Source organism: Poeciliopsis prolifica, unplaced genomic scaffold, assembly GCF_027474105.1.
Source record: "Poeciliopsis prolifica strain line A6 unplaced genomic scaffold, Auburn_PproV2 SCAFFOLD074, whole genome shotgun sequence".
Taxonomy (NCBI): Eukaryota; Metazoa; Chordata; class Actinopteri; order Cyprinodontiformes; family Poeciliidae; genus Poeciliopsis; species Poeciliopsis prolifica.
The window spans coordinates 38,965-179,973 of record NW_026562449.1 but is presented as its reverse complement, the minus strand read 5'-3'; the positions used below and the strand labels follow the sequence as shown (position 1 = coordinate 179,973).

The following is a 141,009-nucleotide window of genomic DNA, read 5'->3' as shown; positions in this document are numbered from 1 at the left end:
TTTTCACCCAAGACAAGATACAAACAACCCAGAAAGTCGCTACCCATCAGTTCTCTTTAAAGATCCAAGTTTCTTTCTTTTTTAAATAAAACGGGGGAAGTTGGGTGAGGGACAGCGGGGAGGGGCTGGAGGCTAGGAAGGGCTGGATGCTAGGAGGTAGCGAGACGTTATATGCCTGCGCTACATGCTTTAAGATTAACAACGGACCAAACCCGTGTTTTAAATCGAGCTTTAAGATAATGTATCAAACCTCAGGCGCAAAATGAAATGTACTACAGAAATATGAAAGCATTAAACTCACCTTTGGGTTAGCGTTCGCCTCCATAGTCGCCAGCCTCCGTGATGCTGGTATTTCTTCTCTATGACGTGGCGTCTTGTGATTGGCTGGGTGTTGGACTCTGACGTCCATTGCGCATGTCTGTGACCTGAAGTAACCTTGTCATTTTTAACAGCGAATTTTTAGACATTGAATTTGAGACAGCGAATTTTTAGACGTTGAATTTTTTACAGCGAATTTTTAGACGCTGAATTTTTTACAGCGAATTTTTAGACGTTGAATTTTTTACAGCGAATTTTTAGACGCTGAATTTTTTACAGCGAATTTTTAGACGTTGAATTTTTTACAGCGAATTTTTAGACGTTGAATTTTTTACAGCGAATTTTTAGACGTTGAATTTTTAACAGCGAATTTTTAGACGTTGAATTTTTTTACAGCGAATTTTTAGACGTTGAATTTTTAACAGCGAATTTTGTATCACTGAATTTTTTTACGTTGAAAATTCAGAGGCATTTTTTATTCAAATCCTGATGGCACATATTTACTTCCATAGGCTCAATACATCCGTGCTTAATGATAAAGTATTCATCGCATTTATTAGAGAGGAGCTGAAGACATATCTGGAAACTAATATATCTACAGAAACAACACCTCTGATAATATGGGATTGTGCCAAAACATTCCTTCGGGGCCGCATAATTTCCTTCACATCTGCGAGGAAAAAACAGAAGGATGCTAAACAAAAAGATTTGGAAGAGAAAATCAAAAAATTAGAGTTCAAACATAAAAGAAACGCTTCAGCTAAAATCATGAAGGAATTAAATGCAACCCGCAGACAACTAAACAGTGTATTGTCAGATAAAGTAGAGGGTAACTTGAGGTTCACTAACCAAAAATATTATGAATACGGCCAGAAGGCTAGTATTCCTCAGTCTTATAGGCATTTAGACTGAGGAAGCAACAGTCCTCCAACATGGTTCATAAAATAAAAACCCAAGAGTCTGTTGAGACAAGACCTGACAAAATAGCGGAGGCCTTTGCAAAATTTTACAAATTATTATATACGAACACTGATACCTGTAATAATGACCAAGAGCTCACAGATTTTTTAAATAGGATAAAATTGAAGCACTTAACGGATGAGGGGGCTTTGGAATTGGATCAACCGATTGAGGAATGGGAGATTAAGCAGATAATTAAATCACTCAAGGACAACAAAAGTCCAGGTCCAGATGGATTTGTCAATGACTTTTATAAAACTTTTATAGATCTCCTGGCTCCCTTGCTATTAAAAGCATATCATCATGCTTTAAAATCCAAAACTATGGCACCGTCTTGGACAGAAGCCACTATAGTAGTAATTCACAAAGAGGGCAAGGATCCCACAGACTGCCAATCATATAGACCTATATCATTGCTGAACACAGATTTACGCATACTCACAGCAATCCTAGCAAGGCGACTTAACAAATTCATCACCCAAATCATACATCCTGATCAGACAAAATTTATTGTAGGCAGGTACTATGCTCATAACATAAGACGCTTACTAAACCTAACAAGCGTTCAAAAAGAAAGAAAGATCGAATCAGCAATCATATCCTTAGATGCCCAAAAGGCGTTTGAGAGAGTGTCATGGAAATATCTAATTCATACTCTGAAACGTTTTGGATTTGGTCCACATTTTGTTGACTGGGTGCAAACACTTTACTCCTCCCCTCAGGCAGCAGTTAAAGTTAATGGCTTTAGGTCTGATAGATTTGCACTAGGTCGGGGGTGTAGACAAGGGTGCTCGCTCTCACCCCTTCTGTTTGCTATTAGTATTGAACTGTTAGCCCAAATCATTAGAGATTATGCTAATATTAAAGGAATAGAAATTAGCAAGTAAATACACAAAATCTCATTATATGCAGATGATGTATTATTGTACTTGACGGAACCTAAATCAACAATCCCCCACTTAAAAGAGCTCATCAACCAATTTGGATTTTACTCAGGCTATAAAATCAATATCGAAAAAACGGAAGCTATGGACGTAAATGGCACAATTTCAGACTCCGTAAAAGTACAGAGTGGCTTCAAGTGGCCCAAGAATGGTATCAAATATCTGGGTATTCAAATACCTCCATCTCTATGTGACCTTTATGAGGCAAACTATAGCAAGCTCCTACGTGTGATTAAAAATTATCTGGACCGTGTTGAAAGTATTCATATGAATGTCTTACCAAGACTACTCTATTTATTCCAGATGTTACCTGTGGAAATTCTCAAATCTACCTTTGACACCTTAGATAAAATGATAACTGGATTCATTTGGCAAAGAAAGCGTCCTAGAATCAGACTGAAAACTCCCAAACTTAAAATATTATTACTGGGCTGCACAACTCAAACCCTTATTGGTTTGGTTACAGAATAGTGCAGATACTCGATGGCTGGGAATAGAGGAAAGCATGTGCTCAGTACCACTGCAAGCATTACCTTTCTTAGATGCTCCTGTAAAGAAAATGACAATCTGGACAAAAAAACACCCTCAAAATTTGGAACAAAATACAATCGGATTTTAAGTTATTCAAACAGATTTCACTTTTATCATGTATAGGATCTATGAAGACATTTGCACCAAACAACTTAGATTCTGGTTTCAAAAACTGGTCTAATCATGGGCTGTCTCATATTCATCAATTAATTAATGATGGACATTTCAAAACCTTTGAACAGATGAAGAAAGAATTTGGTCTCCCTAAAACGGACTTTTATAGATATTTACAACTTAGAACCTTTGTGACGACACACAATTGGACTAAACTTCACAAATCTACTCCTATAGAAAATTTCCTAATGGACATACAAAGAGGAAAGGAAAATAATAAAGTAATTAGTAAAATATATGACCTGTTTATGTCTCCATGAATGTGCATGATTCCACAAACATAAAGCATAATTGGGAGACTGAACTACAGGAGTCAATAGTTGGGCTCACATGGGAAGAAATATGTACTGAAGCACATTTAACAACAAATTCTAATACATGGAGAGAATTCAAATGGAAAGTAGTAGTCCGGTTTTTCAGAACGCCAGCAATAACCAGTAAAATGGGCCCAACGCATACCAGTTCATGCTGGAGAAACTGTGGGATGCAGAATGCAAATCATATGCATATCTTTTGGTCTTGTCCTAAACTAAGTGGTTTCTGGAAGGACATTTTTGAAGCGCTCAGTGTTATTTTCAGGAGAAATGTTCCAAAAACTCCCTTGGTGGCAGTTCTGGGAGTAATACCCGATGGAATAGACAGGAAGGGTGATAGATATCTTCTAAGTATCTTGCTCACAGCAGCCTTGAAATGTATAACTATCAGGTGACTGAAACCAGGGCCTCCTACATATAACACATGGATACAAAAAATCTGGGACATTTATCTGATGGAAGGAATCACATATTCCTTAAGGCTTCAAAAAACAGTTTTTGATATAAGGTGGAGCCCTGTCTTACTCAATGACACCCATACAGGACTGCCCTTTGGCACTTGTATGTACCCATGGGTCAGTTAAAATACCATGGTGTTTAAGAATGTGAGGACCATCTTATGTCAGAGGGGATTTAATTGTGTGTCTTGTATTTTTTATTTTTTGTATTTTTTTATTTTTATTTATTTATTTATTTGCTGTTACTTGTCTGATGTTTGGACTCTGTTATGTATTCCTTATTGCCTATGTTGGATCATTTGATGTCTCATCTTCTTTTGTTAAGTTATAATGCAGAATATATATGTCAGTAAGAGACAGTCGAATGCAACTGTGGACATGTGTTGTTAAAAATAAAATAAATAAATAAATAAAAATAAAGTTTAAAAAAAGCAGACAAATGAGCAAAAAGGGGGCAACGATTACAATTCCTATTGGAAAAAGGGAAGTAAAATCAGTTAAGAGTAAAACAAATAGAAATGTGGCAAAAAAGGTGGAATGAAAATAATAAAAGGAGTGTATATAAAATACAAAAGTCAATATTCATTTTTAAAAAAGTACTGAATAACAGAAGGAAAGAAATAAGATTCAGAGTAGGTCATAGCTGTCTATCATAAATATGAAGGGTGTGGCTGGATAGAAAATCTAGAACATTGCATTGAAGAATTGTAAAACATTGAGAAGAAAGGTTGGAAGGACAGGAATGAAGAATACTGGGAAATAGTGGACATTTACAGATTAAATACACATTTATTTATCTTCAGAATACAAAATGAGAAAATAGAATTGAATAGATGTAAAGCAGCGTTGCTACACACTCATGTACAGTAGGTGGAGGTACGCAACTCAACGTTGCTTACGATCCGACAAAATAGAAAAGAACAAGAAAGATGAAGAGGGAAAACTGAGGGCGGATTCAAATGTATGGCTGCGGTTCCCTCGCTGACTTCCTGGTTCGATTCGGTTGATTCGTCTAAAGAACGGGTCCTTAAAGGCATCCAAAAGGTCCTGTTGCATATCTGGGAACATAAACACGGCAAACAAAAGTATCAGCTGATATGTTCCGTGTCGGAACTCACGGACTCCTGTGGCTGGCGGCTCTCCGCCTGATTCCGACCTGTGTGTTCTGCTCTACCGCGGAAAAACCGGATGTTCCCAGTATTGCCACTTACTTCGGAACTAAGACCCGCTATGAGGAGGTGAAACCGAACCTACTCCGAGACCCTTTAACTGTGAACACCTCAGTCCTCAGACCCCCGCCAGGTGAGTTTTGCACTCCATTCCACGTTACCGCCGTCATTAGACACGGCAGCCGGTTTCCAACCGTCAAGAACATCCGTAGAATTCACCGACTGAGCGAGCTGCTCCAGAACGAAGCTTCCAGAACCTCACAGAGCTCCACGCTCTGGCTGGAGGAGCTCCGGAACCGCTGGGAACCCTGGTACACCGAGGACATGGACGGTAAGTATCCATCCATTATCCATCCATTATCCATCCATTATCCATCCATTATCCATCCATGATCCATCCATGATCCATCCATTATCCATACATTATCCATACATTATCCATCCATGATCCATACATGATCCATCCATTATCCATACATTATCCATACATGATCCATACATGATCCATACATTATCCATCCATGATCCATACATGATCCATACATTATCCATCCATTATCCATACATTATCCATACATTATCCATCCATGATCCATACATGATCCATACATGATCCATACATTATCCATCCATTATCCATACATTATCCATACATTATCCATCCATTATCCATACATGATCCATACATTATCCATACATTATCCATACATTATCCATACATTATCCATCCATTATCCATACATTATCCATACATTATCCATCCATGATCCATACATGATCCATACATTATCCATACATTATCCATCCATTATCCATACATGATCCATACATGATCCATACATTATCCATACATTATCCATCCATTATCCATACATTATCCATCCATGATCCATACATGATCCATACATTATCCATCCATTATCCATACATTATCCATACATTATCCATACATTATCCATCCATGATCCATACATTATCCATACATTATCCATCCATGATCCATACATGATCCATACATTATCCATACATTATCCATCCATTATCCATACATTATCCATACATTATCCATCCATGATCCATACATTATCCATACATTATCCATACATTATCCATACATTATCCATACATTATCCATACATGATCCATCCATTATCCATACATGTCTGGATGAAAATACTGGACGGTCAGTCCACACCTACCGTCCAGTATTGACAGATTTTTTCCTGGCAACTTTTTCAGGAAATTTTTTTCCAAGTAAAATTCTGAAACTGAATTTAAGGTAATAAAAGAAGTGGACAACAATATTTACATTACACAGGATTTAAAAATCAGGTCTATTTCAAAAAAAGAATAATTTGCATCTGGTATTTTAAAATATTCCAGAAAAATGTATCCTCTTATGCCTCTTAATCAGGTCGGCTGGTGAGGAAGGGCAGGGAAGATCTCCAGTTCCTGGCCCAGCGGCTGGCCACTTTGTTACCATCTCTGCTGTCTGAAGAAAACGTGAGGAAGAGGAGAATCCACTTTGTGACCAGCTCTAAGCATCGCTGTGTGAGCAGCGTGAAGGCATTCCAGGAGGGTCTGCAGCAACACTGGGGTTGCCATGGTGACGGTCATCACTGCAAAAGACATTCTGCTGTTCTGACCATCTGTGCTACCTCATCAGATCAGCACTACAACAGAAAACCATCAGCACCGTAACCGGCAGAGAGACAGACCTTTCAAAAACCGCTATCGTCATGTTTACATACCAAAGACCTTATCAGTCAGTGTCAATGTTAAATATAATAATCCAAAATCATTATTTAAGTGACAGTATTTAAGTGGTGCTTAGCAGTGATAAGTAGCATAAAAATATGTGAATGACGAAAACTTTTCTCAAACCACCTGAATCTCTTTAAAATACCTGCTTGCGTAAATGCACTAATAGCGTGCCTGTTTTAATATGTAACATTTAAATGCACTAAAACCTCATTTTAGAATCCTACCTTCATAAAATACACATTGCATCTACCAAAACTCCATCCAGATATCCTACCTGGTAAATACGTGGGTAGCACAGATTCCTTCATTTTAATATTGTTATAAAATACAGAAGAAGCACATGTTGATGCACTAAAACTTTCATCAAAAATTCTACCTCTTCTACAAAGAGGTAGAGAGGTAGAAAAACAGCAGAACATATTGGTGCATTAAGACCCTGCATCAGAATATCCTACCATTTTAAAAATATATTAAAAAATACAGAGATAGTCAATGTCATACCACTGTAATATATTTCTAATTGTAAGTGTTTGTAATAATGAAACAGTATCAGACAGGGGAAACTTAAGTTTTTTTTCAAACAGACATATACAAATGCAGATTCCTGCAAAATGTTTTTTGCGCATTGCCAGTTTTTATCAAATGAAGTGCAGCCAAAATATGTCCACTGAACTGTGCAGTTTACTGTGTACCTGAAACGAGAGCCTATGCTTAATATATACTAATATTACATCATAGACATAAATGGCTTCAATATCAAATAATATTGCCACCAACATGCTCTACTCAGCACATTTCAATAAAATAGGGACAAAATGTCTCACAAAGCTGATGTAACCCCAATGTGTTTTGTCCTAATTCACATGGTTGACGGCAAGCAATGACTTTCCTGCTTACAATATACAGTATAGTAACAACATTGTGGATGAAAAATAAAGCCATTTACAAATGTGGTTACAAGCTGCCTGTCATGTAAACTTAAAACATGAAGTAATACAGCAGCTAAAAGAAAACTAGGTTTAAAATTAATTAATTAAAGCTTACCTTAATCTTCAACTAAAAGATTAAACGAAACTTCCACAAGGTAGGATGGATTGATAGGTAGCACAAATAGTCAGAACACCTGACAACCCTTTTACCTAAAATGTTGATCTCTGACCTCTGCTCCTATAGACAGTGCTCAAGGATACAACCATGAGGTGGATGATGAACTTATGCGCTTCTTTGAGCGTTGCCGTGGTTATGTGGAAGGCGTGGAGAACAACCACACTGCACTGCTGGAAGTTGAGAAGTTCAAACATGGCGAGGAAATGCAGGCAGTGAGGAGGAGGTTGGCTGAGAAACTCGGCCTTTCTCTTCACCTACTCACCCCAGGTAGGAGTTTAGAGGCTTTCTCTCAGGTTTCAGATGTAATATAGTACTTGGAAGTTGTAAGAATATTACAGCATTTCTTTTTTTCTTTCTTTTTTACCAACTTTGCAGACCTTTTTCTCATTCTGAATGTTTAGTCACTATCAGATTGTAATGTTAGAAAGGAAATGCTCCCTTTGACCTTTTCTTCCCCTTTGGGGCTATTCTAGACTTAGTGGAAGCAGCATTTTTCATCTGTTCCTACGAACTGTCCATCAAATCCATCCACTCGCCGTGGTGCTTACTGTTTGATGAGAGTGATGCAAAGGTATGGGAGAAATATTTTCTGAAAGATATTTACAAAATTGATGTAAAGCCAAAAAAAATGCAAGGAAATGTATTATTTTTCAATAAACTCACAGTGAACCTCAATTTATTTTGGTTTAAATGCTTGATTATCAAAAATAAAGTTTGAATCATTTCAGGTGTGAGTGAAGAAGGTGGAAGGTCTGCCTTCAGTAACGTCTGTCTAGGTAGCAGAAACCAACCTCAGCAAAATATTATGGAGATTTTCTTCTTTAAAAGAAACATTGACAGAGGATGCGCATCTTGTCTTATAAGATGTCACACCTTAAACTTTCAAGGTCAAATTTAAAGTTAAAGCTGTTCTGGTCTTGAACAAAGACCAGAATAGATTAAATTGATCAATGATTTTTTTATAGTTCTTTTTTGCAGGTGGAGTTTTGATGCTGTTTCTGCCTTATCATTTTTCTACAGGTGTTGGAGTACGGTTTTGATCTGAAGCAATTCTGGAAGCGCTCTCATGGTCACTTAATAAGCAGTCTGTCCAGCTGTCCACTCTTCCATCACATCTTCAGGACCCTAGATAAAGCTGGTCGTCCTCGCAGGTGGGGTGTTCCCTAACTAAGCTCTAGGAACCCCCTTATTGATTCCCTGTTGTTTATTGACTGAACCCTGGCTGATTCCAGATCCACCGAGGCAGGTCCAGAACCAGCCTCTGTCTTAGTGGGACATGCTGAGACGCTCCTCCCCCTCATTTCCCTACTTGGACTGTATAAAGACCAGACTCTGCCCACTGCTAGCAACTACCACTCACAGCATGGTATGCAGTCTGAAATTTATCACATTTAAAATATGTATTTCTTTCTACATGCCAGGAAAGGTTCCCATTTTTGGAAAAACAAAAGTCTCACTTTGAACAAATGAACATCTCCTGTTGTTCAGAACAATAACTGCACATTTCTCTGTAGGAAGAAGTTTCCGGACCAGTCGCATCGTTCCATACGCTGCCAACCTGCTCTTCGTTCTCTATGACTGTCAACGTGGCCCCCGACTACAGCTGCTCATTAATGAGACTCCACTACACTTTCCAAACTTTCAGACTGAGGATGCACCACTCTATAGGGATGTTCGTGCAGCATACCGCAATCTGCTAGATGGCTGTGACTTCAACAAAGAGTGTGAGAGGAAGCCCGACAGCCGGAGACCCAACACTGAGCTTTGACAGCTTGGACCCTTTCATAATCTTTTTGTATCTTAATCCACCTGGTGACAAAGCCTCAAACTCACTTAGGCATCAGCCAATCAGATACTGTAGCTGCAAAACTGCTCTTCCAGGTCTGAACTTTCTTGATTAAGTGTTGCAAAAACTGACTGGAGTGATTATTCCCTCTTAGTAGAGGTGAGACACTCCATTGAAACATTTTCTGTTCATAAACTGTGTTGTATTGTTAAAGGGCATCCAGATATCTACCAGCTCTTTTCAATAGCAAACAGTTTCTGTATAATTTCCAGCCTCTGCATACAAAAATATGAATGAAATCAAGTGGAAAAATTTCTGTGTTCCACTCAACTAATGAAATTTACTGAAATTGTTTTTAGATTAAGACAAAGAATATTGCAGCAACGCCTTACTCTAATTTTTGAACTGACTCTTTAATCTGGGATTCCATCTGAAGCTTTAAGTAAATTTCTTGCTGACTCAGGTTTTATTTAAGGAAGCAATATGTATCTTTTATTTAAAATGTTTATATATATATATATATATATTAAAACTGCTGCTATTGACAACATAATATGAGCATAATATGTAAAGACGGATCTCTGTATGAACAGCATTTACATGAGTGTGATGGCTAGCACTAAGACCTTCCTCCTGGCTCTGATTGGCTGCTTCTAGTTAGCACTGGGAGAAGGCAGAGGAGCACTTTTTTTCCCACAGTTTATCTGCCTCATACCATACCAATGCAACATAGTGACAGTTTTAACTAATATTTAAAAAATATTTTTTATAAAATGTACATACTGAAGCTTTAACAGCTTTGAAATGGTGACTACTCGGGGTTTAGAAAATACCTTGTGGATGAAAAAAATTGGTTTATGTGCCAAATAAGTTTTCAGGGTGCTTTTAGTTCTGAATTAAAGCTTTAATAAAGCAAGATTTTCAGATTTAATATTTATGCTCATTTACTGAAGCAGTCATGTGGCTATTTCCCCTTTTCCCAGGTTCTACTTTGGCAGCTCCGCTTTACTCCAAAGTAATCACGTCCCCACAGACCTGGCTTGTCTGGAGCAGGGAGACACTCCATGGAGGGGACGGGGTATTGAGCCCCATCTGAAAGAGTTATTAATAAAGATTTTAAAATATAGTTACAGTCCTGTTGGGCTCTGTCATACTCCAAACTGCCACACAATTTAACAATCCTTATTGGTCCCCCCAAAACCTCATGAAACAATGAAAAATTCTACATCATTCTGCTAGTTCTTACCAACAACTCATAGGCTGAAGTGGCAGCGCAGCACGAAGCTGAAGGTCCGGGAAAAGGCTCAGGGTGATTCCACCTAATTTTTCCACTCTCTTTCGCATCTTTAATGGACTCTAGTTTAAAAACTACAACACTGAGGCTCTTCAAACCTGGACTGGACCAATCAAAATGTTCAATAACCAAACAGTGAAGTGACAAAATTAGCTCCATCCATAGAAATGCGTTAAAATAAATATTATTTTGGTTTTTATTTTTCTACTGCTTAAAAAACACTTCAGATTGCTTACAATCAGAGCTGAACAGAACACAATACCCCACCATGGTTAGATATAAATAATAAATACACAACCATCCCTCAGAAAATGATAAAAGTCACAAAAATCTATAGAATAAAAGATCAATAAAGGTATTAATCAATTATGACTTTATGTTGATAACTGCTTGCTGTGTGTCATTACAGAGTGCTGCTCCTGACCAATTTATCAGCAATTTCATTGTTTTATTAAATTTATGGGTTTTGTCTAATGATTAAAATTTGTTAGCTTTGAGACTATTTTCAAATTCAGAACATCTCAGCGATTTCAGGCCAGGGTGACAACAGCGGGAAGATTATAAGAACTTTGGTGAGGTGGCACATCCTTAGGTAGCTTCACAGAGAACTGTGGTGGAACTATAAACTCCTCCCATCAGGAACACCAGGTTCCTGTTGGGCACCCAAACATGGAGGACACAGGAAACTGATGTCAGAAAGCACATGCTCAATGCATTTCCACACCAGCTGAGGCATTGGAGGTTCATATGACCCAAGCAGTTAGTCCAGAGTGGCGTGCACCAGAACACCATGAATGCTTGCTGCCTTTGAGCGCTTCATCTTGTTGACTGAGGTCTGCAGGTCAGTCAAACCAATGGGACGTATAGTGCCACCTTCCTCCAAGCTGAGAAACGGCAAAAAAAACAAAAAAAAAACATCTGAGACAACACCAGGCGTATCTGGGACACTCGAAATGTGATTGAATAGGCGATTCTGCAGCTTACCTGGCGCTCTGGTGGTGGACAAAGTCTCGGACGCAGAGCAGTGCCGCATCACGACACGTTTCTCTGAGGTCACTTCCTGAAAAACCTTCTGTCTCCTTGGCAACAAGTTTAAGGTCAACAGAGTCATCCACCTGCAGGTGATAATAAACTATCAGATGATCTGTCAGATCAGTCTGTTCTGAATTAATCTTTATTCTTATTTGGAAGAAATATTGCAGCAATGTAGAAAGTTGTCTCTGCCACTTCATAGCTCAGGTGTGAGCCATACCTCATGCCTGATGTGTGAGCCACCAACAGGTGGCAGAAACAACTTTCTTTTTTAGTAACGAAAAAAAACAACAACAAAATAACTTGCTCATAATTTAATAGCTAGAGGCTTCAGTTCCGCCCCTTTCCTCTTCATCATGGGCTCACAACAACAGAATGCTCAGCTATTATTAGACCAAGGGAAGCCAAACCAATTTATTTAGCTAAATTGTTATATTTACTGTTATATGTACTATTGTTGAGGAGCACAAGCAGACCTCCTGATGCACAAATAGAAAAAAAAAAAAAACTCAAAAAAGTGCACTTAAAGCTTAGAGGATGAAGGGCCTACAGCCCTCCCTCATCCCCCCCCCCCCCCCCGCACATGCCTGAGGTGCGAGTCAAGTTTAAAATATTTAGCTCTTTAGATGACCCCGCCTTTCGTCCAGAGCAGACTGGATGTTTAGAGGTGGTATTTTCAAAATTGATCATTTTAATGAAAACAAATGGCAAGTTTGTTTTCCCGAGCTGAACTTACTTCTTCATTCTTCAGAATCAGACGAAGGATCTCCTCTCGCTGCCTATCGCTCTGCAGAAACAAACAGTGTTAGCATCGTCTACAACAGGATCTCTGGCAGAACTTGTAAATACTATGACTGTACATACAGGCAGGTTGATGTGAAACCTGGTTGGCATCCGCCGCAAAATGGCAGAGTCCAGGTCCTGAGGGCGGTTGGTCGCGCCCATTATGATCACCTGACATGGAGAAAACTATAAGACCATATCCACCTGCTTGTGTGTGTATCTGTGGTTGCACACGCACCTGGCAATGATGGTCTGTGTCGAGTCCATCCCACAGACTCATAAACTGTGCTTTCATCATGGCTGTAGCCTCGTGGTCTGAGCTTGAGCGACTCCTCAGGAACGAGTCTAAATTCAAAAGCAGTGATATGTACTGGAGCCAGGCAGATACTAAAACATGCAGGTGCTTAATTCGCAAACAGACTACAACTATCTGTCGTCGGAAATGTGCACATTTCTCACCAATCTCGTCAATGAAGATTATAGAAGGCTGCAGTTTAACAGCCAATGAGAATACAGCAGCAGCTAGTTTCTGCGATTCCCCGTACCACTTGTCCGTTAGTGTGCTTGGCTGCAGGTTGACAAAGCGAAACCCCGTCTCCTTTGCTGTTGCCTTGGCAATCAGTGTTTTTCCACAGCCGGGGGGGCCATAAAGCAGCATCCCTGTTAAGATGATGACAGGATAAGGCCAACACTGACTTTTACTTTTCTAGTTTCATAATAAATCTTATTTAGATCATAAATAACTTCCAAACTCATGATGAGTTCTTCCAAGGGATCAGCAGTTTTTGACCAGCGGTCTGTTTGATTTGAACTCATTCAGCTGATGTCGTTAAGTACTATCTAAGCATCCTGCCAAGAGTCTTTAAAATGTCCCAGCTGTCCACAGACAAACAATGGGAACTATTGAGTTAGAAAAATGTTTAGTTAAATTAAATTAAACTCTTGTTTGGATGATTTGAATCTCAAAGAGGTTTTATGTTTTCATTTTTAAAGAGCACTGACTGTATGCAATATTTGATCTTCTTCTTAAAGCAAACATAAAAAGTCAGCCATCAAGCAATAACATTCAAAAAGGTTGATATTAAAGATTTGGCTACTTTAAACTGACTTCTATACAGCTGCCCAAAGGAATTAACATTTCCTTTGCAATATGCTAATAAAAAAAATTATAATAAAGTTTTTTGGGTTTTTTTCATATTTGTTAAAACTGTCACAATTTCCTGACCGTAAATTATGAGCAGGCCTGTCACAGCAACAAATTTTGCTGGACAATAAATTGTCCCAGTAATTATTGTGATGAATAATAATATTGTTGTTTTGAGATCATTTTCAAATAATATGATGCCAATGGCATAACAATGCAGTAAAACATTCTCAAAGATCAACAAACTTTAAATTCCACTCAACATTTAACATTGGAACTGGAAGATATGTTCAATATTCAAATAATAAAAAAAATGAATTATGAAGTTCAGTAAACAAAATTGTCCTTCAAAAAGGGGGCTGGTTGAGACTAATGCTGGCTCCTCCTGCCTGGGATTGGTTATTTCTGTCCAGGAGCAGTGCATTTCATCAGACTGTAACAGCAGCGCAGGGAGGAGGTGGAGGAGATTGATCTTTTCAAAGATTATCTGTCTGATATTATACTGTCATGACATGGGGACAGTTTTCACAAATATGGAAAAGCATTTTTTGTAAAAGTTATCTAAGACTGACATCTTAGATAAAAATAACCAACAACGAATATATGGGAAAAACCAACAAATATTAACAGAAATAACTGAACAGCCACAAGGAACTGACAGATCAGATGCCAAGAACCAAAGGAGAACATACAGCAAGAACCAGCAAAACTTTTTTACAGCAAATATGACAACAAGAACAGACAGAGCCAAAGATCACAATCACCACCTCAGATCCAGAGTGCTCTAGCCCATGATTCCATATCCAGAAAATGTCACAATACAAACTGAAGACGCGTTTAGAGGGAACCTCCATTATCACTAAATTCTAGGGGTTGTAACATCTTTTGATCATTTTACTGCAGACCTATTCAGTCAGAAATGCTGAAACCAAACATGCTGTTTGGACCAGAATGTCTTTAGAAATTCTGGTCTCTGAACTCACTACTCTTTCTCAGGTTCAACGTGATCTTAAACCTACCTCACAGCTGCAGTCACATGACACAGAAAGCAGGTGAATGAGCTCTGACCTTTGGGAGGCTGCAGCAGTTTGGAGTTTAGGAACAGGTGTCTCTTCTGAACAGGGAGGATAACAGTCTCCTTCAGCTCAGTGATGACCTCGTCCAGACCAGCGATATCTCTCCAGGTGATCTGTCAGAGGTCAGAGATCAGACACAGTCTCGACACTCCATCATCAACTCTCAAGAGGAGAAATTACCTGCATGCTCAATGGGTCTACCAGATGAGCAGCAATACTCATCTCATACTCCGACAGCTTGACATTCTTCACTCCGATCTGACGCATCAATTTCTCAGCCTGTTGGCGACAATTCAGAAAATTCATGAACAGGCACAAAGCCGTGAATAACAAGGCTACTACACCCTCACCTGCTTCTGAGCCTCCACCTTCTGCTTTCGAGTTGGGTCAATAGTGTCCACCATCCACTTGATGGTGAAGTAGGTTACAGCTCCAAATATGGTGAGTCGGAAAAGCAGACCAATTACCTCGTTCCTCCCCAAAGGACGGGCAATGTTATCAGCTGAAACATCTTTCAGAACCATGGTCACTCTCTGAAACACACACACACCTGACTAAGCAATGTTACTTAGTTGTACATGGACCTACTCCATTCAATATGTTAAACCTATGACCTAAAATTAGCCAAAATGCCAATGTTAGCATAAATGCATGATGTCTTTCTTTGACTTGCTCCATTCAGTGTGCTAAACATAGCTAACAAATAAAGAAGTAGATCAAATGCTCATTTTAGACAGAAGGCTACGCCTAAAATCAAGAATAAATATAGTGATTCAAGCGCAGGGTGCTGGAGAAAATGTGGAATGATGAATGCGGATCACTCGCACATATTTTGGAACTGTCCAAAAATTGTTACATTCTGGAAAAATGTTTATGTATCTGTGAAGAGTATACTGGGATATGATATCCCTATGAGTAGCATGGTATTATATAACACCAAGATTAGGGTACCTGATTAAGATTCTGTTAATAGCGGGTGAGAAAGCGATCACGAGGAAGTGGGGGAAAGAGGATCCCCGGTGCCAAGAACAATGGACTGGAATAGTGGAAGAAATTTATATCATAGAAAAACTGACACACAGATTGAGACTGCAACAAACACAAATGGAAGAAAAATGGACAAAATGGACTATATTCAGGACAACAGAGAGCGGCAAAAGTGGATAAAGGCCTATGAAAACGAAAGACAATAAGGTAATAATGAGTACAAGCTCCCGAGCAACAGTTTTGGTTTATTTTTATTTTTGGTAGAGGTGGATGTGATGTGTTCAAGTTCATTGTATATGTAAATAAATGTAAAAATTTTCAATAAAAAGTTAAATGTTAGAGAGAAGGCTGATGCACTATGCTAGTGGCAGTGAAGCTGGATGGGTGATTCTCTGAATTTGGTACATTTGAGGGTCTCAGGTTACACAAACCTTATAAAACCTTACACAATGATAAAAAAAATTAGATGCAGTTTTTTAAAACTGCATCTATTGAAGGACTTTTTGAACCTCCAGGTAAATATATCTCCCCACTTTAAGCATAAAATCCCAAACGTTATTATAAATTTCTTTGTTACTTAGGTTGCTTTAAATTCAACCTCATAACAGGACAATTTGATTCCTCTATGAGTATAACACTATAACATAATTAAAATAAATCTTCCAGTTCCTTTGAGAGCTCCTGTCCCTTGATTAAAATAACTAATTGGAAATATATTTTATTTGATTGTGAATCATAAGTAGAAGACGGCAAATTGATTTAAAAGCGTTTTTCATAAATCATGAAAATGCACTTTAAGATAAATATTAAGTCAGGTTTTTTTATGTTTTTGACTTTAAATTTGTCTTTAAACTTTGCATATAGCCCAACAAATATGTTATTTAATATTTGATGTTATTTTAAAAAAATTATAACAATGTATCAAGTATCGGGGTTTAACCCAGTGTAAAAGTTGACCAGACTGTAACAGGGTTCAACATTCTGGCTGGCTTAACAACAGTCCAACATTCAACCTTGTTAAAAAAAAAACAAAAAAACAGTTTTTGTAACAAGGTTGAATGTGACGGGGTGGAAAATTTACACTAAACATTGCCATAAGTTCACATCAGCTCTGGCATGGAGCAACATAGGAGATGATGAAAACAAGAAATTAATATAAGTTTCAAAGGCAATTTCTTATTTCTTCCTAAATATCATTTACATGTGTAACATTGTTGAAAGGTTAAGCTTGACGATGACAATTTATGGATAAAAATAATCAAATATAAATAAGAAACTATGCTAACATTTAAAGACTTAAGTGATTTCACTTCCAGGGTGCTTAGAAAATTGGACTGAACCATTATTTAGAAAACAAAGGGATTGATATGCTGTTACAGGGTTGAACAAAACTGGAGGGAGATTATTATAAAGTGCTATTGTGTAAATAATTCATGGATTTTCTCATTTCTTTCATTTAGGTTAAAGTATACCTAAAAATGTTTATATTAGTAGAAATAACTTGCGGTTACAGAATATTTTTATTTGTTTTATATTCACTGAAAAATGAACATTGGTCAGTGGGGACAGGCTCAATTGGCTGACCTTTATGACCTTTACGCATTAACAATCCATAAAATTTACCTCTGAACAGAACACAGTATATACAAAGTGAGAGTTTAATGGCATTTCTACTTGAATCATTGACCAGACAGAAATTCCTCAAAAACTGTTTGTTTTTAACCTCACTCCAGTGATTTCTATGGGATCAGGGGCATCGTTGTCGCGAATTATGTCGCCATGGTGACTCCGATTTCCCTTAAAAGTAACAGCTCCCTTCTGGAGATCTTGTCGAACTTTTTGTTAGCAATTGTGTGGGGGTAAACGAGACGCATGAATGGTGACGGAATACAAATGAAGAAAAAAAGAGACGTTCGAAATTGACGGTAGAACAATAGGTCCTTCCAGGCATTGCATGAGGCAGTGGCTGCTCTCTCTATGAATTGTTATGACAGATTCGTGGCCCCTGCTACAGGAGAACCTGTGGAAATGTTTTGTGGAATAAAGCAGATGCCCCTGATTAACAGTTGAAACTTTTAATTTGAGATTTTTAAACTAATCTCTGAGGTCCGGTCTGAGATGAAAGCTCTCAATCTCAAAATTAACAAGTGTTAAGTCTGAAAGTTTATGTTCAAGATCTGGAGCGGTTTCTGAATTAAAAACAGATCGTTAACGGACATTCTGATCTGGTGGTGGTCTCGGCTTGAAGATCAGGTTTCTGTGGTAATACACATTACAACATTAAATTGACACAAGCTTAAAAGGAATCTGGCATGATGACAAGTGCGTGATCACAAAGGAAGTTTTACCAGCTTAAATGCAGTCAGCTCTACGCCGTAATGGCCTCCAGGTATAACGAAACTGGAAGTGACCTGAAGCTAACTCGTATTAGCAAGGGTTGACCTTCGCTTAATGGCTCTCACCGGCAACAATGAGTAGGGAACTATGGACCAATCCCCATAATGGACCAACAGTAGTTCCGCTTGACCCAGGGGAACACAAAACCTGACAAAGCTGATATCATCAGTAAAGAACTCACCTTATCCCAATAGGACCGGCTTCCGTATGTCTGAAAACACGGTGCAGGATCTTCTTCTTCTTCTTAATTTTTTATGGCGGTTGGCAAGCAAAGTATTGAGGTTCATTACCGCCATCTACTGGAGTGGAGTGTGGACCGGGACGCTAAACGTACATCACTCCACACAATGGACCAAACTTTATAAAGCAATGTTTATAAAGCAATGTTCAATATTTTAAGTTAATGAATGTCAGAAATCCTTTCTGAGTATCGGCTCATGGACACTGAATGAAATACATTTGCTGAACGGGAGCTGACTGCATGTTGAAGAGCTATGAACAGGACGTTTTGGGGCCTGCCAGTTCAGAAGTGCATTCAAAACTTCATTTGAAATGGCACCTTTAATTTCAGTCTTCAGTACATAAAGAACAGAGAAAGCTAAAGAGAATGCAATGTTGCACCAATGTGCACACACATGCTGTTTCCACAAAATGAGTTGGCAGACGTTACTCTCTCAGGGTCTTAGTGTGACCCTCAGGAGGAGTGCGGCAGATGTCATGGTTGGACATCTGCCAGTTTTGGAGAAGTGAAATCTCACACACACAAAATCATCTTAAAAGCGCACGCCCAGACCTCACACAAAGTAAAGGCTAGCAAAGGTCAATTGATCTCATCTCTTAAAACCACACGAGGATGAGGAAAAAGCTAAAACCGGGAGAAGTTGCCCTGTTTACTCAAACAGTGGACAACAGCAGAAAAATCATCATTAAAATAATCGTTGTTAAATGAAGTAGAGGTCCCAGGCTGGGTTTAATTTCCTTTATGTATTTATTTATTTGCTTGTTTATTTATTAACTGACAAATCACAGTTCGTCAGGATGAATAACATAATGTCTGAAACTATAGTCAGCAACGCTGGATCCCTGTGAGGGACGGTGCTGACACCCGTCCTCTTTACTCTATACCACTCAGACTTTTGGTGCAACTTCCTGAAGTAGGTTGATGACACTGCCATCATGGGGGGCATCAAAGACAACAAAAAGGAGTACAGGAGCCTGGTGAGGGACTTTGTTGTCTGGTGCAATAGAAACAGCCTCCAGCTTCCAAGACAAAGGAAGTGATTATTGACTTCAAGAGGGAAAGAGGCAGTCCATGATCAGTTCTGATAGGAGGAGAAGAGGTGGAGATCGTGCAGACCTAGAAATGTTTTGGCCAGTGGCTGGACAATAAACTGAACTGGACAAACAACACAAAACAGCTCTTCAAGAAGGCTCAGACCAGGATGTACTAAAAGGCTGAGATCCTTTGACACAGTAGTGCCCAAAGTCGGTCCTCGAGGGCTGGCATCCTGCATGTTTTAGTTCTCTCCCTCGTGTTAGTAACCTTTTCAGCTTATCAATGTTCTTCTTAGGCCTTCAAAAGAGCCATAATTGAATCCAGGTGCGTTAAACCAGGGAGAGAACTGAAACCTGCAGAATGCCAGCCCTTGAAGGCCGACTTTGGGTACCACTGCTTCAACATTTGTGAAAAGCAACAATGATAGAGAGGATATTACATGGTACACAATAACTGAGAACCACTGATTTTCTATTATTAAGGCGGCAACAGGATGTTGGTCTAATATGTTAAAATAAAATAAAAGCATGTGGCATGACGTAACCGAAGTTTATATAGAAAATAGGAAATAGTCTAAACCTCTTGGTTTTAATTCCTCAAATATCCTTAAGAAAATACAAGGAGTCAAAAAGGCCATTTTATTAATGATTTACGTTGGTGGACATTTTACGCAGTTTAGAAATTACATTGGAAGAGTCAAATTCTTGTGATCGATCCCTTATTTTGAAAGCCACTGAATGTCCTCCATACTGCCGCGGACTTGACGCTCGGTGGTCGCTGCTCGGAGATTGTTTTACTCTCGGTGTTGCTGCATTTAAACACTGCGTCTTTACAGTTCTCCGAGGCCGGGAATAGTTCCCTTTGATTTGTCCGGAGGTTATGGTCTGCGCTGGCGAGCGACGTGGTAGTTCTGTGTCGGTACGGGGGTACCTGAACATCCGGGCCCACAGCGGGAGCAGCCCCTGAGCAGCCCCAGAGCTGGCCCAGAAAGCAGCGCAGACGGCCGGGAGCTGGGTGTCCACACGCATGACGGTTAGCATCCGGTTGCTGCTGCGGAACCGGAGAGATACTCAGGCCTTTGAATGCTGTGAGAATATTTTTCGGAGGATTTCTGGTCTTACTTTATCATTTCTGTGGAGCTTGGAGGGCTAGCGAGGAGCTAGCTCCCAGCTAGCTGTCGCCGTTAGCTCTTCTGTCCTAAGCCGTCAGAGCGGGGATCGGGGGTTCCCAGCCGTGACCTGGTGCTTGGTTGACGGACCTCTGGAACTATGGCTGCTAATCTAATCAAGGAGATTGTTAGCAGGAACAAGCGGCGTTATCAGGAGGATGGGTTTGACCTGGACCTCACTTGTATCTTTCACCTGCATAATTGCATTAAAACCGCACATTTTACATTACAACTGCAGACTCACAGTTGTAGTGTTACAACTGCAAATATATCCTGTATTTATAGACTATTTATAGCTGCAGGGTTATTGTGAGAAATCACAGATTGGTAGCAGGAAAACGTTCTTTTTTCTAATTCAGCAAAGCCTCTTTGGGTTCCAGCTGGGAGGGATGTCCTTCCCGGTTGTGCCCAAATATAATGAAAACAGCTTGAAGTTCCAGAGATGAGTGTGGGACTTAAGCTGGTTGTCCTCTGATTCCATTGGGTTAAGGTGACAGGTTCATTAGGCTGGAGGAGCACAGCTTTTGGTGGACTTAAATTGATTATTTTCTCCCTGGATGTTCTGCAGGTAAAGGTTTATGCAAAGCTTCATGCTTTAGTCACAGCAGAAAACAGCAAATGCAATTTCCCTTTAATGCAGATTCAAGAGGAGTCTTAATGACATTCCACCTTCAAGCATTATTTTTTTGACTATTTCATTAAAGGTTTGAACTCACCTGTTGAATAACACAGTTTATATGGTTTATTGGAAAAAATGCATGTGAAGAACTAAGCAGACAGATTTCTGAGTTCTGTTTCAGAGTCTAACCTTCATTTCAGCATTGCTCGTCAGGTCAGGTGATCACTCAGACAGATCTTATGATGCAGCAGCATCCTCTTCCTTAATTTACATCATGAGGCAGTAAATCCACGATAGAATCAGTGGAGATGTCAGCTCCTGGTGGAGTTTGAGGTGAGATCTTCAGACAGAAATAACAAGGCTCCATAGTCTGGTCTTGATTATATGAGTTGGTGAAATACTGTGAGAACTCAGGATAGGAATGTGTAATGAGTCAGATGGACTCTTGTGCTTTAGGATATAATCTGCAGACAGGATTACATTCTCACAGTTCTGTTTTACATTGGTCACACTGATGGTGTGTTAGAGAAGGGAAATATCCTGTAATACCGGGATATTGCGGGATGTTATGTGTGGATTGTTTGTGGATCTGAACCAGCAAGGCTTATAGGGATTTCTGCCATAACTTGAGAGCACACATTTTCAGTATGAAAGCAGGATTTTATGTCTCTTGTTCTGCACAGTGACACAGTTGGTAGCACTGTTGCCTTGTTGCACAAAGGCCCTGAGTTCAATTCTTGGCCCCGGGTCTTTCTGCATGGAGTTAGCATGTTCTGCCTGTGCATATGTGAGTTCTCTCTCGGTACTCCAGTTTCCTTCCACTGTCCAGAAACATAACTCTCAGGTTAATTGGTCTCTAAAGTTTGAGAAGAAAGACATAAAATCCTGCTTTGAAACTGAAAATGTAAGCACAAGTATTAAAAGTTTTGAGAACAAAAGAGACAAGATCCTGCTTTCAGAAAGGAAATGTTTGCTCTCATTATGGCAGAAAAATTCCTACTTACAGATTCTGATGAAGTTTGGTCTGCAGATGCAGAAATTCCATTTGATGATTCAGCCTGAATCACATTCAGGAAATTAAAAAAAAAATAAGAAAGCAGTTTATAACTCAGTTTGCACTTGTGTATTTCTCTTGTTTGTCTGATCTGTTGAATAAGTGGACGTGCAATTCCAGTCGTTGAAGCAGTTTGGCCTGCACAGATGCTGACAAGCCGTAGCTTTCTGGTCACTTGGGACATGTTGCAGCTCAGGAAACTCTGGCTCAGGTAAATTGGGTTCTGGTCTAGTTTACAATATTTTTGTTTCAAGTATTTTTATTGCAAGGCTTCCTTTGAGCAGAGATCAAGATAGAATTGCTTCATTTGACATTGCACAAGGAGACTGTGCGTAAAGCCATGGAGGCTGTTGCTGCTCAAGGAAAAGCCAAGAAGTAACAAGAGAGAAATTAATAAATAAATAACAAACATAATCGTCTATTTGTGGGAGTCACCACAAATAGACTATAAACAACAACAACGACATTGAGGGTAAACTACAAGCTCTATTGTGTTGCCTTCTTAAACACAATATAAGAAGGCAAAGAAAAACAACCAAACAAAACACATAGAAAAGGGCATTGAAGGATAACATCTCCCACTTCCCTTATGTAACTCCCCTAGTGAGTGTTACCTAGGTACAGTAAGACTACAGCTTGTACTATACATTTTTTTGTCTTTCTTTTCCATAAGTGATTGCAGAACCTCTTGCAACCAGATTTTTCACTGGTTTCCAGTTTTTTTTTTAAATCTCCGAGTTTGTTATTGAGAATGTACTGTATCAGTCAATATTGCGATCCAGGCTTTAAAAGTTGGGCGTCCTTTTCCAGGACAGCAGGATGAGTTTCTTGGCAGGGGATTCAATAGAACAGAAGGTTTTCCTCATTTGGTTTTAAAATGTTTCCTCACTCTGCCTTCAGAATGGCTGAAGCAAACGGTGATCTGGTATGGAGCAGAGTATAAACCTGATCTGGACCCAAACATACAATCAGTACTCAGATGTTGGTTTGGTTTTAAAATGACCTTGTGTATCTGGGGGCCACCATCTAGTCTGACTGAGCAGTGTCAGAAAGGCAGTTGATAAAAATTGACTGAAGGTGGTGCTATGTGCTGCAGAATTAAGAAGATCTGAATGGATTCAGAAGTTGGATAAATAATCCCAAATTTTTCCTGTGTTAGGATTTAAGCAAATTTAAATGTGATTCCACAGATGATGTGTTTGTTGGTGGTAAACTCCAGCAAAACTGTAATTATTCCAGACAGAACAAGAAGAAATGTACTGATGGTTTGCTTCTTCAGAGGTTGCATCAGGTACTATGTCTGGTTTGGTCTAATTCTGTAAAATCTTACTGAGAGCTGATTATAAATTCTGATCAGTTCTCAGAACTACCTGGGAAGGCACTATAAGGAAATTGATGGAAGCAGTATAGTTTAAGGAATTGAACCTGTTCTTTTGGTGTTGGGTTGCTCTGCTCAGAGTGCAGGGGGAAAGCTGTACATTAAGCTCATGTAACTGTCACACTACAGGCCTGGTCATAATAGATAAGAAGTTAATTGGTTTATAGTTGCTTCTTACAGAATAGTGTGAAGATTCCTTTTAAAAACAGTGTTCTCTGCAGTCCTAAATGAGGCTTCACTTTAGGTTTTTTTTTTTTCCTCAGAGTTCTGTGATTTTGAGTATTAGCTGATATCAGGACCCGATCCAATACTTCAAAACTACATTTAAAAGAATGAAGAAACAGATCCAGGTTGTCACTTATTTTTTATTTATCATTTAACAGAACATAGGCAGTGTAAATCAAATACAAGTATCTTCAGATGTTTCAGTTCAAAAGACATTGGGCAATAAAAAAAAAAAAAAAAAAAACAGTATTTACATAATATTTCATCCAGAGCAAGGTCACCGGCAGCCCTGTGTGTGCGTAATTCCATTGGAATGAGGAAACGGGACGGAGTTTCCTCCACTACTGACTGATGAGCCAGAAACGGCTTTGGAGGAGGGAGGATGTGAGCTAGATGTGTCACTAGTCGCTTTTTTGGAGGAAAAAAAAAATTAACCAGGGATTTGAAAAATTCCCCGTTATTTTGTGGTTAAGTTGGCAACAGTGCTCCCAAGCTGATGTTGTGTTCTGCTTTGCTTTACAGCCGTCACTGCTGCAATGAGTTACACGTGTTGTTTTGAGACATTCTGATTCTGTACCACCACATAATCTAGCTACTCTTATTAATTCCCATTTGTGTTTAAGATCAATATGCATATATATCTGATCTCTGATTGGGATGTAACACCTGATCCCGATCAGTTTGAAAGCATGTGATTGGCCTGATTTCCAATCACATAATCGGATTGGGACACCTTTTTTCTGATATGGGCAACCGGCATCTTGTGGGGTGGCATGAGCACACCCACCCACCTCCGCTCTTACAACCAGAGGATCTGAATGTCAATAGTCCTTAGAGCCACACCGGCAGGGACTGGCTCTCCTACGCCTTGGATATTGATTTAAAAAAATTATTGCGCTTAAATGGGCGGAACTGAGTTTGTCATGGTTTATATAATACAAATGTGAGACCAACACTGTGAGTCATTTGAGTTGTTAAGAGAATGAGTTGTAAACTATTTATGTTGCCGATTTAGAAACTTTTCTCGGAGCAGTTCCACAGGTTCTTTTCCTGAACTTACCAATCAGATATCTATCCCAACATCATTGCCATGGGTTTTCCCGCTGAGCGACTTGAGGGCGTCTACAGGAACAATATCGATGATGTCGTTCGGTGAGTCGCAGACAGAACAAGAACACAGCTGGGCCACAAATAGAATATCTTTATGAAGAAATATAACTGATGTGTTGTGGGTTTGCTTTAGGGCCGAGATACAGACATCTGCCTCGTTAGCAACTTTCTCAAAAAACTATCATAAATAAGAACTTTAGAGCCTTGTATCTTCCATGATTTACACAGTAACTGTAAAGCTGGGAGGGTTTAAATGTTTCACATGTTAGTTGGCTCATGTGACAATGATATAATGACCATGATATAATGTGACCATGATATAATGTTTACAGTCATACCTTCACTAAAATATTCACATTATGGGATGGATTTATATGTTATAAAAGCAATGAGAACAAAAATGTACTTAATCTAAAAATAACCTAGATGTATTTAGATAAAAATACAACCAACACCAACAAGACATCACAAAAGGAGAGGATCTAAGGGGCACAATTTAACGAACAATACCACTGAAGAAGAAGTAAAGAGGAGAGATTACCAATCTTAAAATCAAATGCTTATAACAATCATAGTGGTTTCTAAAGTGCAATAACATGGAGCGTGTCAGGTATAGACACGTTCCATGTTATTGCTTTCATCTTGAAATTTTGCGTATGTGCACAACAGTGGAGAACAAAAGAATTATTTTACTTGCCATCCTGAACCACGCTGGCGTGGTATTACAATTCCTTCAACAAAATTAAACCTGGATATGTAGGTATTGTTAATTCAGTGCAGTGAGCAAGAGAAAAGGGGAAATAATGTAGAAAACCATTGAAGAACAACTCAGAACCACTCATTCATTTTTATCATTGGTAATGGGGCTGTGCTGCACACAGACCCATTGCCATAGCAACTGACTGATCACAGCTCCAGAGTGTATCGGGATTCAACATCAAAAAAATTGGAGACACTTCCCACAGAAAAAGCAGAAGATGCTGTCCGTTATGACGTAGAGTTACATAGTAAAAGAATAACAGCAATAATTTGATTTATTTAGCCGGAGTTAAAAAAGAAAAATGTGTCAATTTTTCAGTCATGTTTACTCATGCATTTCTAAGTGTCAGAATACCAAATAAATATTTCATTTGGAGCTAAATATGTAGTTTTCAAAACTAAGTAGTTGGTACCAAATTAAATATTTGTTTTACTTGCTAAATATTTAGCTTAAGACTTAAGTATTTTATTAACTAACCATTTAATTTCCAATCTATTTTTCAAGCTAAATCGTAGCACTAACAGTGATTGATGAGCTAATTTATACACCTGCTCTACCGATGATCTGTCAGTTAAAAACAAAAGTTTTTGCGAAGGGACGCAAAAGAAAAAACATTCCCCATATCCCCTCTTGGGCTCCATGGTCAGTTAATGTGAGGGTCGCTTTATCTTTCTTTTTACTGAACCAAGAATACTAAATTCTGCAGCACATCTAAATGTTAAAGTCGTCAAAGTCGAGCTAGCATAACTGACCTACTTCCCTCTTTGTTTCTCTTTTTAAGATAAAACTTTGCACTGATTGGTGAAATGTGAAAAGAAAATTTATTGCATTTAACAAAAAATACAAAGAACTGACAATTAAAGTCAACTAAAAGGGTGCACTACAAATGGCTAACTAAATTGGTCAGATTAATGAAAACAAATTTAAAGATAAAAATCAAAACTATTCAAACTTATATATAAGGTAATATTAAGAAAGAACAGAAAACAGTTACCCTTACTGTCTCTGTGTGACAGCTGTCATAGATGCATTGCTTTTCCACTAATTGTCAGCACTACCACAACTAGACAACAACTAGTTGTAGTAGGAAAAAGTTATAATTGAAAACAAATAAGGAGGTAGAGAAAAGTGGATCAGTTATGCCAGCTTGACTTTGACAACATTATCATGTAGATGTGCTGTGGAATTTGGTGTGTTTCAGTTCAGTTAAAAAAAAGAGAGAGTTTCAGACCACTGCCCTAAGTGTGTAGGACCTTCACTTCTGGTGGTGTGGAGAGATACAGATGTGGACACAGGTGTGTGATCTACAAAGGCATGAACATCACCACTGCAACAGATTACATTCACTTTGAGAGAGAAGAAACCACTCTGAGGAAACGCAAACTGATCTATGATACCTAATTGACTTATTTTTATTTTTAGGTTCTTGGATTCCAAGCACAAGAATCACTATAAGATCTATAACTTGTAAGTACCACTTTCCTCTTGTTAGCCTGGTTCAACTTTTGAACCCTTCAGATTTAGAAGCATTTCTGGTAAAGACATTTAGAGGTCAAGATTTCTTGCTCTAGATTTTTCCTCCTCAGGGAATTATGGAGGTGTTAATTAAAAAGTCTAAATAAACTCCAGCTCATACAAAACTCAGCTGCTTGCCCAACTGCGTACTAAAGTTGGACGATTGGAGAAAGTTATCGACCATCAATTTTTTTCTCTGAATTACTTTTTATTCCACTAATGATAATTCTTGATTGAAGCCAAAAGGCACAGCACACCATCATCTGCTGCTGTTCCATTTTTTTTCCCTCCAAAGTGCCTCCAAATGAAGTGGCAATTTATTTACCAAACCTGGAAAAGAAAGACACTACCTTATTTTCAGAAAATACATTTATTGAAATACAGTGAGGAGTGACTTGTCTTTACCTAGTTTAATTGTCCTTATTGATTTGTATGACCTCAGAAATGGTGAATTAAACACAAACTAAAATTAAAAGAAGAAAAACAAATCTCTGCCACAGTTTTTGAGTGATTTGATGGATTCAAAATAAATGATGTAAACATCCAAAAACTATGCAGAATTCAAACAAGGAGAAAAAGGAAAAGTCTGCAATTTCTTCTCGATAAATTTTAGAAATGCTTTTATGAAAGAAACAAGCATGTCATAAAATCCTACTTTGAATTTAGCAGTATGCAGCCTGTGTAGATGGTTAACAATTTTACCGGTGAATCTGAAGACGAGTTCAGAAGGTGCACTCAGGACTTTGTGGTCTCACGAGCCACAAATTTGTAGTTAGGCAAGCAAGCTGATGTTAGCTCCTCTCAACGAGTTGCTTCCCACAGACGTCTATATTGGGACATCAATTGGAAATGTCTTCTATGCATTTTTCTTTGAGAGATAGTTACGACTAAGGTGCCCTGTGTCCATATGGGGTGGTAATGTTCTTATTGAACTGTGTTTTGTATTTCTGCTAGTGAAAAACATTTTCAGAGCTTGCTTGCGCAATTGCAGTTATGGACTGTCCACAGCCTGTGGTTTACCTCTTCATCCTATTTAAAGCCAAAGCAATCCCAAATAGGTGACTTTGTTTTTTTTTTTTACTTTTGTGTTCTAAGCTGGTGAATCATTGTTAGGTTAGCGTTGTTAACACACAAAAAAAAAATAGTTCAAAAGTCACCTGCGTGAATATATCACCCAATGTCATTTGATAGACTGACATATATTGGCTTGGGAAATCCTGAATATTGCCCAACCTTAACTCACACCCTCTCCATTGACCACAAAATCACAGTTCTTCAAAACTCTAAGCTCATTGAATTCAAAATACTCCTCACTACCATCCATTACTGTTATGACCTTCTCACTTTGAAATCTACAAGTTAAATTTAAAGTGAGATTTCATACAGATTCTATTCTCAAGACCCATTTTTTAAAATTTCTCTTACTGTGTAACATATCCATAATTTCTTATTACTGTCATTTTTAATCTTATTATTGTACAATATCTGAGTTTCCTGAAGGACGTCCCTATTTCCTTAGGTGTGCAGAGCGACACTACGACACTTCGAAGTTCAGCTGTAGAGGTGAGACAGTCCCCCTCACTCTGACCTGCTGGAAGACCAATTTTTGTATTTGTCCTTACTAACTACTCAGTTCTGTTTCAGTGGCTCAGTATCCATTCGAAGATCACAACCCACCCCAGCTGGAGCTAATCAAGCCATTTTGTGAGGACTTGGATCAGTGGCTTAGTGAAGATGAGCATCATGTGGCTGCCATCCACTGCAAGGCAGGAAAGGGCCGCACTGGAGTCATGATCTGTGCCTACTTGCTGCACCGAGGGAAGTTCCAGGAAGCTCAGGAGGCCCTAGATTTCTATGGAGAAGTCCGGACAAGAGATAAGAAGGTCAGTAAGTCAGGAACAGCAAAAACCAGGTAAAGATGAAAACATGTGTGTTTGCCATATGTTACAAGCAGGAATATCCTTCCGGTCATAGAGTTTACACCATATCCTTGATCCTTCTCCTGATCTATCTTCCTTATCATGAATCAGGTCGGAATGCAAATAAAGTTGGAGCTGCCGATTATGTTAGGTTTGAGGTTTAACAATAAGGAGAAAGAAACAACGAGCAGCCAGATCTTTATGATCCTTATGTTGTAGTTGCAGCTGGTTGAAATGAGCTGCAATCTTTGATCTGCTTTAAATGGACTAGAGTTCGTTTCCTCTTTGGTTTGAACCTTTTATGCAGGTGTAAATATACTCAAGTGGACCATGGTGCTCCCCAAACAGAGAGACCCACTTTTTGAGTTAGTGGTCTGAGTCCACTTTCAAACTAACACTGGTACGGTTTGCTTTTGGAGTGAATACAGACCTGTCTCGTTTTGAACCAACTACAGGAAACATACGTCTTTTTGGACTTCTCGAGACACCGTTGCTGGGCATCATGGTAAAAATGAGCCCTTCAGTGTTGCTAACACGACTACTGCATGTACTAATTGTAATGAAATCCATACATGATCTGTCGTCTTCTGCTTAGCAATGCTGCTGCCAGCATGTTGTGTCATGGCTTATTAAGTTAGCAGCACGCATTTGCTGACGTGGTTCCAAAATTAGAAATATCACTTTGCGAAACCTGAGTTGAATGACCAGCTCTTGACATTCAAAATTGTATTGCAATTGTAATAACAGCACATGTTAATGCGTACAACATAAATTCAGCATGCAGGACTTGCATGTTTGTTTTCTTTCTTTCTGGGTCTGTGCTCTGTTCCGCCCCTCATCATTTCTATCAAATGTTAGCAACAATCATCAATGACATGGCTTTGTTAATAAAGTATAGTTCACTTTCAAAAAGTACAACGTGAAAGTAAACTGCACCAAACAAAAAAAAAAAAGTCCACTTTTGGTCTGAATGAAACAAGTGGACCAAATGACTTTTCTGGTGTGAATACACCCAATCTTGACATGGTGGTTCTTTGTGTGTGTTCAGGGTGTGACCATTCCCAGCCAGCGGCGCTACGTCATCTACTACAACTTTCTGCTCAGGAACCGGCTGCACTACAAACCTGTAGCCCTGCTCTTCCACAAAATGTTGTTCGAAACCATCCCCATGTTTACGGCTGGTACATGCAGTAAGTTCTAGAATCCACATCCTTGTTAATCTTTTGTAGTCCAGAGCCCAAGTTTCAGTCTCTGATTTAGTTCATACTGAAATCATGTTAGAAATGTAATAGTGGTTCTAGACACTTTTCAGTTCTCGAATCAGACCCAAACTGAGGTTAGTCCTGTATGCTGACAGTCTCAATTCTATGTCTCTACCCCGACCAAGACAATAGTCCAAACTGCTCTGGGTTCAGTTGTTCGACTTCCATTTCAGTTCATTATATGACCTAGGAGAAGGGAGTGACGCTCAGGTGTTTTTATGTCTTCAGATCCTCACTTCGTGGTCTACCAGCTAAAAGTGAAGATTCACACCTACAACCCTGCTTATACTCGCAGGGAGGACAAACTGATGTTGTTTGAGTTCCCTCAGCCACTTCCTGTCTGCGGAGACATCAAGGTGGAGTTCTTTCACAAGCAGAACAAGATGATGAAGAAGGTGAGCAGGAGTTTATGGTGAAGAAGGTTAAGAGGAGATAGTAAGGATGTTATGGTGAAGCTCTCTCGACTTTGTTGGTTTTAAAACTGAGATAATTTTATCTTTTTGAATTAGAAAAGGATAGAGGAGCGCTTGCCAGTTAGTCAAATCTCTGATTCTAGAAGACTCCTTTCAGTGTTACATGACCAGGTTTTTGTCCTGGTTGTGTAACACTGAACCAGCTCTCCACCCTTAGTGAGTTCTGGAGGACACATGGGAGTTTGCCCAACCATATGTCTTTTGTGGACTAGGAGAAGGCATTCGACTCGGTCCCTCTGGAATTCTGTACAGGTTCTCTGGAGTATGGGTATCACTCCTTTTGTTAGGTTAGGTCCCTATACCACTTAATACCACCTTGCTGGCATTAAGTTTGGCTTGTGTCCAGTGAGAGTTGGACTTGCCAAGGTTGCCCTTGGTCACCAGTTCTGTTCACAACCTTTATGTACAGAATTTCTAGGGGGAGCCAAGGTGTTAAAAGGAGGTACGTTTTGGTGGCATTAGGATTGTGTCTCTGCTTTTCACATATTATGTGGTTCTACTGGCTTCATCAGATTGTGGTCTCCAGTTTTCATTGGAACAATTTACAGCCAGGATGAGCGAGCCAGCCAGCATCTCTTGAGTGTACTTCAAGAGGTGCACCTCACCTCAAGAGATGATCTGTTGATTAACCAGTTGATCCTTCTCTCTTCTATGGTCGCAAGCTTTGGGGAGTGATTGAAAGAATGAGTGGCTGAAATGAAGTTTTTCCACAGTGTGTCTGACCTCTGCCTAAGGGAGAGGTGTCTGAGAAGCTTGGTCCTTCAGCAGGGCCTCAGAGTAGAGCCTTTGCTTCTTCACATCGAGAAGAGCCAGTTGAATTGGGTCAGGCATCTGGTGAGGACGCCTCCCAGGTGAGGTGTTCCGGGCACTTTCAACCCACGTTCTTAGCAACACGACTGAGTCTAGAATAGATCTTGCTACTCCAGAACACACTGAGGGACTGTGCTTTTGGAGTGCCTTGGGATTCCCCCGGAAGAGTTGGGGAAGTGTTTGGTTTTGCAGTTAGAACATAATCTGGATCAGAACAGATGTAAAAAGTCTGCAACTTAATAGGTGAGAGTTGGGAATGTTGTTTAAAAATAAGTTGGGTGAACAGTTGTTTGTTTTTTTGTTGGCTTCGTTTAATGTCAGAGGTTCTGTAAATCCAGAATTTTCTATTGCCAAAAGTAGAACAAAAATCTCTTTTCATTTTTTACGGCTCCAGATGTTCTTACATTCTACAAGATGTTCCACTACTCCTGTCTTTCCAGTTTAATCTGAGTTTGAGTTTCCACATGGATCTTCAGGCATTCCTAGTGATGAAGCTCAGGTTAAATCTTCACCACTGTGAACACCTGAACTTATAACACAAACCATCTCAGCTAACTGATCCCTGGTATTTCTTTTACTTTGTTCTTATAGGAAAAGATGTTCCATTTCTGGATCAACACATTCTTCATCCCAGGGCCAGAGGAGTCCTCGGACAGACTGGAGAACGGCAGCTTTGCAACAGTTCGAGATCTTTCTGACGGAATGTTTCAGAATCCAGAGTTGATGATGGGGACTGAGGCCAACGACAGGGACTTCTTGGTTTTGACACTTGACAAGAATGAGTTGGATAAAGCCAATAAGGATAAAGCCAACAAGAACTTCTCCCCAAACTTTAAGGTAGAGCCAGATTGATGCTTCAGTCATTGTTTATTCAGACTGAAACAACGTCCACTTTTCACAGATGTTCTCTGAATCACTTTTGGATAATCATTCTTTAACTTTTTCAGGATTTCTTTATGGAAAACTAAAATAAAAATTTAAAATAAATTATATTGCTCATTTGGGTGCAGGAACATTTGATTTTTCTGCTCATTGAGAACATCCTATCTATTTCTGTTCCTCAGGTAAAGCTGTTTTTCACAAAGACTGTGGAGGAAGGAGCCAATTGTGACACATGCAGTATGTCGACCTCAGTGACACCAGATGTCAGCGACAACGAACCGGATCACTATCGCTATTCGGACACTACAGACTCAGATCCTGAGAACGAACCACTCGAAGATGATCTCCATAGTCAGATCACAAAAGTCTGACACACACACAGACACGCACTTATTCAGTGTAAAGGTGTACATAAATACACAAGCCCAGAAATGCTGGATGGAGACCAGTATTCGACCAGAAGTCTGGGCCAGAATTGATCTGTGGACTTTGAGTTTAAAGAGCTTGGATCAAATAATGACACCAAACTTATTTTAACCAAACAATCATGATGGGGTGAACAGTTGAAAGTGGCTGGGGCACAGAATGGGACATTTTATCAGAAACTGAGTGAAACTTGAATCTCGAAAAGTCAGAGGTTTTCTTCATTGAGATGAACCTAACCTAACCTACCTACAATCTTTTATTTCATCTCTCTTTTTTTTCCCCAGAAGAATATTTTTGTTTTGGAAACAAAAATATTCTAACTTTGTTTCCATTTCTGTCCTGAGTCGCGGCTTTGGTTCTCCTCTCTGAGAATTAAATTATTGTCCAAAATTATGTCACCTGCTTTCCTACTGAAATGTTTCTTTAAATTGATCAAAATCCAATCGGGATCAAAAAAGATTCAGATGTGAACCTAGATGCAGATCTGCATCCAGAGGTTTTAAAATTAGAGCATCTGGTTGAGTTTGATCCCAACGCTCTGGTAGGAAACTTGAGGAGGTTCTGTTGAAGGATGTAAAGCAGTCTAGATCACAGCAGTTTGCAGATTTTCTGGCTAATTGTTAACCATTGCTTTAGAATTGTTTTACTAGTCAGAGCAGAAAATCTTTAAACTTAGCTTTGGATTCTTAACCCAAGAAGTCCTCCCGACATAGTGCTGTGGATTTCCAGCTGAGATTGATCCAAACCGTTGTGTTGGCACAGTATGTGTTTGGATTTCTTAGTTCAGAAGTGTCAGATTCCCAGGACTCTGTAATGGTAATAATTTATGGGGTTCCATGTCTGTGGCAATGTGTCACTCAGAGGGAGTTTCGAACCCTGCTGATGAAATCTATTCCACATCAACTGGCATTTTGTCAATCAGCTGTTGGAGTATGTTCAATCCCAGGTATAGGAAGTGTATTCTGTTTTCCTGTAGCTTCCATCTGTCATTAACCTAAACAGCAAACAAGCTCATCTCTAACCATCCCTGTTCTGGATGCTTCAGCCTTGTAAATATTTCTGAGCATGTTCAATCCAGCTAGAAAAGCTTTTCTGGTTGTTTGGCAGCTTTCTGTTAGTTTTATGAACTTATCATATAAGCTACAGAGCCGTCTGGAAATGCAATCCAAGTTTGGGAAAGATCATAAGGTCTTTAGAATGACTGGTCTGAAACTGTTTAAGAAGGCTGTGCCCTGACCCCCTGGAGTATCACTACATCTAAGCTGGTTTTCTTTAAAGTTTCTGGTGCTAAAACATTTCAGAAGGTTCAATGACAGAGCCTCCTAATGGGCCACATCTGTCAAATCAGAAGTGCTTCTGATGTTTAAGGTAAGGTAATTTTATTTATATAGCACATTTTCAACAAGGCATTTCAAAGTTCTTCACTTAAATTTTTTTTATGTTTAATGTTTGTTCAAACTGGGATCATATAGTCTAGACAGCAAGTTTAAATTTCTCTGGAAGTACTTGGAGACGTTCCAGTTTAGATCCTGACTCTGGTCAGTTTTTCCTCTTTCCTCTTATGTTGGATCAATGCTGTAACTGTATTTGCTATGCACAGTCTTCAAATTGGACCACATGGAAACTGACTTAGCTGGAGCGTATCTGGCAATGAAGGACTCTCAACCTTTAGTTCAGATCTGTGGAAACTGAAGTTGTCTAATTTGAGAAGTTCCACTGGTCATGAAACTTCTCAATCTGGATCTAGATCAAGTCCATGGGGTAAAAGTTAAAGCTCTGATCACACATTGGAGTGGTAGAAACTTGGAGAACATTCTCTCTCAGTTTCCTCCAAAAGGAACAGAAAGGCAAATGCATTGTTTTGTTGAACAATGAAGACATTTGGGTTTAACATCAAAACATAAGCACGACACAAGAGTTCAGAATGTCACCTTTCATTTCCTGGTTTTTACATGTTAAACAACTCAACACATACAACCCTTTGTATGAATTCACTCATTTTTCAAATGAGCCAAACTATTAGAACACGTGACTGAAAGGTGTACCGTGTTGACCAGGTGTTGCCTTTAACGTTGATTGTTCAAACATTAAATAGCTCTGCTTGACTAGTCTACTCTTTGGCTTTGCTTACACCTATTAGGCATTTCTTGTTGAAGAGGATAAACCAACATGAAGACCAGACAGCTGTTTATGGGAGAAAAAGCAAGCCATTTTGAAGCTGAGAAAAAAAAGGAAATGAATCAGGTCCAATGGCCAAACAATGTACATAACAAGCACAACTGGAATGTTCTAAATAAAGAAACTACTGAGCAACAGACGTCAAACAGGCTGGCTAAGGAAAACAGCAGTAGCTGATTACAGAAATATTGGGAGAGCTGTGAAGAAAAATCCCAAAACATCAGTAAGTGACATCACCAATGACCCCTCAGAGCAGGGCTGAACGTATCATAAGCCACTGTTCGAAGAAAACTCTGAGAGTAGACTGTACTGAAAGATGCAAACCACTTATAAATAGAAAGAACCGGAAGGCCAGATTCCAATTTGCAAAGAAGTGCAGAAATGAGCCAGAAAACTTGTGGTACACAATCTTATGGACCAAGATTAATTTCTTCCAAAGTGATGGAAAGGCCAAAGTTTGGAGAAAGAAAACTGCTTTGAATTCAAAGCACATAAGATGATCTGTGAAGGATGGTGGTGGTAATGCCATGGCTTGGCCGTGCATGGCTGCTTCTGGAACAGGCTCATTTTTTTTTTTATTGATGATGGTAACAGCAGAATTAATTCAGAACTGTACAGAAACATTTGGTCTGCCAATTTACAGGGAAATGCATCCAAACTAATTGGGAGAAATTTTATCACGTTGCAGTACAATGACCCAAAACGCACATCCAGCAAAACCAAGACAACAGAGGGAAAAAAATGGAAGGTTTTAGACTGGCCAAGTCAGTCACCTGACCTTATCCCAAAAGAGAGTGTGCATGTCACCTCTTGAAATGTTTGTTTTGGGGAGAAACCCCAGAAACTTACTTACGACATTTACTTGTAAAAAACAGCAAATAAAATTTGACTTTCTGAATTCTTGTCATGTTCATGTTTTGATGTTAAACCCAAATGTTTTCAAAGCAATTTGCCTTACTGTTCCAATACTTTTGGAAGGCACTGAATATTTTCTGTCTGGTGTTGGTAATGGTTCCATATGTCAGATGAAGGGTTATGAAAATACAGAGAACTGACAACTGGGCAAGAGTTGTTAGGTTTTTGAGATGTTGACGTTTTTCAACAGTCTTCCACATTTCTAACCCTGTATCAATGAGGAAGTGTTCCTTATTGATTCTTGGGAGTCTTTTTCCCCTCCAAAAGTAAATCTTAATGGGGTAGGGTTAACATAATCTTAATGGGGGATTTGGACTTTGTAAGGGATGTCTTTGTTCATCACCTTATTTGCCTCTATGAAGGTTTTTTTCTTTTGGGCTTACTGTATACTGCTTAATGTGTAAATTATGTAATCTGAACTTTACCTGGCACTAGGAGTTAAGGCAGAATGAACTAAATAACCACATTGACCAGCTGCTCATTTTCTGACAAGCGTCAGGTGGATGAATTTATGGCCTTTCCTGAAGGTGCTGATATGCTAAAGTGTTTCAGAACACTTTAGCATATACAGCTGATCCTCAGCTGAGATGCTCAAATGTTTAGAAGTGGAACCAGCATGGTGTTCAGTTGGAAGCAGAATCATCTGTCAGAACTCCCTGTATGAATAGTGATGAGCTTCAAATCAACGGTCATTTGACTTTATAAGACAGACCAGGAGAACTTCAAATCAACTTCAAATCAACGGTCATTTGACTTTATAAGACAGACCAGGAGACAGAATCATGTTTTATAAGACATATATCACACTGTTCATGTTTGAATCAAAACTAGGGTTTGATTTGACCATTCAGGATCCATTTCAATCTCCATTCCTATCAACAAAACGCTCACTTGGATGTTTGGGTTGAAGTGGTCGTTGGTTGTCCAGTCAGCAATTTTTGTTTAGCTGATCAGCAAAATTTTGTTTGTATGTTGATGCTTGAACTTGTACATTTCATAACATCAGTGTTCAGCTTTATTGGAACATCGGATTCACCTACTCGGTGGATATTTTAAGTTCCAAACAATAAAAACCTTCAATCACATCTGTAGATTGTTCCTGTAGGATGGCTGTCATAAACACATTGATGAGTTCTGAAATCATCAGCTTCAAAAGATGTTTTTAAATGTTTATTTTTTTCAGTCAGAAGTCAATCAGCAGAGTTACTGTGACACTGAGTTGTTACCATACACACAAATGAACACACATTATTCTGACCCCTCCCCTCTTTTATCTGCCGCTACCCATTTTATAATGAAAAAAAAACACTGTAAAGTGAATAAACTATTTATAAACAGCCATGATGCTTCTCTTTCTTTAAAAACTACACTTACTGATCTTCATGAAGTCAAAAGGTGGATGACAACCTGAATGAGATGTCAGATGTTAGAAGCAAGCTGTGAAACTAAAGCATTTCCAACATTGATTGTCCTGCTGGCTCATGCCCTGAAGATGTGCTTCTGCTCCCATAATGCACCAGATTCTGTAGGGTTTGATCCAGTTCTCTGAGAACAGAATGAAACCATGCAGAATATGGTTCTGTCTGAGAACTTCAAGATCTATAGGAGAACCCTGAGGAGAAATGAAGCAAAGGTTTTAGGAAACAGTACAGAAGTTCGTTCTGCTGTTCCACAGCAGACTTTTAGAATTTAGAGTAAACCAACAGAACCATGTACAGAACCATTTACTCTGTTTAAATCATTTACTCTGAGGCCACTTTCCAGGGAAGTGTTTGAACAGATGAATCAGCAGTAGTTTTGCCCAGTTGGAAACCATTAAATGACAAAAACTATTATTCCTTTGTAAGCATGTCATGACTTCCTGACACTTGTAACACAGACCAGTGTGACACGATTTATCCTGGAAGCCAAACCAAAGCTGAAGATACTTTTATTACATTAAGTGGACGACACCAGAATACGAGATACAGCTAAATAATGTAGATACAAACAATGCAAAGAAAATTGTTTCAAAACTTTTGCTTTCTTTCAAATATGATAATTTCTTCTTCAAATCTTTGAGTGCAAGCATTACAAGTTTTCTGAGGAAACAGATGGGCTCCTGCCTTCAATTCAAACTGAAAATGCAAGGTTTTTATTTGTGGCAGTAAAATTTCCCCATAACTAGGTCAGTGTGTGGAAGAGTGGAGAGAAGTTTTTAATCCCAATCATTTATTCTTAGAAAAACCAAGACATCTTTGGTTTTATCTTTGAATCACTTGATGCATTTAGGTAAATGACCCCAGTCAATGGATCAATAGGTTAATATACAGATAAGTGTGCAAATTAGAGAGAAATGTTCTGCTTGACATCTAGTGAGAGCTGAAGTGCTCTGCACACACTCAGTGCAGATTCCACACAGCCGTCAAAGTTGGAGTGGGTGAAAGCATCTCCTCCACAGATGAGCAGCGGCTGCTCCAAGATAGTCATGTGACCTGGACAATTGGGCACTGAGGTCAGCACCTGCACAAGGAATGGACAGTTGAGTAAGTTTTGCCACACCTGGAGGAGATGCACTCCTGACTCACCTGGGAGAACCTCCACTTCTGAAACTTGATGCTGACTGGCTGAGGTAAGTCAGGGAGGAGCCTGTGGAGCTCCTGCAAGATGATTGGCTGGATGGCATCCTTATCATTCTCCAAGTGCTCCAGACCAAACGAAACGCTGGTGTGGATGACAAGGGATGGACCGAGACCTGGAGCATCTGAGACAATATATGGATAAATGTGAAAATTTGAGACAAATATTTTATTTCTTGTGGGGATTCTTGTTTTTAGCCCTTGAATCAATCTTTATGTGCTGAAACCGTCCAAATAGATTATATATGGTTTTATCCTTATGTTACTGTATGAACTTTAACATTTTCATTTAAATTTCTTAAGCAGTTGAAATTTGCTATTGGTACAACTCTGTCACAATCCCCCCCGGTGGGAGTCAGGAGTTGGAATAGCAAGCCAAGCGTGACTGGTGAGCATTGATTGAAAGTGTTATCAGTTTTAATCAATGTATTTGCAATGTTGACGTGGAGTAGAATGGGTATCTGCTGCTGCGACAGCATGGTGTTTAAATCAGCATGTTACTGGAGTGCTTAGGAAGCAGAAGAGGCTATGGTAGTCCTAGCTGCAGCAGAGTCTGGCTGCAGCTGAGCTGCAGAGTGTTTTCACCACCAAAATCGGCAACAACAGAAAATTTGTCATTGTTTTTGTTTTTTTCTTAACAAAAGTCTACAGAGAAATCTGGAAAGTCAATAAATGTAGCAACAGTGTGGATAAGTTGATTTTTTGTTTTTGTTTTTAAATCTGCCAGGTTCAGGGTTATGCTTTCAGGTCAGTTACACTTTAGTTGTGATGTTACACAAACAATTTATATTTTCAAATGCAAAACTTTGTTTACAATAGTTGATTTTTTTCGTGTTTTTTTATGTTAAACAGATGGGTGAAGACACCTGAGCTGCGTTTCTTGTTGTCCACAGCGATGTAGCGGATGCAGTGACTGTCATTGACGTACCGCGCTGCCCAGGAAAAACTGAAGACAACATCCGGAGAGAAGAAGAGTGCGATTGCGAAGCGGGATGAGTACCTGACACCCTCCAACTGCTCTCTTTGCTGGACAGACAGTACTGAGAAATAGAATGACAGACAGTCTGTAATACCACTTGCATCATGAGAAATGTAATACCTGATTCTTGATCCTACATACTTTAACTCATCAATTGTCGCCAAGATTACTGCTTTTGGAGACGTGAGTTTTGCTAAGACAATATGTCGCTGGAGTCTCTCATCTGCTCCCTGAGGTTCCACACAGAAGATGATCCTTATGATCTTTAAACCTCTCTGAGCAAACTTAACATCTGCATAAAACTTTATGTGTGAAACATAACTGATTCTTCTTAATGGACTTTCAAAGGTGTCCCACTGATCTTTATGTTCTGGAATATCAATTACATCTGTCCTCAACATTCCACAAGCCCTCTGCTGTGTATGGGCACAGCAGAGGGCAGAGCATCCCCCGCTCTCCAGGCAGAGCGGGGGATGCATCTTCCTGCACAGGTGAGCATAGTGAGGAATATCAGAGCAGCAGAGACGAAGAGGGAGGGAAGGAAAATGTAAGCACAAAGAATCTGGCTGCTGGGACCCAGATTAAATGAATTAACCTTTAAATTACTACAATTCAGTTGTAATTTCAGTTGTACACTGTGTACAGTAAATAAATGTTTTTTTTGTTGTTGTTGAAAAATACCTTAAATTTAAAATGGTTATATTTAAAGTAGTGTTGTCAATCAATTACAAAATGTAATCAGATCAATCACACTATATAGCCTAACAGTTTAAGCTTATATAAATATGCACAGAGGGAACCATTTCTAGCTCTTGCAGGAATGGTTCCCTGGACAAGCCCCTCTTTCAGCCAATTATCTGTTTGTTTTTTGTTTCAGAATACACATCATTTAGTATTCAACAGCAACTAACAGAAACTTACTTCACTGGACATGAATAAAAGTAGAAGCCAACTTTGTGCAGGGGTCAACTGACAGCATATATTTATTTTCTACTTGTTGAGTGCCCCGCCCCTTTCTGATGCCACCTGGGCAACTGCATTTTGCCCATATTTTCAGAAAATATTGTATTGTTTTAAACCAAACATGTTCAAAGACTCTCAGTTTAACAAGATTTTATATTCAGGTAAGTTTAAATTTTCACCTTTCATTGTCGTTCGCTGCTCCCTGTGGGTTGAGTTCATAACACACTGCTGTGAACTAGGTAAACTTAAGTCAAATTAGGACATTCCACTAATCTGCATGATGTAAAATTAACATGTTAAAATTGACAGAATTTGCTTGTGTTAACTTTGACAACCCTAAATTAAAACCATTGCTATTCTGCAGTCGTGTTGCCAGAATCGTGTCAGCCAACCTGTTTAAAAACATCCTAGAGGAAACCCTGGACTCACATCGAGCTCACCATCACCCTTCTCTTTGCTTCCCCTCTCTGTCGTACAACTAAACCTGCCAGTATTTGGGTCCAATTCATTCAACTCTGTGAAATGTCCAAACACTTAAAAATTCTGCTACATCTTTTACCACCACAGGAAGCCAGGAAAATGTTTAAATGTAGCTCTTAGAGTAAAATTTATTCAATTGATTATTACATTTGATATAATGGTGTCCGATGACTTCTATTTGATTCATGTCTTTTTTATTGCAAATATATTAGACAAGTTACTTGTTAATTGTGATTAATTAATTAATCAGAGGATATTTTCTGTCCATCCCATAGAATTTATAGCCTCTATATAAAACACTGAGATTAATTTACACTTGTTAACAAATGGCAAATATGTTTGAAAAATGTGTCCAACACATGTCCCAACTCTATTATGGTTAATCCAGTTGATTTTTCCAACATGGAAGTAAACATTTTAAAGCAGCAACTAATAATGGAACACAGCATTCTGCACTGCAAATAAATGAATCTCATTAGAAGCCCACCTGTTCTGCCCTATAATTTGTTGTTGAAAGAGTTTTTTGTGTTAATTTTGTGACAGCACATTGCGTCTTTTATTTTGAAGGTCAGGAATAGGACAGGAAATCAGCCACCTCATTTAGTTTGCAGTCAGTCACACAATAAGAGGTGCATCTGTTGTAATCAGCTTTTTGTTTGTCAACGACATCACCGTCTGTAAGTTTTCCTTCTATATTCCTGATTAGATTTTATTTAATGTCTTATTTGTTAAGAAAATGTGAAGTAAATGTGGAATTTGATAGCTGCATAGTGCTTATGTATTCATGTTGATTTATTCTGGGCATGGCATTATAATTTTCGTAGTATGACTTTTTTCTTATAAATTAAACGCAGCTATTTTTCATTTTTGTGTTACAGTTTACTCCATGTTACACGTGTGCTTGGGTCACCAAAATAAAAGTGGAGATAAAGAATCTACATGCGGACTCAAGCATTCATTCAACGGGAGTTAAGCTTACTGCTAAATTGTGTTCAGAAACACACTAGGAGAGCAGAAAACCACCCATGATAATAAATGGCCTGTACTTTTATAACATTTCATTCAATCTAGAGGTCGTGACACACACTGATGGTAACCAGTTCAGTGGCATATGGCTATGCTGTCTGCTTGTCTGATAGCATAGTATATGGCTATAATGTCATATGGCATATGCGCCAAACAGATGTATGGCTGCCGTGCACCGGCACCACTGGGCCACTTTATTGAGTAAAGTGGCCACTTTACTTTATTGAGTAAAGTGGCCCAGTGCTCCAACTGCTCATTAACTTAAATGTTGAATCAGCCAATCAATACATTTAGGCATGTAGACATGGCCAAGACGATCTGCTGGAGTTCAAAGCAAGCATCAGAATGAGAAAGAAAAATTATTAAAGTGACTCCCTTTATGACCAGAGTGTACCCATGTTCTGATGCAGGGGTAGGCAACTCCAGACCCCGAGGGCCGGTGTCCTGCAACTCTTAGATGTTTCCCTAGTCCAACACAGCTGAATCAAATAGCTGAATTACTTCCTAAGTGCAGTCAAGTTCCTGCAAATACCTCATTATTTGACTCAGGTGTGTTGAAGTAGAGACACATCTAAAAGTTGCAGGAGACTGGCCTTCCAGGCCTGGAATTGCCTACCCCTGTTCTAATGGCTACTTCCAGCTGGATAATGTGCCATGTCATAAAGCACCAATAATCTCTGACTGGTTTCTTGAACACAACAATGAGTTCACTGAACTTGAATGGCCTCCACAGACACCAGATCTCAATCCAATAGAGAACCTTTGGGATGTGGCAGAACGAAAAATCTGCGTCAGGGATGTGCAGCAAAAAAATCTGCAGCAACTGCTGGGTGATGCTATCAGTCAAAATGGACCAGACTCTCTGAGGAATGTTTCCAGTACCTTGTTGAATGTATGCCACAAATGAATAAGGCAGTTCTGAAGGCAAAAGGGGACCAACCTGGTACTAGCAAGTTGTACCTAATAAAGTGGCCGGTGAGTGTACATTAAGGTTAAGGATGCAAGTTGAGTCACTACATTAAATGGAAGTCAATACTCAGTCGTCCTCATATGGTTAGAAATATAACATGCATGTGTTTAGCTGCTGCTTTGAGACCAATGTCAGTTCAGCAACAACAACAAAAAAAAATTATTATTCTATGGAACCACAGAGGTCACAACATTACTGCTGCATCCATGTGTTCATAGGCTGTACCTAAATCAGAGCAAAGTTCATATCAGGTACATCAAAACTGTTCCTCTACAGCAGCTCATGAGACCTGTACATAGGTCAGGTGACACAAAGGTTCAGACTTGTTCTGCTTCTGGTTGTGTTTGTGATTGACTTACAGTTCCCCAGGTCTCCCTGCAGCTGAAGAATCTGAGGCACAGGAATTGTCAAGACAACAGCGTCAAACTTCTCATTGCCTCCCTTCCTCTCCACTTCCCATGATGCTCCACAGCGGTGTAGGCCAGTCACATGATATTCCAGGTACAAATCAGCTCCTAAGGCAAAAGACAGTTTCAGACCTGAAGAACTCTATACCTTAAAATTATATTTAGTTCTGCTGTTGCTGTTAACTAATAATGATTTGATCTGTTTCTAATCCGAGTATCAAACTGTTGGATCACAGTTTGAGAAGATCATTCTGTTTAATTGGGAAAACAAGAGGAACACTTGCATAAAATACTGCCCTCTTGTGGGCAGTAGGTTATGCTGCCCACAAGGAGGGGAGAGAAAAACAGACCTCCATAGTCACTCCTATTTAATAAAATAAAATTTCTTGAAAATGTCTGAAAATAGTTATTTATTACTGTTTATGATATTACTGTAATGATTAATTTCTACTTACAACAAATGAAAATACATTTAAAATTAGAATATAAAACATAAGATTTTTCATCTGTTATGTTTCAAGAACATAACAAATTTGGAGGTGTATCCTCAGTAACAAATAGATAAATTAATAAAGTCTTAGTCATTAGGATGCAGCAGATGGGTGTGCGTGTGTCTGCAGGGAGACAAAAGGGATGGAAGGTGCAGAGATAAACTTCACAGCACTTTGGAAAAAGCTGTTCCTTAGCCACAGGGATGCTCTCAATCACGGTTCTGTGTGGCTTCTTGAGCAATTGAGTAGGGAGTTCAGCCCTTTTCAGTTTCCTGACAAAAAACAAAAACAGTCTTTGAAGAAGAATTGCTGAACACCTCATTAGAAAAGAAGTGGTCCAAGTCAGGCCCAAGGAGATGTGAATGCCCAGGACTTTGATGTTGTCCATGTACTCCATCACCTTCCCTTGAATTGTAATAGGTGTGTGCACTGTCTTCCTGGATCTCCTGTAATCTTCTATGAGTTCCTTGGTCTTGCTGGTTTTCACTGAACACCACTGGGACAGGTTCTAGATCTCCTTTCTGTACAGGGTCTCATCATTGTTTATCAGACACACTGCAGTGGTATCATTTCCAAACTTTAGAACCCTGTTAGAGGAATGGATGGCTGCACAGTCGTGTGAACAACCAGAGGTGTAACTGTACTGAGGACTGGGTGGATGATGTTTGGTCCCCTATTGTGACCACCTGAGGCCGGTTGTGAGGGACCAGCCTCAGTTCCCTCCAAAGGTATATTGATATTGAAAGTTCCAGGTCGTGGAGCTTCACCATGATGATGATGAACTGAAGTCAATGAATAGCATCCTAACATAAATGTCAGGATGCTGCAGATGTGTCAGGGCTATGTGTAGTGCAATGGAGAGAGCATCCTCTGAGGCCCGGTTCCTCCTGTAGGCAAACTGGTACCTATCCAGACCAGCAGGAAGGTAAATCCTTGATGTGTTATAGGATGATCCTCTCTAGTGTTTCATAATGACTGGGATTTGTGCAACCAGGTGATGGTCATTCAAGCCAGTCACAGTTGATTTTTTTTGGTACTGGGATGATGATGAAAGACTTAAGGTAGACAGAAACAGTGTAAAACTAAAGGGCAGATTAAAAATGTCTAAAAAGAAACCTGCCAACTGGTCAGCACATGACATCAGAGACCTTCCCAATACCTTGTAAGGTCCAGAGGCTTTGTTGCGGTTAATCCTCTTCAGAGAAGAAGTCACCTGGTAGAACTGAATAAATAGGGGCTAATATTGCTCCTAAGCATGTCTGTAAGTATTGCCTTTAAGATCTGAGCCCTCTTTGAAAATCTCCCAGTGAATAAACTCAAAACAGTTCTGAAGTGATGAGGAGGCCTTCTCGGTCCAGACTTGAACAGTTTCAATGACAGGTTTTGATCTGGAGATCAGTGGTAGGTAGAGATCAGTTCAGCTGTGTATGTCTTTTTGATGTTACAGTAGACTGGACCCAGGATATTTTTGTCTCTTGTTGGAAAATTTATACATTTATAAATTTTGTTTTCAAATTTCATTATTTTCACATTTATTTTTCTGAATTCTGCTGAATGCCTTCCTTCAACTTTTTCAATTCAAACAATACTTATTAAACCAAGTGTGTAATTAACAAGTAAATGCAACAATATCAATAAGTCAATAGCAGATCAATTAAGAATTGACCAGAATATTGTTTAGTTGTCAGAATATTTTTTCATCTTTAAAAATATAACAAAGAACTTTTGTTCAGCAGAACATAGTTTGAAAAATATTTACATGTATTTTTAAAGGAACACAAAACATTGTCCAAAACAAAAAATCTCATGCATTTCACATCTGAAAATAAAATAAAATAAATTTTTAAAGCAAAATTGCTTCAGTTATTGCGTTTAAGAAATAACGTAAAAGTATTTTTGTTCTTCAATAAACTCTGCCCTGCTCCTGCTTATTTAGTTAACTGTTCATGAGTTTACAGGAATGATTGCTGCAGTCTGGCTTTCTTCTATCTGTTTAAGATGTGACTATGACTGTAAATTGTTGCATGCTACATCACATGTATCCTTAAGCATCCAGTCAATTGTGCGGATGCAGCTAACAGGAAAGTTTTTCTGCCAATTCATAAATATGGGTTTGCTTTGTTCTGATCCAAAGTTTGCACAGAAATGATAGGGCCCCACATCATGATGTGGATGACTAACATTCAGTTCTCAGTTTCAGACTCTTCCTGCAATCTTAATGGCTTTCTGCTGAAACAAATTCCAAACCAAAACATTTTGTACAGTGTTGGAAAATATTTCTAAGAAACTTTCCCCATATCAATTTTGTTAATGTGACTACGGTACTAGTTTTGGAGTTATAAGCTGAAATGCATTTTTTTTTTACCACAGTGCCACCTACAGGTGAATGTGGATGAATGTTTGCATCCAAGTGGCGGTGTTGGTAGTGAACCTGGATACCAAATAAAAATTACAACAAGTTTCAGGGATGTAGGCTTCAGTATGAGTTTCAGCAGAGAAACATCACAATAACAAGAACAGAAAAACGGAGTCGTCGTCCGCTAACTCCCGCAGCCTTGTAGCCCTAATTACCAGAATATCAGGCAGCAGACTACTGCAGGTATCTCACACACTGCAATGATAACCTGACTCAGGACCGACTCAGACAAAATATCAAAAAGGTGTGATTACCTGACTGGGACAGGAAGTGTTTCACCACACTGCTTGTCCCCAGTGGTGTTACATAATTCTTGTTCCCCTCTTTGTGCTGCAGACCTTCGATGTGACAGTCCAGAGGCTTTAGTAGGCCAGCTGACAGCAACTCTGTATAAAAACTGACACATAACCAGAAACTGATATGTGGATGTTTGTTAATGTGAGAAATGATCAGGTGATGCGTACTTGCTGTGGGACTGAGCATATGCAGCAGTGGCTGTAATGTACTGGGCTCCAAGGTCAGCAGAATGAGATGTGGGGTCAGGAGAACGGCTGGTGGACATCCTACCTCCTGGCACCGAGGATAGGAAATGAATAAAGTTTCTATCTATCTAAAAGTCCTGTACAGTCCATAAAAATGTTCTGAATTTCATCATCTTTCAAAAAAATTATTTCATTTGTTTTGGATGTCACGCCAAAAAAGTAAGCGTTGCAAATGGGGGCGAGGGACAAACACAGAATAAAAACTAACATTTGACCACTAATATTACGAGTATCATGGAAATACTGACGGTCACAGAATTATGTATATTTGGCCACACTGTGACTTGTACTTGTAAACTCTTTATGTTATGTTTTTTATAAGTTGCAATGTGGTACAATGTTTTATAAGAGCAACTATATTCGGTGACATCTATATTTCCATAATAGTCATAGTATTTTTGTAAAATGTTACGTCCTATTTTTTTCTTCAGCTTTTTCTTCATTTTTATTTCCCTCCCCGCTTCAAAGTTGACGTTTTTGGTGTAGCTAGCTTTCGAGGTCAAGGTATTACAAAGTGCGGTCAAAACCGTTACAGGGTTCGACAGCAGCTGAAAAGGCTGATCCTTTTCTGGTCTCATCTATTAAACCCTAAAATGGTTTGTAGACTGACCTGCACCCCTTGCCTTGTCCCACACCACCAACTGAGCTTTACTCTGCAGCATTCTCTTCAACAGACATGCGCACAAGCTGCCGGTCAGACCTGCTCCAACGATCAGAACGCGGGACATCTTTTAAGGAGTCCGGGTCCAGCAATACAGTTAAACTAGGTTAGAAAACCAGGTTCTGCAGAACTACAGAAGGCAAAACAAAAGTTATTGCCCCGTTTTGATGACGTCACATCCGGCAAGACACTTCAAAATAAATGTTGCTTCCGTCCAATCAGAGAAAGAGTGTCACGCAGAAAATCTATGACACGGAGTCGTGTGACCAGCAGAGTTCAGAGATCAGCAGTGCAATTGGACAATATTTGAGTTATAACAGCTTCTTACCGGACAGAATTAAGTAAAGCAAGTGTTTCCAGGTGGAGAAGGAACGGAACCGGTAAGCGAGTTAAACCAATTAAATAAACTAGTAAGAAGTTTCAAATATTTAGTACTAACTATGTATATCTTTATAAGTTAAATCTGTAAAGGCCAAGGTGGAAACCTATTAAAAGCGAATTAAAACGTAATCTTGTTCAAAACGAGCTTAAATTGAAAAGGGGGGCTGAAAACAGGCTGTAAAGGTTTTGTTCTAGAATTCTAAAACTACATTTTGACTGCGGAATGATAATTAATATATCTGCATTGACATCCTGACGAGTAACAATAATAATCCAAGATATCTTCAATTACGTTTTGACGAGTCAAAATTTGTCAAAAATATTTCAAAACGTCACCGGATTTGTCAATTGATGGGACTTCATCCGTAATTACATATCTATAGACAGTATTTATTGTCATTCAGTTCTATATTTAATGTACATTGAACATTCATAAATATAGAACAGCTTCAATTCTTCTGTCAAAGCTGTTCTAAAGCTTTAGATGTGTGTTTAAGGGGATTTTTGACCATTTTTCCAGAAGCGCATTTGTGAGGTCAGATACTGATGTTGGACGAGAAGGTCTGACTCTCGGTCTCTGCTCTGATTCATCCCAAAGGTGTTCTATCAGGTTGAGGTCAAGATTCTGTGCAGTTCAGTCAAGTTCATGCACACCAGACTCCATCCATGTCTGTATGGACTTTGCTTTGTGCTCTGGTACACAGTCATGTTGGAAGAGAAAGGGGTCACCCCCAAGTTTTTCCCACAAATTTGGGATCATGGAAATGGCCAAAAATGTCCTGGTATGCTGAAACATTCAGAGTTCCTTCCACTGGAACTAAGGAGCCAAGCACAGTTGCTGAAAAAGTTAACAATAACTAGGCAAACCTGGATTAAAAGTATCTGGACAATAATCATCCATCAAATTGCCAGATGGAGAAACCGCGCTTCGTCACTTCACAGAACGCACCTCCATTGCTCTGGAGTACAGTGGATACATTTTTTTTCTTTTTAATAAAGCAAAAGCACACAATGCTTAGCGTGGTGGGGGGAGCACGTAAAGCTTGGCGGCCCGCCAGGCCTATAATACACTGGGGAAAACCTTGCAGTATATTCATTTAAAGTAGTTTAAAAGGTTTCTGTCAAAATAGACCCACCAGATTGCATCGAGTCAATGACTTTCAGCATTCACCCCGACTTTTACAAGCACGTAGTAACAATTGCTTCAGTTGTGTCTTTGACTTTACAGCAAAGAGATAAAAAAAATAGCAATATATACAGGACATAAAACAGGTGGCAGTTTAACAGATTTTTGTCTTCGTCCCTGAATGCAACACTTGATCTGAAAACTCTCTTTTTCAGATCATGCTGTGCATTTGGGTGTGCATGTTGTTTCTCTCCACTCTCATTCACCGAAGCTGCACCATTGGTGGTCACTGCCACTCAGATCAACCACACTGGAGGCTGGACCCTGAAGTGGACATGAACATTGTGAGTGTACCTTACATATTTCTTAGCCTCAGGTGGTGCTGTGCTTCCTTTTTATTGAAGGAGAACAGAAAACAGGAAGTGCATCTTGAGTTTTTCTCTCCAGACTCTTCTCACCCAAACAAGAAGCTTGGAGCAACTGAATTTAATTAATTTATATACGTGTCCTGATGGAGTTCTTTCACAATAACTTACACAATAGCTGCCCTGAAGAATGATTTTTTTTCTATAAAAATTTTAACTTCAACCCGTTAGCATGATTTTCTAATGTGCTCAGTCTGTTTATTTAGTAAGAATTGATGTGAATTGGTGTCCAACATCTCCATGATGGGCAAGTCTCAAGAGCTGTCCAAAGATATCAGGGACAAAATTGTTGACCTACACAAGGCAGTAAGAAACTGGATTAGAAGGTGAAACTGTCACGATTAATAAAAACAGCATTATTGTCAATAGGCCAAGACCTGGAGCTCCATGCAAGATATCACCTCGTGATATCAATGATCAATGAGACCTCATGGAGTCTCATTGATCATGAGAAAGGTTAAAAAATCAACTAAAAACCACATGGGAGGAGCTGGTAATCCACTGAGATGTAATAGTTCAGAATCCTGGAGTGTATGCAAGGCTCCTCTGCTCATGAAAGGGCGCCTCAAGTTTGCTAGTAAACATATTAGTGACTCTGAGAGAGACTGAGAGAAGGTGCTGTGGTCAGATGAGACAGGGTTAGGGTTCTTGAGTTGTGGCCAAGATTGAGCTCTTTGGCCACAACTCAACTTGACATGTTTGGAGGAAGAAGAATACGGAATATGACCACCATCCCCACCGTCAAGCATGGTGGTGGAAGTAGTATGTTTTTGGGGTGTTTTTCTTCTGAGAGTACAGGGCAACTTCCCTGCATCAACAGAAAGAAAAATTGTTCTTTTACTATTGAACTGTTTGCTCATGCAGTTGTGAACCTCACCATTTCCTTGCTTGTGAATAATAGAGCCTTTGGGGGATGTTCTCTTCTTCCTCAATCATGACACCTGTTTTCAAGTAACCTGTTCACCTGTCAAATATTGTAGAAAAATTTTGTTTTTTTAGCATTCCTCAACTTTCCCAGTCTTATGTTGCCCCTGTCCCAGCTGTTATTAATATGCTTCAGGTATCAAATTTAAAATGATTGAATATTTGCAGAAACACAATAAAGTGTATCTATTTGAACAATAAATATCTTGTCATTGTACTGTATTCAAATGAATATAGGCCTAAAAAAATTTGCAAATTGTTGTATTGTGCTTTTATTTATGTTTTACATAGCCTCCCAACTTTATTGGAATTGGCATATGAAATATATTAGTTTGCTGCTATTGGATCCTCAGTCAATAAATGCTTTTGTTTTACATAGTATTCTTTTCTGAATATCCTGACAATAGACTCAAATGCACAGTCCTGACTGGTTCCACTCATCAGAAGCAAATAATGTCTTTCTTTGCTGTATGAAGACTCTTAATTGGTTCATTGTGTGCTTGGAATCTTCTCTGCTCATAATTTTTCTGTCAGGTAATACTGACAGTCTCTTGGTCTGATGGGAGACAAGAGACTTACACTCTCAACATCATGGCATGCAGTGTATCCCAGGTGCCCATATAACTCACTTTTACTTTTAAGCTGATCATACTGATCAATCATTTGTCTGGACAGAGGGATAGTCAGCAGGCCGAGCAACATGTCTGTTTTTTGTTCTGATGATGTTATAGCTTCTGCTTCTTTTTTCTGACATGATACCTCCTCGTAACGCTCTGTTTGCTCAAAATCATGATCAACCAATTTTCTGGGATAACATTTCATCTTGTAATCCTGTCTATTCTTTTAAACAGTGTTTTCTGCATTGTTATTAAGTTTTGTTTCCTTTAAATTAAAAATTGTTCCGTTGTGTTTTCCAAGTTTTTACTTAAGTCTGTAGAAGGTAAGTGATTTATTGCTGATCCTATCTCAGTGTTTTCATGTCTGCAGATGGCTTGTGCAAAATGTCCCAGTCAATTAAATCAATGCACCAACCCCTCAACAGCCAGAGTGTTTACGAAGTAGACGTTCATGTGCTCTTTTGTGAATGAAATCTCTGGTCATGAGCAGTTTCTTCTTTTTTTGGGCAGTGCTGTGTTGTTAAAATTGAACAAAATAAAATGAAACTCAGCTAGTTATTGTCCCTTTTAATTTGAATGTTTTAGGTTACTTTTGTTCTGTACCTCTGTCATTCAGACGGAGATCATTCAGAGGTGGGGTTACCCTTCAGAGGAGCATGAGGTTTTGACAGAGGACGGCTACATTCTGACTGTCAATAGGATCCCCCATGGACTCAAACATACAGCAGGTTCATTGTGTGCTTGGAATCTTCTCTGCTCATAATTCCAATTCTATTTAAAGTTTCTCTTTAAATAGAGAAACTATTTAAAGAGAGCCAGGGAAGTTGAAGCCTTCCCTGGTTTCAACTGGTCCTGGTTTCAATCCTGTAGGTCCAAGGTCAGCAGTCTTCCTTCAGCATGGACTTCTGGCTGCCGGCAGCAATTGGATCACCAACCTTCCCAACTCCAGTCTGGGTTACGTACTGGCAGATGCCGGCTATGATGTGTGGATTGGGAACAGCCGAGGGAACACCTGGTCCAGGAAACATCAAACTCTGAGCCCAGATCTTGAGGACTTCTGGAGGTTCAGGTGTGAAGTTGAAGCTGATATACATTCATGTCCAAACATCTGTTTTCAGAATATACTTAGATTTCAAACAACTCGAAACCAGTTCCATAAATATCTAGTCATTTAGATTGCAGAAAAATTGTGAATTAACTTCTAGAAGAAACCATTTTCTAGACTTCTACTGCAGATGGTTCTGGATCCGACATCTCTGGATCAGTTAAGATTATTTCTTACAGCTAGATTCTCTTATAGAATCAAACCTGCAGAGTATTACAGTCAGTTTTAACATCAGGTGACTGCATCACACTGGTCTGGAACATGGTTCTCAAACAGATTATTTTGGATGAGGTTGCTCTGGAGAACAGGCCTCTGAAAAATTACTTTGGATCAAATTGGCCTGAAATTGTTCTGACCAATTCTGCCCAATTTGACTAACTTGAACTGTTTTTTTAGAAATTACGTGTTTTCTGAGTCATGATGTTTTTTTCTGGTTCTGACTTTACATCTTTGAATTAAAGTAAATCAGATAGTTCTAAAACATGTTGCCTTCTACTATTCTGTATGTCAACAGCTATGACGAAATGGCTCTGAAAGATCTTCCAGCAGTTATCAACCACATTCTGAAAGCTACTGGTCAGGAACAGATCTTCTACATTGGACACTCCCAGGGAACGACCATTGGTATCCCATTAAGTCTTGCACTTCTTTCTTGTCTGCTGTAAAACACTAACTTCCTGTACGTGCTAACTTCTGTCTTTTTTTACAGCATTCATAGCATTCTCCACTTTACCAGAGCTTGCCAGTAAGATTCGTCTGTTTTTTGGACTGGCTCCTGTTGCGACTGTGGCATTTACCGACAGCCCCATGACCAAACTGTCTGTCCTACCAGATTTTCTGATCTGGGTAAGAATTAGTTCCTGGTAACAGCATCTGTTTAGGAAGCACAGGACAGGTGATGAAAACTGACAAAGTTTTGCTGATTCAGTTGTTGGTGGAAATAAAGACAATGATTAAACACTGCAAAATGAATAGCTCATGCAAAATATTATTTGGCTGGTGAGGAGGAGCAGTGAATTTCTCTGTTCCCTAAGAAACAGAGATATTCCACAAATTGTAGCTTTTTAAAAAAAGGACCAACAACATGATGAGTTTGTTCTTACAGTAAAATATTAATTATATTATCTATTATCTATTCAAAAATTCTAATTCACTTTGAAGTTTTAGTAGATCTGCATTTTCTTATGTCCTATAGATGACATGCTCATTGATTTACCCTGTAGGACTTGTTTGGGAGGAGGGACTTCCTGCCACAGAGCCAGTACATCAAATGGTTGGCTGAACACGTGTGTGCAAAGAGATTGCTGAGCAAGCTGTGTGGAAATCTCTTCTTCATCCTCTGTGGTTTTGACGAGAAAAACCTTAACATGGTCGGTACCTTGGACCCTGAATAGCAGAACTTTGTTCTATTTTATCTACATGAGGATTGAAGCTCAGTCAGCTGTTCCTGTGAATGACAGATTTACATTAGGAAACCTTTACTATGGAAAACATGTTCATCTGTCAGAAGATACATTTTATTGGATGAATTTGGTTTTATCAATAATTCTGATATTATATCATACTGATATCTGCTGTGAGATCATCAGTATGATCAGCTAGATTACCAGTTTGTAGTAATCTAATCATAGCGAGTATCATAGCTAATCATAGTTATAAGTCTTTCTGATGTCTTGCTGACATCAGAAAGACTGAGGAAGACTTTATGATGTGTTCCAGACTCGGACCCCAGTCTACACAACTCACTGTCCTGCTGGGACCTCTGTCCAGAACATTGTCCACTGGGCGCAGGTACCTTAGCAATATGACTACACTTAACCTTCCCCCATAAAGCACCTTTAAAATCCAGACATTAAAAGTATGAAAACAACCGTGAACTTTGGTTGTGTGAACCGAAACTACAGTACATCAATGATTTTATTTAAACACAGTTTCTCTGAAAACGTTTTTTACAATGTTTCTCCACTGATTACAGGCAGTCCATGGTGGGAAGCTGATGGCATTTGACTTTGGACCAGAAGGAAACATGAGGCATTACAACCAGGTGAGTCTGAAACTGGAACCATAAAGACCAGAAACATCCGTGTCTACGCAAATTAAGAACTTACAAAGTCCAGGTATAAACAGGGTTAAACACAGTCTTGGTAGCACCAGGTTCTACCAGAGTCTCAGAGAATCCAGGTGTTCAAAGTTCAGGATGTTTTTAAGATTGGTGGGTACAGGACTGCAAAATGATAATATCAAATTTCAGATCAAGACACTACTTCTCAACCCAGATGTGACTGATGAAATGCTAATTATCTGAAGCTTCAAACCTCAAGACAGCGGTTAAATGATCCAAAGAGAAAAAACCCCTAAAACAACAAAGATTAATGAGCTACTAACTGAAGATGAACCACACAGCTGATCCCAGACCAATGATGACAAGATGACAGCTTGGAATGCAATCCTTGGTGAACGAACTGAGAAATTAGGTTGCAGATGGAATGCAGATGTTTGTCGCTTCCCTGAAAAATAGTAAGTGGCAGACTGCAAAGAGGATATACCCAAAGAAAGAGGGGCTGCAGAACCTGCCAGGACAAAGGAAAGGCAGATGATGGCTTCCCATTGCTTCAAATGTGGCCAGCCAGGTCACATCTCCAGAGGATGCAGCGCTCCATGTCAGCTGCAGGAAAACATCTGAGGTCCACTGCCATGGGACCAGCAGTGACCCAGCCACCACGAGGAGTCTTGCTGCTGCCATTACTGCCACCGGGAATAATCAGTCGATGCTCCACTCCAGAGGTGTGCAGGTTGCTCAACTGACATGCTTTGGATTCAGTTCCAAAGTATGTCAGACACAACACTGGCAAGAACATAATCATACATGTAAAGCAGTGAGACAGCTGAACAATATTTAGGTGAAAAAAAATAAAAGTTGTTTTTTTCTCATAGAACATTTTGACATTTTCTCAGATAAACAGGGGAAGAAATTTGTAAAAATAATTGGTAGGCGTAAAACGGTGAGCTCTTAGGATCAGAACAATTAAATGGGCTTGCTGCTGATCCAGTCCATTGATTAGCGGCCCATCCACGTTTCTGACAGATTTTTCCCGCTCAGCAACACACCCACTCAGAAGCCATTTCTGGTAATTGACAGCTCCATTGTCAGAAACGTGGCATTAGAGACACCAGTGACCTTAGTCAAATATTTAAATGGGCGACATATCCTACCTACCTAAAACTGCTGGCTAAGGGTAAGGCATTAGTGGTAATGACACCCGGTTACGCCATTTGGAGGCCACTGAAGTTACTGTTGCTTCACTGTGTATGTTTGCCAAAACAATGTCAGACTGAGAAGTTTTCTCTGGTCTCCTATCTGATTGGACCAGTATATAGATGTTTTGCCACATGTTGTCATTCAACTGCTGGTTGTCTAGGTGGTGTCCTAAAAGCGATGTGGGCAATGGTGGCTGATCCATAGGAACGCCACCCCTCCTGATATGGAGGGGGGAAACAATATAAAAATTACCTATAAACATTCTTTTTAAAGTTGAATTATCCTATTTACTTAATAGTGTGTGCCTAAATGTAATAAAATTATTTACACAACATTTCCACCAACTGACTCTCATACAACCCATTATCTGAAGCCAAGAGAATATCAATTGTAACTTTCACAAGTGCTTTAATGAACTCTGTAACCTGACTGAAACTCTTCAAACAGGAAGTTTGAAGAGTGGTATGAAACACTACCTGTGTAGTGAGACAAATGCTACAAATGTCACATTGGTCTTTCAAATAGTTCCTGTTTTAAATTCTTCAAACAGGAAAGTACAATAGGGTTGGACCAATGACAGCTGGGTCACTGATTTTGTGGTCTCTCAGTGCAATAATGCCTTTTGTAGACTAAATGAAGAACAAGATTTAATGTAGAATAGATGTGTGTGCCTATTTGACACTTGGAAGTGTGCAGGTGTTAGAATGGTGAGAAAAGGGTGCCAAAGCCACAACACCGAGCGCAACAGGCATGTAACCTTGTCTCCCAGAGGTCACAGCAGCCCCAGGCAGGCAGAGATCAGCAACACAACATGATTAAGTGTGCTGCTTCTGAACTACAGGAGCAGCAGTCCTTGGCCAGCATGCCACAGGGAGAAATGCAGAATCCCAAACCCCACTGACACCAATCCATCCCTGCCAACATGTCCACCAGTGCAAGCCAAGCTTGAAAGCAGTGACTCCTGCAGCCAGGTGCCTGCACAAACTCCTGCAGAATTCCCAGCAGTGAAGTCAAGGAACCGCTCCACATTCAACACTCTATGCAGGTACTTAAAAGGACCGACAAAAACAGGGTATAATGCCATTCCGCTCAGTTATTCTGCCTCAGGAAGGCTAAGGTAAAAATGGAAATTACACCCACTTCATTCTATTGTCTGCTCACATTTCTTTGTTTAGTATGATCACAGAAGATGTTGTGCTTAGGTCTTTAATGCTACAAATGTCACATTGGTCTTTCCCATAACCTCCACTTTTCCCCCTCTACAGTCAACTCCTCCTGAGTTTCGTGTCCAGGACATGAAGGTTCCCACTGCCCTGTTTTCTGGAGGACATGATACTTTGGCAGACCCAAAAGATGTGGCTGCTCTTCTTACTCAGGTCAGTCAGGTCAAGGAGTGGTGACAATGCTTACATTACACCCTTCATGAAGTGTATGCTTAGTCGAAGTGAACATAAAGGCCCAGACACATTTCATCTGAAGTCAGACAGTTGATGCACAGCAATGTGGTTGAAAACTGTTTGTTTTCGCACAACGGCGCAGACCAACGGGGGGGACACCCTCTTGCATTTGTATACTTCACCCTACTGCTCGGTGGGTAGTCACGCAGAGACTACTCACAGTCTCTGCATGGGTAGTCTCACTACACAGGTAGTGTTTCATACTACCCATTGTTAAGAATAAAAAAGAGGGGGATTTAGCGGGAAGATGGCGGAGGGAGAGGACGCATAGTTAGTTAGCTCTCCAGGGTCGGTTAAAAAAAAGCCCACAATAAGAATATAACTCGATAGATAAAACTAAGGTATGAGTGGGACGAGCAAGAAAATAAGTCGGAAAAGCAATAAAAAGCAAGACAAAAGCGAAGAGTTGCCTGCAACGGGGAAAAGATCCACACACGAAGCTAGCGAACACGAGGAAGACACAGAGGGGGTAATGGAGGAAAGTGACAGCACGGTGACGCTGCAAAACGGGTTCGCAACCATCAGAGCTGATATCAAAAACTTGAAACAAGAACTGTAAGGAGCTGGCCGAGTTCAAGGACGAACTGAAGAAAGAGATGAAGGAAGAAATGGTGAGATTTCGGCAAGAAATAGATCGGAGGTGGTCTGAGAACGACCGGGAGCTCCAGGCACAGCGAGCGGACATCAGCGAGGCGCAGACACGCATAGAGGAGATGGAAGAGTGGAGGATGGATACTAACGAGGTGCTAATGAAGATGGTGGAACAAACACAACGAATGCAGGAAAAACTAACTGACCTCGAAGGGAGAGCGAGGAGAAACAACATACGAATCTTCGGCCTGCCAGAAGATGTAGAGGGGAAATCCACTGTCACATTTTTGGAGCAACTATTCAAAAAGGAGCTAGCACTACCGGAGGGGACTAATCTCCAGATTCAACGAGCTCACCGAACACCCGTATCAAAGCCGAATGTAAACGCAGCACCGAGGTCAGTCGTGGTTAATTTTCTGCAGTATGAGACCAAAGAAATTATATTGAAGAAAGCCTGGCAGAAAAAGATTCAGATAACGGATAAGCGTATTTATTTTGACCACGACTACCGACTGAGATTGTACAGAAGCGAAAGGCATATATCGGCATTAAAAAAATATTGAAGGAGAAAGCGAAGGGGACAGGCCGGGACAGAGAGGCGGCTCATCGAGTGAGAGAAAAGCTGCACAACTTCCAATGGAAACCCTAGAATGTTTTGCTCACAGAAGAAGTCGGCCAAGAAGAAATGAGGTATGGTCACAAAAGAGAATAAAGACTGGATCAAAGTGCTAGACTTCTTAATTTCACAGAATTCATTAAAAACCGACGGAGAGGGGATATAAACTTTAAGTTGGACATGTCTAGACGGAGTAGTACCCCACTGGATGGGAGTGGTACAGGATCTAGGGAGGGGCCCTCAGCAAAGGTGAGGATTTCCCCTCCACCCACCAACGGGGACTGGGGAAGAGGGATACCCCAAGTACTGGAAGTCAGTTTGATTTTAGGTTTTTGTTTGGTTAGTAATAGTTCATGTTGGTTAAGTTTTGAGTTGCTGGGGAGCTTTTCGGCAGGGGTCGAGAAATTATTTCCATGACTGATATCAAGATAATGTCGCTAAATGTGAACGGGTTGAATGTACGGAATAAAAAAGAAAAGGTGATGACTAAATTGAAAAAGGAAAAGGCACAAATTATATACTTGCAAGAAACTCATTTATCCAAATCGGAGCATGAAAAACTTAAAAAATATGGTTGCTGGAATATATATTACAGTTCATATGCAGAAGGATGTAGAAGGGGAGTAGCTATATTAATTCCGAAAAATATACAATTCGACTGCAAAAAGCAAGTTAAAGACAAAGAAGGAAGATACATAATATTAAAAGGAAAGATTGAAAATGAATTAATAACTATGATAAATATATATGCACCCCCAGGGAGTAACAAAGAATTCTTTAAAAGTCTATTTGATTTAATAGCTGTAGAAACAGAAGGGATTCTAATTTGTGGAAGGGATTTAAATGTAGTTTTGAATCATCACTTAGACACAACGAGGCACAAAAAAAATAAAATTCACTTAACGAAATTTATAAACATATCACTAGAGGAGATGGGAATGATAGATGTATGGAGAAAAATGCACCCAACAGGGAGAGATTTTACACATTACTCGGCTGTCTATGGGGTACACTCCAGAATAGACTATTTTTTGGTCAAGAAAGGTTATAATCATAGGGTGAGGGAGTGCAAGATAGGAGCGGCAGATGTGTCGGATCACAATCCGGTTTATTTAAAGATGTGCCTAGGTAGTAGAAAAAGAAATACTGTATGGAGATTAAATGTGGGAATATTAAACAATGAACAACAGAAAGAAAAGATAAAAGCAGGGATAAAACAATATATTGAAGAAAATAATAATGGAACAGTAGATCCAATAATAGTGTGGGATGGCATGAAGGCAGTCATTAGAGGACAGTTAATAGCTATAACGCCGCATGAAAAAAGAACCAAATTACAAAAATACAGGTCAAACAATGAGAGATTTAGAGAATTAGAGCAGAAATATCAGATAACAAAAGACTCAAATATATACCAAGAAATCAAGATGGTGAGGGCCGAAATAAACGATATACTATTGGGAGAAATAGAAAAAAAGAATATATACCTGAAACAGAACTATTATGAGGCAGGGTCAAGGGCGACAAAACTGCTAGCAAAACGTATTCGAAAGCAGCAAACACTTAATACAATAAACAAAATCAGGAACCCCAACACAGGAGAATTAACTAATGATCCAGAAGAAATAGAAGACATTTTCCGAGGATATTATGAGAAGTTATACACACAACCCGAAGGTGCTCAAGAGAAGGAAATGAGAACCTTTTTAAATACATTAGATCTACCAACAATTGGCAAAATACAAAATGAGTCACTGACAGCAACAATTACAATAGAAGAGGTAAAGGAGGCGATAAACTCACTTAAAAACAATAAATCACCAGGCAGTAATGGATACCCGGCAGTGGTATAAGATTTTTAAAGAAGAATTAGTCTCAATACTTACAGCATCCTTCAATTGGACACTTAATAATAATAAAATACCTCCTTCATGGAGAGAAGCTATAATTACAGTCATACCAAAACAAGGGAAAGATAATGAACAATGTAGTAGTTATAGACCAATTTCACTGTTGAATGTGGACTATAAGATTTACACATCCATTATCTCTGCTAGATTAAATAAATTAGTAACAGAATTGATAGAGGAGGATCAAACAGGATTTATGAGAGGACGACAAACTCACGATAATATTAGAAGAGTATTGCATATAGTGGATCAAGCGCAACAGAAAAAACAAAGTACCATATTAGTAAGTGTCGATGCAGAAAAAGCATTCGATTTGGTGAATTGGACTTTTCTATATAGGGTGATAGAACGATTTGGATTCAACAATAAATCGATATTGAGTATAAAAGCATTATACCATCAACCTACAGCGAGAATAAAAATAAATGGAAGTCTGACTGATAAATTTAACATACAAAGATCAACCAGACAAGGGTGCTGCTTATCACCTACTCTATTTGCACTTTTTGTAGAACCTTTGGCACAGGCAGTTCGTCAAGATGAAAGAATCAAAGGCGTTACAGTAAATGGTGAAGAACATAAAATAGGACTTTTTGCAGATGATATAATAACCTTCCTTGAACAGCCAAATAGATCGCTGCCAGTTTTGATGGACCTGTTTAGAAAGTATGAAAATCTTTCAGGATACAAAATTAATGTAAGCAAAACACAGACACTAACACTCAACTATAATCCATCAAAAGAAATACAGGAAGCTTTTCCCATTAAATGGAACACGAAAGAAATAAAATATCTAGGAATCAATATTACTAAAGAACTATCTACATTGTTTAAAGCGAATTATAGTAAAATAACCCAAGAATTACAAAAAGATATAGATAGATGGAATACTTTACCATTGGATTTGAACTCGAGAATCGAAATTATGTGCAAGCGAAATTTGCAAGCGAAATTTGTATATCTGTTCCAGGCATTACCGATTGAGGTGAGTCAAACTCAATTTGATATCTGGGACAAGATTTTATCAAGATTCATCTGGGGGGGCAAAAAACCCAGAGTTAAATATGAAACGTTACAGCTACCGAAAGACAAAGGGGGTATGGGCCTACCAAGACTGAGAGAGTACTTCTGGGCAGCACAGCTCAGGCATGTTGTGTGTTGGTGCTCGCCGGACTACTCAGCAAGGTGGAAAGACATGGAGAAAGAGTTTGGAGGATGTCCAATTGAGAGTGTTATTGGAGATGAGGATAGATATGAGAAGATCAAGAAATATATAGATCCGATCACTAATTTTACATTGGAAATATGGTTCAAAACATTGAAAAAACACAAAATAAAGAAAGAAATGAAAGTGCTTAGATGGATAGCATACGACAGTGATTTTAAACCATTAGAATATGATAAAGGATTCAAACAATGGATAGGGAAGGGGATTACGGGATGGTATACCCTCCAGGAAAATAGTGAGCTGTTGAGCTTTCAAAAAATGAAGGACAAGTATAACCTAGATAAACATGAGTTCTACAGGTACTTGCAAATGAGAGACTACTATAGGACAGAAAGCAAATGGGATACTAAGCAGGAAAGGAATGATGTGATTGGAGTGGTACTTAATTCTATTAAAGGTACTAAAATGAAAACCATCTCTACACTATACCAAAAACTAATGAACAAGCACTCTACAAAGTATATTAAAGAGAAATGGGAATCAGAGTTTAATATGACAATTACGGATAAAGACTGGCTAGATATGTGGAAAACGCAACAGACATCTACTAATTCACGGATATGGAGGGAGTTTGCATGGAAGAACCTCATACGTTTTTTCATCACGCCTAAAATCAAGAATCAATATAGTGATTCAAGCGCAGGGTGCTGGAGAAAATGTGGAATGATGAATGCGGATCACTCGCACATATTTTGGAGCTGTCCAAAAATTGTTACATTCTGGAAAAATGTTTATGTATCTGTGAAGAGTATACTGGGATATAGTAGCATGGTATTATATCTATGTAATTTTAATAACACCAAGATTAGGGTAAAAGATAGATACCTGATTAAGATTCTTTTGATAGCGGGTAAGAAAGCGATCACGAGGAAGTGGGGGAAAGAGGACCCCCCGTGCCAAGAACAATGGACTGGAATAGTGGAAGAAATTTATATCATAGAAAAACTAACACACAGATTGAGACTGCAACAAACACAAATGGAAGAAAAATGGACAAAATGGACTATATTCAGGACAACAGAGAGCGGCAAAAGTGGATAAAGGCCTATGAAAACGAAAGACAATAAGGTAATAATGAGTACAAGCTCCCGAGCAACAGTTTTGGTTTATTTTTATTTTTGGTAGAGGTGGATGTGATGTGTTCAAGTTCATTGTATATGTAAATAAATGTAAAAAATTTTCAATAAAAAGTTAAATGTTAAAAAAAAAGAATAAAAAAGAGGAATAACTTGATTTTGCTCGTTAATTCCTCTCTGATCCCGGATTCTTGAGCCTCAATATGCGCAGGGAGAAAGAACAATCATACGGCATCAGACTTCAGATATCCAGAGTTTTATCCAGAGAAAATCAATGCAAGAAGAATGTTACAATAAGCATCTCACCTAGATTATCAAAAGTCCAAGACATGACAAAACAGAAACAATTACACGAGTTGAAAGTAAAGGCAGAAAAATGCATTTTTCCAGAAATTGCGAACTCGGGCAGAAAGCAATTCGAATTCTTTGTTGCAAACGAAAACTTTTATAAGCCTGTGCCTTTCTCTAAATTTAAATATATGCATTAGGAGGTGTGTTTTTTCTTTGTGGGGGCTGTCTTAATGTTAATTTTATTATCTCGTGCTAAAGAGCCCCAAAGGCAGATATATGGATTGTCAAACTGGGTCTTTGGCGTACCAGGCGTCTCCTGCAAACCCTCCCTCGGCGAAAATTTACGACCTGTGCCTGTTTTGGTTTTCTGCCTCAGTGATTGAATTAGAACGTCTTTGTGTTTTACAAAATCTAATGCTAAAAAATGACTATAAGTTTGGATCTAAGAAGTAACTAATTCAAAACATGCTTAAAGAAATATATTTAATTCTAGTATGGATAAAATTATTTATAAAAAGTTTTAAGATCCTAGTGAACTTTTGAACCACACTAAGGAATTTGTTAACTGCCTGGCAGACAGACTCCATGTCTATGGATCAGTTAAGGAGTCTAGGCCTGTCTTTTCTGTGGAATACTCCCTATGGAATTTATACAAGTTCAGAGAGTGAACAGTTGTTTTAGTTTGGATCTTTATCTAAGTTTGTCTTAACGTAAAGGTTAGCCTGTGTACTATTGTGCTAATTTAAAATTCTATTTCAACACCGTCATGAAACACAGGTAGTACACACCCGTGTGCATCCTGTTTTGCTTTTACACATTACACATTACGTAAGTGTAAGTAAGTCACATTACAATTATAATAAGAGTAATAAGTTGTGGTTATCATAAAATTATAAATGAATGCTAAACCAAAGAAACTAAAAGGGTTATGAATGTGATTTTGACATTGAACTTGAAATGTTGTAAAACGTGTAACTGCAATTAAAGATCACTGAAGTGTTTGAGGTGGACAGTAGGTGAAAGGTTAGGGGTAAAATGGGGACTAATGGGAGAGCAGTGATGACCAATGCCTTATTTGGAGATAGATTGTGGAACAACTTAAAAATTTCAAAGAAAAGACATGGGAGGAACATTGAGCAACCTTGAGACATTAGCACAGACATGAGGACATAATGTCTCTAAGACAGTGATGGATATGAGATCATCTGTCCAAGCTGTCAGCCAATGAAACAAGCACAGCAACAGTGTTAGCCAATGCAAATACACCAAAAGGATGGATAAACCCGATAAAAGGTGAGAGCAAAAGAGGAATCTTTGGTTGGATCCTCCAGGCAGCTTTGAGCCAAGACCAAGATGGACAAAGAACTCTGCAGCTGAAGAAGAGCCGGGGCCACAGAGCCGAAGACTGTCCTGCACATGGGGACCAATCCGTCAGCACCGCAACATGTGGTTTCAAATCACACTTCTCTTACCAGCTGGGTTCAGACCCCAAAGACAAAAATGAAGATAAAGACTCAGGTCCCGTGTGACCTCACCATGGATGCAGAGATGACAGCTCATCAGACCAACAGAGACCTCTTCCTTCGTCAATCAACCTCCTCTTCCTGCTGCAACACCTTCTTCATCATCAAGCCAGTTCTGGGGTTCGAAACATCATACTAGCTTGAGAAAGACTGAATTAAAGTCACAGATTTGTTTATCATAAAAGCCCTTGATTTGTCCACTAGTTCTTCATTGTAAAGGTCTTAGGTATATGTTTATTTAGAGTTAGTTGGCCCAAATTGAATCAGTGTTCTTCAAGCTTTTCTCAAATTTTAAATGACCTTCTTCTGCAGGTCTTTGTTTGCAGAGATGAGTAAAACTTTATCTCACTGCAGGTGTCCAACCTCGTCTACCATCAGCACATCGAACACTGGGAACATCTGGATTTCATCTGGGGACTGGATGCACCTCAAATTATGTTTCCCTCCATTTTGAAGCTGCTGCAGGAACATCACTAGTGACGCAAAGGACACATCATTCCTCTTGGGGACCACCAAGTTCAGGATGTATGGAATGAAGGTCCAGCAACCAGGTTTAATCAGGAATGTGTTTTTAATGTTTTCAGAAGGAAATGAGTAGACTTTTAAAAAAAAAAAACAGCAGTAGAATGTCTCAATTTGAGTTCAGATATGTTTTAACTCGTGTCTACATTTCTTCAAACACATGCTATAGCTGTCATATGTTCTGTGGTATCTGAAGTGGGACTAGGCTCTAGAACCACTGAACAATAAGCAGAGTTTAGTTTTCTTGTAAATGATCAGTTACACAAAACCCATCCATCCATCAATTTTCTGTCTCCTATCTCTGTCTTTGCATCATTAAAGTCCTAACTGAACTTCTTGTATTCAACTAGCATTTAGCTGATTAAAGACGGCTGAGATGAGTTTTGGGCTTAATTTCAACATGCTGAATGACCCAGTGGCTTTCTTCAGAAAAGGTGAGGACAAAAGCTGAACAGCTTTATAATCATAGTGATCCATTAACATAAAATTTAACATATTCTGGTTGTGGGTTTGCTAAGTTTGAAAACAGTGAAGTGAAACTGAGAGGTTCATAATCTCGAGCTATAGACCCTGCAGCTTTTGCTTTGATTTCCTATCCATGCCTTTTTGTTTGGGAAGGGTATTATAGACATGTTACATCAAAATTACATTGGTGCTTTAGAATTACTTAAAATCAAGTTTAAATGCCAAAGCCACCCTGCTCTTCAAAGACTCCAATTCTAAATATCAGTTTTACCAAGTGCTTAGCAAACACATGCTGGAACTATGCATCTGCTTATCATAATAAACTATTTCTCTGTCCAATGCTCTTTAAAATGGTTGTAAATAGCATCATTGTTGTGAGGATGTCTTGAAGAAGCGGTATTAGAAAAGTCTTTTTAAGAAAACAGATCAATTTCAAGATGTCAAATACAATCAAGATGCAAAGTCAAATTTATTTTACGTTATTTCCATAAAAACAGAAGGTGACAATTTCTTTTAGTTTAGTTAGTATATAGATGTATATATATAGATAGATATATATATCTTTCTATATCTATATAGATATACATATCTGCAGGGTCTATATATAAATATATTTGACGAAATATATACATATATATATATATTCCTTCAAATATATCTATATATAGATATCTATATATATCTATATATGATATCATATATCTAGTGCTGGGCCACTGTCCAGCAGTTTTTAGATATGTCACAGGTACAAAACACTGGAATGAATATATGTATATATATATATATATATATATATATACATATCATATATAGATATCTATCAAGGCGACTGTGGCTGTCTGGCAGACTGGTCTTGCAAACGGTCGGTTGCAGGTTCGATTCCAGCTTGTCGATGTGCCTCTTGGCAAGGCACTTAACCTCAAATTGGCTACTGGTCTTCGTATTGGTGTATGAATGTGTGTGCGTTTGTGAGTGCGAATGAGTGAATGTGACTCTAGTGTAAAGTGCTTTGAGTGGTCAAAATGACTGGAAAAGCGCTATTTAAGTTCAGTCCATTTACCATATCTATCTATCGATCTATATCTGTCTGTCTGTCTATCTATCTATCTATCAATCTATATATCTATCTATCTATCTATCTATCTATCTATATAGATAGATTGTAGATTTAAATAGAAGATAAGAAAATCTGGAAATTAGGTTTTTGTTTCTGGTGTTTGAAGGAATTTAATATTTACTGTAAAAAAAAAAAGAAAAGAAAAAGAAGTCAACATCTGAAAGTTATGTATGTTCATTTGGAATGGCCACATTTTCCATTACAAAAAAACCCAACATGATGATTTTTTTTCAATGAAAAATGTTTGTTATATTATTCCAGAATATCATGGCATAACAACCTCATAACAAATACTCTGATGCTGTGCAGCAAATGATAATTACTTTGTGCCCAGAATGCATTGCAGTAGATCTAAAGCCTGTAGTTGTGCTAATGCCAGTATAACATCAACTGATGTCCTGCATGCTTTCTGATTGAAGCTCTACTGTGTTTAATTAGGCAGTCAGATTAGGAGCAATACTCAATAACTAAAAAGTTGGAATTATATAAAAGGTCTGTTCCAAAAAAAAAAATTCTAAATCACAATCCATGACAGTAAGCATGTGGAGACAAATTTGACCCTGTTTGAAGTGATTCCACAACATATGTTGTAGCATATGTTGTGTAATTGACACCTGGTGAATATCAACTTGGTCAAAGTTATAAAAAAAAAGTTGCTAGTGGAACTAATGTTTATGATTGTTTTAAGGCTTTTAGTTAGTGTTTAGTTAGTGGTACAAAGACATTAACCGCTAGTCTATCTCAGCATCTATGATAATAACTGATGGTAGACAATAAGAACAGCTTTTAGCCTAAAAGGACTTACATCAGGGGTGTCAAACTCCAGTCCTCAAGGGCCACTGTCCAGCAGTTTTTAGATATGTCACAGGTACAAAACACTGGAATGAAATGGCATAATTACCTCCTCTTTGTTTAGATAAATTCTCCAGAGAAACTTAGAAAAATGCAACAGCCAAATGGTAAATAGCCTGTACTAGCATAGTGCCTTATTAAACCCACAGAACTCGATAGCAATTCACACAACATTCAGCCATTCACCCATTCACGCATACTTGCTGATGAATCCCACAGCTGCACTGACAGAGGTGAGGCTGCCATGCAGTGACGCCACTGAGCCCTCTGGCATCCACCAGCAGGCAGGTATGTTAAGTGTCCTTCCCAAGGACACAACAGAAGTGGACAGAGTAGGAATGCTGAACAACCTCCTACTATTGTCCCCACCATCCAAGAAGAAAGAAAGCTCAATGATTCTATTAGCCTGTTTTTGAGCAGATACATTTAGCTTAATTTAATACAAAAACTATTAGCCTAGGGTCAGGGTTAGCACACCACAGAAAGAATTTACCAAGCTTAGTACAGTAATGTTAGCCAAGCTAGCCTAAAATAGAAACCTCCTTTTAGCTTAAAACACCAAGTGTCCAAGGCTAGTTTAGCAGAGTTTGGGATCAGTGTCTCTTCTTCAGCATCATGGATCAGTCTGTCCTCTAATGATGATGCTGTTGGGTGTCAATCAGTTCAGTTTGTCTTTCTAAGCATATTAACAATCTTTGTGAACTTCAGCCGGTTGGCAATGTCCAGCGGAGTTTCTCCATCCTGGGAAACAGCATAAGCATACATATGAAACAGATCAACTGTATGAAACTGATAATTAAAGAAACAGTAGGCAACATTCACACACACACACACACACACACACATATATATACATATATATATATACATATATATATATATATATATATATATATATATATATATATATATATATATATATATATATATATATATATATATATATATATATAATATAATATATATGTGTCTATTTGGCGTTTGTCATCTGATATGTGATTAATTGGAAAGGTGAAGCTACGTGTGCATTTACTGCACTTGTTAGAGTCTAACTGACATCTGCACTTTAATTTCTTAAATATTTTAGTCACTTGAAATAATCTGTTCCTCGTCCAAAGAGCTTTGAACAGGAAGACAGGTTATTTAAGGCAGCTAAAAATATTTGGTTCCCCCCTCATGACTTTGACAAATATTGAGCAAATGTTTTCAAACTTACAGGATTTACTGTTCACGAAGACAGGAATAAACACGATTAAAGACTTTCTGGTAAATTAATTTGTTCCCATGTTATGAAGGCTTGAAAGTTATAACCTATATCAGTTGTTTGAAGTCAATCAGAAGCACTGTGAAAATGGCTGCAGTGCACTCTCCTGACTCGTCCACATGACCGGCATTAGAAGAAAAAAAAAAAAAAAAACACGCATTAGCCACATCTTAGTGCGGTCGCAGTGTTCAAAGTGTGGGAAAAAAGTAGCAGCTCATAGTCCAGAATTTACGGTTCATAAAATTAAGCTTCTCTTATAGGGAGGAGTGTCATCCAAAACATTGCTACTTGCCAAGTTACGCTAAAATATGGAATTCTGTAATAAAAGAAGAGTTGCTTGAGAACTGAAGAGCCAGCTCTGCTCATGTTTGTTTATGGTGCAGTAGTGGACATACTTTATTCCTGATGTCAGTTTTGGCATTCCGTTTCAACAACAGCGGAACCAGATGGTAATTTTTCGTCTGACAGACATAGTGCAGCGCTGTGTTTCCTTTCTACAGCAGAAAAGACATTCTTGTCAGACAGTGATCAGAAAGAAGCTGCAATTTGATATTTACCATGTTTCACTCACATAGTCAACGGTGCTGACATTAACTCTGCTGCTCAGCACGACATCCATTAGTGCCACGCTCCTTCTCTGTTTCTGCAGCTGCAACAAGAACAAATAGCTGCAAAGGTCAGACATGATGTAGTAAAAAAGTCAGGAGCACAGAGCCTTAATTTTCTCAACTGGCCAGTTACAATAACATGATGAAGTGAAACTGCATGGGAACTGGGGAACGCTTTTTGTGTCTTGAGCTCCTTATTCAGTTATTGTTCAAATGTTTTGCTCAGTTTTGGTAAAGTTATATCTGGTTGAAATTTGACAAGCCTCTGTTTGGTGAGCATTGTCTGTCTAACTAATCTGAGGAAAATTGTTCAAAGTGGAGAACAACAAAAGAAGGGTCAGGGCTAAAATCTGCAACAGGCTGACTGGACCTGAGATTGGTACCTGAACCAGTTTCCGAGCATTTGAATGGGAAAATGCAAAAATTCAGCAATTTTGAAGAAAAAAAAAATCTGAATTGGCTAAGCTAAAAGAAAAACAGATACTTTGTAGTACAAACCACAGAGTGAAAATAGCAATATAAATATTATTGTTACATATTATTTTTCATGATAAACCTTTAGGCCTGAACCTTGGTATTCTACATGTGACTTCTGTCTGCTTCAATGAGAAGTTACATATTGAAACAAAGAAATCCCCATTCTTTATGTAAGATTTGAGTTCTGGACTTCCCCAATTCTCCAGCTGTTTTAGTAATATGTCATGATCAACAGGGTCATGAGGTCCAACAGAACCAGCACTTTGACTGTGTTTACATGGATGTCATTGAAGATTTTGTTTAGGGCAGTCTCTGTGGAGAGCACGGAAAGCAGACTGAAAGACATCAATGACATGGTGAATGCAGCGATAATAAGAGTTACTCTTGCAGCATACCAGTCAGTTTTGTCCCTCTGAGTTTTTTATTAGTTTTAGTTACCATATTGCTCTGCTCTTTTTGTTCATGTTTTCTGTTCATTGACTGCTGTCATTTATTCTAAGCTTTTCAATCAGTTATTCTGGTTAAAATATTGGTAATGCTGCTCTGGATAAATGTTGCCTAGATTTCATTTTTATCATTTTTATTTTTAATAATGATGTTCTTCTTGCCTTCTGTCAGTTTCTGCAGCTACTATGATGTTAATGTTTGGTTGCTATGCTATTTTCCTGTTTGCTGACTCAGATCTAGAATGTTTTGCTGAGCACCTGATTGCCAGATAAATCCAGGGAGATTGTTTGGTGTTATGGTTCCATCAGAACTTGGTCAAGTAAGTCTCAAGTCTTTTGGATTCCTGAAAAGAGCCTTGCCTCTTCCTAACCTAGAAGAACTGAGCACTAGCTCATCTCACTGAACCAAGACATGTCTCCATCTTACTGAAAAGGCTTCACCCTCAAATCACTGAATCGACCCAGTTCCATCTGACTTTACTAAACAGAGCCATGCCTGCACTTCACCACAGTTGAACAAAGCCAGACTCCTAACTTTTTGCAAGTAGAGTGCTAATTGGCTAAGTTTACCAGGAGGAAGTATCCCAGCAGCAGAATAGGCATCAGGATGGTGATCATCAGGTAATCCAAAAGAGACAGAGTCCTCTTAGACACATAGTGAAGACATGTCCTCTGTTTCTGAGGGATACATTGACACAGAGTCAGTACAGCTGATAGTATTCTAGCTTTTTGGCATCATCATGAGGGCACACCTTATTGGTAAGCTGGGCATTTGCCTTGTTATCAACCAGATACTTCACTGCTTTCAGGTTACCATGACGACAAGCAGCAATGAGGGGCGTATCCCCAGTGTGTTGGTCCTGAACATCCAGCATGGTTGGGTTCATCTTCAGGATGGTATGAAGCTGATGGAGATCTCCATCATAGGCTGCCTGACAGGCTGACTGAAGGAGAGAGTGGCAACAGGAAGAGGCAGGGGAGAAGTTTAATATGGGGTCAGACAAAAAAGTTAAATTACCTGAAATATTGTCCGATCAGAAAAATATTCAAAACCATGCTTGCATTCTGCTATGGATAATCTATGGAATGTTGGAACCCCAGACTCTGCAGAAGACGATGTGAGATCAACTGAGAGATTAACTGCTCTATCAGGGAGTTCATAATATTCAGACAGCCTGATTATGAACGTTATAAAAGGTGCGCAGTACGGCTTTATACGTCACAATTTTTTTTGTCCATATGGCAGTTTTTAAAAGAATGAAAGCTGCGCACTCTTATAGCTACGTGAGACCTCACGCGTCAGTATTTACGCAGTTTATGTAATTACTCTTCTTCTCGCTGGTGTTGAAGAACTATTGAATGCTATTGCCCCCTTCCGTCACAGAAACTGATGGATCACCTGGACCGGGAGGAAGATATTCCTATCCGACCGCAACACCTGTGAACCAGACGGAACTCAGGCGGGCGAGCGGCGCGTAATCTGAACGGATTACGCAGAATGAAATATGAGAAGTAAACGAATTGGAGGATCAGTTCGGGAGAAAAATGTGAACGGTTTCAACTTACCTGCGAGTAAACCATCCCCATGACGGCAGCAACACACCTGGAATGTGCGTCAACGCCCCGAAACGTCAGCGGGAATACTTCCGGTCCAACGTTTCATATTAAAAGCTTCTGCTCTACTTGTTTCTTGATGTGATTCAAACGTTTGCTGGATACACGGAGGAAGTTTCTGTTGTGTTACTTGAAGAAAACGCAAGAAACTGTTTTCCGTGTTCCGACATCGCTTTATTTTCTTTGCGATAGGCCTACACGTATCATCATATTCGTCGTCTTCTTTTCTTTACTGGCGGATCACAAGCAACTTTAAGGTGCATACCGCCACCTACTGTTCAGTGGCGGCTCCAGAATTGCTTTTCTGCAGCTGCTAACGCAGTGCGGCTTCTCAATTCCAGTCCTCAGGCCCTCCTGCTCTTCATGTTTAGGTGTGCCTCTATTTCAGAACAGCTGATCCAAACGACTGCATGACCTCTTCTGCAGTCATCAAGAACTACAGAAGCCTTTTAATCACCCACAGATTCAATCCAGGTGTGGAAGAAGGGAAATACCTAAAACATGCAGGGCAGGGGTCCCCAGGACTGGAACTGAGAAACATTGCGCTAGCGGGAGGAGGAGAGGCTAAGCATTTTACTGAAGGCTCAGGAAAAACCTTAGCTCAGTAGTTATCAACACATACTCATCCCTCACCCCCACACAAAGATCTGCTGACGTCAGATCTTTTTAGGTGGATAGGCCTACACGATCTGACATCAGCAGTCACCAATGAAGTGGATAGTGAATAATGTGGTATAGGCATAAAGACCTTCACTTATTGATCTATCTGGAAATGATCAGATGTTTAGTATTGTTATTTTAATCAGACTTATTTGCATTTATTTAACACTTAGATGTGAGCATGGTATCTTCAGCCATTAGCCAGAATACTTATTAAGTCGTTAGATGCCACTCCCACTACTGATGGTGAGGGAACATCAGACTCACCTGTGGTTGTGGGGTCTACTTCAGCGCGACGCGAGTAACTGTGTGGTACTGACACTGGGCCGACCCAAGCCTCCATGCGGCCCTAAGCAAAATTTAGTTTTGGGGCCTACTAGTTTTTCTAACAATGTGTACTGGATTTCCTGAATTTTGGGGGATCATGATCTGCTGATATGTACATGTGAAGCTAATCTTATCTTCATCAGCAGACGTTTATAAATCAGCCTCTGTCTTCTTCTGCTCTACAGTGAGAGGTTTGACTGACAGACCAGGTCAGGCCCCACCGTTTACACTTAACAATATTCACCCCACTGTTGCCAACTCAGTAACTTTCTTGCTACATTTAAATCATACCAGCCAGAATCAAAATTGGCAAGTCAGGCTTTTTAAAGATTGGTAATCTGGGATCACCCAGAAAACGTCAATCAGTGCAGCCCTACACACATATTTATGACATTCTTTGATTACATCAATTTCTCTTACCTGTAACTTCAAAAGCTAAGAATTTAATTTGTACCAGATGAATCTTTCTCCCCTGAGAATGTGGACTGGTACTGAGCTGATTCTGAGCCTTCAAATGATTTTAACAGAAGTTTCACAGAACTTAGAAGTTGATGTAAAAATAATCAACTTCTAAGCTACAAAATGATTTTGCTTAGCAGCAAACAACATATCCCCAGCTACAGCATAGAGTAGTTCATCGAAGTAGAGGCCATGTAGCTTGATGTGAAAACATTTTGCTAGAAATTGAAACGTCTCCAACATTGAGAAGTTTGAGAAGGGTTCCTTAGTGGCAAAAAGGACAGAAACAGGAATGTGACGCCAACGTCTGAAAATGGCAGTTTTTATTTTCAGCATTGCTAAATGGTTACAAATGCCCGAACCCCCTTCTCTGTTAAAAGAAATGGCGTTTTTCTCTTAAATAACAGTTTATGATCCCTTTTTGTGATTTTTTTTACATTCTTTTTATGTCTGACGGTGTTGACAAAAACTTGAGACAAATTTCAATTGAGTTGTAAAACATATAAAAATGATTTTTAATTCAATTTATTGATACTTTTATATTTATTTTAATACTTATACTTAATTGTCATAATATATTATCTTAGTATTTCTTTAATTGTTTTAAACTGTAATAATGTATTGGGTTTTGCTCCAGGACAAGGGATTTTAAAGACACCACCCACCTACTACAATGTTTAAACAAAAAAATGTTCAGCAAACACCAGTTATATACATTGTTGTGTTCACGTGGCCCAGGTCAGTTTAGTCAGATATTTAAAAAATATATATTTTGTGTATATTTTATTCAAATTTTGTGCTTTATCCATAAAGACCTGTTTTGTCCCTCTTCTCAAGAATCACTGTTATACATATCACGTTTACACAAGATAAGTATCACGTTTATACAACATCAGATTTATACAAGATAAGTATCATATTATAACGCGATAGCGCTCTATAGTTTTCCTCTGTGATAGCAATACGCTTCCGCAGATGATCAAACTAAACCAGTTTGACTTGGTTTGTTCCTCAGCATGTAAAAAGCGTGAGTTATCTTGCAATCTTTCCTATCTCTATTAATACAAAGCGCATGTGCACAGAACTCATGGTATGTGTGGGCGTGTGGCAAAAAAAAAAAATCGAGGTAGTGGGTCGTTTTAGCTTAAAGACGATCTTTGTTGCCTCCATCAGTCTGCAGCAGCAGCATCCGAGCTTTCAGCCATTTTACACCTGCTTCATTGTGCTGCCGAACCTGAGGCTCCTCGCCTTTGAAACCGGCTGTCATCACACTCCTCTGGGCTGGATCCCTCTCCGCTGGACCCCTCTCTGCTGAACCAGCTGTTGGGATGCAGACACTGTTCGGACAGAAAAGCGAGCAGCACCCGGTAAATCTGTGCTGGAGTCCGCTAGAGCTGAACCCGGTGAATCTCAGTTGGTATCTATCTATGAGCTGCCGATTATACTGTTTTTATGAATCCTTTAAACCAGACGTACTGCAAAAATCTGCTCCCTTCAAATATCACAGCCGGGCGCCACCTGTTGATTGATTGAGTGATTGATTGATGGGTCTCCATCTGATTCCTCAACAGATGTCTCAATATGTTTGTTGTGGTCTGAGGACAAAGAAATCAGAAGAATAAAATATTGAACCCTTTTTAAAAAAAAAAAACGCGATAATTAATAGTTGAGGCCAGTTTTAATGTGTCACTGTAAACAGGGCCGGCCCAAGGCAAAAGCAAGCTGCGCGGCCGTCTATGTCCCCCAAAGTGGAACTGATTTAAACATTTTTTAGTAATGATTCCTATGTAACTATATTAACAAAGACACACGACTTCATTATAAAGTTGTGATTTTTTTTTTTTTACAATAATATATATTTGGTCATGTATGTAGAAATCTGTCTTATATGGACAAAAGGGGGGGGAGAGAATTGCTTTTGGGGGGCCCCTGGTGGCCAAGGTAGGTACTGCACTGAATGGTAATATGAGCTGCCCTGTGGAGAACATCCAAACCTCCAAAGTGTATGTGGAGGATAAGTTATCAAAACAATGTCACAAAAAAGATTAAATACTTCAGAGAGAAAAAAAAAGAAAGAGGAGGAATAGAAAAAAAGCAAAGACAAAGGTTTTTTTTAATATGCCTTGGTACCATAATATTTATCAGAAAAATTTGTGGAGCTTTTAATAGAAACTTCAAAATGGCATGTTTGATAACATTTGATAATAATAATTGACATTGTCTAGCAAAATGTTTTCTATTAGGCTACATGGCTATTGTATTTATATTTCATTGAGCTACTCTAAGATGTAGTTGGAGATATGTTTTTTGCTGTTGATCATTTATGTATCTAAAATAAACATTTTTATATTAACTTCTATGTTATGTAAAACTTGTCCAATTAAAATTGATTGAAGGCATAGAATCAGATCAGCATGGGTCCACATTCTCTGGTGAGAAAGACTCCTGGTATAAATAAAAATTTTAGCTTTTGTAATTACACTTGAGATAAATTAATTTAATCAAAGAATGAATATGTGTGTATGTATTCCATTAACAATAGAACAATACAATACGCATATTCAAATGCCCAGGGAACAGTTTCCTCCTTGAATAACGTTTCTAACTGTCCAGCTCCTATGTCATAGATCGAGTTGATTTTTTTCCTTTTCCCAAGAATACGTGAGCCATCTTTGGATGCCAAAATGTGTCCCACCTAGTGTTTTTAAAATAAATATAGGTGTGTGCCACTGTAAGGGCATCAAACCTATGAATGGGCTGCACCGGTCGTAGTATTCTGGTCGATCGTCAAATGCTGATCTTTAAAAAGTCTTACCTGCTGATTTTGATTTTGGCCAATACCAATTTTTTTTGTCTGAAATGTCGCTTAATTTAGTAAAACAGTCGCTGAGTTGGCAATAGTGGGGTCACTATTGTTAACTGTAAACATGCAGACCTAATTAAATAATGTTAGCAGGTGTGTAAATGATGTAATCATCTGATGCTATTCACTGGTTAGCATCAGATGAAGAATATTAGAGCCTTTGTGCTCTGTTTTGGTAAGTCTATGCTGCAAAAACATGTACTTAATGATGTACCTTTTATTTGTGAGTCTCAGAGGGAGCCATGACTGTCTGTATATGTATCTCATACTTTAATGTTTTAAAAATTGTGGTTGCACAAACAGATTTCTCAGCACAAACAGGTTTGTCATCGCAGATTACTTTGATTTGGGTAGATTTATATACATATGACTTTATTAATAATCCCTTTAGGATTTTTCCGTCGTGGAAGTATCATTCTAACTCCCACATAGCGGTCTTACATATACATTACATACTTACGTTTACATTAATAGCCCAATCTTATAGTGCATTTGTTTCTGCTGCACTCCTGTTAACCCTCCTCCTCACCTCACTGAGCATTTAAACAGTTTAATTGCACAACGGGCAAAGGAGTTCCTGTACACTGACATCAGCAGACAGAAAATCATATTCAGTGGAAGACCGAATCACAGATTTGGTCTTCCACTGAATCTGATGTCTGCTGATGACAGTGTACAGAGAATGGCTGGTATTGTCCAGGTTTACCTTTGAACACCTCACACACAAAACTATACATTTATTTTTAAATGCTAGCTGAAAAATAACACACTGACCTTTTGTCAGATTGGAAAAATGCTGAAGGATGAGCTTTACTCAGATGTGTGATGACATGGCTGAGCTGGGTTGTAAAATCACTTTCCATCCAAACATCTTTGTTGATAAATTGTTTCTGTCTCTCCTGTAGTGAAGCATCATGGGCATTGGCTGATGAGCAAACCAACAACAGGTCAACTGCTGACACACCCAACTCGGCATGGATCAGGCTTTAAGTATAAAATCTCTGGTGAGTTACATTTGTGTGTGCTGATATTTGTGACTGGCCACAGCAAAAGTAGGAACAAATCTACTCGGTGGCGTTTTGAGTTATTTACAGATTCTAAAAGTGTAGATTTTAAGCTTTCCAATGACATAAAAATAAATAGGAATATTTGTAGAGCATATGACCATTTGAATGTTAGAAGTTTGGATTCCAAAAGTTAGAGAAAACAATTTTCAAAGTTTATCCCCAAACCTTCCGAACTCCCTGGAAGTGTTCACAAAGGTTGTTCATTTACATTACTTCTCATTTACTCCCCTGCGTTTGTCTTGTTAACCTTTATTATGGTTTGGTCAACCCCTGAACTTTAGTGAACTGAGGGAGTGAAACAGAGGCTAAAGTGTAATTTTGGTGACACTGCATTCATAATTTGCATTTCAAGGTAAGAGTTTAAAACCCCACCGCGTTAGCTCTGGTTGCGCAGCTCTACGTGAACCACAGCAATAACTTTTGGTGGTGTGTTCAGAAGTGCGTTGAGCGAGAATGATTTATATATGTGAACAAAGAATTTTGTTTGACTTTTTCATGCTGCCCAGCGCTGATAAAGTTTATGTCTATGATCACGGGTTGGTCGGTGCGTTAGTGATTACCAAACCAGTGCTAACCTCATCATGCTGGTCCAGCTTGGTGAGGAGCTTTCGCGTTTGCCCCGCAGTCTTGCATCACGCAGGTTTTATATTATTTTATTATTATTTCTCTGTTTACATGATGCATCAAACCATATCAAATGCTTTGTCCATTTACTGAGACAGAGTTAATGTGCACATGCATGTAGATCGTAGAAACTCGACCCATAAACTGGAAAAAATGCTGTTCTCCTGGGGAGCTTTGCTCAGTGAAATTTCATTTATACTGTAATAGTTCATGACTTGAAAATTATACTGACCAGATTTTCTTAAATTGACCAATTTAAGAAAATTTGAGAAAATTTCACTTGCATAATAATTTGGAACATGGTGTGGTTACACTGTAAGTTAGTTTAAATTTGCTAGCTAAGGTAGTTTTGAGTAATTATTTTTATACATAAGCCTATCTTTTATTTAAACCTTGAATTTTCATAATTGTTTTTCCTGTGGAACAAACCGATTCAAAAGCTGGACAGCAAAGGCAGCAGCCCTTGCAAACCTGAAAAACAATTCCGTCATGACTTTATTTCTTCCCCTTAGATGCCCCGTTTTTAACATACATGTTTGATCATTTAAACCATTAGGTCTCTTACTCTGAGGGCCCTTTCTGTGTGGATGAATGACACATCCTTCTCTTCACTTTAATGAACTGAAGAACAATCGCTGCATTCATGCTTTCAATGAATCTGGAAGGAAACAGGGTTCCAGCTCATTGTTTGTGGTTCAAAATATTCAGTGTACCATTCAAACACAGATAGTGACACTTTTCTCTGTGCATACTGTTGCTATGGTTACCATGGTTACTGTAAAAGTCTCAGTGATTAGGGTTAAATCTTTCTTTTTGATTTCTATTTCAAAGAAGAAGCTGGCAGCGGAACCAGACTACACTGATGTGACGCTGACAGCAGCAGAGCGTGTGCGAGCTCTGGCAAAAATGGGATGCTGCATAGAGATTAATGAGGATATCGAACCCAGACGCTACTTTCGCTCCGGAGTGGAGATGGAGCGCATGGCAGCAGTTTACCTGGAGGAGGGCAGCCTGGAGAATGCATATGTCCTCTACACCAAGCTCATCACGTGAGGAACACTTGCGGGGGGACGCCTGTGTGCCAGGGATGGTCTTTAACTAGAAGGAAGTTGATTTCAATCTTCCTTTGTTCAGGCTGTTTGTGGAGAAGCTGCCAAACCACAGGGATTACGAACAGTGTTCGGCCATCCCAGAGAAGCAGCTCATCATGAAGGTAGTGAGCTCTTCTCCCAAGACTCTATTACAGAAAGTTATGTATCTATGCATAAATGTACACCAGCACATGAATTCATATGGACAGCAAGTTTGCTAGAATCAGATTTGGTGCACCTTTTTGATCTTAAGCCCTGAAATCCTCAGCGTTTTAACTTTACAGAGGGAACTGAGCCACAGAGGTGGGTAGTAACTAGTCACATTTACTTACTTTTATGAGTGTTTTTACGACACTGTTCTTTTTATTCATCATTGATTGAATTCATGGTTACTTTACCCACACCAAGTAACTTATGAATGAAGAAAAAACAAGGACAAAAATGGATCATGCTGCACGAGTGATTCTGGTTGCATGCCTGACGGCCCCATGTCATCATATTCTGATATATAAGCCCTGCCCCCTCATAATAGGAAATTACAGTTTTTTTTCTTGGAAAGCTCCATCTCTGACCCCATTGAGCAAATCAAGATGATCTTGTGTCAGAAGACAGATGATTCGCTCCCAATTGCTTTAAAACACAAATAGTTTTTGTTAGAAGCAAGGGCGAAAGAACGAGTCTGTCATTGGGGGGATGCATATCGGAAACCTGACAGATCAGTTAATAGCTTGAACAGAAATGTCATAAACAATTGTACCATCAACACATGAGTAACACGTTGCTCTAATCTGGCTCTTGTTTCAGTAACAAGTATGCTAACACATTACTATTTACAATCCAATAATCAGATTAAAGTTATGCATCTATGTAGCAAAATGACTGTCATTCCAAGACTGAACACTCACTTTATCATTTGCCTTGCAACTAGCAAGCTAAACACTCTGGTAGCAGACATTTGATTATTGATTAAAATGCATTGATATAAGTTGACTGGAAATTGAATAGGTTCTGCCTCTTTCTAAAACCGAAGTAAAAAAAAAACAGCTCAAAATATAGGACTCAGCAGTTCTAAACTCAATTCAACATCTTGACCAAGAAAAATAAAATCTAAAAAAACAAATTTTGTTCTTCTTGAATAACTGTCTACATCAGCGCAACAGTTTGATCTACAAAATAAATAAAAATGAGACTTTTCACATGTAACAGACCTTTAGCTCCCCACTGACAACTCAGTCTCACTTTCCAGCCCTGCATTCAGCGACTTACTAAACATGAGCCATGCAAAACACTGAGGCAAAAGCCTAAATGTTTTTTTTCTGTCATTTTCAGCCACAAACATTTAACTAAAATATCTACTGATGTGTGTTATTGTCTCTTCTTCGCTCTGACTCTCTGCAGCTTGATGTCCGTGCATGGATTCATGTATTTACAACATGAACTACACAGTAATATACATACAATAGTACAATTAGTAATTGGGCTGCTGTTACTGCCCAAAACAGTGCAGGCATTTTGTTGGACTACTGTTACTACCCACAATAGTACAATTGTTATTTGAGTTGCTGTTATTACCCAGAACAGTGCTGGTATTAGTTATTTGGGCTACTATTACCCAGAACAGTTCTAGTATTAGTTGGGCTGCTATCATTGCCCACAATAGTACAATTGTTGGTTGCCCAGAACAGGACAAGGCCTCCAGCCTTGCAGCGCCAGGCTCCGTTAGCCTATCCACGGATTTTGTGCACTATTTTCACCTGTTAGAGTCTAGAATTGACAGGGTTTTCACTTGTGCGTGCAACAACCTTCAGTCAAAGAAGAAGTCACTCTTCTCTCACACAGAAGAATGACTTACTCTCTAAAACGTCATTCGCCACCTTTAAAGAAGAATCACTCACCCTCTCTTGTCTTTCCCTGGAGTGTCGTCAACCTTCAGATCCCAGCAGGCAGGCCGAGCCCAGTCCTTTAACAGGTTCTCTTGCCGTGCGCACGGTCTTACTGGGGTCCACCACACCTGCTGGAATCTTTCCAGTATATGACCTCCGGCTCGAAGGACCAAAAATGTTAGGGTTAACACCTGTTAAACATACATTAACAAAGACAGAAAAGACAAAAGAGTTAGATTATTTTTCACTCGCGAGGAGAACGGACAGAGATGTGCTTCAGTTACAATCTCCTACCGCTCTGAAGCATATTTTGTCTGCTCCTCTCTTTTTATTATTTCTAGGATCCCTAATCACAAGGACGCTGTAGCTCTAAAGGGAGGGGGCAAACAGCTACAGCGTCAAATGTTATTCACTAACTAACACACAGTCATTCTGCACTAGATAATCTCCTTCCAGGCACAAAGATTAATAAAATATGTAGTGATCAATGATGGTTTTATTGGAGGCCAGCAACTCAACCGAAAGCAGAGCTCTTCACCAAGAGGTAAACCTGCAGGAAGATTTTGTTTCTGCTCTCTGTCAGTGAGGCCTTCTGAGAAAGGAATCAGAGTAAATCAACAATACAAGGAACATTCTTAATTCTATAATGAGATTAACTTTAAGGAAAGCATAAAATAAATATACATTATAAAGATCAATGAGAATAACAAATAATTGATTAATAATATCACAATTTCTCCAACAGAAACATTGAACGAAATCAACCTGACATCAGTCCTCACCTGTTCTCCTTTCTGGTTTTATTGAAATTAATATAATTTTTATATCTTCACACCCTGAAACTTCACCTGACTCTCCTATGCCTTCCTTGCTCTGCTCTTCTCATAATAAAATACTTTGGTCTATTTAAAATTTAAAAGTGGTCAATACATATTTCAAAAAACTAAATGAAGATCTCACCAGAGCTTCTTCACCTTTCTTCAGTATAATTCTAGCACTGCCATTCTCCTGAATGCATCCATTTATCTATTCATTCGTCCATTTTATTCTGTTTTATCCGGGTTGGGTCGTGGGGGTAGCAGCTTCAGAAGGAAGGCCCAGATGTCCCTCTCCCCAGCCACTTCTTCCAGCTCTTCCAGGGGAATCCTGAGGAGTTACCAGGCCAGCCGAGAAACATAGTCCCTCCAGCGTGGGACAAAATTCTTAATTCCACATATTTCAGCCAAGCTGCACCAAACTCTCTATGATCGATTCTAGACTGCAGTCCAATATTTGGTGGACTTGGCCTAATTCCTCCACAGCAACCCCTAGAATTCTTTGAAACATCAGCCCCAAGCCATATTTTTTACAAACAATCATGAAATTTGTTTTCACCTGTTGTAAAATAATATTTTAGTAATCGAGTACTCTATAGATTGTTTTCATGATTAATCGAGTAATCGGAGATCTGTCTCACTCTCTCTCTCTCCAGATTCCTCCCAGTTGCCATGAAACATCATGGTGGAACAACTTCCACATAGGACACAGCTGTATCAGACATCTTATTTGTCATTACAGACCAGCACTGATCACATTCACATAGTCAATTGGTGACATCACCTAATCCCTGCCCCTTTCAACAGCAGTTGTGCTGCTGTGTAGCCTGGCCCTATAATGAAGAACAGCTCTCAGCAATAGCCAGCTCTTAGAGCCGAAATGTTTGTGACCAGCTTATCACTAAGTTCTACCAAAATCCGAGAACAATCTGGCAGATTTTATGGATTTGCTAATGGAAAATAAATCTGGCTGGGGTGGACTAGCAGAAAAGCACCTTTTGATCCAAAACGTTTATGACTGATCCATCACTACACCACATGGTGGAATAACTTCCATATTGGACACAAACCTTTTGGTGTTTGTTCCTATTTGCCATTCCAGTCCACACACTGATCTAGGCTCCTATTGTAGTGCTGGCTTATGTTGACTCTCTGTGTCTGCAGAAACTCCAAGAAGTCGCTTTTCCTCGGAAGGAGGCGCTGAAAAAACGTCTTCAGGAGAAATACAGCAAGGAGCACTCAGAGTACCTCAGAGTGCAGGTGTGTTTGTGTGTGTGTGAAATTCCACTTTTAGGAAGTCATCACAACAGCGCTCCTCTATTAACCCTTTAGCAACATTTTTACCAGTGTTGCACTAAAGGTAGCTCATATAATGAGCTCAGCAGATGCACAGGTTCACCAGGTGTTTCCTAATTGGTTCTGGCTAGTCTGAAGGAGTCGTCGGGGAGGGATGCTCTATGAGGCAGAAGCTCAGTCTTCTAATCTTAGTTCCACCAAGCGTTTTGCACAACTGAATGTCTGCTATGGGACATTAAAGGATTTCTCAAACATGCATGAAAAAATCAAGGCAACACTCGAAGTATGTTTTTGATGAGTATGTAGTTGATGAGCTTTACATAATACATTATGTAAAGCTTTTACATAATACTGCCCCTTTAAGTGTTTATCTTGTTAATCAGATAAGGTAACTAGTTTGATCATAGTTGTCCTCAGACATCTGTCAGTTTTTCCACATCTCTCTGTTGATTATAGGTTATGATTTGTTGAGTAAATGAATGGGAAAATATCAAAATTCAGCAATTTTGAAGAAAAAAGTAATCAAAATTGGTTAAGCTAAATGAAAAATAAATACTTTATAATACAAACCTCAGGGTGAAAATAGCAATATAAATGATGTTAGCATTATATATTATTTTTCCACAATGACAGGCCTCCCCTGACTGTATATCACTGGGTATGATTGTGGGTAATGCCCTCTCCATGGAGAGTGAATGTAACCTGTTGATCAGTGATGGTGATCAGATTGAGTTACGTCTACTAGTTTATTGGATCAATAATGGATCTCTTGTGTCTGTAAACATAAAACTGTATATCAGTAAGGAAGAGACTTCTATTAGCATTTAGAGCTCACCAGTCTGATCCAACTGTTTCTTCAGGGCCAGGCCATGGTGGTGGATGGGTGTGGTCAGCACCTGCAGCAACTCTCTTTGCTTGACGAGGACAGGCAGCGCCTCTTGCTGCTGGAGGAGGAGAAGCAGCGAGTAGCAGCACTGCGACGGATGCAGATAGAGTCAGAACAGTTTCGCTACTTTGAGGATCAGCTGAGGCGTCAGGAGCTGGCGAATAAGAGAGGAGAGGAGGCAGCACTGAAGGTGCTTTAGATTTTCCTATTGTGCGCCATTGTGAAGTAATGTCTGGTTGATGAGTTACTCGTTAGTGTTAAGTAATATATAGTTGTTGTTTTTTTAACAATCTGCAATATATATTTAGTACTATATTTTATTGTAGATGTATAGTAACGTGTAGTAATGTTTTTATTTTATTTATTACTATAAAATACCATCTGGTAGCCATTAGTATTGCTTCGTACTCAGTAGAACTGCTTTACTGTGTAGTACTTTGTAATACTCTAAGATACTTTGTATTATCCTGTGATAGTCAAGTACTCTGTGTGTAGTGTTCTCTAGTACTGCACAGTACATTTTTAGAAATGGAAAACACATTGCGGTAGTGTGTTTTTGTGGAGTACTACAATTCTCTGTAGTACTCTGTAGTACTATGTGTTTATACCCTTTGAAGTATTGTGAGTGGTACTTTGTAGGGGTCTGTGTGGTAATGTATATTACTTTGTGTTACACTATGTATCTGTAGTACATGGTGCTGCTGAATGTGGTTTCCTGCAGGTGCAGACCAAAGTGCCTGAGGTCTCAGATGGCTGTTGTTTGTCTAAGCAGTCGATCAAAAGCAGCATATATTCTCAGAGGTTGGACCCAAACAGAAACAGGTCTGTGACTGTGACCCAACCAGTTGCCGCGTTAGCAGGAATACACAGTGAGTACACACAGCTGCACATGGTTTTTCTGCTCCAACTGCTAATTAAATCTGTCTGAAGCCAAGCAGGGCCAGACTCAGAGGGAGTTCTCAAACCTTTTGGTGTTTGTTCCTAAGGGATCGCAGTGCAAATCTTAAACATATTATTATAAACAGAGCTTTAAGGCTTCAGTGTGAGTTGTTTTCATCTGTGCAGATCAGAGGGTGGAGGGTCTGAGGCAAGTGGTGATTCCCAGAGATTTGACACATCGGTTCCTCCTGCTGGCCGACTCCAACACGGCCAGAGGAATAGAAACCTGCGGTGTCCTCTGTGGACGGTTGGTGAGTTTTTGGGTAGCAAGGAAAAATGTTTCTCAACAAAGCAAGAAAACAAAACCTGAAAAGGTTCTCTCTGAATGTGTGTGTCTCTCAGACCCATAACGAATTTGTGCTGACTCATGTGGTGATCCCAAAACAATCAGCTGGACCGGATTTCTGTGATATGGAGAATGTGGAGGAGCTATTTGGATTCCAGGACCAACAGAATCTGCTGACACTGGGGTGGATTCATGTATGACGACACATTAATATGGCACTTCCGAAAGTATTTAGTTGTTCTGTTCTTATCAACCATAGGTTCTTATACAGAGCACTAAGTGTCCTCTCACAGCCTACACCCACTCAGCCCTGGCTTTTAAAAAGACCTGAGTTTTTCCCTCTGCTTCGCCTTCATTTGCATCAGCTTGTATTACTCTGGCAACAGTACATGTGGTCCAGGAAGGGATGAGAGGAGTGAGAGTGGGCCAGAGATAGGAACAGAGGCATAGTTGTTGCTTTCTGCAATTGTATAAAAGGCTCCAAAGTCAGTGATTTATAGTTTTAAGTTATTAATCTTATTATAATCTGTGTTTATGTCAGTGTTGATTTGTGGGATTGATTGGCAGCATATATCTGAGAGACGTCACAGAGAAGCTGTTCAGTTTAGATTCCATCATGATGTATGTATATACTCCCAATTCTGAGCTAGTCTGAAACTACGTAATGGTCCAATTTCCAATCACATAATTGGATCGGGACACGCCTAGTTTATTGATGGTAACATGACATAAACAGAATAAGGTTGTAGTGTGATTGTTGCCCTACTTGGTTTGGAAACAACTGGTATACAAATTTAAATTACAAACTTAAATTTGTAATTTAAGTAAATTAATAGATTTATTGATTCTTTTTGTCATATGATTTCTTCTAAGAAACCATACACTTATTTGTTAAAGTGTGAGGAAAATAAAGTACTGAAGCAATCCAAGATCAGCCTCAGTTCCTATTTCCATCCTCACTCTGGAAGGCTTTAAGAGGTGCTCTGGCAGGCACTCAAGTATACATTTAGTGACACCCCTGTACAAAAGACAGTTAATTATTTGTTTTCAGCCCTCTGGTTTCGTTCTTTATCAAAATGTTTAAATGTTGTATTTTGTTTCAGCCACTAGGTGGCCACGTTCGTGTTTGCTGCATGTTGCTTATAGAGCTGAGTATTAAGTGGTGTGGCTCAAAGCAGGCTTCGCTGTTATTCTTTTCTACCGTGTGCGTCCATTGAATAAAGCACACACACACACGCACCCATCCATAGTCCCAACTGCATGTGACTATATGTATGGAGATCATCAAGAACTCATTAAAGTCGATTGAAGATAAATCCTGGAGTTGGACATCCTCTTCTTACATCAATCACAAACTCACATGAACATATACATTAACTGTCCTAACCTGACATCCTGGAGTGATTGCTACTCCATCATTAACTGAATCAGCTTCAATCTTCAAAACAATTTGGTCCTTCGAGCCGGAGTTGGCAACCACGCCAGTCAATATGTCAAGGTCATATGAGACAAATGTGAGAGATGTAAACCATCTGCAAAGATCGAGACGTATGGCACCACATCACCAGACTTATGAGGTCAACTATGCACCTAGGCACCACATTGATGAGGAGGAGCAGCCATCTTCATCAGAAGTGCTGCGATGTCTTCGGAGCATGAGAGAAGAAAGTAACCAACTACGCAGGGAGGTTCAGCGTCTTACAGATATAATCCAGCAATCTCCAAGACAGGTCCCACAGTCCAAGTTCAGGGAAGAGGACACATCTACAACAGCACTTACAAATAAGCCGACGCCGTTCAGTGACCACATAGGTCCACGTCAGGCAGTAATTGCCCCGCCGTTGATCGACGATGTTCCTCCATCTTCACAAAGCAACAGATGTGGCCCCTTGGAGGACCTTGACTGCTGTTTGCAGGAAGTGGGATTAATCAGTAAAGACGACATTTCTCCTGCAACATCTCGGAGTTTGTCTCCCAAGCCAAGCCTATGGATTCTGATGTTGATGATCATCTGGAACCAGAGTTGTCACATCAAAGAGAGTGTAAATCACATCGTAAGGCTTGTGATAAATCATGTGATAGCAAAAGGCCACATCTTAAAGCAGCATCCAAATCTGATGTCAAGTACAAGCCCAACTATGAGGATTACTACGATCGCTATAACGGGCCCTATCACCATGATGACAGATCTCAACGCTATTATGATGCCTCTCAATTCAAGTCAAGTCATCCCAACCTTGATGAGGAGGATGAACTTATAAGGTTCAGTCGACCAGGTAGTCCAGGTGACCATCATGAAAGTCGCTACTACAGACCAGGCAGGGAACAATCTCCTGTTAACCGGGATCGCCAGCCATCACGTTATGAATGTGACGGAGAGAAGGGTCGTGGAGGCAGATACTCATTTGACTGCCAACATCCCCCCCACCAATCCCCTTCTCATAGTAAACCATCAGCGTTAGAGTCCTACCATGGTCCTAAACCAACTATCCCTTATTTCAAGTCCGAGGACCCACGCTAGTTTGCCAGATTGAAACTAGTCCTCGACAACTTGCTCCCATATGATGCTCCAGAGCATTTTAAGTTTCAAATACTCACAGACCATCTGAAGTGTGAAGAAGCGCTACTTATAGCCGACTCGTATAGTAACAGTCCAATCCCATTTACGGACACTATGAAAGCGCTCACCGAAATGTATGGTCAACCACAGCAGCTGGCACTGAAGAGGATTTCTGATCTGATGGACGGTCCCAATATCCGACCAGCAGACATTAAAGCATTCAAGTCTTTTGCCCTTCAAGTCCGTGCCTTAGTAGGAATGCTGCAACAACTTGGAAACCAAGGATGGACAGAATTGAGATGTGCATCACATGTCTCTCGTCTCCTGGTGAAGTTGCCACACAATCTGAGAGCACACTTTCACAGATTTGTGAACCCAGTGCAAACTCCAGTTCCAACCCTGCTGGACCTGGCTGACTGGCTTGAGTACGAAGTACGAGTTCAAGTCAGTGATGATCAATATAGCAGTGCCTCCGCTAGAGAGAGACAAGCTCCACACAAGAGCCCACATCCCGATGTCAAACCCCAAAGGTCTGCAACGATTCTACTTGGAAACCAGGCTCCCTCAGCTAAAATGAGATCAAATAAGACTCCAGCTATCAAGGAGATCTCTCAGGACAAACCAAAGAAATATTGTCCCTTCTGTGATACGGAGCTTCATTATTTGAACCAGTGCAGCAACTTCAAAATCCTGTCAGTGGAGCAGAGGACTGAGTGGATTAAAGCAAACAGTCGATGCTGGCGCTGCGGTCAGGAACATCAAGCTATCAGGTGCAATCTCCAAGCCAAATGTAAACGGTGTGAAAGGAGGCACCTGGATATCCTGCACGAGGTTAATACCAAACAAATCAGCAGGACAACTGATGAACATCAAGCACCTCAGCCTAGCACATGCTTAGTGAGTTCTGTCTCCGAGACGTTGTACATTGATCAACCAGTCAGAAGCAACCAAGTATTACTCAAACTGTGCCCTGTTATCCTCCAAAGCGGTCCGAATTTACTGGAAACCTACGCAATTCTGGATGTTGGATCAGAGCGCACAATACTCCTTCATGATGCTGCTCTAAGCTTGGGTCTGTGTCAGGTTTAAACTCCTAACATTAGTAAAACACTACCTGGAAAGAAAGACAGAACATATTAGTTAAGTTTTTACTCGCGAGGAGAGTGCCCCAGAGACGTACATCAGTTACAATCTCCAACACACTCTGAGTACGTCTTGGCTCTCAACGCCTTTTATTGTCCTTAGGTTACCCTGGTTACACAAGAGTCACAGCCTCTATAGGGGGAAGGGTAATAAATGGCTGCAACTCAGAGATAAACACATTCCAACATACATAGTAAGAAAAACAATAACTGGTTGCTGGTGCGACCTCTTGACCTGCACTAAATAGTTTAAAGCCATCTGGTTGAGATCTTTACAGCTCTTCCTCTCCTGCTGTTAAACCAACTCTTGCACACACTTCACACCGGGCCGCACCAACTCAACAACAGACAAGAAACAATACATGGGATAACTTATATACAATTATTCCAACAGTCTGAAAGGAAAGTCTGAAGATCTCACACTCCGGACTTTCCGGCAAGAGGTTTGCACCATCAACGGTAACACTGTCTCCTTTTCGATTTCTTCTGCTTCACAGCCTAGTAAGTCATACCAGGTCAACAAAGCATTCACGGCGAAGCAGCTAAATCTAGCCTGTCATACCTATCCGGTTGAAGCTCTGCAGGCACGTTATCGCCATCTCAGAGACATTCCACTGCCATCCATTAAGGATGTCCACCCATTGTTATTGATCGGATCGGATTATCCACATCTGGTCCTGCCAGTGGAACCAGTACGTCTTGGTCCACCAGGTGGACCCGCGGCAGTTCATACTAGGCTAGGATGGACTTTACAAGGCCCCACTAGTCTTTTATGTCATCAACTGTCTCCACAGCAGTGCCTGTTCACTAAGTGTAGTCCACCAGAAACAGAGCTTCTAAGTCATGTGGAAAGGTTATGGCAGCTGGACACTCTGCCATACAGGAGTGAACGACTAATTACCAGATCAAGAGAGGATACGGAGGCTGTCCGCATCCTGGAAGCTAAGACTACCAGAGTAATGGTCGATGGTGTCAACAGATATGCGACTCCATTGCTATGGAAACGAGGCAAACCGCTTCTTCATGCAACTAAAGAAGCTGTACTGCCACAGCTGCGCGGTACAGAAAAAAGGTTGGTGAAAGATAAGGAGAAAGCAACTATCTACTCCAAAGAAATCCATAAGCTCATCGACACTGGTTACGTCAAAGCCATAACCCCAACCAAGGCGAAGGAGAGCAACCAGTCATGGTTCATTCCACATCACATTGTTCAACACAATGGAAAGAACAGAGTAGTCTTCAATTGCTCCTTCATCTTTAATCGGCAGAGCATTAATGACTATCTGATTCCTGGACCTACACTTGGATCCAGTCTTCTAGGAGTCCTCCTGAGGTTCAGAGAACACCCTGTGGCTATCAGTAGCGATGTGAAGGGAATGTTTCACCAGGTGCGTTTGCTGGATGAGGATAAACCCTTCATTTGTTTCTTGTGGAGAGATGTTAAAGTGGATCAGGAACCCACTATCTATGAGTGGCAAGTGCTCCCTTTCGGCACAACGTGCAGTCCATGTTGTGCTACCTTTGCACTACAGAATCATGTTCAGACACATACTGCACCTGAAGAGGATGCTCGCCAAACAGTAGAACGTTGTTTCTATGTTGATAACTATTTGCAGAGTCTTCGGTCTGAGGATCAAGCCAAGCAGCTGGTGAATCGACTGCACGCCGTACTTCTGGAAGGTGGATTTGAGCTCAGAGACTGGGCCAGCAATGTTCCTGCTGTCATCGAACACCTACCAAAGGAATCAAGGTCAGAAAGCAGCACACTTTGGTTCACTCAAGAAGCAGCTAACCCTCAAGAACGTACACTCGGCCTGTTGTGGCAGTGTAAGTCAGACACACTCTGTTATAAGCAGCACAACTATAGCTGTCTGGAACCAACCATGCGCAACATCTATCATCTCCTTGCTCAACAATACGATCCTCTGGGATACATTATTCCATATACAACTAGAGCCAAGATCATCGTACAGTGTCTTTGGGACAAGAAGAGAGGCTGGGATGATCCCAACCTCCCTGAAGATCTACTCCAAGCTTGGAAATCCTGGGAAGAAGAGCTTCCTCAGTTGTCCGAGATTGCCATACCCAGATGCTATACTGATCACAACACGGTCAGACTATTCATGTGTTTTGTGACGCATCTGAACGTGCCTACGGATCAGTAGCTTATCTGCGCAGTGACAACGGGAATGGGAGAGTACAAGTTGCATTCTTAGCTGCCAGATCCAGAGTTGCCCCTAAGAAGCAACTGTCAATCCTCCGACTCGAGTTTTGTGGTGCTTTAACTGGAGCGCAGTTAGCTTCTGCACTGCTGAAAGAACTCACCATCCATATCCAGAATGTGGTGTACTGGACCGTTTCCACTACGGTCCTCCATTGGCTTAAATCCAATTCCTGCAGATATAAAGTGTTTGTAGATACAAGGGTTGCGGAGATACAGGAACTATCAGATACCAAATCCTTGCGCTACATCGATTCGGCCTCCAACCCAGCAGATGATATCACCAGAGGAAAAACCTTAGCCCAACTGACTAGTCAGGGTTGTTGGAATCATGGATCATCCTTCCTCTTGCAGACAGCTGATCAGTGGCCTGAATCACCCACTGACCACCTTATTGAGAGTTGAGAAGATCAGTATTTTGTGGTCTACATAGCTTACCACAACCAACTCTTCCTGACATTCAGCAGTTTAGCACCTTCCAAGAGCTACTAGAGGCAACCGCAAGAGTACTCAATGGGGCGGCTGGTGGCCAGTCTCCTACTGCTGATGATTATCACAAAGCTGAGTTAGTCCTCCTCAGACAGGTTCAGCTGGTGAACTTTGCAGAAGAGATGAGCTTACTCAAATCAGGAAAGGCTCTTCCATCCACTCGTAGAGTGCTCACCCTTGCTCCTGAATATGATCACACTTCAGGGCTAATCCGTGTTGGAGGTAGGCTCCGCCGATGTGAAAGCCTAGGTCCGGATGTGATTCATCCTATCCTACTCTCGTCTTCTCACCCAGTCACCAAGCTCCTGATCCAACATTATGACAAACAGCTTAACCACCCAGGAGCGGAGCGTGTTTTTGCTGAGCTTCGGAGAAAATATTGGCTACTTAGAGGGAGAGAAGCTATCCGGAAGCATCAGCATAACTGCGTGGACTGTAGGAAATGGCGAGGTAGCCCTCAAGTCCCAAGGATGGCAGATCTTCCGCCATCCAGTTTGAGGCTTTTCCGACCACCATTCTATTCCACAGGGGTGGATTGCTTCGGTCCAATGATGGTAAAGGTGGGGCGGCGCAGCGAGAAGAGGTGGGGCATTCTGTATAAATGCCTTACCACCCGCGCTGTTCATCTAGATCTCCTACCAAATATGGACACCGATTCGTTCCTAATGTCACTCAGACGCTTATAGCTCGGAGAGGGAAGCCTCATGAGATTCTCTCAGACCAGGGAACTAACTTCAAAGGAGGAGAAAGAGAACTTCAAGAAGCCTTTGATGCCCTGAAACAAGGAGTGAAGGATCAACTTGCTGCCCAACAAATTAGTTTCCGTTTAAACCCGCCTAGTGCTCCCCATTTTGGTGGACCTTGGAAGCGAGAGGTCAGATCAGTAAAGAACGCCCTCCGTACCGCGTTGGGAGCTCAGTCAGTATCGGAAGAGGTGTTGATAACAGTTCTTATTGAAATAGAGAGTATTCTCAACTCCAGGCCACTGGGCTATGTTTCATCAGATTTGGCCGATCCAGATCCAATCACGCCCAACTGTTTGTTGATGGGGCGGCCAGACTCCTCCCTTCCACTGGTTGTCTATCCCGAGTCTGAACTTTTGAGTCGGAAAAGGTGGCGACATTCTCAGGTTCTGGCGGACCACTTCTGGAAGCACTACATCCACCATTTTCTTCCGACCTTACAGATCAGACAGAAGTGCCAAAGGGAGAAGGATGACATCACTGTAGGCACTATAGTGCTTATTGTGGACCAGCAGACACTGAGAGCGCTCTGGCAAGTTGGTACGGTGACGAGTACCATACCTGGAGCAGATGGACGCGTGAGGATGGCTGTGGTTGAAGTCAAAGGCAGGACCTATACTCGGCCAGTTGCTCGTCTCATAAAGCTACCTGCTCTGCCTCCGGAGGATCAAGACACCTAGCGGTCAAATTTGCATACCAAATTTGGGGGCGGCTGTACAAAAGACAGTTAATTATTTGTTTTCAGCCCTCTGGTTTCGTTCTTTATCAAGATGTTTAAATGTAGTATTTTGTTTCAGCCACTAGGTGGCCACGTTCGTGTTTGCTGCATGTTGTTTATAGAGCTGAGTATTAAGTGGTGTGGCTCAAAGCAGGCTTCGCTGTTATTCTTTTCTACTGTGTGCGTCCATTGAATAAACCACACACATACACGCACCCATCCATAGTCCCAACTGCATGTGACTATATGTATGGAGAACATCAAGAACTCATTAAAGTCGATTGAAGATAAATCCTGGAGTTGGACATCCTCTTCTTACATCAATCACAAACTCACCTGAACATATACATTACCTGTCCTAACCCGACATCCTGGAGTGATTGCTTGTCCATCATTAACTGAATCAGCTTCAATCTTCAAAACAACCACCCTGAAATCAGTGTTTGTAGTAAAAATGATGTTTCATCCCCTTCAGCATAGTGTAAGTTTAATTCATAATTCAAAATAATTCCAAAAGCATGCTAATATCAGTATGATGCATTATTGTACACCACCAATTCATATCCATATCCAGGGACAAAGGCTTTTGTGTCAATAGGGTCTAAAATTGTTAAGTCAAAGCAGAGGACATTTCAGCTTCTCTTAGCTATTGGTTTCATTGTGTAACCTTTGTGACATTTAGAGATTCTGTGGTTTTGTTGTTTCTCTGTCCTCTGACTTGCGTTGTAGTCCCTGTGACTAATAGCTGACCTGTGCACTCAGACCCATCCCTCCCAGACTGCATTCCTGTCCAGTGTGGACCTTCACACTCACTGTTCCTACCAGCTGATGCTTCCAGAGGCGCTGGCCATCGTTTGTGCTCCAAAACACAATGAGTATGTGTATGCTAACTCTTTGGACTTCATTTACTATGAGACTTTTTAGCTTCCTCACTGATCCTAGTTGTGTGTCTCAGTATGGGTGTGTTCAGACTCACTGGTGCAGGCATGTTGGAAGTTTCTGGATGCAGACAAAAAGGTTTCCATCCCCACTCCAAGGAGCCTCCTCTGTTCACGGTGAGAGAATCTTCTTGTTCCCATCTTTATCTTGTGACATATGCTAAATGTTTCATCCTATGTCTCAGTCGGAGGAGCCTTTGTTTCATGGGTTCCCAATTGCAGTCCTCCGCAGCTACTACTAGCCTGCAACTTTTAGTTGCATTCCTGTTCCAGCGCACTTCTCACCTGTCTCACCAGAGACCAGGATAGCAGCTCTTGAGGATTGTACTTGGGGACTTCAGTTTGTCAGTTTATTGTTCATAGATTTATTTCTTTAAATGCAAAATCAACACACTCAAGAAAGAGTAGCAATAGTAATTGATCTATGTTCCTACCCGCATGAGTAAATGACTAAAAGAATGTCATCACTGAAAGAATCACAGTCACCATAGTGACTGTGATTCTAGTCACTGTCATGACAACATAACTGCTTCCTGCAATCCACAGAAGAAGAAGCTATCGACAATGCCAGCAGGTGTGACAATTCATGTTTCCCCATCAGATACGATTCCCCCAGCATCTCCTCGCTGCTCTGCACCACCCAGGTGGTAAAATATGCGCGTGCTTGTTCAACGCTCATAACAATCACACGTTGTTCAGCGCTCTTATCTGATGAACTTCAGACACAGAATGTAAATGGAACAAAAATTCCATACTCGTTGGATCATTGTCATGTAAGCAGGGCCTTAAGAGTAGACCCACCGCTTCTCCACCCCAAGAGAAGCCAGTTGAGATGGCTCTGGCAACTGTTAGGATGCCTCCTGAACCCCTCCTTGTTCAGGTGCTCCATGCACATCCCTCCAAGAGGAAACCTAGAGAAGTTTTTCTGCTGGCCTGGGAACGCATTGGATTCATCACAGGAGCTGGCCCAAGTGGTGGGGGAGAGAGAAGTCTGGGCCTCTCTAGTTGGGCCGCAACCTTTGTAAGCCAATCCCAGATAAGTGGAAGAAAATGGATGGATGAATTTATATCGGTGCACATTTTCAAATCAGTTTTAATCTGAGTAGATTTAATGGAGTTTGACTAAACTGCTGCCTTTCATAACTCTGGCCCCTCTGGTCTTCTCAGGTCTGTAAGCACGTGGTGGTCAGGGACTACAAGCTCAACCTGTTGGACCTCAGATGACAGAAGGAAAGCACTGCCCTTCTGTTTACTGCCATGCTTTTGTGCTAAAGATGAAGTTGTAAACTCATTGCCTCGGCGTTTGTGTGAACCTATCAGCTGACCTCACAGTGGGATATCTCTGTTGTTCTGCTTCTTGTACGTGATGCAGTAAACTGGGTTTTCTGTACCTAAAAAAAAATATCAGACATCAGAAGATTGAGTGCCTTCACATTGAAACGTATAGTGCAAATTATGCTGCAACCCTTATGGACTTTATATGAACATATTTTCTGTATCTGCTGTGAAATGTTTTTTTTTCACTTGTGTTTTAAACACAATAGATGGAATTTTCTCCTTTAGTGGTGTTAAAAAAACACCAAAACGTTTTGAAAATACTGTTTTGTTTTTTACTCTTCGATTTTTGATCCTCTGAAAAGCTCAAAAACCTGCAGCTGATCTGTCCAAACTTTGCATCCATGTGAGACACGAGAACCAGTCAAATTCATAACTGAAAATCATAAATAGTCAGTCGACACATTTCCCTTTTGTGTTCATGGTTTCACCTCAAATTAACAGGCTAGCAGCAGTTGCATTAGACCCCATAGAGCACTGCCTGACAGGCTGCTGAGACTATGCCTGAAAACAGTACTCAGGGCTTTAACAATGCTGTACATGTGACTGGAGCTTTATGAAAGACTCAGTTGATCCAGTTAGTGTTCCGAAAGAATAAATATAGTTCATTCTTGATGTGGCAAAGTCAAAATGAGGCCTTAATGTTTTAATCAGTTAGTTACCATAGAAACCTCAAGTCTGCTGGTCACTCTGGGCTGACTGGACCACTCACGCCATGCTAACTATTAGTCCACAGGTCACCTATGTCAACAGCAAAATCTGAAATAATGTAAAACTTTTTACTGGCAAAGAAACTGTATTTTTGATTATTTCTACATATATCTACCCAACCTACACACAAGTACCGTAATAATAATAGATTTGATTTATGATAAATGGTTTGTATTTGTTCAGACCATTCAGTCATTTACCCATTAACTCACTGATGGTAGCAGGATTGTGGCCCCAGCTGCCCTGGAGCACTCTGACAGAGGAGAGGCTGCCATGCACAAGCACCACCAGGCCCCCTGACCACCACCAGTAGGGAAGGTGAGCTAAGTATCTAACTAAAGACACAATGACAGACAGAAAAGGATGGAGCAGAAATCAAATTGGCAGCCTATCAATTGCAAGACAAACACCAACAACACCTACCCACCATTTATCCTTTATATCTTAAGATCCAAAAGGTGTGTATATGTCAGGGATTAACTGACGATTTTCTGTATTTGAACTTTTGTAAAAAGAAAAAAAAAACTGAAAATTCGAAGCCCATCCATCATTTGGACAGATTATAATGTGTCCTGGCGATGGACAGGCAACCTGTCCAGGGTGACTCCACCTCTGCCCGAAACGTTTGCTGGAGATGGGCATCAGGGCTCTCCTGACCCCACTGGGGATAAGGATGTAAGAAAATGAATGGGAGGATGGACAAGTGCATATGTGCAGACGTTATAAATTTATACAACTAAATGTATTTAAGGACAATGAAAAGCACGTTTTGATTGATATGCCCCCTTTTTAGTTTTTTTTGGCATTTTTGTTTCAGAAATTCACATTTTGTTTATCATAATGTAAAATTTGGCTTGATAAACGTGGAACTCACAATATACTCAAGGGGGAACTTGTCACAGGAATCAGGTAAAATGTGCTACATAATTTAATAATAAATATCCAACCACTCAAAATAAAATTTGTTGAGTTTTAGCAACAATGGTTTATTCAGATATTCGAAAAGCTATCTAGTTAATGTTTATATGGAATTGAGGTTAAATAAATAAATGAAAATCTGCAGCATTTTTGTTGTAGATTAAACGTGTATGGATTAGAACCTCACACAGAAACAGCACTTAATGTATATCTCTTGAAATTTCTTTAAACCTGCTACATGACATTTACCAGAACTGACCCTTGTCTCAAATTCATATTACACCTTTTTTGTTTTTTTTTCTTTAAAATTTTTCAATGATTGACAAAGAGAATACTGTTCTCACCAGCAGATGGCGAACAACAACCTTTTTTTATAAGGAACAAATGAGAGGAAATCTAAACATTTTCAGCTTACCAATCTTAGATATTTACTTACAAAGAGTTCAGTTTTGGTGACTTTCATCAATGGTGTCTAATGCTCTTTGTCAACATAGATGCTTGTTTACTTGTCGGTTAGGTAAACTGACCAACCCGGGTGGGGAGGGAGAGAAACTATCATGGGAGAGAGGGTTGAAGCAGATAATGTGAGGGCAAAGGGGCACAATACTAATAGGAGGCTAAAAAACAAACCTTTCCCGCAAAAACGGGACACTTCACAGGTATGACTGTGGTGACCCCAGCAGCACAAACGTTAGAATTTTTATTGACTGTCAGAGACCAAAAACGCTCCATCTCAGTGACAGAAGTGAAAATTGCACAAATGTGAATTTTTCAGCAAAATATTCAACTTTCAGCTTTATAATCTTTGAAACAGCATAGAAATACTGAGAAGCAGTCATTTTTGGTGGACTGAAAAATGAACAGTCTGATTTCCGAGTTTAATAAAAAAAATAACTGTCAGAGACCAAAAATGCTCTATCTCAGTGAGAACATTTAACATGAGACATTCAAGGGAACTTAATATGGGAGAATTTAACATTAGACATATGGGAGGATTTAACATTAGACATATGGGAGGATTTAACATGAGACATTTGGGAGGATTTGACATGTGACATATGGGACGACATAATATTAGACATTTTTGAGGATTTAATATTGTAGATTCATTTTCTTCTTGCTTTTGTTCTTAATAGGTGTGTGATCCCAGTTCACCTTCTGTTCTTTACCAGAAAGGTCAGACGTGGCCCCGACCAACTCAATTTCTTTTCTTTTTTTTTTTTTTTTTAAACTTTATTTTTATTTATTTTTAAACAAATAGGTATACAATTACAGAACACAACAAAACACGAGGGCTGGGACAGGTGACAGTCAACCATACTGAATATGGTTGACTGTCTATATATATATGTCTATATATATATTAAGTCCTGTATCAGGAGAAAGAAAGTAAAAAAAAATGTGAACAGGCAAAGAACCCCATTTGCCCGCTCAGGTGGGGCAGATTCCCACAAATCACTGTTAGTCCCCTCTGGTAATGAACCATTCCCACCGTTCCCAAAGTTCCACTCCTTTCTCCTTCTTAAGTCGTATTGCAAATGTCAGCATCTCCATGTCGTGGATCATATTTATAATATTCACCAGGAGTTTCAATGAGTCAGTTTTGGTGACTCATTGAGTCACTAAGTGTTTTGGAGCCAACACTTAGTGATCGCCTTCTTGCTGGCGACCAAAACTATCTTCAGCAGGTATGTATCCCCTTTGCTCAGTCCTTCAGGAAGTATTCCAAGATACAGCCAGTGAATGACAAGTCCAAATTTATACCCATAACTTTATATATTAGACTATGTACATCCTTCCAAAAAGTCTGTAACTCCGGACAATCCCAGAAAACATGATAGTGGCCTACCGCAACCACTCCGCATCCCCATCCATCTGAGATCTCTGCTTTGGTGTGATAAAAAATCGAGCTAGATTCTTCCAGGTGAAGTCGCGCCATATCAAAGAATTTGTGGTCGATAGGGAGCCCCTCCAAATTTGCATCCATGCCTCTGACGTAATTATCACATCCGCTTCTTTTTCCCATCGCTCTTTTATATAGTCAGTTGAGTTTTTATTCATGGATCTTAAATTTCTATAACATTTGCCAATAATTCTTCTTATAGGTTTACCAGCATATGAATCAATAAAAAGTTGTATTTTTCCTGGAGTTGTCTCCAAGTCAGAAATTCTCATTTCCTTTCTTAGGAAACTACGGACCTGCAAGTAACGGTAAAAGTCCTCCTTACCCACCTCATAGGTCCGGCATAACTCCTCAAATTTCAGTAATACCCTGTCTTTAACTATAGTGCAGAATGCGGTGATTCCCTGTCTTACCCACCTTCTATATTTTTGATCTATCGATGCCGGGAGAAAATGCGGGTGGTATGCAGGCCAGCCCAACACCCCTATCTGTCTGTAAAGATTAAACTTTCTGACCAACCCTGCCCATACCTTCAGGGAGAAGCTCAGGCACAGATTTTGCAACTGATATAGACAAACTCAATTTCTTCAATAACAACTCTGTCACAAGCCTCTTGAAGAGCCGACCAATTGTAGTCATGGTCTGACATGGTAGCTTCCGTAGATAAACGGCAAAAAAAGAACAAAAAGACTGAAATAGTTTCAAAAAGTTGTCAAACTGAGAACAAAAGCACCTAAGATGCATTAAAATGGGGCTAAAGCACAACAATTGGATTAAATCTTGCCTAAACACTAACTGAATGCGAGAGCCTGAAAAATAGTACCTTTTACTCCGCCGTCTTGGAACCTCTCACGTGCATTATAAGCTGGACAATTTCTATGAGGATGGATACTGTGTACATTGATCAACAAAAACATTGTGTCCGTCATGACGCTGCTGTGTAACAGACAGAATGGATCAAAAGAGGAACCGGAGACCCCTCAGAATCTAAAGAACCTGAAATCAGCGTCTCTTCATCCTCAATCATCTCCTGAGGCTGATATGGTACAGAACATTTTGCTATGATGGATTCAGTTTCTTATTGTGATTTTTGTTGATTTTAGTTTGATTATTATTTGTTGAGTTTAGACATTTGATAAATCATAGCATTAGCCAAAATAAGTGGCCAGTTAAAGAACAAATCATACTAATAGATTAACACTAAATACATAAATATTTTCTACATTACTTTGTGTGTTTTATTCACAAATGTTGATATATTTTATGGATAGTTGTTCAGTGGTCATTTAATGTATCACTTCATTAATATTTTATTACAGCACGGCACAGAAGGGTATCGGTGTAAATAGCAGAGGAGCCAAACACCAACTCCTCGTAGACCACACAGTTGCCCGAGACTGCAAAACCCGACACACCAACCTGTGCATGGCTTGGATTGATTACAAGAAAGCCTATGACTCAATGCCTCATACTTGGATCATTGAATGCTTAAAGATGTACAACATCAAAAGGACTCTGAGAGCCTTCATTGCAAACTTGATGAGGCTGTGGAAAACCACCCTTGAAGCCAACTGCAAACCACTTGCACAAGTGTCCATCAAATGTGGCATATACCCAGGAGATGCTCTGTCCCCGCTGCTGTTCTGCATAAGCCTGAACCCCCTCAACAAGACTGGTTACGGATACCGACTCAAAAATGGGGCCAACATCAGTCACCTTCTCTACATTGATGACATCAAGCTGTATGCCAAGTGTGAGCGAGACATCGACTCACTGATCCACACCGCCACGATCTACAGCACAGACATTGGGATGTCATTCGGACTAGAGAAGTGTAGTCGGCTGGTCACAAAGAGGGGGAAGGTCATCCACACAGAAGGGGTATTACTCCCACAAGGAACAATAGCAGACATAGAGGACAGTTACAAGTACCTAGGTATACCACAAGCAAATGGACACCTCGATGAGGTCACAAGGAAGGGAGCCACATCAATTAAAGTCCATGTGCAAAATAAGTCACCAATTAAAGGGCGAAGGTTGGTTTTTGTTCCAAAAACAAAACATTTCTCTCCCAGAAATCAGAAACTGTTACTTGTTTATTCTGATGGAGTCTATAACTATGTTGTAGTATTTTAAAGCTGGGGTATGCAATTAAAGCTGAGGTGTGCAACTTTTATAAAGACAAAACTTTTTTTTTTATTTTTTTTTTACATATTTGCTAAATCTCACTATGTCCTGACAGTATAATATGAGACACATAATCTGAGAAAAGATGGATTTCCTCCGCCTCCTCCCGCTGCTACTATTGCTATCAAAAGAAATGCATCGCTCCCGACCAAAAATATCCAATCAGACACAGGAGGGGGTTCTGTGGCTGTCAATCAACCTGTATATGCGCTAAATGTAGAATCTTTTCACAGGAAATTGTCATCATTGGTGGTGATGCTAAATAGCCTGACCAATCCTGGATTGGACCAAGAGAAAGGGGACAATATGAGCAGCATACACACAAAGATGATTGACAATGCTAAAACCCATCTCCTGGCTCTGATTGGTTGTTTCTAACTGAGCTATGTATTTCTATAGTTAATACTGGGAGCACTGGGAGAAAGCAGAAGAGCTTGTTTTTTCACAGATTATTTGTCCATTATCATTTTGTCACAACTGTTTTAACAAATATTTAAAAAACATTTTGCTTAATAAAAGTTACAGACCCACTTAAATTTTTATGTTCCAAAGGAACAACTATAAAATAGTCACCTATCCCAGTTTTGATCCAATCTCTTTAAAGAGATAAGAGTAGGAAGAGTAGGATGGGGGAGGATCGGGGTGAGTAAATCAAACTGTGGAGATGATTCACTTAGTGAATCATCTTCAAGAATGATTCACTTAGTGAATCATCTCCACAGTTTACTTAGTTCTGTACATCTGGATCTGGAATTTAACATGAGATTATTAACATATTACTAACAATGTGATCAACAACATCTGATCCGAATAAAGTGATCAATACCACCTACTCAGCTACAATTGGTCAGTAATATGATCAATAGCTGTCAAAGAGATTCAGTGAACAGAATTGGAATAAATCTTTCAGAATGTTTTCCCTTCTGGAAAACTAGCTGGTCAAATAATACATTAAGGTAGGAAAGGAAGCTTCAAGAACAAACATAGAAAAAACTGTTTACAACATGAACATTTATTTGATTTCTTTTCTCAGTGCATTATTTCCTTTACATTTTTTCACAGTAGATTTCACAATTTCTTTCAAACACTATTTTCTTCCAATAAATTCTTGTGTAATATTCCTCATCATTCCTCACCCTCCTCCGCCTAATTTCTCCTGTTTTGTCATCTCCTTCCTCCTCCTTTCCCAGCAGTTTCCCTGCTGGAAAGCTGCTGGGAAGTTCCCTCTCAACTTGATCTTGATCTGTGTTCACATTCCTTTCACTTTCCTATAGGGACTAAGAGGTGTGTATAAAACTACACAAACTGTGCATGTTGAACTGTTCAACATAAACACTTTCTCAGTTTCACGATCAACTTTAAACTAAATCAAAAGTCTTTATAGAAACAGAACCTGGATAACAACTTCAGTCTGATTGTGGGTCCTGAACAGCTCCATACGAAGACTGAAATAATTTCCATACACTACTGAAAGCTTTAAGTCTGGCTCAAAGCTTTGACTGGTAATAAATACAACAATAAATATAAATATTGCAGCAAAAAAAAAAAAAAAAAAAACTTCTGTACTGGCGCGTCAGTCTACAGTCTTTATCAGTCCATGAATGTCTGCATCCGGACATTTGAGGCAGTCTAAGATGAGTTGCATTCAGGAACACCTTGTCCCCATGGCTCAGTCCTATGTGTACAGTGTCCCAGCAAGACGGTCCCAATGTGTGAAGTAAGGTGCATAGTTGCATTTTGACTTGAGGTGGTGGAGGTCATGGTGGTGTGCACCGCCATACAGGCCGAAAGGGATCAGACGGTGTGTGGCCCAGGGAAAATCATAACCACAGTGGTCTTCCACCGACAGCCAAATGTTCACAACAAAGAAGAGCATCTCTGTGAGTGGATGGCAACTCAGCAACAAAGGGTTGGCAGCAGCAAATAGTCCCAAACTCAGTGTCTCCCAGGCTCCGGAGTACTCTGCAGTAAGTGCTGAGGTGGAGGTGTAGGTGTGGTGCAGCTGCAGAAGAAGGAAGAAAGGTGAGCATAGGGAGAAAAACTTTCTGAACGATCAATAAAATCTACAGAATATGATAAAACCTTAAACTCTGAACCAACCTTGTGAAAGGTGCGATATAACCAGGGCACCTTGTGGTGGAGCCAGTGCCAGGTGAAGCTCTGAAAGTCAAAAAGGAGCAGGCAGACTAGGACCTGAGCTACCATTTGAGGTAGGGGTGGAGCCTCCTGGGGCAGCAGCACTGGTCGCAGGTACCAGTTGAGCACGGTGAGGGGGAAGATGAAGATGATGTGGTTATAGAGGGTCAGAGCCAGACAGCTTTGCACTGTGGTCCAGTTGCTGATGCTCTGAGGTTGTAACTTGTACCTGCGCACCAAGCTCCACCTGGAGGAGAGCAGGTCCAGCAGGAGGAATGGCAGGCAGAAGATCAGGTACACAGTCAGGGAGAACAAGACCGGGAAGAAAGGGGAGCGCAGGACGGAGGAGTGTCCTAGCAGGAAGCTCCAGACTGGCTGTAACAGCATAATTCTGGATCTGGTTCAGTCTGTTCAGAGTATAGCTCAGTGGTTCAGTGTCTTCACTCTTCCATCGTCAGCAGCTTTTATAAACAGGTCAACAGCCTATCCCACTTCTGACGCAAATCACTTCCAGCCCCTTATATAGACACTTCCGTTTCCTTCCTGCTTGGGGAAAACCCACGTTTTTCCCAAGAAAACGTGGCAGAGGAAACTAGCTGCAGGCTCCAGCATTCCTGTGTAGGCTTATCTGAGTTTTATTCTTGAATCAAAGGATTGTTCTTCCCATAAGACCTACAATTACTACATAAATCACATTATTTCTGTAGAATAATCGAATCACTGACCAGCCTGCTGTTAGGGAATCTGTTAAAAGTCTGACAAGTTAAATATGTCACTGAGTCAGAATTCCCAATGATGGAGAAATGACTCCATATCCACACATTCTGAACTGTTCAAAATGTTGGCTGTAGATAACTGAAGTTTTCTGTGAACAACTAGCAGAACTCTGTTCAACATTAATCTTTGTTTCTGAGTTTAAATGAGGAGTTTATTTTGGAAGCAATAATTTATCAGATTTTATAACACAAACAGATTAATTCCATTTATTTGTTCATTTTAAGCTTCATTTCATGACATTTATAATTATAATGAAAACAGTTGATTATAGATTCAGCCTTCTGCTTTGTTGTTAGAAAATTCTCTGAGCCATGATCCAGAGCAAAGTGTCTGTGGGGACTTTGAAGCCTAATGTGTGACTGTCTGAAGGAGAGGCTATTTGCAGATGCTGTCAGGGAACAATGAGCAGATCAAAGGTAAATATCTGCATGAATAAACATGCAGACATATGTGTGTGTGTGTTGTCACAGAACAGAATGAAGGCATTCTTAACTTGTTGACGTCCTGAGCTGCTTGTGTTGTGAATCACTTTCTTTTTTGTGCTCCATCATCTGTTCTTATCTTTTAGGAGTTTCCCCAGTGTTTCCTGAGTGCTGGGATTTCACATTATGATGCTAGATACTATTTTTATCATATTACCCTGTTATAAAAAACATATGAAGTTCATTTTGGCACTGAAAGGTGGACAAAAGTCCTGTTAGGCAGAAAGATTTCAGAATCAAAATACATAAAATATAACTGAACATAACAAACCACACAGCTTCTTACAGTTCAAACAATAAGTTAATAAATTTGAGCTGCCAAAAATAAAACTTTTAAATCATCAAATTCTTCATTTGAATATCTCAAAGAAGGATATTCAAATGAAGAATATCCTGACTGGTGCGGTGGTTCAGACCTCCATCTGATAGTGGAGTCAAAGCTTCAAGGCTTCAAACACAGCAGCACAGTGACATCTGCTGGACACTTAGGAGTGACCATAGGCATTTATTGGCCAATTTATAGGCATCAATTTCCTCAACTTTGGGGGATTTGATACTTACATGTGGATACAATCTTACCCACCGATCTTACCTACCTAAGTAAGGTTTAAAAACTAACCACTGTCCTCTGTTCCTCTTCCATGAGAGGTTTGACTGATAGATTGGCCCACCAGTTCATGTCTGCCTGTTTGCAGTTAATAGCGACTCCAATGGAAACTTTTTTCTACATTTAGCAACATTTCAGACAAAAAAAATACAAAAATTGGTGTTGGTCAAAATCAAAATCAGCAGGTAAGACTTTTAAAAGATTTGCCAGAAAACTGCAATCAGTGCACCCCAACATACGGTGGAATAAATACACATACATTCTTTGACTAAGTTAATTTCTCTTAAAAATAGTAAAAAAATTGTATTTAATTTTGGGGTTAACCTATGGAATGAAGACAAGATGTGACATTGTGATGTAGGCTGTGAGAATTCAGGCATGTCTTAAATAATCCAGCTAAAAAAAGATTCCCTATGAAGTCTGCTGTGGGCTATAGATAGGTCAGAAATTAACTCTCTTTTTGTGAGAAGTGCTGACGACACTATACATATACATACACACACACATACATCAATTTGCTAAAAAAGAATAGATAATTTATTTTTCAAACTTTATTGACCCAAAATTACAAATCAGTTTTAGGAGGCAATACATCTTCAAAAAGAGACAAGCAAAAACAGTAAAACAAATGAGAATAGTCTCTGCCTCCTCAATCCCTGTCGGTTGGTTTGGGTCGTTTGGCAGCAGGAGCTTCACCTGTAAAAGGAGAATGAGAGAAAATATCATCCAACAGGGAAATATAGCTAAACTGCAGGAAACGCTGGTAAACATAGAGAAAATGGTGAACCTAAGAGAACCAGGGAACCAAAGAGAACAGGAGGGGCTGGGCAATACGTCACTAGTCTGTGTCAGTAGATCATGCATATCTCCACAGTCTACCAACTATCTGAGCCATATTAGATACACTGATAGAAAAACGATAAGAGTTTTTGATTTTGCCCCCCATCACTAGTTTGAGTAACTCATTTAAGATAAAAACAGAGTGATTCAATGTGACAAGCACAGAAATGACACTTTCATGGAACTTATAAAATAAATAAGCAGCACAAACACCATCATCTTCTTCCTCTGTTTGGTTTTCCTCATCTTCTTTACCTCTTGTGGTTTCTACATTCCCATCAACTTCAACATTCAAATCTAAAAACCTTAAAGATATTACTCACTGCTGTTGTCCTGGATGAAGCTAGTGCAATCATGCCTATCATTTGACATTTACCCAGAATGTATTGCAGCTTAACCAACATAGTTAAGCTGCAATATTGTCACACGGATATTGTCCGTGTGACAATATCTTATTTAAATTAATAAAAACCAAACAGCTTACAGTATTTTTATTGTATTGCTTTTACATCTAAAATAAATATTATTCAATAGAACTAATCATGGATCCCTTTAAGAAACACCTGAGGTATTACTTAATTCAAGTTCTGCAGCTCAGTTAATGCTGCTTCGTATCTGATTCATGAATGTGAAAAGACCTACTGCCGTCACTGTCCTGAAGGGCCTCCTGCTGACTGTTCCTGGTGTACACAATGCCACTAGCAGTCTTCCTGGTTTCTGGAGACAAAGAACAAAGTCAAAAATGTGATATAACAGATGAACAGACAGATGAACTCTTGATGAACAGGCAGACTGAGATTAACCAACAGGAAGCTTCTGCAGCTGCAAGGCTTCATCATAATTTACCTGCATGCAGTAAAACGGCTCTGCAGGTGGAAGACACGGCTTCTTTAGAATCAGCATCTGACAGACCAAACAGCGTCCCTCTGAGAGACTCGTCAGGAACACAACACACCAATTTTTTCCCTGCAATACACTGAATCCAGTTCCACACTTTACTACAAAAAACACTGCACTGTTTTACAGGAAGAGCATAGCATGGCACCAGAGGGATGCCATCACACTGCTGAACTGCTGCCTCTCTCACTGTTCCTGCTCCACACACTGGAGTCTGATGCAAAGCTTTGATTTCCATGTTCCTTCAGAGTGGGAGAGACCTATCAGACAATTATCACCAGCCGGAGGATACAGATTAATGATGTCATAAGGTCCTCTAAGCTCCAAAGCCTTAAAAAAACACACACAAACACAAAGTTAGAGAGCCATGCTGGCCCCAGAGGACCAAACTGTCTCTTTGACAATTAATCATGGATAAAGTTTACTGGCTGGTGTGGAGTATTAACAATAGGTAACAAATGTAATTTGATGTTTTGCATCATTAAAAAATATTAAGAAATGATACTTAGTGTTACTGAGTGTTACTAGCATTAGCAAATGATAACCATCATCAAGTAGTTTTCATTAATACAGACTGACTGGGTTCTCTCCACACATTATTGATCACTGACCTTCTCAGCTGCACTTGAGACAATGACGTTCTGAAAGAGGAACAGTTTCAAAATTTCAGACCTGAAATTTGCAGGTCGCAGAATCATATGCAAGAACACCAACCTTTCCTTTGCAGCTTTCCATCAAACAAACAGCGTTGGCAATAGTGTATCGCCTCATGGTGGAGTCCCTGAGTGCTGAGGCATATGATACCTCAAACACCACTCCTCTGTCAATGGCCTACACAATGACAGATGCAGTAAACACTCACAAACAAGGAAGCAAGCCAGGAAATGTGGAATGAGGTAGTCACCCCGTTTATGGGCGCTCTCTTGAAGAAGAAGGGAAGTTTCTCTGTCATCGAGATGCAAATGATGTCAACGTCCCACTCCATGCAGATTGTCTGTCACAAACACACAGTGTTACTATGCATTACTCCACTAAAACTATCAGAGTGCTCTTAGCTCAGAGAGACGTTTCTCAGCATTGACGCTTTCATACAGAAAGCGTCAATGCTTTCTGTATGAAAAGCATCTCCTGAGGGAGAAAGCAGAAAAAACCTAAAGACAGTTTTCAGGGTTTTTTTTTAGTTTTTAGTTTCCTAAAGGCAGTTTTACACTGCAACTTGAAGTTACAAAACTCAGATTTTTTTTTCTCTTATGCAGCTTGTATCTGAATTTTTTTTAAGGCAGACTGATCAACACAGATCAAATTTTATAAGTGGCAACTCAGGCCACTTATATATGTGATTTTAAATCTGATATGCATCTCAACTTTTCAAATTTGACTTGGCCACTTTCACCCAGACTGTAAATCAGTGATACTCAACAAACATCACTGATCTGATACACACTAAGTAAGAAGACAAAAACCATGGCAGACAATAATGAGGATTAAGTTGTTAATGTGCGGGCTCCGGTTGGACAACTACTTTTAAACCGCAACATACGCTCCATCATTTTACTCCATGTTTACTTTTACCAGCACTGAGCATGTGCCCTACTATGCATCTGCACATAAGTTGCATCTATTCGGAAATATGAACCACATTAAAAAAAAATCTGAATTGAGGAATAAGGCTTGCAGTGTGAAACGCTACCTAAATACAAAAGAATTCTGAGCCTTTTGATGCTGCATCAGCAACAAACGTTTCTGAAAAGTATATCGTTATTGTGAACCTGCATAGGACGTCAATACTGCAAAAGAGACCCTGTCCTGCCTCTCCTTCTGCAGACTTCCTGCTTGGTGTAAGTGAACTAACAGCTGGGCGCCAATATCAAGGCTGAATCTCAGTCTCCTCCTTCCACCTAACCCTCAACCTGACATTTTTTCTCAGCTTCCCATTCCTGTGAAATGGAGGTCAGCAGGGAAAAATAGCAGTGAATGCTGATATGTCACTATTACTCGTTTTTCTCAAAGGGAGCAGCCATAATTCCCACATGGCGAACTGTATGCTGCCATTTGGCCAACAGTGAAAACTTTGTTTTAACAAGGTGAGCTATAGGTGAGCTAAAACAAACAAAAACAGTGAAGCATCATCCTGCTTCAGCTCAGATTAAACATAGAGTCAGTAAATCTCACATGGAAGAGCTTCTCGGTGGTCGGCTGAATGGCCAGGAGGTCAAAGGCACGAAACTCTGTAGCATATGACCTCTAGGAAAGCAAAATACACAAACACACATCACAACTTCAGAAAAAAAAGCTTTCATCTGGTACTCTGATCAACAATGGAAAACTCACAAAGGGACTGGCCTCTGACATCACCATTGTTAGTCTATTCAGCACTTTGATTGGATGAGAGCGACCCTGTACCACAGGTAGCTGACCAATCAGCTCACTGATCGGCACTGGCGATGGAACTTCCTACAGAGGGGAAACAAACAAACAAACTTTACTGAGCAGTGACTGACAGGAGAACAGGATGTTCAGTAACAGCACAGCAGCTAATCGCACCTGTTTCTCCTTGGTTGTGGGTTCAAATACATAGTTGATGGCAACAGTGGAGAATCCCACTGCAGAAGGAACAAACATGCTATAATTAAAACAGTAAATCTAAAGTGGATTAATTAATGGTTGAAATATCTCATTAATTTTATGAAGGTTGGTTACTATTTAATCATGTAACTATAGATTTCTGGAGACACACCCAATAAAGAATCTCATAATTTCAATCCAGCATATATTTTTGTTGGGAATAAAAATAAAGCGTCATATTTGTTCAGCAAATCGGGGTAGTGGTCTTCTCTGGGAGCATCTGCGTGCCACTCAGTTTCTGTCTTTTTGGGATTGCAGTTCTGTGGTGAATCACCCTGCTGTGGCTAGCTGTGGCTAGCTGTGGATTCAGCTGGAATCAGAAAGATCTAAAGAAAAAAGAGTGTTGAGTCTGTTGAGTCAATGTTAGATTTATGTGATGGTTCAAATAGTTTTTATGATTATTTACAGTTGAAGATGAGACTTATTTGCTTTAGTTTAAAAAAGTAGTTTTGCAAGATATTTTAAGTTAAAGACCTTGTTGAATGAAAAACTGTGTGTGTAGTGATGATGTTAGTGTTGATCATTTTAAAATATATATTTTTGATCTTGGCAGGAAATGAAATGGTTATTTAAAAATAAACTACAGCAGTGCTGGCCCAAGACTCCATGGGGCCCAAAACAAAATTTGGTTAAGGGGCCCCAAAGTTCTGCTAATAATGTTGACTGGCTGCAATCAGCAATCAGATAATTCACACATCTGCTATACACTCATAGCATTTCTGACGGTGCTGTTTACATTATATCCTATATGCATGTATAATATAAGATACATTTACCGGCCAGTCAATTTATCTGCACCAATTTCCTTCATTTTGGGGTATCAGTAATGAGCCAATACTTACATGAGAAGACAATCTTATCCACTAACCTTAAAATGCCGTAGTTGATAACGTGTGATAACATTATCAAAACTTTTCAATGTCTAACAAATGTTTTTACATCAGGCTACATGGCTACTTCATTAATATATCAAAGAGCTACTTTAAGCTGTAGTTGGAGATATGTTGTTTGCTACTGAGCATGACCATTTATGTGGCTAAAACAAACATTATTGTATAAGTTGTTTGTACAAGTTGATTTATGCATCAACCTATAAGTTATGAGACTTATGCAGGAGCACTGTTAAAATTATTTGAAGGCAGATACCTTTTCACTGGCATGTGCCTTCAACATGCCAATAAGCCCCTCTTTGAATAAGAGGGGCTTATTTACTCAGTGTATTATTTCACTATTAGTTTATTAATGTGGTTCATTAGTTTGGATAACCTGAACCACAATCAATCAATGAAGAAAAAACATGGTCACCAAAAATGCACCAGACAAACCTGCAGGCCAGGGCCGGTTCTAGACAAGGGCTAAGAGGGGTACCAAAGAAATTATACTAAAAACTGTCTTTTGTTAATATTCAGTGGTGGGGGTTTTTAAACCTTCAGATATTTGGTTTAACAATTAAATAAAAATTGTAGCGCTGGACTTACAGCTGCTGTATCAAGATAGGACCACACTTTCCATCTGCTAGATAATTTCATAACATTTATATATCGCTGGTCTCTGTTAAAATATTAGCATTTATGGGCCCCTGAAGCCCTGGGGGGACCTTATGAAGCTGCTGACTTATATTCCAGTATCACCAGTAATACTTATGTATAATACTTATATATTTCCTGTCTACTTAACATCTTTTCATACAAAAACACAATGGACCGCCTCGGTGCCCCAACCACCGGGCTTTGTAAGTTTTCTAGGGGAAAATCTGTATTTGAATAAATATTTTGGTAATAATCTTGAAAATACCAGAATTTTATATTTTTGGCTATCTGATGACTTAAACGTAAAATATCAAATCAGATGTTATAATCAGTATCTCAGTACTTGAGTAGACCTTTTACCATTTCTTTTTACACTAAAGCTTAAGTCATTTATTAGACTTTCTTTCTATTTCTAAAGTAAACACTACTGTGATCCGAGTACAGTTTTGGGTACTCAAACACGTGAACGACTGCTCTGTGAATGACTTTTTTTTCCATATAAAAACCACTGCCATAAAACAATGTCCATTACTACAGCGGTCATCCCATCCCATGAAACACATTTCTGAGACACACATAGCAATCATCAATCAAATGAACATGTGAAAGCCCTGCTGTTGTTCTGAACTATAATAGACCGAATGGGATGGATTGACAGACCAGACCCAGGCCCGGTGACCGGAAGTGGACTCACAGTGAGCTGCGGTCTCTACCAGCCTCTGCAGGCCGCTCCTCCCTGCAGAAAACAGCACATTCAGATCCATGAACACAGACATCCTGCTGCAGCGAGGTGGAAACGAACTGACTGCTGGGAGTGGGAATCTTCTTTGACGTTCTTGTCGGTTTGGCTAACAAGGATGAGGCGCATTACTGCCACCAACTGGTGATGATACGCGCCAATTTCTTCTCACTGTGAGAAGAGGGTGTGAATGGAAGATTGAGAGTGTTTGTATATGTTCTTCTATAATTTTGAATGAATTGTTTAAAGATGTGAAGTCAAGGGCCTTAATTCCATCTTTTTCAACTTTAATCTTTGGAATATTTTCTTGATCAAAAGGCATTTCTTTTTCCATATAAAGTTAAAGTTTATTTTACTAATATTGGTACAGATTTGTTTGGGAACATCAAGAAGGGTTGGATAAACGAGTCCAGATAAACCTTCAGCTTTGACTATTAGTGAACGTCCTAAAACAGAGAGATCTCTCTGGAGACAGATTCAATCTTTCTACAATTATTTATTTCATTTTTTTAAGTAATTCGCCTTTGTTTAGATTTAGAGTCAAACCAGAAGCTTTGGAGAAGGTATTGATTTCAAGAATTTTTTTTATTTCACATTCAGTCTTTAAAAAAAAGTGCAGCAAACTGGGACATCACAATATTTCTGTTTGTAACATTAATCCCTGTAATTTTTTTCCTTGATTTTAATTGAAAGAATTTGCATGGCCAGAATAAACAAATATGGGGAGACTGGACACCTTTGTCTGAGACCTCTTTTCAAATAAAATATTTTAGAGCCGCCATGTGACAATGTTACAGATGCATTACAATTCCTATATAACATTTGACAACTTTTAATTAAGATTTGTCCATATCCGAATACTTCTAATGTTTTGAACAAAAATGTATGTTCAACTGTGTCAGAAGTAAATCTGAGTAATCCAGCAGACCCAACATAAGTGATATTAGTTATATATCTACCTGGTATGAATCCAGACTGAGTTTTATCAACCATTTCTTCCAGAGTATTCTTAATTTTTGTAGCAATACCACCCGTGTAACAGCTTCCCCTCATGCCCGTCCCGTCATACACACAAAGGAGGCCAGTTGGTTGAATTTTCTGTAATAAAATGGTCAACACAAATTAGCACAGTGAGCTCCACTACTGGTCCACCAGCTCTCCGCATACACAGTAGAGCGCTGAACAGACTGCCTCACAAACAATTATTACAATCTGGCTTAACAACATATTTTTCTAACAGAGGAACGTATAATGATATTTGATTATTAATACTTCTTTAAAATTAATTTAACACAATCTGATCTATCTCCTATAAATGAAGAAAAAAACAAAAAAAATAGACATAGACAGCAGTCAAATTTAACTAATAAACTATTTAACAGTAACTTCTAACTGAAACAGGGAACAAACAAACTGACAAGCTGTTAAATACAGCTAACCGACAATACAACAGACAAACCGACAAACTCAACTGAAGAAAAACTGACAAACATAACTGACAAAATAAATTACTAATAAATAATATAACATAATTACCTGTAATAAATGGTCAACACAAATTAGCACAGTGAGCTCCACTGCTGGTCCACCAGCTCTCCGCATACTGTAATAAAACTCCACGTCAGTCTTTGAGCACACCCACTATGACTGCTCAGAAAAGAACTGGATTTGGTGACTTACCACAGTAGAGCGCTGAACAGACTGCGTGGAATTTACGGTTTAGTTTTCTATTTATAGGCAACCAGTAGGGGGCGCCAAAAACCATTCATCACATGGTAATTACAAAACATATTTTAGCAAGAATTTCATCTGTATCTATTACCCGTTACACCTGCAATAATTTTATAGTCTTTTTGTAGTAATGTAATTGGTCAACAGTTAGCCAGAAGAAGCATGTCTTTTTGTGATTTTGGGATCACTGTGATCAGATTTGAGTCATTGTTGGTGGAGTGATCCAGAATCAAAACTTTCAAGATATACTTGATGTAAAAATGGCAGTAGCTGTTCTGAAAACGTTTTATAAAAGCATGTATTGAGACGATCAGTCCTGGGTGATTCATTCAGTTTTCATGTAAGTGCAGTGTAAATGATCAAATACAACAACCAACGAAGCCAAATTTACGCTTTTATTTTGAAAACCGAAACGTAAAATGAAGCAGTCACGTGACCCATACAATGCGAGGCATTGTTATCAGTCACGTAGTTTTCGACACAAGCATCGAAGGAGGGCTTCATCTGACACGCCCCTTTTTACTCTGTACACGCCTCGAAGCCTGGCTTCAGAAGACCCATCATCACCACTGCAGAGAACATGATCAACCAGCAGGTGGAACCAAGAATAAGTCAGCAGCAGCAGAAGAAGAGATACGCGGTACGGAACATTCAGGTACCGGACACAAGAGCTGATACTCAAACACAAACAGCAGGCCTTTAATTTGCAACCACAACATCTGACTGTACACGTCAGGCCCACTAGATGCTGCTCCCTGTCACAGCCGAACCTTTCCGTGGCTTTACTGACAGCAGGTCGACACAGAACTCTGGCATAACAGACCAGTTGGTTTGGGTTCCTGCTCAGAACCATCAGTCAGGAGGTTGACAGAAAAACAGCAACGGAGAGTTGATTCACAGAACCAGGAAAGCGGATTTAGCCTGTGTATTTTCCGGATATCTTGGTTTAAGTCTCGATTCGGTTTCACAAAAGAGAACACATAAGTTACCATGGCGATTTCTTTAGTGCAACTGACCTGCTCCAGAACAGGCTAATAGTCAGGCTTAGTTAAGCTGCCTTTGCTGAAACTGTTAAACAAGAAATTGTCCCTTCAAAACAAAAAGCTCTTTCTCTGGAGGACGTTCCACAGGAGAGAACGTTCCACAGCAGAGAGCGTTTCACAGCAGAGAACGTTCCACAGCTGTTCAGACATCCAATGTCTTTTTTCTGCATTCGTTCCTCGTCCTCATTCAATTTGTTGTTCCTTTTTTTCATTATGTTACAAGTCCGATGGACAATAAACAATCACCAGAATGACGTTAATTATTAATATTTATTGTTTCACACATAAACAGGATTCCCCGCTAGCTCTAAACTGTGTAACCCGAGGTGGGGATCACACCAAATGTATAACGGTATTATGCGTTGAAGGGAAGTGCCTCAAAAGAAACAGGAAACGAACAAAATAAATAAAAAGCCCGCCCTCAGGTACCAGAAAATGAAAACAATCCTACTCTGGACTAACAAAAAAACAAAACTCTAAAAGGACAGCAGGAGGCAGTGCGAAGATAATAGTTTAAAAGACAGTTTTCCCAGATACTGACCAAATGTATGTACGTTTTTGAAATGTGGAAAATGTTCTCAATAAGTTGTCTAGCATTTAACAAATACAATTAATTTAGATTATTTTGACTGATCTAAGACAAGATAAGTTTGGTCTGATTTAACTTCAGACAATGAGAAAAAAAATCAGTGTCTTTTTAGTTGCTGTATTTAAACTTCTGGTTTCAATTGTATGTTGACAGGCAGGTGTCATCCAACCTCACCAAGTAAGGACTTGACATTTTTATAATAAATGATTCAATTAGCTGGAAACTAGCACAAAGAACCCAAGACCAACATGATAAAACCTTCTAGCTATTGTATCAGTTAATTATTAATTAATTATTGTTATTGAACATAAGGAGCATGTTTTGTGTAAAGCTCCACACATCTCTGAGGTTCACCAGAGAAACTGTTCAGTCAAGGAGACATCTTCTTGAAAGACTGAGAAAGAAATGCACAGAATTGACAGATTTTGAGACCTAATTCAACATTTTTTATAATGACTTTTGAGGACTTATGAGGCCTATTACTTCAGAGGGAATGATCATTTAGTGTAGCATAGTAGTTCAGTACTGTAACTGTTAACGGAATTTGTTTTTAAAATCCAAATTAGTCATGCCTTATGACATGAAAAGGATTATTTTCTGAAAAGTCAAAACTTTGCTTCTGTAAAATAACTCCAAGCTATGTGAGTGCTTCACACGACTGCATGGGCTCTTGAGTGTTGTGTCTCACTGGTTGCACTTAAGATGAACAGTTTTCTTGTACCATCACTGCTATATGTACCTAACTTTACCTTGCTGTCTTTCTGCAGGCAGTAGAACCAGAGCAGCCTTTTTCATAGCTCTCAGATTCAGAGCATGATCCAGTCCAGCATGTCGGCATTAAGGCCCCTGAAGACCCTTTTCTTTGGAGAACATTACAGTCTTACCCGGTTCTGCTCAGGCTTTGTGTCCAGAATGAGGTTCAGGAGCTCATGTGCAATTGATTGACTGATTGATTGACTGATTGATTGATTGATTGATTGATTGATTGATCAATCTCTTCAGGTACATAAACAGGCTGAAGGAGAATGATGCAGCATGTCTTTCAGCGCTGCAAAATGGGCACATTTTCCTGTTTCATCGCCTCATCCCACTGCTGCAGTGCAGTGATCCAGAAACCTTTAGACCTGTTGCTCTCAGCTACTCAGGTATGCAACCTCAGAAAATGAAACAGACCTTCAATTAACATCCTCAAAAACTGAAGTACAAGATCAGTCACCGAGGCAAACCTCACACCAAGAATGATACACACAAAACTTAACATAGTACCTCAGATGTAACCCAATGCAGAACCTGAACATCCATTGTCTAACATTGATATCTTTAATAATAATAGAGTTTATTTATAAGCATTGTAAAAGGAATATCTTAAGGCCTTTCGTTAAAACAGTCAGTGGATTATGGTGCACTCAGAGTGTCAGTGTTAAGGCTACTCTTGCAGAGTGACCAGTTTTCAAAAATCAAAAACTGCCAGAGTAGTTTCAAGGAGGAGGGTTTCAACTCATCCAAAACAAAAAGCACTTGCAGAGAGTTTTCTAGTTTCAAAGGTGTGTTTTCTTTACTTATAAAAATAACAGAAATATTCTCCGAGTTGACTTACAAAAAACCGAAATATAAACGTAAATTGGTGCGGTAGAAAAACTGTATCACTTCTCACAATCAGATCCACCACAGCAGCTGCTTCTGCTTGTTAATCACTGACAAGGAGGCGGGTCTAAGCAAAACAAACAATGAATAAATAAACAACAATAGATCTACCATTCACATAACCTTAGATCTGTAACATTAATAACTTGGCAAATATAAATTAATCTGATTCTTAACAGTCAGGTAGGGCATTCCATAGATGTGGAGCAAGAAGGCCCTATCCACGGTTCCAAGTTAGGTTTTGGGTATGTGGAGAAAGTTTGAGTTGGTGGAGTGGAGTGAGGGTCACCAGGGGAGCTGGTGCCTATCTCCAGCAGGCGAGTAGCAGGGTAACCTGATCATTGTTCTTTGGCTTTATCTTCTAGAGGTCCAGTCAATCCTGCATAAATGTGGTTCTGATGGATCCTTGCTAAAAGAATCCATTCTGATTGGCTGTTCTGAGCATAACCATGCTCAGTTCTGTCTGGATGTGGGTAAGAGCATGTTGGACTCTTTCTATGTGTCACTTCAGACTTTGAGAAAGTTTTTGCCTGATTGAGTTCTGGGGGTTCTGTTTGGATTCTTAAATGTTTTCAGGGGAACTGGATCCAGCCGCAATCGCAAAGAATTGTAAGGGAACGTTCATGGATCTCAGGAAAGCTTTCTTTCTCCTAGAAGGAGTTGAGGCACCTGTAATCGCCAAAGTGAGTAACTACTACTGGACTTTCTTGTTCTGTTTTTTGTGATAGACCAGAACTCCAGAGTTTCTTCATGGAATCTAATTTGTGTTCTGGTCCTGACATTTGTGTGTTTTGCAGGCTCAGGCTTTGCTCCGATGGCACCAGATTAACAGGTTCTGTGGCGCTACGGGCCAGCTGACCCAACGGAACCAGGCTGGAAGCCAGAGGGCCTGCAGCAGCAGCTCTATTGTCTACTACCCAAAGGTGTTAAAATAGAACCAAATAGGGTCAGAGTCTGTCTTAGTTACAAATTTCTGTTACGCTTGTTTGTGAATAAGAATGTCATGACACCATCATAAACATGAGTGAGTCTTCATAAATATTTATCACTGTTCTCCTGGACTTTGAAAACAATATGTAGCTTTAAGTTATCAAAGCTAAAGTTAAATCAGAAATACTTTTATCACAAATTTATGTCAGATCATGATTTCTTGGTTAATGTCATAACAAAATTTTTAATTTTTGTCTCATGAAGATGTAACGCATTGATCTGTGCACCGAAGCGCATGAAATGCATTTTATCTAAATCTTTTTCATTTTGACGTTTCTCTTTAAAATGTATTAGTTTTTATTTTTTGTGAGGTGACCAAAAGCATCTTTTAAATAAAATATATAATTATTATTATTAATTTAAATACTTATACTACTACAAGGAAGGACAGTTGTGATGGTAATTGCCTCACGTAGTGGCAGTCTTCTGGATATTTATACAAATTTACATATGTATTTATGAGTGACTATTTCCGGCAAATTGAGCTTTATAAAGGAAAGGTGCACAGATATGTGCGTGCACACGGCTTTATACATCCACATTTTTTGTGCGCTGCACTTTTCTAAAATTGCCAGTTTTTGAAAGTGTGAAAGCTGTGAACTCTGAGGCCCTTCATCTGAAGTAGTGACTTTTCTTGCCCCCTGAACTTTTCCACATTCTCTTTCTCCAACCACAGACTTTGATGTATTTTTGAGATTTTATGTGACAGAACCAATTAATACATAGTTGTGAAGTATGCATGTACAGGCTTTGATCTAAACCCAGAGTGTTAAAGTCATTTTAATCTCTGGCAACATCAAGATATCAACTCTATGTGGTTAAGTAGATAGAGTCTTGTATTTGGAAGGCTGTAGGTTCAGTTCCAGCTTCCTCTTGTTACATGTCAATGTGTCCTTGGGCAAAGCATTTAACATATTTTTGTATAAATATGAGTGTTTGTGAGTGCAATTCAAAAATAATGTGTAAAGTACTTTGAATGGTCAAAATGACTGCAAAGTGCAATAGAAGTTCAATTCTTTTACTCTTGAGATTCACAGAGCTGAAGTTTATTTTCTAATTAGGTAACTTCTAAAGGCTTTTGGGTACACTGTACTCTAACTAAGGTTTTCAGAGCAACTGGAAGTAAATACAAAAGCTTGTAAAAACATTAAACATGTATCATTTTCTTCCCATTTGGTGGCAGACATCCACTTGTACCATTTAAGAGGTTGCTTCCTCTTAAATGGGAGTTTTCCTCTCTACTGTTGGAAAACAGTAGAGATGCTCTGAATGAAAGATTGCTGTAAAGTAAATGACACAACACAACTGATAGTCTTCCATCCATCCATCCATTTTTTGAGCACCCTTGTCCCTAACGGGGTCGGGAGGTGCTGGTGTCTATCTCCAGCTGCGTTCCGGGCGAGAGGCGGGGTGCAATGTTAATCAGACCCTGGACAGGTCGCAAGTCTGTCGCAGGGCAACACAAAGACAAACAGGACAAACAACCACACACATTCACACCTAGGGAGAATTTGGGAAGGCCAATTAACCTGACAGTCATGTTTTTGGACTGTGGGAGAAAGCCGGAGAACCCGGAGAGAATCCACGCATACACAGGGACAACATGCACACTCCATGCAGAAAGACCCCGGGCCGGGAATCGAACCCAGGACCTTCTTGCTGCAAGGCAACAGCGCCACTGTGCAGCCCACTGATAGTCTTTTGGTAATGAATAAGATAATTTATTTGTCTCTCATGGGAGAAATTTGTCTCAGAAGAGGAGACAAACCTGCAGCACAGGAAAGACTGAACATTACTGTCACTACATGCTGGTCAGGAGGAGTGAATCCTGGACCAGCAAAAAAGTGTCTCAAGTGAAGCCTTGAGACACTTTTGCAAAGTATCTCAAGGTGACATTTATAACTGCTATATAAACTGAATTGAGCTAATTTGAAAGCCACTGCATGACCAAGCTTGAATTTATACAGATCTAAGTTAAGACAGAATCAGTGTTAAACCAACACATTAGTGGACATTTGACTGTCAGTCTTATGAGTGAATGGTTTTCTTTTAGATGTCTCCAGTGGTGATTGTCCTGGTGTCTGATGGGAAACGTTGTTTGTTGGGCCGTCAGTCATCCTTCCCTTGTGGGTTGTATAGTGCTCTTGCTGGCTTCTGTGACATGGGTGAGTCTCACCAGTTGTTGATACATCTAGTGATGTCAAAGCAGGGGTTCTCAAATCCAGGAGTCAAGGGACACCGGTCCTGCAATTGAGAGAACTACCCCAGGTTCAACACACTTTAACCACATAGCTTAGAGCAGTCAAGTTCTCCAGAGTCCTGCGAATGACCTGGTAATTTGACTCAAGTTTTGTAAAACAGATACATATCTAATACTTGCAATATGTAATGCATGTGTGTTGCTTCTAGGGGAGTCTTTGGAAGAGGCTCTGCGCAGGGAGGTAGCAGAAGAGGTGGGTCTGGAGGTACAGAACATCATCTACAGTTCATCACAGCACTGGCCTTTCCCTCAAAGCTCCTTCATGCTGGCCTGCCATGCCACTGTTAGCCCTGCCCACTCTCAGGTGACTAGGCCTTTTAAAAGTTAAAATTTGTAATCAGAGTTTCTGCTAAACTTTAGATCAAATCAGTTGGGATAAAACAGTTAGAATCAGTTTATATCGGAGCTCTGCTTTAAATGAGCAGATAAAAAATAAAGGAGTACTGGTCGCTTGGAACCAGCTGCATGTGAAATGTTTAGTTAAATATAAGTTGCATATCATATGACCTGTTTTTTGTTCCAGCTGAATGTGGACCACTTGGAGCTGGAGGATGCTCGCTGGTTTACTGAGGAAGAAATCACCTTCGCTCTGCAGGTAAAAGCTCCACCACGGAGAGATCATCGACCCGCTGTCTGGCTGCCTCCCAAACACGCTGTTGCTCACCGCCTTATCATGGAGTGGAGGGAGCAGCAACACAGCAAGGACACAGAATGATGTCTGAGGAACAATAAAAGAACTCATGAAATAAAATCCTACTGTATTATCCCTAACTACGTCATCTAGACTCATTCTGAGAGTAAATCATCCTGGTTAACTCATGAAATGGTTCAGAGCAGTCCAAAAACTAGCTGGCATGTTGATAAAGTTCTCTTAATATGATTATATTGCTTATCCATCATCTTATGCCCTTCTCCCTAGTGGGGTCATGAGGGGTGCTGATGCATACCTACAGTGGTCAATGGGCAAAAGGTGGGGTCACCCTGGACAGGTCACCTGCCCATCACTCGGCAACACAGAGACAGGCAGGACAAACAATCATGTTCAAACTCACCCAAGAAGAATTTAGAGAGACCAGTCTACTCGACTGTCATGTTTTTGGACTGAGGCTGCACAGTCTGTGGATGCTGGAGTTGTCGTTACCTGACTAGGACTTGATACAGTGGATCATTAAATAATTAAAATTGATTTATTTTTATTACAGGCACAGTGCATATTACTAAGATTTCTGTAAACATGCCAAAGTTAGCCAGAAGGCTTTTTTTCACCTTCAGTTCTTAGACAGATGGTAAAACTTGCCCAGTCCTGCTGTTATGCCTAAGTCACAATGTTGGCATTCTCGGTATGGCACTTAAATGGTTTGCCTTGTATTTAGTGGGAAGAACCTGCTCTGTAATGATTCCTGCCTGCCTTTTTCCACTAATCCTATTTCATGCAGTGTCTAAAAGGGTCCATCAATGGAAGGTAAAACTCCCCAGTCTCCAGTCTTTTGCAAACTCCAACAGGTTTTCTTCAAACATTGTCCTGTATTCGACTCCGTCCTTCTTCCCTGACCCTGCTGAAGAGATGCACTGAGAAGATGTGGAGGTGAGAAATGTGGTCTAAGGTAATGTTGTCATGGTAACAATGTGTCTCCAAATGTTTTTATGTTTGTTGTACGTAAACTGGCTTCAGCTGCATAGCAATCACCTGCGCTTTTTTTGGAAAAAAAAATGACTATGTTAAATATGCCCTTTTGCTTCTCAAATACATTTTTAATATTTTATGAGGGAATATGTTAAAATATTAAAAATGTCAAATGAATACATTTTAAGACCATGCTTCTAACTCTCTTTTAAAAAATTTATTTTGTTGCACTTTTGAAAAGTATGTTTTTTTCTCAAATATAATTTAAATTCTAAATTTATAACTAAAATTATAGTTTGGGTAATCCGTTTACTTTGCATATATTTGTAAAAATGCATATTTTAAATGTACATTTTAAAAATATATTACAAATGCATATAAACAATACTTATCTGAAGTTGTACTTTTGTGACTATTTTCAAATAGTTTCTGTTTGTTTTAAATAAGTACATTTCAATAATGTCTGTAAGTACTTTGTAAGTAGTGTCTAAGTATATTTCAATGAAACACTTTCAGTGTTTACATGCATGTGAAAAAAGTATGCCTTAATCAAATTTTTATTGCAATATGATAATATCATGAATACAAAGTGTCCCTGAGAATCATACTTATTCAAAAGGACGTCACCATCAACTTTGTTTTTTAAAGTAAGAGTGCCAGCTGAATGCTGGCTGCCATGTGATGAATCACGCCATTGAATTTTCCAGAAGTTTATGTCATCAAGTGGAATGTGATTCTTGTCTCAAAAACAGAAATAAAGTTTTTTGTTGTATGGAACTTTTTTAAACCCATTGGTATACACTTTGTACATAATTATTATGCAAGTTGTAGTTATGAGGACTAGTATGATTGTTGAACAACTACTGCACTCTCAGTCAATTTCAAAATATTAACCTCTCAAATCTGAATAGTTAGGAAAATAAAAGTGACAATATCTATGTGTGCAAGATTGCTGGGCATCTATTAGTTCGCAAAATTATCATGCAACCGAATTGAAACTGAAAATGTTCTCATCTCACCTCTTTGTTCTCATCTGATAAAGTGAGAATAATAGCATACAACTCAAAATTGATAAATAAATATTTCTAACTTTTAAAAAATAAATCAGTGGCCAATAAAGCCACTTTTTTTTCAAGTCTGTCAATTTGTTGATCTGTTGATGATCTTTTTGTGCAGCAGCAACCACAGCCTCACACAGCCTGTGAAGTTTTCCTGCTCTCTTTTAAGAAAGACCCACAGGTTTTCAATGAGGTTTAGGTCTTCATTATTCTGTCATCTTTAAGGCCTTTACTGGCTAGCCACATCGAGGAGTACTTCATGTATGCGATGAAGCATTGTCCTGCATAAAAATCATGGTCTTCTTGAAAGATGCAGACTTTTTCCGATACCACTTCTTGAACAAAGTGTCTTCTAAAACTGGCAGTGGCTTTGGAGTTCATTTTGAGTCCATCTTCAACCTGAAAAGGTCCAACTAGCTCATGTTTAATAATAGCAGTCCATACCAGTACCTGCCTCTGCCTCGCTAGTGTCTGATTCAAAGTGGAGCTCTGTGCACACAGGTCCATCCACCTGCTTCATCAAGAGTCACTCTCATCTGATCAGTCCATAAAACCTTTGAAAGGTCTGTCTTCAGATCTGTCTTGGCCCAGTTTTGATGTTTCATCTTATGTGTTTTGTTCAGCCTTCCTGACCTTGACCATGTCTCTGAGCTCTGAACATCTTGTACTACTGGAAAAAGCAAAGAATTGTTCACAGTCACTTGCATGATGTACAAAAGCATATGCTATTTATTCAAATGAACAGGAGACTGTTTTGTATGTGCTTAAGTGACTCATAGATTTGTAGTTTTGAACACTTTAATTCTGTTCTGAGGAATCCAAAAAGTGACTGAGGAAAAACTCAGTCACTGAACATCATGGAATTGTCCAAATGCCAATTTTATTCCAAAACCTTGATTAATTGCCAAAAGCTGCTGAAAAAGAAGAAGAAAAAGGCTACAGTAAACTTGTTAAAAATAATTAGACAGCATTCATTAGGGGCTTGTTTTCATTGTGGAGAAAAAGGAGTGGAACATATTTTGATGAAATGTAGAAAATATTTAAGAGAAAAATAGAAAATGTAAAAGACAATGGAAATTTCAATAACAAATGTTTAATATATTAGTGAAGACTAATCACAGTGTTATAATTCAAATATCTACAAAGTATTTAAAAGACACAAAGTTAAACAGATTTATTTATTTATTTATTCATTTAGTTAGTTAGTTAAGGATGTTGAAGATACCCTTATCTATCCACAAATCCACAAATTACTGAGGCGTAATGGATTACACCTCAGTCCAGTTGATGGCAGTAGTACACAAAAATGTAAACTGCCAATAAAACGTCATAGAAGAAGAAAAACATACACACTGAAACGGAAGCTGTTCTATTCAGAGAAGAGTTTTGTTGTTTTGTTATAGAATTAGAACTGCTGTTTTAATTCACTGGTTTCCTCTCAGGTCAGTGAATTCTCAGCTTTTCCTCCAGTTAAACCTGCTCCTCTGGAGTCACTGACGCCACAGAAAGGCGGTCGCCATGAGCTCCACCGTGTCTCTGCACACTCAGCTTGCCGCCGTCATGGAAGCTCTGGTCCAAGCTGCGGTCGCGGAACTGGAACGGCTGGAGAAGGACAAGGAGCTTCCCAAGGCCCGAGGCAGCACAGAGGAGCGGCATGAGACGGGAAGAGTGCAGGAGGAGACCCGTGAGAAGTTGGTAAGGAGCTATAAGCTGCTACTAATGGATAATTAGCGTGAGTTCTTTGATGTTAAATGCTTCTGAGTAAATCGTAGAACGTCAGACTCACGATATTGTTTTATTTGAGAGCATACACAGAACTGTAAAACACAATATGTTTAATATTTGAAGAATAAACAAATAAACATGTTAGGATTGTTCATGCATTCAAACATGGACAAAAGGCAAAACTAAAAATGACAGACAGACTGTTCTATCTTGAACAATTTACATCTGGTTTGCCAAGAGATTTGGTTCGCAGCTGTTTACATATGGAAGGAAATAACGGCTACAGAGAAACTAAACAACTATTAAAGGAGCACTTTGGAAATGAAACTAAAGTTTCTGGAGCTTATTTGGATAAAGGCTTGATTAAAGCTGAGGATGGAAAAATGCTGCATGAATCCAGCATTTTCAAGATTTCAAGATACAGCATTTGAGAGGATGTTGTAATGCAATGCAAGATTTACAGTATTTAGAGAAACTTGAAATCCCATCAAACTTAAGGCTGCTAGCATCCAAACTACCTTCCAAACTGTGAGAAAGATGGTGAACCACAGCTTTAAGTTTGTCCAGACTGGACAAACTGATCAGGCGTGCCGGCTCTGTGGTCGGCATGAAGCTGGACTCTCTGGTGACGGTGGCAGAGGCGAGGACACTGAACAAACTGCTGGACATCATGGACGATAGCAGCCACCCTCTACACGCCGTCATCAGCAGCCAGAGGAGCCTGTTCAGTGACAGACTGCTGCTTCCCAAGTGCCGGACCAATAGATTCAAGAACTCCTTTGTCCCCCACGCCTTCAGACTGTACAACTCCTCACTGGGGGGTCGGAGGTGACACAGGACAGAGGGAAGAAGGAGTAGTTTTTCTACAAATGTGAACTCCATATTTATCAGGCCAAACCATACAGTGCAATACCATATCACTGGTCAATCTATCGACCAAATTGCTATAATTTCCTTTTGTGTTGTATTTATATTCTTTGTTTTGTATTTAATTTGTATTTTTTTGTATTTTGTGTATGCTTACTGTGTGCCACATTTTTGCCTGTGAGCTGCTGGTAACTATAATTTCCTGAGGGAGTCTTCCCAAGGGATCAATAAAGTCAAGTCTAAGTCTAAGTCTAAAGAGCTGGCAAGTTTACACTGTAAAAGTTCAAAGACGTAATGAGAACAACATCTCATAAACTGCTACCACAAAACCCCCATAAAATATTTTCAATGTTTGTTTTAAAATGAGTCACAAATGTTTTCAGATCCCCTCAGTATATCCCCAAAATATATTTGATATATTTTGATAGGTGCAGTTTGCCTCCATCATGGAAACTCTGGGAAACGAGGCTCTGGGGAGGATCCTGAACATCATGGATGAAGCCAGGCTTGTGGCTCAGGTGGGGCATGTCTGTAAGAAATCACAGACCAGCGTCCTCAACGTCCTCAGCCACACATCCGTGGGTATGAACACAGGAAATGCCCCCAACAATGTCACACACAAATCAAAGAAGATGGAGAGTTATGATGGAGAGTTATTATGTCAATAGTTTGGATGCCAGCAGCTTTAAATTTGATGGGATTTCAAGTTCCTCTAAATTCTGTTATTTGTTCCCAGCAGAGCTTGAGCACTCATATGGAGTCAGAAACCAAAACTGTAAGGCAGAAAGAGAAGCTCAGGTAAGTATATCTCACCTTTTCATGTCTGTGTTGCCTTCATCGACCTTACTGACATCTGGATGTTGGGTCACTCCAGCTGAAAGCAGGTGGTGATGCTGTGGAGACACAGTTTGTTCCAGTGGTCAGCGTTAAAGATGGACATGGGAACGTTGACCTGGAAGCCATTAGAGAGAGTGAGAACCTGATTCTTATCTGCTAGAAAATGAAAATTGAACATGTCAGCATTTTTCTCTAAATATGGTGTAAATGCATAACACTGTCACATGATGTCAGTAACACCACACAAAGAAATAACACAGATCAATCTATAACTTGGATTTAGTTCTAACTGGTGGCCTACTAAAAGATTTCTCTTCCAAGGTATCACTCTGGAAGCATCTAATGAGTTTGCTTATTTGACTTAAATTAATCTGATTAAATGTCAGAGGCTTACTGCAGGGACTAGTCTGGTCCCATTCGACCCTGCCTCCTTCGGCTTGGCCCTATGACATAAAAATTATGTCAAAATGCTAAATTTAGAATAGTTTACTGCACATGCGCCACGGCCATTTTAGTTTCAGACAAACAAGAGCAGCAAAGTTTGTGTTTGAGTCACATCCTCATCAGAGTTATGGAAACAACAAAACACTGCAACTGAGTCTGCTGGGGTGATTGCGACATATGAAGGTATTCCACTTCCTAAACCCCAAAGAAATGACAAGAAACGTCAGTGCTGAAATGTCATTCTCTAACTGACAACCTTCTGGACATCAAACCCTGCTTCAGCTGATTGGCCAGTCAGCCTGATCAGCCTGCAAATCTCCCAGCCAGACTTTCACTTTGAATTAGGCTGAATTATTTTAGAAATCGGGAGAAATAGATTTCTGGGATTTGGTTTACTTTCTTGATCAAAGCAACTGATAAAATCCTCTGATAATTTTGTTGAGAACAGCAACCAGCATTTAACACCATAAAGAACTCTTAAAAGTGACAATTTCCAGAAAGACTTGCACATTTTAACAACTATAGCACACAAAATCCAGCAAAAAAATAAAAAAGTACATTAGTTGTAAAAAAAAAAAAAAATCATTGAATTGTCTTTCCCTGAAACTGTGTGAGTGAACATTTTAAATATAATCAATTTGCAAGGAATGTTTTATGTTGCTGGACAAGCTCTAAAGGGAGCAGTACTTTTTACTACAGGGCCAAGTCGTTTGTGTCTTTTTTCTTTTTCTTTTTAGCTTTTTCCCTGAATTGGTAAAATTGTAAATGTAAAAATGTCCTCAGTTTATGTGCCTGATATGATGGCATGTTTGAACTAAAAAAATCAAGTGTGACTAAAAACAAACAGAAAGAAAAAAAAACTTCTGTTTGTACACAAAATGAATCTGTAATGTTTTGTGTTAATTTCTTTGCGTGTGTGAATTATTTCCGCTGTTACTGATATCTGGAGTGATTGTACAGGTTTGTTTTAAAGTACTGATGAATCCACATACATACTGTATAAAAATACACAAACTATTATTTCATAGTGGTTAACTAAATCACACTAAACTTTTCCCATTAGATTATGAAAATTATTTCAATATTTTTTAATGCAAGCATTAAAAAATATTTTGTACGATTATTTTCTTAGACACTGGAAGGAGCAAATGCTCTGATTCTATGACTTTAATGAATGAATGTGAGTGATACTACAAAAACAGTCAGATTAGCAATTTCTTAGACAGAATTGGAATTTATTATTGAAGTCAGTGTAAATACAATTAACCTTGAATATTCATGATGAGATTGAAATGAGTTTTATTTTTCACAAAAGCTTTTGTCTGGGAATGTTTGAGTTTACGAACCATATAATTAGATTTCTTCTTAGATAATGAGGGAGAAATATGATGTCTTTTTTTTACAGTGTGTGCAAAATAATTGTTATGTGCTCAGTACTTATTTTACACACACTATATTTTACAATGAAAGCAGTGACACTGGTTCAGGTCCAGATTTAATCTGAAATGAGTCATTCTCCAGAATCGTTGGTCAGTTCAGATGATGCCTCTGTTGAATATTGATTTTTGTGTTTTCTCTCAGGAGCTTGGGTTGAAAGTGCTTCATCTCCACCATCAGACCCACAGCCACTACCTTCAGAGTGTTCTGTTCTCTCTGAGACCTCCCAAAAGTTGTTCTCATGCTCTGTCTGCGGGAAGTTCTTCTCATCTCAAAGCAACCTAAAGTCTCACCAACTCATCCACACAGGGGAGAAGCCATTTGCCTGCAGCATCTGTAGCCGAGCCTTCCGCCAGCGCCAAAGCATGCAGAGCCACATGCGAACACACACTGGCGATCGCCCGTTCCAGTGTCCTGTGTGTGGAAAACGGTTTTCAAAGCAGGCACAGCTCAAGACACACACTGTCATACACACTGGAGAAAAGCCATACAGCTGTGATGTGTGTGGCCGTCGCTTTAACCTTCCACAGAATCTACACCGCCACAGTGTCACCCACAATAGGGAGAAGGTCTTTATCTGCAATGACTGTGGTAAGGGCTTCACCCGCGCCGTTACACTCAAAACACACCAGCTCATCCACAGCGGCCAGAAGCCCTTCAAATGTGAGCAATGCCCCAAATTGTTCAGGCATGCCGTCAACCTCAAGAACCACCAGAGGATCCACAGCGACCTGAGGCCCTACAGGTGTGACCTCTGCGGAAAGACGTTTCGACAGGCGGTGAATCTGAAGATTCATGGCCGCATCCACACTGGCGAGCGGCCCTTCAGTTGCCAGCAGTGTGGAAAAACATTCAGCCAGCAGAGCAGCCTGATCTCCCACAGCCGCACTCACTCCACAGACAGGCCCTTTCAATGCCCGACCTGTGATAAAAAATTCAACAATGCCAACAGCCTCAAGCTTCACCTGCGCATTCACACTGGAGAGAAGCCGTATGCCTGTGAAATATGTGGCAAGACCTTCAGCCAGGGAAGCCACCTGAGGACACATAAGAGGCATGTACATGCTGGAGGCAAGCAGTTCATCTGTGACAGGTGTGGGAAGAGGTATGCCGACCAGCGATACTTGAAGTTGCATAAGTGTTGCTATGCATGAACTGCCCAGAGTCAGCTGTCTCAGAAGAAAACAGTACTCTTCTTCTTCACTTTCCACAGTAAAGCACATCAGTTGCCAAGGAAACTGCTATGTTCTCAGTTGCAACATCGTTCTGTACAGAGGTTGGTCTCAGCGCTCAGTTTTATTTATGTTTAGCATTTCTGCGATCAAGTTTTATAAATTTCATATTTTCCAATATGAATGATGAATAAAATTTAAATGAGCTTATCTGCCTCAATGTGCTGTTTAAAAATAAATCAAAACATTCACTCTATAGCTTGCTGTCACTTCATGTAAGTCCAGTAGAAATCAAGATTTCTTTCACAAGGATAACCTGGACAAGAAAAGCAGCAGCACACATCATAGACAAATCAAATGACATCATGATGTCTCGATTTACTGGTTTAAAATATATACATTTAAATAAAATTTTTACTTGATTTGCTACAAAATCATCATAGTGTTTAACTAAAATGAGTTATTTTTGTCCATGCACACATGATGGCAAGCTTGCTGGATTGACCACCACCAGTAGCCAAGGCGACGGAGACAGGTGCAGCAGGAATCAAATCTAATGCAGAGCATTTATTGCATTAGGCACTGTTGATTCTCTGGTTGTGAGAGGTGGGGGATGGGGAGTAGAGTGGAGGTGGCTCTGAGGGGGGTGAGGGCATGCAGGCCCTCATGCTTCATCCCACAATATGCTGCCCTGGGATGTTGCCCATGTCAGAAGTTGCCACTGAATATATTACTTGCTTATTTTAATTATCATTTATTTTGAAGTAGCTGGAAAACACAGTACTGCCCCTTCAATAGAAGGCACATACAACACACAAGTTGTCGTACTGTTGATGAGTAATATGTGTTAACGCATGACATTTTGAGTCTACTGAACTTGTAAGCAGCATCATGTTCTTTATGTATCGGTTGCGGATTGTCTACCCACCAAAATAACATGAACTGTTCACACCCTGGAGGGCTTTCCACTCACAGCCACTTTTAAGTTAAATCAATCAGATTCAAATCACACAATGCAAATGTCCACTGATTAGTCAGACATAACTGACATCAACACACAGCACATTTAAGAAAGTAAAAGACCAGTAAGTATTGTTTTCATTTTATTTAAATTTCTGTTGGAATAAAAGTAACATTTAGTACTGAGATCAGGACTAAGTCCTCATTTCAATCTTTCTTACATACAAATATTATTGTATGATTGCTCAATGGGTCATGCTGAGGTTTATAAGGTTAAGCAGATGAATAGCAATTAGATCAGCAGATAATTTTTGCAAGAAAGAAATGAAAACATTTCTGGGACAAAGCATCTTAACATACACTGTGGGCTGATGCAATTTGCTTCCTCTGAAGGAGGCAGAGTGTAGCGTTAATGTTAGAGCCACAATAGCCAAATAGACAATACTTTTCCAACTTCATATTAATTTGTTGTTTTATTGATTCCATTAACATACTAGTATTTATTAACCTTGTTTAATGTAACATCCAGGATAATGAACAAGATTGAAATCTTCAGCACATTCATACTAAGTCCAATACCAATGGACTTAGTATGCCTGAATAAAAAAAAATGCAGAAAATGGCTAAATTTTCTGCATTTTCTGCACAATAGTTACAGCAGCTGTTAAAACCTGCTCCAACAGTCACTGAACACACAGATGGAGCCCAGGTGACCTTGGTGTTCATTAGAAATGATAAATGAATGAATCCTAAAATTCCTCCCATCAACGAGGAATTCCCAGTAAGCTCGCCTTAAGTCCCTGCCTGTTTTACTGTCGCTACTCTAATAATAATAATAGCTCTTTGTGCATTGTTCTTGAGCTAATCTGAAGGTCACATTTAGCCTTCATGTAGCCAACCTTGACTGCAGAAAGTTGCCGACCTCTTCACACTATGTGCTTCAGCATCAGCTCCATCAGTTTGCATTCCCTACCAGGCTGAGTTACTGTCGTTACCAAACACTTCCATTTTCTTACAACATGAGTCTCACAGTTGACTGTGGAACATTTAGGAGCGAGGAAATATAATACTCAACACACAAAATTGTGAAAACATATTCTAATTAGCCAAAAAATAAAAACAGAATCACTTTAAGAGAGTTAATTTTTTTTTAATCTGAATTCAGTTTAATGCTATGAAGCATTAAACTGTGAGACGTTAAAAGAAATAAAACATAACTCCAAGCAGAGGACTGCCAGCTGAAACATATGATGGCAAACAAACACTGCACCTGTGAAAGAACATGAAATGCAACTCAGTTTGCTAGATAAAAAAAGAAACTTAGCAACAAAAATGAAAGACAAACAAGAATCTGTCTGAACAAGCTTTAAGAAACCAGCTTCAGGAGTGGAAGTCAGACTCATAATCTAAACATGTTCTTTGGTTGGATGTATTTCAGGAATAAATCCTGAAAACAATGCTGTAACTTTCCATCCCTGTAAAGTTAAAAGTGAGTGTTTGAAGAAAAGCAGAACATTTTAAAGGCAGAGACAATGTGGAGGCACCGACTAGGTAAAGTAACAAGTTTGCTGGAAGGAACTTTACAACTAAAACTGGATATTTTCAGGACCATAAAGTGTCTCTCCTCTGAGCCGCGTCTTTTCTTCAGGAAACACAAAGAAACTGGTTGATGGGTACTTTTATTAGTCCGGTTTGAAACATGAAAATGATCTTGTAAGACTTGTAAGACCAGAGATGTGCTGGGAATATTTTACTTCACCACTGTTATGTGCTATAGGTTTCAACAGTCTCAATCACAAAGCAACTCCAGGTCATGTGTCCTGTTCTACGCCACCTCAAGCTGTTTTGAATAAAAAGGAATCTGTTTATCTTTTTAAGCAGATCCTCGATGTGAGAGTGTAAGCGTCTCAGAGGCGTGTTGCAGTGAAGTCCATGCGTGTATCACTCAGGATGCTATCTGCTTGTTTCTGCAGCCTGTCATCTAGCAGCGCCGTTCCGACCACAAACTGATCCTGAAAAGTAAGAAATTGAGCCCAGTATGTAGGTAAACACAAACACACACACAACATGAAGAAATGAGAATCAGAATAAAAACATGGATGCAGGTGACCAGGACTTTCTCACCTTCTTCTTGGATGTGGGTGAAGCCACAGGAGGGTTAAAGGTCATATCTTTGACACTGTAGTCTTCAAACAGCTCCAGTGGAGACCTGAAAAGGTGAAGACGTCTTTTAATGCAGCTGACCAGGCCATGCTGTTGCTGAATGTAATTTTATATGCCTTCCAGGTCTGCTTGTAACTGAAAGTGTTTCACCTGCGGCTGAGCTCCATACTGAGTGCTGCCGAGCCATCACTCGGCGCTCCATGACTCAAATAACCCGCAAACCGCCGTACAACCGGGTGGAAATGTCTCTGAAAAAACAGCAACACAAACATGTTGAAGTCAGGCGTGTGAGGCAAGAGGAGAACTCCCAGGCTGGCTCTCAACCTGGGAAGATGGCGCAATGTATAAGATACACATAAACACAAACATACACATGGGCATCTTTTCTAAATACAGTGCTTAATGGAGAATTGGTCTAGACGAGAATTCTGTATTATTACCTGAATTGTAACATTTGAGTTTCACAATTTAGTTTAAACTGTGAAAGTTTCTTTTGCAAGCCAAACTGGCTAAAATCCCATTTCTGAGCCTGATGTGTGTGTATACCTGCAGTGTGTGGAGCTCCCAGAGTGCAGTGTTCTGAGCATTGCAATATTCAGGTTCATCTAATTCCATCAGGTAGAAGCCACTGCCCTGAATTTCGTTATCCAAAAGGAAGTCGCATTTGGGGAATGACTGTCAAATGAAACAGAACAAAATGAGTTTTGACAAAAAGGTAGAAATTTGGCAATCTTTTCCATGAACTAAAAAGAGCCAGGTTCATTTAGAAGGCTTGAAAGACTCACGTGCATGGTAGCTCGGTTTGCTGCAAGAATTCCAATGCTGGCATTGGGCAGGACGTGTAGACTGAGCACACTCAGTCGTTTGAAGAAGGCCATGGCTCTCTGCAGGGTTACCTGCTTTCTGCGACGAGTCAGCATGGCGTCCAGACACCGCAGCACAATGATGATGTCATTATTGGGTGCCCCTGAGATAGCCAAAATGTGAAACGCAGACATTTTGACTTGTGTGATCAAATCTGTGTGATTGGTAATTTAGGAAAGTTTAGAATTTAGAGAATGTGAAAAAGCAGAATTTTGTAAAGCTGAGAGTAGAAGTTTAGAGGATCGATGTTCAGGGCGTCACCTGGACCACAAAAACAGAAATATTTACCTCCACACCAATATGAATCTAGGTTTAGAACTGATCTAAACAAAAAAGCAGTTATAAATTTGTCTCTTCCTGCTCTCTGGGGCAGTGTTCAGGAGCTTCCTGCACTCTTACACTGACTTTCATTCTTCATGATTAGAAACGCATACCCCTCAAACTCACTGCCTTTGCTGGCTTCACTCCTGTCTACTTGTTGCTTTTTTTAATGCAACCTTTTTGTAACCTCTCCCTTACTGTGGAGACAATATTTTTAGGGATCTTTTCTAAATACAGTGCTTAATGGAGAATTGGTCTAGACGAGAATTCTGTAGTTACCTGTATTGTCTCAAATGCAACCTTTTTTGTAACCTCAGATTCTGCCCTTACTGTGGAGACAGTTTGAGTTATGTTTTTTTGTATTCACCTCATCTTTTCATTTTTTGATCCAATGCAAAGGGCTCCAGCCCTGGTCACCTATATTCCTTGTTTTGTTTGTTTATTTGTCTGTTTTTGGTTTGGATGTACTGGAATAAAATTATGTTTTGTATAATACCAATAAAGCATTTTGATTCTGATTAAAAGGGGCAAAGTGAGGATGAGACAAGCTGTCCTTGTAGAGTCACCAACTCACCTGCTTAGACTACATAACCAAGATGCTGTTCTTGTAAACCACAGAGCAAAGTCATTAAACTTGAATATTTCTTTCTTCCAGTTCTACTGAATGCAGACAAGCCTTGCAGAACGCTGTGGACTGGTATTACAACGTTTCAAGAACAATCCTACCTTGTCCAGACAGGATGGTAAAAACTGTCTGGATGCAGTGGAGACTCTCCCGATTGGTCAGATTCTGCACAGATCAATGGTATCAATTAAAATATTGAGATGCAGACCACTCTTTAGGGGTGGCATACTTACTCCTGATTGGATGAGGTTCTGCAGCACATTCAGCAGGTCATCAAAGAATTCCAGGTTGATCAGGTGAGCAAAACTGGAGGGTAGTGGCATCATGGTTATTCCTTCAAAGGTACTGTAACATTGTTGTCATCCAGAGAGTGTCTTACTTAGCCAGTCCTTCCAGGACAGCAGAGAGGAGAACTGAGCGCTGAGCTTTCTTCAGAATCCTGAAGTAGATGAGGAAGACGATGTTTAGAGTCTCTGTGTGCTGCAGATGAAGAAGAGGGAGGATGAGGATGTTAGCCTTTATCTGTACTCTGTCCTCTCATTTTAATTTTGGAACCAAATCTTACCAGTTTGGTCTTCTTCTCTTTGCTTTCTGAAGCTTCAGCCTCTAGAAGCTCCTTTTCCAGCTTCTCTTCTGCTTTCTTCCACTGTGTGACACACACGCACACGCACACACACACACACGCACCCACACACACGTTTACTCTCAACCTATCTTTGTGGGGACTTTCCGGTGACTTCCGTTCATAAGGATAAGCCCTTATCTTAACCCTAACCATTACAGACCTAACCCTAACCAAAACTCAATTCACACCTTAGTCCTAAATCTAATCCCTGACACAGTGTGGAGAAATGGGTCCCCACAACCCACTGTATGTGTCAGAAAAATGGTTCCCAAAAGATATTAAAATAAATACACACCCTTGTTTTTACTTCTTACTGGCCCAATATGGATTCAGTGATATAAAACAAAAGTTACGTATGGTTCTATGAATCCCGGACGACCGCCAGAGATTCTCTGTCACTCAGAATTCTTGCATTTCGCGAGAAGATTCTGTAGGAACTGGTATTCCTGTATAGCATTGGATGACGTCATGCTATATAGGCTCTGATTGATCATCCGATGTCACAGGTGTGACTCTGTTATTATTGCTCGAACAGTGCATGTACGAAGGGAACATTCAGTGCTTTCAGCACCACCCTCTGGCGGTCAGTAAGGATAAAAGAACTAATGAGCATTTGCTTATATTCCTTTTCTCTCTCAGATGATCTATAAAAACAGTTGGGGAGAACCAAAGGAACATTTTATTTTCCTGTTTGATTCTTATTTACACTGCAGAATAGTTCAAGCACATTTGTTATGGTAGATCTACCCACAGATCTGAAAGACTGACACACTTGTGATGGGAAAGAGCTTTGTGAGGGGGAAGCAGCTTTGTCACAAACTTGGAACTCAATGGATCTGTTTGTCAGACTATATGTCTTTGTTTGCATAAAACTAAAACAAATTTTAAAAAACAAGCTCTACTTGTGCTCCAGCTGAGTATTTTATTTACCTTCCTCTGCATCCTGGATAAGTTTTTCTTCTTCTCTTTGTTTGTCATAAACTTGGTCTTTGGTGCTGTGGCCTCCAGGTCCTTCTTCATCTCCACCTCCTTGATCCTCAGATTCAGCAAAGTTCGAAGCATCTGTTGATAAGCAGGAGAAGAACCAAGGTGAAAGAAGGTGTCAAGAAGTGCAAAAAGTCATAATTGTATAGATCAACACAAGGTTAAGGAACATCTTATTTGTTACCTCAGGTCTGACATTGTAGTTGAGGCTTTTGGTGAGGCCAGAGATGACCCGCACTGTGGCCAGTGATGCCCCGCCTACTCTGTCTTCCTGAAAGAGCTTCCTGAATGCATCACAGCACATGTCTGACACCTGCAACAAGGATGGATCCATGAACCCATTATCTGCTGACCTGTCCGGTCTAATCTACATCAAAAGACATACAGGATGCTCAGTCTCAGCAGCACAGCTCTGAAATATCTAACCTTCTTGAGGGGGTCATTCATCAGAGGAACCAAGATGACAATGATGTTGTTGTGGAAGTTGAAGTGTGGCATAGAGAGCAGCAGCTCACACAGGCAACGAACTGAGACCTCAGCCAGGCCACGGTATGACTGGAAGCTCACTACCTGACTGCGTTTCCTCTTCTTCTGCTTCCAGTCTGGGGACGAAGACAGACTGTGAGAAGTGTGTGTGCGTGTGTGTATGTGTTGCAATGATGTACCTTTAATCGTCTGTTCCAAATCCTCCAGATAGAACTTGTACTGACTGACAAGACTTTCCTCAAACTCTCTAAGCTGCTGCGTCTCTTTCTTCACCTGCAGGACAACAGAGATACAGCAGCTGTTAAAACCTGCTCCAACAGTCACTGAACACACAGATGGAGCCCAGGTGACCTTGGTGTTCTTCTCTGCAGAGGTCAGGGGTCGTATCCTGTAGGTGGGGGCGATGTCTTTGAAGACCTCCATGAGAGAAACCATCACCATTTTCCTCACTGAGACCGCCACGCTGGGGTCAACCTCCATCATCATCCCCCGCAGTTCTTTCACACGCTTCATCTGCAGGAAGTACCACCAACACAAAATGTGGGTGTGTATCATGTCGCTTATCAAGTATTGTGAAAAATTTGTCATAACAATTTTGATATATTGCTGACTTGATAAATTCTAATTAATAATACTGTCGTCTCCACTAACTGACACTGAGGTTGACAGTCTAAATGTAGCCTTTAATGTTTATTCTAGACTCAACTGGCTTCACTCAAAGAATTCACTCCTACCCCAGGGTCATGCTCTACGCTTTGAGCTGACTGACATGAGTGTGAGGAAATAATGGTACTTCCCCATAAACCTCTGCTGCCTGATCATTTTTTGAAAACCTTTGAGTTTATTTTAATCCAATCCTGACAGAAGATTTTTATCAGATGATGCTTTTAAAATCTTTAAGAATCTATTCCATGGTTAAATTCCTCTGAATCTCAGGGAGTAATTTTATTTCTACCTTTTGGTAAGTACATTTTAAGTATACCAAGTATTAAGTACCTATAAATATATAGGAAGCATACTAAAAGCATGCTTGAACCAATTTTGACAAGATAACTTATTGTCAAAATTAGCTATATGGTTTAGGTTATCCTGAGTTATTTCTGTAGTTATGCTACAGCTACTGGTTGACCACTACTGACCACTTCTCTCACTTTTTCTTCTACTCCTCTCTAATTGGCATCATTTGAGATAATTCCAACTGATAACTTTTCGTTTCCTTAGTTATGTCGCTCCATGCAAGCTAGACCTGGTGTTTCATTCTGTTTGGCTGTTGTTCCTTCCTGGAGGAGGAAATTGGCTAAGATAATGTTTCATCTGTTAGAATAATTATGTTTTGTTATCATTCTTACATTAATAGTTTCACTAGTTTGTTTCTCATTCATAGGTTTAGTATTCACACCCCAGAGAGGATGATTTTGTTAAACCTTGAAGCTGCAGCTACGTCTTATCTTGGGATACGCCTTAAACAGCCTGTGTGTAGAATGTTAGCTTCTGTATTCTTTCTTTGTTCAGAATAGCCACATTCCATTCCCGCTATCTTTTGTAATAAAAGACCAGTTCTGATGCAGAAAGTCAGAACGCATGGTAAACACCTGGAAGAAGTGGTTTGCTATATCTTCTCCTTTTGCAAAAGACTGAAACTCAACTAAAACCTTGTCTTTTTATGTAGGTTAAGAAAATACCTAACATCATCAATTAATTATTCTCACTCTCCTTATATTAACTTTTTGCTTTCATGAAAATCAAAAATAATTCTACATCCTACCTTCATCATTCCACTTACATTGTTTAATGGATCTGAGATGATGGCTGAAGCCATGCTGGCGATGCGCTGTTTCTTTATGTTTAATGTCTGAATTCTAAATTGTTCTCTTTCCTCTGGTGTCAGCTCCTTGTAGCTCGGTGGCTCTCCATCTACACAGGAGACAGTATGACAGGCACATCAAATTTATGTCAAACCAGTTGGTCTGCAGCTCCATGTGGATCTCTGGTACATCCCTTAATCTTTCTAGTATACCATAACTTCTCTTTTACGCCAGATTGATTTTGCGGAAACTTATGAAAACACTGACATTGGGAAAATGACAATTGTTGCTATTACACAGACCATCATGTCCAAGATAATAAACCTGATAGTTTTGACAGACCAGCAGGCTTTCTTTCCTACCGTCTTCCTCCTGCTCTGGCATCCCTGCAAGCTCCTCCTCCTCTTCCTCCTCCTGATGTTGTTTAACCGCTTACAAAAAACAAAGCAAGACAGTTTCACGGGTGACGGCAGTAATCAAAGTGAGTTGTAAATAGTAAGTAACATAGAAGTTACCTCTTTCGATGCTCCTCGGAATCACTCTGTCTTTATCTTTGATTGGAAGGAGTTGGATCACCTCTTTCTCCTGCATCTTTGCCATCTTTCTTGGAATCTTCTCGTAGCTGCGCACCACATCAGCGTTCTTCCTCTTGCTGCTATGCACCGACCCGCTGGGAGAAAATAGACACACTTTAGTTACTGCCAGTTCACTAAGACATATTATGACAACGAGCATGTTACCAGGACGACAGATCTCTGGTTATGAAGGATGCTTTTCTGGCCATGGCAGTCATTTCCTTTAAGTCTTCTTCATCCATCATGTCCGAGGGCAGGGTCTCCAGGAACTCCTCCTCTTCATTCTCTTCCTCTGTCAAACAGTTGAGAATGACTTTACTGATGGACCCATCAACTGCTGACAGCTGTGTGTGTATACTGCATGCTTCAGGATGTCTCACCTGGTCTCTTTCTGTATGTCTCCAGCACCTGGGGCACCTGAAGCGCAGCACCTTTCATGGCCTGCCGCAGCCTCTTCTGCTCCTTGCGTTGTTTCTTGGCCACATTTTGCTGCTTCTGCTGTCGGCTCTTCAGTTTGTTTTCAAGTTTCATACCACTAGTCTTCAACAGCCGACGAAATGTTGGCCGGCGCTTCTTTGAGCGGAGCTGTGCATGGCGGGTGCATAGAACACAACATTTCCATTTCAGCTGACATGCTACCAATAATGTTTGACCAGTTTACTGTAAGCCTTTCCACAATCTACAGTTCATCTGATGATTCTAACTAAAAACAACTAATGTATTTACTTCTCAAAAATGAATGAATCTATCCTGGCTACTAAATGTGCAGTTTGTTAGAACTTGATTATATTTACAATTTCACACTATGAACTTTATCATCAAAGGATTTTTGGCTGCACAGTGGCGCAGTTGTTAGCACTGTTGCCTTGGTTCGATTCCCGGCCTGGGATCTTTCTGCACAGAGTTTGCATGTTCTCCCTGTGCATGCGTGGGTTCTCTCCGGGTTCTCCAGCTTCCTCCCACAGTCCAAAAACATGACTGTCAGGTTAATTGGTCTTTCCAAATTCAACCTAGGTGTGAGTGTGGATGGTTGTTTGTCCTGTTTGTCTCTGTGTTGCCCTGCGACAGACTGGCGATCTGTCCAGGGTGAACCCTGGACAGATCGCCCGGAACTCAGCTGGAGATAGACACCAGCAACTCCCGACCCCAATAGGGAGAAGGGTGATTAGAAAATGGATGGATTTTGTTTAAGCCTCTAATAAAATATATTTGTGTTCAGCTTAAAAAAGACAAATTAAAAACATATAATATTCTGCACTACATAATGAAGTGTGCATTTTTAACCACCAAATATTTCACAGAAAATATATATCAATAATTATTGATATTGATTATGAAATCCTTATGTACTGTAATACTTTTTTCAATCATATTGTCTAGGCCTATCCCAAATGGAAATGAAATGTTTTGTACTTTTTCTTTTCCATGCTTGTGGCAATCTCTTCTTATTTTAATGGTAAATTGACTTTTCTAGCTATCCTAGTTTCACCCCCAGCAGAAACACATGCATACATTCACACACTGACGAGAACAAATTGGCCTTTCATTTCTTTGAATTTTTCTTTTTATTATTGTTATTTCTTTAGATCGGGGCATGTTGTTTTTCTTCCAGACCCTTTACATGACCTCATGCTGATTGGCAGGTTGATTTCAAGTGATTTCTTGATTTGGATATCTTTTTTTCGTTAACAAATATTGGAAGTCTGACAGAAAAGTAAAACATCTGTAAATAGTGTTTCACAACTTGGTGTATTCTAAATGCAGGGATATGACTGAACTGCCAAGAAGCAATTAAAAAGCATCAACGATCAGACAGATTTAAACCACTGCCTTCAAACTGCAAGTACGGCAGTGACCCTGACAATGAATCTCTGGTCTTGTAGTCGCCAGCAATAGAAGACTGTGGACCTGGAGACTGTGGAGCTGTGTTCCTACAGCTAGCACAGAAGATTTATAGCGCACTAAAAAAACGCAAGATAAAGCTTAAAGTAATTTTTCTGTCTGCATTTTTACTTCAACCTGTAGTAAATCAAAACGTAAGCAGCTCGGTCCCACAAAACCAGCATCTGTTCCAAATTTTAGCAGGTCTTCTCACCGGGCCCATGGCTGCAGGAAGTCTCCAAGATTTGTCCGATACTCCCTGGCTGGTTCTGATGAACTGACTCCGTCTGTTTGGGTCAAAGGTACCGATGTAGACAGAAACAACACGTGCGTGCAACCATCAACACAGCCAGGACGCCGCCTGACCCGGAAACACTAAAATAAGTACTGCAGGAAGACAACTGCGCCCCCAGGTGAAGGGGAGGAGATAAAACATCCACACGTAAAACTATTTCACTCCACTGATTGTGAACATTGAATTAGAGGATTTGAGATTTTAGTTTGACTTCAGGATGGAAATTTTTATTTAGAAAGAGAAAAAAATCGACATTTTGAACGCCTTTCACTTTGAGCCATAGAAAGGACTTAAAAAATGATGAAATCACATGGACTCCAGAGTGAGTAGAGTTCTTTAACATAGAGCAGGGTTTCCCTTCAACGGCTTTTTTTCTCAGGTGCCGACTATTGCACTTCCTAAACCTGAAAAAACTGTTCCAATGTTATACCTATTGCTGAAGATGGTGAACCACATGACAGCACTATTGTTTGAAACCAGTGGCCCCAAATATTTTCTGCCCCGTCTATCCCCAGTGGTTCCGAAAGCTCCGCCCCCCAGCCCCTATGGATTACAATAAAATCCCCCCAAAACAGAAATAAATAAATAAATAAATCAACTGGTTCAACCTATACACATATTTTGTTTTCAAACTAAACTGAAGTTTATTTCACACT

At 39.7% G+C, this 141,009-nt stretch overlaps 12 protein-coding genes and 1 long non-coding RNA gene across 22 annotated transcripts in view; 6 read left to right on the top strand and 7 right to left on the bottom strand.

Moving 5' to 3' along the window:
* LOC129352290 (uncharacterized) overlaps positions 1-356 on the bottom strand; it is a 1,305-nt gene extending 949 nt beyond the window's left edge. Inside the window, exon 1 of the long non-coding RNA XR_008604867.1 lies at positions 302-356. This is a non-coding gene — a long non-coding RNA (uncharacterized LOC129352290). The remainder of the gene's footprint in view (positions 1-301) is intronic.
* A 4,197-nt stretch (positions 357-4,553) lies between these two features.
* On the top strand, positions 4,554-10,651 carry minpp1b (multiple inositol-polyphosphate phosphatase 1b). The gene is made up of 8 exons (XM_055021211.1): positions 4,554-5,199; positions 6,283-6,474; positions 7,806-8,006; positions 8,213-8,310; positions 8,760-8,890; positions 8,972-9,105; positions 9,254-9,463; positions 10,509-10,651. The coding sequence occupies exons 1-8, from the start codon at positions 4,797-4,799 to the stop codon at positions 10,619-10,621; spliced, it is 1,482 nt and encodes a 493-aa protein (XP_054877186.1). The 5' UTR covers positions 4,554-4,796; the 3' UTR covers positions 10,622-10,651.
* A 336-nt stretch (positions 10,652-10,987) lies between these two features.
* Positions 10,988-18,499, bottom strand: atad1b (ATPase family AAA domain containing 1b). The gene is made up of 10 exons (XM_055021213.1): positions 18,420-18,499; positions 15,205-15,387; positions 15,035-15,133; positions 14,847-14,967; positions 13,094-13,294; positions 12,873-12,979; positions 12,716-12,805; positions 12,588-12,638; positions 11,804-11,934; positions 10,988-11,703 (listed from the first exon to the last, which is right to left on the bottom strand). The coding sequence occupies exons 2-10, from the start codon at positions 15,376-15,378 to the stop codon at positions 11,580-11,582; spliced, it is 1,098 nt and encodes a 365-aa protein (XP_054877188.1). The 5' UTR covers positions 15,379-15,387; positions 18,420-18,499; the 3' UTR covers positions 10,988-11,579.
* A 2,044-nt stretch (positions 18,500-20,543) lies between these two features.
* Positions 20,544-37,549, top strand: ptenb (phosphatase and tensin homolog B). The gene is made up of 9 exons (XM_055021208.1): positions 20,544-20,864; positions 25,026-25,110; positions 27,251-27,295; positions 28,863-28,906; positions 28,988-29,226; positions 30,311-30,452; positions 30,753-30,919; positions 32,399-32,644; positions 32,872-37,549. The coding sequence occupies exons 1-9, from the start codon at positions 20,783-20,785 to the stop codon at positions 33,058-33,060; spliced, it is 1,239 nt and encodes a 412-aa protein (XP_054877183.1). The 5' UTR covers positions 20,544-20,782; the 3' UTR covers positions 33,061-37,549.
* A 572-nt stretch (positions 37,550-38,121) lies between these two features.
* On the bottom strand, positions 38,122-47,930 carry rnls (renalase, FAD-dependent amine oxidase). Of its 2 annotated transcripts, none has more exons than XM_055021209.1 (7): positions 47,711-47,930; positions 47,023-47,128; positions 46,813-46,955; positions 43,604-43,759; positions 39,693-39,866; positions 38,776-38,951; positions 38,122-38,710 (listed from the first exon to the last, which is right to left on the bottom strand). In XM_055021209.1, the coding sequence occupies exons 1-7, from the start codon at positions 47,826-47,828 to the stop codon at positions 38,534-38,536; spliced, it is 1,050 nt and encodes a 349-aa protein (XP_054877184.1). In that variant the 5' UTR covers positions 47,829-47,930; the 3' UTR covers positions 38,122-38,533. The 2 variants fall into 2 exon arrangements, with proteins under 2 accessions (XP_054877184.1, XP_054877185.1); XM_055021210.1 differs by having other exon boundaries at positions 47,801-47,930.
* Positions 47,931-47,990: 60 nt separating this feature from the next.
* lipf (lipase, gastric) lies at positions 47,991-65,144 on the top strand. The gene is made up of 11 exons (XM_055021206.1): positions 47,991-48,141; positions 49,484-49,612; positions 51,851-51,962; positions 52,105-52,303; positions 52,854-52,963; positions 53,049-53,185; positions 53,563-53,709; positions 54,059-54,130; positions 54,315-54,383; positions 56,864-56,974; positions 64,645-65,144. The coding sequence occupies exons 2-11, from the start codon at positions 49,487-49,489 to the stop codon at positions 64,765-64,767; spliced, it is 1,206 nt and encodes a 401-aa protein (XP_054877181.1). The 5' UTR covers positions 47,991-48,141; positions 49,484-49,486; the 3' UTR covers positions 64,768-65,144.
* A 3-nt stretch (positions 65,145-65,147) lies between these two features.
* stambpl1 (STAM binding protein-like 1) lies at positions 65,148-96,485 on the top strand. Of its 6 annotated transcripts, XM_055021204.1 has the most exons (13): positions 65,168-65,246; positions 74,275-74,468; positions 76,870-76,968; positions 78,487-78,704; positions 78,790-78,868; positions 82,609-82,704; positions 83,601-83,816; positions 84,348-84,495; positions 84,692-84,816; positions 84,908-85,045; positions 93,487-93,599; positions 93,680-93,779; positions 94,209-96,485. In XM_055021204.1, exons 3-13 carry the CDS (start codon positions 76,939-76,941, stop codon positions 94,311-94,313), a joined length of 1,368 nt encoding a protein of 455 aa, XP_054877179.1. In that variant the 5' UTR covers positions 65,168-65,246; positions 74,275-74,468; positions 76,870-76,938; the 3' UTR covers positions 94,314-96,485. The 6 variants fall into 6 exon arrangements, with proteins under 6 accessions (XP_054877177.1, XP_054877179.1, XP_054877178.1 ...); XM_055021203.1 differs by having other exon boundaries at positions 78,490-78,704; positions 93,680-94,314; XM_055021200.1 differs by having other exon boundaries at positions 93,680-94,314.
* ankrd22 (ankyrin repeat domain 22) lies at positions 65,303-71,672 on the bottom strand. Its single transcript, XM_055021207.1, has 6 exons — positions 71,608-71,672; positions 70,794-70,985; positions 70,612-70,719; positions 69,082-69,159; positions 68,906-69,004; positions 65,303-67,987 (listed from the first exon to the last, which is right to left on the bottom strand). The coding sequence occupies exons 1-6, from the start codon at positions 71,626-71,628 to the stop codon at positions 67,910-67,912; spliced, it is 576 nt and encodes a 191-aa protein (XP_054877182.1). The 5' UTR covers positions 71,629-71,672; the 3' UTR covers positions 65,303-67,909.
* A 5,774-nt stretch (positions 96,486-102,259) lies between the features above and the next one.
* ch25h (cholesterol 25-hydroxylase) lies at positions 102,260-103,273 on the bottom strand. Its single transcript, XM_055021198.1, has 2 exons — positions 102,817-103,273; positions 102,260-102,718 (listed from the first exon to the last, which is right to left on the bottom strand). Exons 1-2 carry the CDS (start codon positions 103,237-103,239, stop codon positions 102,392-102,394), a joined length of 750 nt encoding a protein of 249 aa, XP_054877173.1. The 5' UTR covers positions 103,240-103,273; the 3' UTR covers positions 102,260-102,391.
* Positions 103,274-105,228: 1,955 nt separating this feature from the next.
* On the bottom strand, positions 105,229-112,965 carry rpp30 (ribonuclease P/MRP 30 subunit). 3 transcript variants are annotated; one of them, XM_055021195.1, is made up of 13 exons: positions 112,885-112,965; positions 112,308-112,446; positions 111,304-111,345; positions 109,000-109,058; positions 108,787-108,909; positions 108,628-108,699; positions 107,360-107,449; positions 107,170-107,286; positions 107,067-107,096; positions 106,748-106,785; positions 106,405-106,484; positions 106,201-106,275; positions 105,229-105,414 (listed from the first exon to the last, which is right to left on the bottom strand). In XM_055021195.1, exons 1-13 carry the CDS (start codon positions 112,948-112,950, stop codon positions 105,368-105,370), a joined length of 978 nt encoding a protein of 325 aa, XP_054877170.1. In that variant the 5' UTR covers positions 112,951-112,965; the 3' UTR covers positions 105,229-105,367. The 3 variants fall into 3 exon arrangements, with proteins under 3 accessions (XP_054877170.1, XP_054877171.1, XP_054877172.1); XM_055021196.1 differs by lacking the exon at positions 112,885-112,965 and having other exon boundaries at positions 112,308-112,526; XM_055021197.1 differs by lacking the exons at positions 112,308-112,446; positions 112,885-112,965 and having other exon boundaries at positions 111,304-111,412.
* A 578-nt stretch (positions 112,966-113,543) lies between these two features.
* nudt13 (nudix (nucleoside diphosphate linked moiety X)-type motif 13) lies at positions 113,544-122,006 on the top strand. Of its 2 annotated transcripts, none has more exons than XM_055021194.1 (9): positions 113,544-113,719; positions 115,479-115,628; positions 115,714-115,856; positions 116,721-116,828; positions 116,932-117,038; positions 117,153-117,278; positions 119,399-119,510; positions 119,755-119,909; positions 120,129-122,006. In XM_055021194.1, the coding sequence occupies exons 2-9, from the start codon at positions 115,525-115,527 to the stop codon at positions 120,318-120,320; spliced, it is 1,047 nt and encodes a 348-aa protein (XP_054877169.1). In that variant the 5' UTR covers positions 113,544-113,719; positions 115,479-115,524; the 3' UTR covers positions 120,321-122,006. The 2 variants fall into 2 exon arrangements, with proteins under 2 accessions (XP_054877169.1, XP_054877168.1); XM_055021193.1 differs by having other exon boundaries at positions 113,544-113,734.
* Positions 122,007-123,631: 1,625 nt separating this feature from the next.
* Positions 123,632-129,027, top strand: si:ch211-207i20.2 (uncharacterized protein LOC568537 homolog). Its single transcript, XM_055021192.1, has 5 exons — positions 123,632-123,982; positions 125,308-125,461; positions 125,619-125,677; positions 125,754-125,850; positions 127,742-129,027. The coding sequence occupies exons 1-5, from the start codon at positions 123,806-123,808 to the stop codon at positions 128,749-128,751; spliced, it is 1,497 nt and encodes a 498-aa protein (XP_054877167.1). The 5' UTR covers positions 123,632-123,805; the 3' UTR covers positions 128,752-129,027.
* An 832-nt stretch (positions 129,028-129,859) lies between these two features.
* noc3l (NOC3-like DNA replication regulator) lies at positions 129,860-140,419 on the bottom strand. The gene is made up of 21 exons (XM_055021191.1): positions 140,273-140,419; positions 138,558-138,762; positions 138,343-138,469; positions 138,118-138,272; positions 137,965-138,033; positions 137,581-137,711; positions 136,149-136,310; positions 135,977-136,070; positions 135,738-135,913; positions 135,496-135,624; positions 135,258-135,389; positions 134,268-134,348; positions 134,082-134,182; positions 133,936-134,008; positions 133,804-133,867; positions 132,955-133,017; positions 132,678-132,880; positions 132,439-132,567; positions 132,043-132,140; positions 131,854-131,938; positions 129,860-131,741 (listed from the first exon to the last, which is right to left on the bottom strand). The coding sequence occupies exons 1-21, from the start codon at positions 140,279-140,281 to the stop codon at positions 131,637-131,639; spliced, it is 2,391 nt and encodes a 796-aa protein (XP_054877166.1). The 5' UTR covers positions 140,282-140,419; the 3' UTR covers positions 129,860-131,636.
* Between the last annotated feature and the right edge of the window lie 590 nt (positions 140,420-141,009).

Coding starts and splice junctions, on each gene's coding strand:
- minpp1b (XM_055021211.1), top strand. CDS start 4,797: ATGTTCCGTGTCGGAACTCACGGACTCCTGTGGCTGGCGGCTCTCCGC. Junction 6,475..7,805: donor GCAACACTGGGGTTGCCATG/GTGACGGTCATC, acceptor CTGCTCCTATAG/ACAGTGCTCAAGGATACAAC. Junction 8,891..8,971: donor AAAGCTGGTCGTCCTCGCAG/GTGGGGTGTTCC, acceptor GGCTGATTCCAG/ATCCACCGAGGCAGGTCCAG.
- atad1b (XM_055021213.1), bottom strand. CDS start 15,378: ATGGTTCTGAAAGATGTTTCAGCTGATAACATTGCCCGTCCTTTGGGG. Junction 14,968..15,034: donor TAGACCCATTGAGCATGCAG/GTAATTTCTCCT, acceptor GACCTCTGACAG/ATCACCTGGAGAGATATCGC. Junction 12,639..12,715: donor GGTTTCACATCAACCTGCCT/GTATGTACAGTC, acceptor TTGTTTCTGCAG/AGCGATAGGCAGCGAGAGGA.
- ptenb (XM_055021208.1), top strand. CDS start 20,783: ATGGCTGCTAATCTAATCAAGGAGATTGTTAGCAGGAACAAGCGGCGT. Junction 25,111..27,250: donor AATATCGATGATGTCGTTCG/GTGAGTCGCAGA, acceptor TTTTATTTTTAG/GTTCTTGGATTCCAAGCACA. Junction 28,907..28,987: donor TTCGAAGTTCAGCTGTAGAG/GTGAGACAGTCC, acceptor GTTCTGTTTCAG/TGGCTCAGTATCCATTCGAA.
- rnls (XM_055021209.1), bottom strand. CDS start 47,828: ATGTCCCGCGTTCTGATCGTTGGAGCAGGTCTGACCGGCAGCTTGTGC. Junction 46,956..47,022: donor TATGCTCAGTCCCACAGCAA/GTACGCATCACC, acceptor GTTATGTGTCAG/TTTTTATACAGAGTTGCTGT. Junction 39,867..43,603: donor GCAGGGAGACCTGGGGAACT/GTAAGTCAATCA, acceptor TCTATTTCTCAG/TACTGTCTGTCCAGCAAAGA.
- lipf (XM_055021206.1), top strand. CDS start 49,487: ATGCTGTGCATTTGGGTGTGCATGTTGTTTCTCTCCACTCTCATTCAC. Junction 54,131..54,314: donor ACATTGTCCACTGGGCGCAG/GTACCTTAGCAA, acceptor CACTGATTACAG/GCAGTCCATGGTGGGAAGCT. Junction 54,384..56,863: donor ACATGAGGCATTACAACCAG/GTGAGTCTGAAA, acceptor CCCCCTCTACAG/TCAACTCCTCCTGAGTTTCG.
- ankrd22 (XM_055021207.1), bottom strand. CDS start 71,628: ATGGGGATGGTTTACTCGCAG. Junction 70,986..71,607: donor TGGGGATGGTTTACTCGCAG/GTAAGTTGAAAC, acceptor TCTCTCCTTCAG/TCAGCCTGTCAGGCAGCCTA. Junction 70,720..70,793: donor ATGCCCAGCTTACCAATAAG/GTGTGCCCTCAT, acceptor TGTATCCCTCAG/AAACAGAGGACATGTCTTCA.
- stambpl1 (XM_055021202.1), top strand. CDS start 76,939: ATGGATCAGGCTTTAAGTATAAAATCTCTG. Junction 78,869..82,608: donor AGAAGCAGCTCATCATGAAG/GTAGTGAGCTCT, acceptor CTGTGTCTGCAG/AAACTCCAAGAAGTCGCTTT. Junction 83,817..84,347: donor GAGAGGAGGCAGCACTGAAG/GTGCTTTAGATT, acceptor GGTTTCCTGCAG/GTGCAGACCAAAGTGCCTGA.
- ch25h (XM_055021198.1), bottom strand. CDS start 103,239: ATGCTGTTACAGCCAGTCTGGAGCTTCCTGCTAGGACACTCCTCCGTC. Junction 102,719..102,816: donor TATATCGCACCTTTCACAAG/GTTGGTTCAGAG, acceptor CTTCTTCTGCAG/CTGCACCACACCTACACCTC.
- rpp30 (XM_055021195.1), bottom strand. CDS start 112,950: ATGCGGAGAGCTGGTGGACCAGCAGTGGAGCTCACTGTGCTAATTTGT. Junction 112,447..112,884: donor GTGTTGACCATTTATTACAG/GTAATTATGTTA, acceptor ATTTTATTACAG/AAAATTCAACCAACTGGCCT. Junction 106,485..106,747: donor CCTTATGACATCATTAATCT/GTATCCTCCGGC, acceptor CGAGTCTCTCAG/AGGGACGCTGTTTGGTCTGT.
- nudt13 (XM_055021194.1), top strand. CDS start 115,525: ATGATCCAGTCCAGCATGTCGGCATTAAGGCCCCTGAAGACCCTTTTC. Junction 115,629..115,713: donor GGCTTTGTGTCCAGAATGAG/GTTCAGGAGCTC, acceptor CAATCTCTTCAG/GTACATAAACAGGCTGAAGG. Junction 119,910..120,128: donor TTAGCCCTGCCCACTCTCAG/GTGACTAGGCCT, acceptor TTTTTGTTCCAG/CTGAATGTGGACCACTTGGA.
- si:ch211-207i20.2 (XM_055021192.1), top strand. CDS start 123,806: ATGAGCTCCACCGTGTCTCTGCACACTCAGCTTGCCGCCGTCATGGAA. Junction 123,983..125,307: donor AGGAGACCCGTGAGAAGTTG/GTAAGGAGCTAT, acceptor ATATTTTGATAG/GTGCAGTTTGCCTCCATCAT. Junction 125,678..125,753: donor AGGCAGAAAGAGAAGCTCAG/GTAAGTATATCT, acceptor GGGTCACTCCAG/CTGAAAGCAGGTGGTGATGC.
- noc3l (XM_055021191.1), bottom strand. Junction 134,349..135,257: donor TATCCAGGATGCAGAGGAAG/GTAAATAAAATA, acceptor TGTGTCACACAG/TGGAAGAAAGCAGAAGAGAA. Junction 131,939..132,042: donor AGTATGGAGCTCAGCCGCAG/GTGAAACACTTT, acceptor TCACCTTTTCAG/GTCTCCACTGGAGCTGTTTG.